At 35.4% G+C, this 127518-nt stretch overlaps 1 protein-coding gene across 1 annotated transcript; it reads right to left on the bottom strand.

Annotated features, from left to right (window-relative positions):
- Positions 1–5843: 5843 nt before the first annotated feature.
- Positions 5844–126572, bottom strand: CFAP54 (cilia and flagella associated protein 54). Its single transcript, XM_085321225.1, has 69 exons — positions 126370–126572; positions 121164–121269; positions 115318–115464; positions 113054–113225; positions 111095–111153; positions 108902–109045; positions 108333–108446; positions 108137–108238; positions 105117–105315; positions 103159–103251; positions 101902–102014; positions 101619–101787; positions 101225–101310; positions 100495–100629; positions 99365–99515; positions 95016–95074; positions 93914–94042; positions 93066–93213; positions 92201–92278; positions 91997–92118; positions 87723–87896; positions 83905–83997; positions 81210–81395; positions 80000–80142; positions 77330–77477; positions 76206–76361; positions 74863–74985; positions 71542–71673; positions 70059–70155; positions 66849–66938; positions 65615–65741; positions 64264–64375; positions 63186–63334; positions 61324–61554; positions 60861–61003; positions 59573–59754; positions 58232–58459; positions 57800–58023; positions 57568–57703; positions 55308–55416; positions 54146–54298; positions 53273–53467; positions 52260–52347; positions 51621–51827; positions 50157–50223; positions 48110–48292; positions 45847–45933; positions 44783–44905; positions 40468–40521; positions 38871–39087; positions 38435–38529; positions 36457–36626; positions 31560–31662; positions 30405–30543; positions 29297–29454; positions 28917–29099; positions 28043–28169; positions 25973–26131; positions 25321–25429; positions 22856–22961; positions 22152–22244; positions 21482–21623; positions 17542–17736; positions 16030–16238; positions 12656–12841; positions 11215–11321; positions 10266–10455; positions 8856–8933; positions 5844–6108 (listed from the first exon to the last, which is right to left on the bottom strand). Exons 1-69 carry the CDS (start codon positions 126570–126572, stop codon positions 5989–5991), a joined length of 9555 nt encoding a protein of 3184 aa, XP_085177351.1. The 3' UTR covers positions 5844–5988.
- Between the last annotated feature and the right edge of the window lie 946 nt (positions 126573–127518).

Raw genomic sequence — 127518 nt, 5'->3', positions numbered from 1 at the left:
TGGGGGCGGGAGGCGCCTCTGCGCGGCGGCCGGGGGAGGCCTGGGCCGGGCTGGGAGGGGCGCGGAGGTGCGAGGGGCCGCCGCCCCGCGCTGGGGGCGGCCGCGCGTTGAACAGCGCGTCCCCGTCTGCGTAGCGGCCGGGCTGGGCGAAACCCAAGCGCGGTGGCTGCTTCGCTTCAGCCCCAAACGTGGGGGAGGAGATACGTTTTCCGTACGGTGTGGGGGGCGTGTGGCACAGCGGGGCCCTTACTCGCTGCTGGGACAACAAAATGACAAATATGAATAATAGTAATTTAAATATAATTGTGATACATTATTATAACTGTAATATTACTGTTTTAATATAGATATAATACAACCTGGRAAAGTTGCTGATCTGAACCTGCCGACTGGCATCCATTTTTAGTTACAGATGTGCTCAAAACATACTTGGCCCATACCCCATTATATGCTTTCCATTTAATTCTAGTAACAGAGGTAACCTGACTTTAAATATAGCTGCTAGTCCAGCCACACTGACTTCTGCAGAAAGATAAGGGCTTTTTTGTGTTTGTTTACGTATAGTAGAATAAAAGCTAGGAGTTCTGCAAAGAGTGTATTTTYACGGCCTCTGCTTTCTGAACCTAAGTAGAAGTTTTCCTTTAAAGGGCTCTTAGACATGAAAACTGTAGTTAAACTAAATGATGTTGCAGAAAACTCATTTCAAATGAATCTTTAGCTTATAAATGGCCCTATGTATTGCTAGATATGAAATTCCCGTTCAGTCTGCTTTGATGATGGAGTTCTGGTTTACCAAGTTGGGTTTCATTTCTAGTCTGTGTAAGTGAAATCAGCATTAAAAAAAAAAAAAAATTACTTCTGTGCAAGATGCCATTATTTCCAGACAGCAATGAGGATCATGTTTTTATTGCATCTCTTCATCCTCATTAWTTAATCGCTAGTCATTTTATATCTACCGTATGTCTTCTCAGATATGAATCTATTATGAAAATTAATGGGCCTACAGCATTCCTGCAAGTCTCCTGTGCCCTCTTCCACCTTCTTGTCTTAATCTGCTTTTAAACCACATTGTTTCACTTTTACATTCAATACTTGTTATTCTGTTCTGTATACCTTGGATACATAGGATCTAAAGCTTTTCTTTCCTATAACAATATCATCTGGCTTTTTTTCTTTAGCACCTCAGTCTGGGGATTAACCATGTTTAAACAGGTAAGTGAGTATCCACTTTCCAAGCTCTAAAAGCCTCCAAGTCAAGGAATTAGCAATTTTCTTTCTAATAAACATTACCAGCATCCTTTTTGCTTCATTCTATGATACCCTGCTCCTCCTGCAATTAGGCCAGTTCTTTCCCACTGTTAAGACTTCTTTTGGTGCTATTGTTGCCAGTATTTGAAGTGTGTGTGCTGTGTTTCTTCCTTATAATCACTGGGATTACAACTATAACTGGCTGATTTTTACTGAAGTTTATAACCCCTGTAAAGCTTGGTGTGTGGCTTCTCTGCACTTCTAGTAGGAAGCTGTACTGTTAGTGTAGTCAATCCTGTTTATCAAAGAATGAACTTGCAAGGAAATATTTTTAGTGAAATTTTTGATGGGTCCACTTAGTATCACTGTCCAGTAACGGAATCATGGGAATGTAACAGTGGTAATCTACTAACTCTATAAAATGTGTAATTTTACACGATAAACAGAAAGTTGATTTTTAGCTCTGCAGATAGGCYGTATTTTATACATGATGCCAATAACCACAGAGTGCATAGCAAGGTGCTAATCCTGAAGCACAAAGCTCGTCCTGCTTCAGTGTTGCAAAGTTTGCATTCCCACTTGCCATTCTCACTTTTGGAAAAAACACAGTAAAAGCTCCTATGCCGACCCTCTCTGCACTGGTATGAGGTGAACGCATGCTTTTAAAGAAGCAAAAAGTCTTGGCGAGGGCATTTTCATTTTTTGACGGCTGCTGAAATGTCCCTTTCAATCCTGGAGAGCAGGCTGGAAGCTAAACCACCCTGAAGGGGCGCTGGCTTCTTACAGAGCTTCACCTTCCACACAACGGTATTGAGAACAGCCCGGACAGACTCCGAGTCATCCTCTTGTGATCGCCTGTGCAGTGTGTTCTGCTTTCCTCTGCGTGACAGAGAGGTTCTTGCTGTAATTTTTTTCAACACATATTTTTTTCTTTGCACATTAAGTAGAATCTTAAATCATGCTGACACAAGAGACAAATGAGAATAATTCTAATTATCTCTAGTGTTTCAAAGTGGAAAATTAAATTGCACTGGTAAATATTTGACTTCAGTACTTGCTTCTGGACCCTTCTACCCACTCTATTTTAAAGATTAACCTCTGCTTCATACTTCCACTTCTTTCACTTGATGAGGTATTCAGTATCTTTATCAAAAGGGAAGCTTTGACAGACATAAATGGAACTCTTTGCTGGCCTAATTGGTTTAGCATATTAGCCTGTAATTCCAATAATTAATTCTACTTCCATCATTTTTTTAAAAAACTTTTTTCTTGGATTTGACTGAAAATAGTGTTGGAAACAAATGACTATCCCTTTTACATTGTGTCTCAATTTAATAACAACTTACATCTTTTGTTCAAGCATACAAAAATATTTTCCAGATGCTGATGCAGAAAACTTCACAGTACCTTCTGATGAGAGGATTACTGTTATCTTCAGATGATGAAACGGAGGCATAGCGAGGCTAATTACTAGGGATTGTTTTGTGGGACTGATGTCGTCCGAAAAAATCGGATAAATACGCCAAACAAAATCTCAGAATGAGTTGGAGTGAGAGTGGAATTTAAAAATTGGTCACATATAATTGAATAAGTTTGTGTGAAATTACTAATTTCCACATCATAAAATTAATTTAACCAGAAATATTTTCAAGTTCTGTAGACATGAGACAAATCCCATGTATGCCTTGAATATACAATTCTCTACTTAGGCAGCAATTTAACTTAAAACTATATAAAAATAATATTTGAAAAAATGAAATATTCTGAAACATAAAACACGTGGAATTGTCAGTATTAAGCTCTCTGCTCAACATGAGTCTACACTATTGATGATGCAGTTATTAATTACAGGATGACAACCTGTTTTTGTTCTCAGGATGCTTACTTCATTCCACAGACAATACTCAAGAATTAAAAAAAAAAAAAAAAAAAAAGAAAAAAAAGAAAAAAAGCTGTTTTACTATTCTTTAGTTACCTGCAGCATCCTTCCTGTGCATTATCAAGGTAAAATATCATTCATTTCAGAATCCTCTCAATTTATCCTGGCAGTGCTCTCTTCCCTTGCCCTGTCCCACCATATATCAGATTGGGAAATACTATAAATTCCTTTGTACAGATGCAGAATGGAAAAATAGTCAAAATCTGCAAAGAATTCATAAACACACTAACTTTTCCAAGATGTCAAGGTGATGATAACTAGCCCTTTTGCAGTGCTGGAAAAGGCAGACGGTGGAGCAGATCATACAGCAGGATGGGCCTCTCTTATATTTCAGTATGAAATAAAACAAGATGCATTTCCTCTCTCCCTCTATATTTTTGGAGACAGTAAAGCAGAAGAGTGTTCTGTAGAAATTTAATTGAGCATGGTGCTGACAAGAATTTATTCTAGTCTAACATATTGTAAGCTTTAATCTCCATTCAATGGCAAGAAGAAAACTCACCCAAACTACTATAATATATAAAACAAGAAGCAATTTACTTTGCAATGAGCTTTATACTTTATTCTATGCAATTACTGGAGACATGTTTAAATATGAGCGTTCCTCCTTACAAGCAGATTTTAACCAGAGAGTTTAATTATATGCTAAAAGAAAAATGTTTTCTCCAATGTTTTCTCCTGAAACCTGCATTGAATACTTCATCTGGTGTTTATGAGAGTAAAATATACTTCTATGGATACAGTGAGGTCAATATTTCAATGTTATTACATTACTGCAGTATTAAAGGAGATGGTAGGGTAATCTTTTTGTTTCAACAAAAATATTGTGGAAAGCATAAGATATTTTAAATGCATATATACAGCATTTTATTTAATATTCTGCTTTAAGTAGGAACACAGGAATTCTAACAAGGTCCAGAGTGGCAGCACTAAAGAACCACCTTGTCTGTAATAAAACATTACTTCCATTTTCAACTGGTGCTATAAGAGTATGAGTGAGTTTCACAAATATTAATTAAGCTGCACAAAAGTCCTATGATAATCTTCAAGGTCACTCCAAAAAGATTTTTTTTAATATTTTTTTGCAAAGTACAAAGAAAACAGTAATTTTTCTGAAAAAGCTGTGATTTGCTAATTGTTCTTTTTAACAGAAGTATGAATAATGTCAGTTTTTATCTTTCCTGTTTTTTTGAAGAACTCCAGAGCAATATATTCCCTTACATGAAAGGATATTACCATGGAAAATATCCTCCAAATTCGCTGCTAGGCAGTTATGTTAAAAAAGCATAATAACTCAGTTTCAAAATTGCCTCACGAAAATATCTTCTCCATCAATTGCTCAGTTTTTATTTTCTTTTTATCATGGCATCACAATCCTAATTTTCCTGTTATCCATAGCATTACAGAAAAAGGCTAGACAAACTATTTTAAGGTAAAAATAGCACATCTTTTGAAAAGCTATACGTGAGTCATCTTTTTTTTTTTGTACAGAAATAAAAAGAACAAAAGCATAACCCCTTTTTTTTCCTCTGACTAATCACCTTCAATATAACGACGCTGAATCTTTTCTCTCTCTCCATACAAGAAACTTTTTTGTAAAAACAAGTAACATTTCTTTGAAAAGTTCAAGTTGAGATAAATCTCCAGTTTCCAAATAGCTTAAAATACGTAATCGTTTTATTGACTATGGCAGAGTCGAGCGCTGAAATCCAAGGGGCCGGGCTTTCAACCCAGTTGCTTATCTTACACAGAAAACTGAACTCAGGAATGGKAAGTAGTAGTCCTAAATCTCTGCTGCTACAGGAAAGGTCAGATACAGCACAGCCAGTGACAAGACAAGTCTCGCAGTGCCGCTGCCCAAATACCCTGTTTCTTTTGGTGTTTGTGGCAAACAAATCACTGTAACTAGCAAAGAAGAGCCTGGCCTTGGGATGTGAGCCGAAAGGCCAGGAATGCCCAGTCCTGGCTCACTGCACCTGCCTGTCGGACCTCGCTCAGCTTCCTTTTTTTGTGTCAAATTCCCCATCTGTAACACTGGGATAATTGTATTTCTTCTGGTGGTTTTGTTAGGATGCCTTAGTATTTTGTCAGCACTTTAAAATAATAATGCTGATGATATTAACAACAAAAATAGAGGTTTTGCTAGCATTTTGGAATGATGTCTAAAGATGTTCACCTTTATACTTAATTTTTAAACTTTTTTTCAGATAATATTTTGAAATTATGGAGACCTCTAAAATCACTGTTACCCTCAGCAACGTGATATGTTTTTCTTCAAAAAAAGGGAGAAAAATATGAAATACTAGTTTCCAAATAGAAGAAATGTAAAAGAAGAAAACCAGTGATGTTTTTAAGCAAAGCTTTTCSTATTCTCAAAAACAGAATAACTGCAAAAGCAATTAAAATTTGCTGATGGGAACACAGCTTTAAGGAAAAATCAATGTCTTGAATACTAGGAGGTTACAACATTACTCACCTTTTCTAATCAATAAAAGGATTTTGAGGAGTTAGAGAACCCCCAATAAAATACAGATTCACTTACTTATTTTTGATTGAATAAATCAAATTTTTAATTTTTGTATTAAAGTACTGTTAATACATTTAATTCCTAAAATTATAATTTTTTTAATTATGAATTTTTAAATAATTTGAAATAACATGAAAAAGAAAAGGGATATTAGCAGCCAAATCCTGGTGTGATTTATAGTCACTGGCAAACTTTCTATTGTTTCCCTAACAACAGAACTTAAGCCTAAATCTATGGCATCAGCAACTGATTTAAGTTTTTGCAAAAATAGAAATTACTGAAGCAGAGATGTGATCCAGCTAAAAAGACTTTCTTCAGTTATTACACATCCATTGGCAGGATCAAACATGCTTTCCAAATCTGCTATTGATTGCAAAGTAACATCAAATGGGACCTGAAAAAAACAGGGACAAGATTAACAAATGAATAACTTTATTAAGCTTATATGTACCTAAAAGTACATATATACAATATACAAATTTCTCTGTATAAAACATGCTGTTGGTTATTTTAAACCAGATTTCTGACCTACAGCTAAAGAGTAAGTAGCAAATACTCATTGTTTCAATTTAAAATTGTGGATAATGAAGTCTCTTGCACTAGACTAGTAGACTAGGATTAAGAGGAGGAAATTTCTGTGAAGAATCCTGCTCACAAGGTTTTTCCTGATCATTGTGGGTAAGATGAAGACATCAAAAGAGAACAGAAAGAATGATTAGAAATTTGGAAAGCTTTTCCTAAGATGAAAGATTGAAAGAATTGAGCTAGCTGTGAAGCAGAGGGCAATGATAAATTGTTTTCTTTGTCCATCAGCAAGGAGGAAGAACTAATCAGCTGAACTTGTAACAAAAATGATTTAGGTATTAGCAAGAAATAACAGTGTAGGAAGAGGGCTATGTAGGGAGGTTAAATTTTAATGCAATTATTTTATTTAGAAATTTACTTTTAGCCTTTAAAAATGGAATTTCTAAGTACTATGCCTTATAATGTCCCTCAAGAACATAGCTATGCATTGAATATAAAACTCCAAAACGAGTTGGCTGATCAGTTTTTATTGTTAAAACAACCAAATAACTCTAAATAAATAATTCAATGAAAATGCATTTTTTTCACTTGAAATATAACTCAGTGCTGAAGCAAAAGTAATGTAAGACACATCAACAGGAAAAAAAAAGAATCAAAAAAGAAAAACTGGAAACACGACAGCAGTTAAAGTGTGACAGCTCAGGGAATGAGAAAAGAAATCTCTCAAATTAGAACTGACTTCATCCAATTAATTCAAAACAAGACCAGCAGCAAAAAGCATATGGTGTGGAAAAATGATGTAAAATTACACATAAACAAACTTTATAACACTGTGTTTTGCTGCCTTCTCTTGCAGCTTGAAAACAAAGCGAATGTACTACCTACCACGTAATCCCCCACTGAGCTTTCCACTTCTAGCCAGGAAGACTGTAACGCATACACTCAGTTTATTTGAAAGTTTGGAAACACTACTTAGAAATATTGTATACATAAAGAAGTGGCGAGCACTCTACAGCTTCTATGAGCTTCAGAGAAGTATGAAGATACTCAGCATCTTGAAGAATTAGGCTTCACTTGCTTAGCCAAATCTCCCAAACCTAACAGAATTTGGCTCGAAGCCTCTGCCTGAAACTTTGTGATGAAAAATCAGTTGTTCTGCTACAACATTTTAGCTTGTTTTGGTGTGAAAATTGCACAAAACAGAGCAGTTAACACCATTTTCTTACTGGAGGGAATCTGCTTTCTCTCTTACATCTTAGATTCACAAAGAGAAGTGGACAAAGAGAAGAGGAGGCACATGAGAATTTAAAACCGCTCCAGGAGGTCCAGGTGATTCTGTGGAAGCTTGGCCGTACTTTTCCCTAGGCATCTGTTGCATGTATCTACCACTGCATATACTTCAGTGGGACCRTAAGAAGTACAGCTTCACAGAACAAACATGTATGTATTTTGATGCRGTTGGATTGGGTGATGTGAAGGTCTGGGAGTCGGTTAGGAGAGACTTTAGGCTGGACAACAAGGGATAACGAAGATGTGCAATATGTATAAAAGGGAAGTAAAGAACTCCTAGGCACCCAGCTGTCAGATCTACAGGACACCATTTTAKATTCTCTCTTTTCTAACAAGCCACKAGCCAAACTGTTCACAGATAAAACTCGGGATTCTCTTTCAGTACAGAAGAGCTGCCGGACTGGAAAGAGGACCACAGTGGATGCCCTTATCCATTTATCATTATAATGTGAACAATTATAGCAAATATTTTTGAGGATTAGTAGGGGTACATATGTTATGATGGATTCTAAAATTTTCCTTGGCATTTCTTATTAGAACCAGAGCTCCAGGAGCTGTAATCCTCTCTTGATCCCCCTGAGCTGGCTGAGACCACTGAGCAGAGCTGCTGCCTGCTGTGGGCCAGCTCCCACGGTCTGTTCTCAGATAGTGCTGGAACTGGCAAGTTTACATCATGCAAACAAGAGGAACATAGTCATTGCTACTGCTGTATTAATCAATTCAAAATACTTTAATAAAACCTTTTGCCATCTGAAGACCTTGCTCTGTTTATATGTTAAGACCTGTTTTCATTTAATAACAAAGCAAGTTAATCTGTGATCAWCACTTGGGAAAACTGAATGATGACTACAAATAGGTAACAACAKGAATACAACAGCATGGACGAAAAAATAGCATGCTATCTCTGAGGACATGCCAYGGGTAAGGCGGAGAAGGCCAAAGAAAATAGAAGGAAAGCCTGAATAACTGCAAAGACACAGGGATGGATGTAATTTGCATTTGGCAACTGCATTCTGGAGTGTAAGAAATTCARTGGAGTCTGCAATGACCGAAGAACAGTGGGCAGATCAGAAGAATCCATTGTGAGTGTAATTCACATTTTAAACTTTTTATATGTATAAGAAGGTGATTCTAAGTAACAGTGCAGATGTGCACAATTTGTAATCATGTACATTTGTATTTTATTTGTAAAGATATCTAGCAGAAAGCCCAACAATATATGAGGAAAAAAATGGAGAGATGCTTAGTATAACCCATATTTCAATTTAACTGAACAATTATTTTATTTTAGAAGACAGATTTTTACTATTAATGAGAATAACATACCTCAGTTAATGGCAATGATAGAGCTGGAACAACAGACAGCAGTGCTTTTACTTCAGACAAACATCTTTTAGCCATTTCCTAATGGTAGAAAACAAGAAAATTAATGCATTATCGTTGATCTTCTCTGATAAACTATCAGCTGATTTGRTTTTATAAAACTTTTCCAAACATTCAAGTATTAGGTTATCCTGTCCAAATTCGTAAGGTAGTAACCCTTAGCTGATGAACATAAATTTTTGARCACAAATAGTTGTCTTTGCTTTATGAACTCAATTGCCCAAACCTTGCATTTTTTACTGAATCAAAATTGTCCTGGCTCAGGAATTAACTCCRATGAGCACACTTTTTCTACGTATTTGCTGAAGACATTATAAACAAATAGTCTGACAGGATGATATTTATACATGTATAATACACGGAAAGTTAATCTTCGTATTCTAAACATTGGTTTTCCAATTACTGACATACTCTAATGAGCAAAAACCTTCAGGTAATCAGAAATACTCACTAAAGGACAGCTCTGTCTACCCTCCTGAAAGCAGTGTATGCTGTGATTGGCCAAAACATCATTTGTTCTCCAAGACAGTCAAAATACAGCTTCTCAATAATGGCACAGTGAGCAATTGTTACAGTTTCACAGCAGCCATCCAGGCAAAATGACAGCCTCTACATCATTAATCATTTCATATAATAGATATAAAGAGAATCCTGTCACATGATAAATGTCTTCCACTTTGAAAATAAACGTCTATTTTGCCTTGGCATTTATCAAGCAGCAGTTATGCTGTGGCAACATTCTATTCCATTGACATTATCTCAAAGAGACCACATGGAAAATTCTGAAATTACCTCTTTTGTGTGTGATGGGGGAGAGGGAGGGGAGTTATTCGGTTGCAGACTGTATTCAGCCTTGCTAATAAAAAGAAAAGAGGAAGGTGGCCTAGAGAAAATGAAAATAAATTCATTGCCAGTTTTACTCCTTCTGAATAGTGTTATTAGAAGGTTCTTATTTCAAAAATCATCACTGCCCATTTTACACTGAAGATTTATAACTGTCTTTTAAGAAGCAGTTCTGGCCTGATTTGGCAGCATGCCAATTTAACACTGCCAAGTATTTTCAGATGTAGATTAYAATAAATTAGGCATTGATTTTCAAATTTATGTACCTGAAAATGTGCCCTTTACTTTCAAGGGGTTGAACATGCCTAATAGTTTTGTAAAGTATTAAGAAATATATCAGGAAAAGAAAACATTAAATGAAATGTGAAAATATTTCAACATTACTTGAAAGCAGGTGAGGGAAATCTAATTTTTATGTCTSTCAAGTTACCTGTCATTCATTCCCCCAAAATAGACACCTTAAATAAAAGACTATCAGWTATATTTAAGGGCAGAACTGTTCTCACTTACTTCTGTTTTTTCATCAAGATGCACTTTTGCAATATTCATTTTGGCTTTTGTTGAAGGAATTATTTGCAGGGTTTTATTTTGTTCAGGAAAACTTGTAGTTTCTGKGACTGAAGACAAACTTTTAGAACTTTGCATCAAGATTTCAACTTGCTGCTTCAGATTAGATAATTCCTCCCGTAAAGAAAAAATTCTGAAAGAAGACAACATTGTTTGTTGTTATAAAAGAACAATATTTGTTGTTTCCAACACTGACCTTCTATTACCTGTTGTCCAGCTTCTAGATTTTCTTTCAAGACTGATTGCATAATTTTACCCCCCAAAAATCCCAGTAAAAAAGTGGAAATATAGAATGCTTTCATTTTTTGCATTAAAAAATGGTAAAAAGCCGTATTTTAAGTATTTTGCTCTAAAAAAGGGCTGACAAGCRGAGCATTCTTGGCTTGTTATTCTTTCCTCCCCACCTGCTCAGCAGTTCCAAAAGGGGCTAAATGGAGGCAAGGAAGAAGTCATGAAAAACACCACAAGATGTAGAAAGAAAAGCTGAGTCTGGGGCTACTGTTGAGAAAAATTCTTGCAGGCTAAGAATAGGGGAAGGAGAGAGTAGCTGAACCAGACAGCAAAGGAGAGTAACTGCTGTGACTGCTGCTTAGAGTTGCTAGCATTTTCTTACATTGCTATGCCAGTGTAATATAACTAGCATGTGTTACTCCATTCTTCAAGAAACAAAAATAAAATGTTAATGCACTGAAAATGCATATATTTGGATGCTTAATGCTGTGTACAACATCTGTTATAGTTTTCACAGTGAAAAATCCCTGAAATGCTAAAATGAATGCTTTTTAAGACTTGCAGCTCTTTGATATTTTGTATTTTATTTTCTCTCATCCTAAACGGTTGACTGATCTTTAATAAAGCATGAAATAACAGCACAAAGTCAGTGATTACTTACCTAGCCAGTGGGATCCACAAGTGGCCTGAAAATAYAGACACTGAACTGAAAACCTTGATATTGCTAATCTTGACAGGCTTTGTATTATAAGCATAAAGCAGCAAAACCTGAAAAGAGATGGAATATGTAAGCTATAATATAGTATGCTACTGCAGACCTGAGGAATTTGAGTGATACGAGATTATAATATCAAATTTGGTGTACTGCTGTAGACTCTGGCAACCAGCTTTCAGAAAAGGAGGCGAGAGGGGACTCCTATAAATTTGCACTATACTAAGTTTTTATAGGTGTTACAACAATTTCCTTATACATATAATTTATATGGGTTTGAAAATAAGTTATTACCCTATACAGTCACCATCAAAATCCCAATCTTATCCTGATCCTGGTCAATCAATCCCACTTACATTCATCTCCAGAGGTCCAACTTCAGACTGGCTTTTATTGAATTTGCAAAAGGGGATATACTATTACTTCCATTTCCTATGTGACCTACTGCGTGTGTGTCATCATACCATGTTTAAATCCATGGAGTGCACATAAGCCACCAGTCTAATAAAGCAGTATCAATATAAGACCACAAGAAGATGAACTAGGATGTTCTTTTATCTCACTGAATTAATTTAATGATTGAAAATACGTTTCTTAGTAGTAGCTGAATATTCTGACTACACGGAGAATGTCAAGAATATGGCATTACTAATGTATCAGTTGTTTTCAAGAGTGGATCACTGCTGATCTGTAAGGTTATGCTGAAGTGACCTGCCAAACTATATTGAATCTTATATTATTTGTACTCATTTCACAGGGCTTTCAATAATAGCTTACTAATAGAGATGAATGAGGCCTAGCAGAAACTTTGACACTGATCTGAAAGGCCTAAATGTTTGGAGACTGTGGATTTCTATTGCAGCATCAGAAATTGCACCTGCATATAGTTCCCTCGTTTAAAATAAAACTGAAACAAAYTCCATTTCTCAGTCACTCCCTTTCATGCAACCCTCCAGTTCCCCTTATTTTTTATTTTTAGCCTGATTTCTTAGGGAAATGAGCTTCATCAAATCCTATTTTCTCTGARTATGTGTAGCTTTGCTTCTCTGCCAGCCTCTCCCTGCAGTACTGTTTGAACATTACAGTCAGCTTTAACCAAATGGAACAGAGTGGAGATCTTRAAGATAAATTTCTGCAACAAGACTRAATAAAATATGGCCTGGAGGCTGTACGAGAGTGTCCAAAAACTTTCTCTGGTCTGTCAACAAACAACTAGCAGGGCATTTTGTGGCAGAGAACATACGTAGCCCCAGCTGTCAAATTTGCCAATTGCAAGTACATGAATGTGTATAATTCAATTAGAAAGCTGATCAGTCATGACACAAATATTCACTGCAAACCAGACTTAATTTGTTCGAAAACATAAGGAATGGCTTTGGTGTAATTATACCTTAACTTCTGTATCATCTGATGGCTTTGCCAGAGAAGGAATGTACCACTGAATGCTCAGCTCCTTATTTGAAGCATTTGCTGCCCTGCTCTCTGTGTGACTGTCTGCTTCCATAATGACAGGAACGGGACTAGCTATTCTCACACGTGAAAATTTTGGTGAAATTCCAGTACTTTCGGGAGGCATCTGAAACACAAAAGACTATTTTAGATTTTAAGCTTTTTTCTTGTGTGACAYGCACTTGTTCATAATAATCTATTGTCTATTAGAATCAGCGCAACTTCCACTCCTGCACAAAAATATGCTTCTTTTAAAAGGTGTCTGTTTTACCAATTGAAGGCTTTTCAAAATTCACATGATGTGACACTTCTAAAGATAATACAAATGCTTAAAAATCTCTCATCTGACTTACAGAGACATCCACAGTAGCAATGATTGTGTTATATCTGACTTGTCTTCCTCAGTGTTACTCTTTTTACTACAAGATATTATTTAATAAGCTGATCATATGAAATTTAGTGCTGAAATAGTAATTCAGCTTCCATGCATATTGATAATTAAAATAGTAACTTGAAAGCTAAAATAGTGTTTTATTTATATGTTTATCTATTTGCTTTCTCATTAGCTGTACAACTGCAAATTTTTATCTAAGTCTCTTAAGCAGTCTTATCTAAGCAGCTTCTTAAATTTGTGAAGATTCACATTGTGAAGATAACATTGTGAATATGTCATATTTACTAAAATATATATGCAACAGTAGCAGGCCATTCATCAGATTACTACTATGTCAGCATGAATCAGGGAAGCAATTAGAAGACTATTGCTAACTAACCCTCATTCATGAATATTTGATTTAAAGGCTGAACAGGGCTAAGCCATTTCTACTTTGTAAACACATCATGCAGATCTGCAAGGAATGTAGGAGACCAAACAGTGGCATTTTGGGGAACATCAAAGCTATATGAAAAGATCACTGATCCCAAAACGTGAAGGCTGAAAAACCTACTTGGRGAGTTTATACTTCTTTTGAGATTTCATAACTGAAAAAAAGCCTCAAGGATTTTACCAACTTTATTTTGAGAAAATGCAGCTTATGACTGGTATCAGTGGGAGGAAGATGGAACTTTCAGAGTGATGTAATCTTACTTCATAAAACCAGTTCCCATCACACACCAAAATAATAGTGGAAGGGAAGGCAAAGGTRAAGGGTGCTGAAGTCCGGCATTTGGGCTCATGGATGTACCTTGCATATGTCATGAGACAACTAAGTAGCGATAGTCTATGCCACACTGACCCTAAGCACTGAGGAAGTGATCCCAGTGGCCATACCTCCTGGAGAGACTGCACATGGATCACCCACCACGTACAAAGTTCCTCTGCATTCAGGATCTTGGACTTTAGCTGTGGCTATAGAGACTACATCGCCCACAATCCTGCTAACATGGAAAGCCAACAAAACTGTGATAAAATGCATATATGGAGGTGGAAACGATCTAATCTGTGCCATGCCCCATAATTAGAACTCTCACAAATCTATTTTATGCTATATATTTCTTTCTAAACCATGTGTGGTATATTTTGTTTTTCACAGAACTGCATCACTGATTATTTCCATTTTGTTATTTTTGTTATTAATCTTTTTGTTGAAGAATATTACACCTTCTCKTGTCAAACTGGAGGGTTGCTGAATTACATACATAAATATTTATCTATTCAATTTCTCAAAATCCTGTAAACAACAAACTACTGTCTTATTTAAGTATTTCCATCCTGCATACTATCATGGTGTGCAATAAAATACAACTATGAAAAAATGAAGGTACACAATTTTAATTATAACCCTCTTAATTTTAACGTAATTTGTTTAGATTATTTGTTCAATAGAGCTGAAAAAATTTCCAGAGTCAAAAAGAGAGTTACAAAGACATGAAATRATCTTGTCAGTAAAAATGATCCTTTCAAAAATTGTACTTGTACTTTTAAAGAATCCCARTATCAAATTACAGTAACATTTTTAAAAATAATTTATCCAGCCTACTGAATAGTTGAAGCTTCTAAAAATGTTGTGATAAAAATCAATGAAGCTTAGAACTGATAAGAAAAGTAAGAGCTTTATGCTTGTTAGCTGTCTACAACAGTGAAGCTAACACATGATTATGCAGCCTGCACCTGTCACGAACATGACAGTGAGCTCTGAAGCTTATTATTCTAGGACAGTGTAATACTAATTATGTCAAAAGAAGAGCAGACAGAGTAAAATAATTTTTGATATACGATGGCTGTTATAAATGTCACATACCATATAGTTACAATTTATTCAGTGCCACAGTCAGCTCTTTGTTGAGAAAATGAGTAATGATATGCTGTCCAACACTGCAGAAAGTTCACCAACTCTAGAAGAGCTACTTTCACAAAAGTAGCWTAATTCATTTTGGTAAGATAACAAATTCTCATCCCTCAAAGCTCCYCTTTCTCCATCTAACACTGAACATAATAGGTAAAAGGAAACTATAAAAAATAGCGCTCTCTCTCTCTCTCTTTTTTTTTTTTTTTTTAGTATTAGGGTAATTATTAGTGTGAAAAGTGGGGTGGAAAAGCTRAGAAAAATTATGTTTATATTGAATCTTCAAAGATCTTTAAGATTCAATATTAAATACATACGCTATGGTCAGCATAGACTCCAGAACTCCAATTCAAKCTTCCCATGAGTTATATAATCTATGAGCTACTTACATTTGAGACCTCAAATAGACTGTTAGGCAGAGATTTGAAAAAAATGATTTTCTAATCAGCTGATAATCAGTGAAAAACTTTGACAGTCTTTAAGCATCAACTAAATTTGAGAGAAAAGGGCTCCAACAAATTTAGAGAAAGCAGAAATCATAWTTTTTTTTGAAAACCAGGTTTCAGAACACTATTTGTTATAGAACAAATTAATAATATAGAGAACAAGTTAATAATATAGAGGCAAACAAAGCATAAATAAAACATTAGGACATATTTGGTATGAAACATGGAGATCTAAAAGATTAAAAGCATCAGTCTTGCCAGATAATATGGCAAACTTATTTAGCTGCTAATGAAGTCTTAAATATCATCCTACTTAATGTTTTAGGGTCTAAATAAAATAGGCACTGGAAAGAGATCATTTATGCAGGAATAAACAACACAAATTTGCCAGGCTTCATTATGTCCTTCACTGCTTGCACAGGACTTTCATTTTGCACTGATCCTGCACATAATGAATTTCATTCTTCTACAGCACTTAGRGAAATATCACTATTTGAGGTAGCAGTAAGCTGAATGAAAGTATGACATGCAAATATAATACATATTTTTGAAATATCATTACTAACAGCAATAATAATAAATACCTTTGAAGAATCAGTTGAACTATCAAGTGGCATTTCTACATAATATAGTTCTTTTGGGAAATCCTCAAGACAACACATTGAATATTCAAACAAATGCTTTTTAAAGAAGACATGCATTTCTGCTATGCGTAGAACAATCCCTGYATCAAAAACAGAACTGAAGTGTCCATCTCTTGCAGATGATGATCCAGGTCCTGATCTAAGGGAAGCTTTGAAAAGAGATGATTTTATCATCTGCCATTTAGAAGTACACTTTCTATAGCTATTCAATATTCATAAATTTTAAAAAATGGTAAAATATGGAAGTTGATTCAATAACAAATAAATGYATTTCCAACAATTACACTGATGGTTTGACTAATATTAGAGTATGTTATTTGTATCATAATTTTTCATTGGAGACTAGATAATGAAACAAGCTCTATATACAAGTTACAAAATTAGTGTAAAATGGGATGAGTAGATTTGAGGTTAACAGACTTAAATTTAGCTTTTTCTAGATGAAGCACCAGTATGTTCACTATCTAGTTTAAGCACCCACCACAGCAAACGCAGATTTAGTCAGTACAGTCCAAAGAGGCTCTGAGAATCATTTAGCTTACCCTAATTCGCCCAGCTAGCAGTTGATACGTGAGGCACTCTCTAGGCTCTGTAACTGCAACTAACTCTCTAGGCAACTTGAACTGCAGCTGAGGCACTTAAGAAAATTTTGACACCTACTTGTAGATACCTTACTGTCCTTACAGTTCTATGGTGAAGTAGAATACTTCCATTTCATTTGGTGCTTCATGGGAAAAAACCCAACCCTTTCCRAAAAGTTAATTTTAAGAGCTGCTACATTTCTTTCTGGATGGCAAAGGCTACTCCGAAAGCCTTGAGCAAATTCCCAAATGTACRAACCGATTCTGCTCTGGACTATTATGTCATCACCTGTATATCCAGCAGCTGGCCTTCAGATGCAGATGCACAGCATTAGGGCCCTGAAATTAATGGATTCTTACTCTTTAGCAGGACCATCCATTACTGTCTTTAATTCGCAGCGAAAGAAAYCGAGTATTTGCATAACATTTGGGGATTTAGGCAGAACACCTTTAAATAATACTCAGCCTTTCCACTTACACTAGAGCCAATTCCTCTTCTCACAAAAAGGCCCCCAAACTAAACAGATTTATTTCCGATGTGACTTAAGTCTCTAGAATTAAAAATATATACAGTCTATGCATGAAAAAAGGCTACAGAAGTAGTAATAGGAATTCAGTTTTGAGGCATGCTTCTTGCAGTGTCATTCAGGCTTATGAGTAATTGTGGAAAAGGTAATAATGATGCATTCACTCATAGTACTTGCAAGCTGACATAACTTTTGATTTCAGTGACGTTTCTTCCCGTTTACACAATTTAAAGGAAGTCAGAATGAGATTATCTCAGATACTGATACTCAACTCTGATACTTTTGGCCCCCAAGAGCAGTAGYGGAACTACATCAATTTTCTAGAAGGAAGAAAAAATTCATACCAAATAGAGGGTTTGTGTTGTAAAGTCTTTTTAAATAAATGTGGTAGCGAATTAAGTGAACCCATGTTATGGTCTGTTTCTTCTGGCTGGCCTTGGTGGCAAGACATTCTGTTCCTTCACTTCGCTTCTGCTTGTTTTGTACGATGTGTTTGTTTTTAGATGTCGTGGGACCTTTCAAGATAATGTTGTATCCATCTGCAAATCCAACAGCAGTTCAAAAATGGATATCAAATGAATGGTTATAATTCAAAAGATATTTCTACATTGCGTTGGAATTGACTGTCTGTACCTAAAAATGCAAATTTTGAACCCACTAATTTTTTTTAATGATCATGACACCATTTTTATTCTGCTTAAGCACTAGTTGAACACCTTAAAGATAATATTTCTCACATCATGGCTAAGATTCTGCATTGTCCTTGGAAACTAAGATGGATAGAGAACATGTTTTTTTTTTCTCTCTCTCTCACATAGGTAAAATACAGAAGTAAATTGCAGTGCTCTGTCCCTGTATTTCCCACGAAAAACAGAAAGGGTCTGGAAATCAGGAGGTTCCTATATAGCCAAACCCTACTTTTCATCAGCAAGAGAATAAAGGGAAAAGACTATACATAAGGAAAAGACAAAGAGAAACTCTCCCTCTGAAAAAGACTTGTTGCAAATAATACTTCCTATGCTCCCCTTGGCATCACACAACTCTTCACTTTGGACTGGGACTACAAAAGGTAAACTAATCCCACATTTAGGGCCATAGGATCTCCTGGTTTATCTGACATTCAATACACAACTTATTAAAAAGCTAAGCATCCATATAATGCTCAAAATTATTTTAGAATGTTGGTACCATCCAAATTACAAATTGTAACAGAAAAAGTAAAAAGAATATTTTTAAAAAAAGATGCACTCTAAGGACATATAATGGCAGTTGATGATATTTGCTAATATCAGAAAGCATTATTTCAACCATTCAAAACTCAATTAGGCTTCACATTACTGTATCAGATTTTTATGAAATGATTGAAAATTTAGTTTTTTAGCCACATTCACTAATAATATCATGTTGCTATTTATTTATTGCTTGTAAAACAAAATAGAAATCTCTGGAAAGCTTTTAATAGTGTTAGAATTTCTACATGAACAATATTCAAACATCTTTCAAAAAATGGACTATAAATTCCAACTCAAATCAAACACCATTTTATTAATCCTCAYGGCTAATGCTTTTTGATACTGAGAAAAATAGGAGTAATAATTAGAAGTATTACATTAAGTATGACACGGGTATAAGAAAATGTAAATTCTATTATGTCATTGTACAGTCCTTCCTCAATGAAATGTTTTTGCTGTTGCCTTCTGAGGCTCAGTCCTGCAGTTGATGGGGTCATTGGTAAAGTTTTGATTATTTGGAAAACTCTGAGGGAAACAGTTTTCTTGGGAACAATCATCTATCTGTTCCATCAGGTTCTGACTTAAATCTCATTAGAAATAGTGATCAGTTTTATTTAAAAWWWTTTTTTTGAATAAACCATTTAACATTTTGAGTTCTCTATCCAGTCTTTGTTATCTAACACTCACTTTGAATCAAATTTAAGAGTCCTCTCAAATCCACAGCACAATGCACTCTCACTTCTCTTTTTAGTGAATTCAGTTAAGGCCAAATATATTATCTATGGGTTTCTGTCCTTTCCTGTACAACTGGACCCTGATTCTGTAAGTGATCTTCAGACAGAAACCTGAACATAAATCTGTGAAAGTTCTGAAGTTCTGCCAGCGTAATGCTTGCAAAGACAGAGCCCTCATTCCCTGTTTCAATCCTGTTTTTACTCAGTAGAAATCAATAGACTGCAAAGTTTAGCAGGAGCATTCTTATTCAACAAGGAAAAAATCAAAAGAATCAGTCAGAGGGTATGAGGGGGAAGAATTTCTGCTAYCGCTGTCAAGACAGGAAAGGTCTTGTAAGGGCTCAGGAAAGCTCATCACTGCGAAACTAAGGATCCAAGCCCAGAGGACACCTCGCAATCAGCTCAAAAGCAATATATTACACTACCAACAACAAGCACGCTAGGGTTGTGAGTATGTATTTAATACTTAGTAAATAGGACTTAGGAATTCTTGCAGGTAGTATTTTAGCAATATAGTGAGCCATTCCTGAATTTAAATATAAAACCATTATTTCTAGACATTTTTCCATAGCACATATTTATTAAGTGGAAAAATTATTGGGAGTCATTTATTATAGTTACAATAGTTGAACATCCCAATTACATCGACCTGTTTATTGTTAGCTTGATCCAGTCCATTTTAAATATTAAGCACAGTATAAATGAAATGTGTTAGGGWCTACAGACTAAAAAGATGAGTTGTTACCTGAAAGTTATACTTATTCCAAAAAAGGAAGATATAAAAAAGTACAATTACCACTATATCACTATCTAATTCACTAAAGCTTTCACTGTCTTAATATATTCCTTTCTTGAAAGTCTACACAATTCCCCTGGTCTGTTCCTCACTCCAAATTGAAAAAACAAATCATATTACAGTAATTCTTAATAATAAATTTATAGAAAATAATTATGCATGCTTCAATGAAATATAAATGCCACCATTATTCCTGATATTTCATTGTCAATTGTAAAACAGAATTTACTTTAAATGGCCATGTTGTTTAGAAATGAAACTTAAACAATATCTTTCAGTAATGGCTTTACACAAAATATTTAGCATGCTCTGCTGATCATTTCCATTTCAATTCACCTTTATATGTTTTGGCCTACTATTGCCTTTTTATGTTTTCTATTCTTTGTATTGCATCACAGAACTATCAGGAGGAACACCTGCAGCATTTACTATAAGAAAAAAAATGATCTGTAATTATAAGCAAATGGAGCTGATGCAAGACAATCAGATTGATGGAAGGTCTTAGCATACAGCGCTCGTTTTCATAAGCCAATCAAACYGTGTATGTTTAAACACTGTACAGTAAGCAGACATCGCTCTGCTTTGCCAGCAACTGTCACACAGAGCAGTTCAATCTTTGTCAGTCACTGGAGATAACTGAAATTAAGCCACTAAACCAAAATTTTATCACTAAATTAGTGTTTCCTGGTTTAAAAATAAACATAGATATTTTGTCTCAGTGTTTACACAACATCTGGAAACTATTATGCCACAGTTCTTGATTTCACTGAAATTATTTTTCATCAGAAACTTCCGTTTTGTCAACTCCATTAGCTGTAAAGTAAATGCAGAAGTTGGAAATCAACTAGGCAAAGGAAAGTTCTACCAAAAAGACAGTGAAGTATCTCTAAATGATAATATATTGGACTGGAAAAACAGTAAGGAATATTTATCATACTGAATCTGATTTTAGAATATAGATTTAGAATTTAGATAAGTATGCAGGTGCAATTTGTTTGAGGGAGGGAGAGGGGCTACATAAGCTATTCAACACCAACATTTCTTTGCAAAATCAAAAGGAAAATTGAAAATCTCCAAGGAGAAWCTACTAAAACTAGGGGAAATTCCATTCTAAAACAGTGTTGGGGTGGGGGGAAAGCAGTGGAGATTGATCAGAGGACCAAGAGCAAATCCAGGGAGTCCTGTGCRAAAGGTTCAGCTGCTTTTAAGAAGATGGCAGTATGTCCATCCCATTTCCATCTCCCTCTCCCTCATTCTGAACCACAGTCTGCAAGCAATGCAATATTCCTTAACCCACTAATCCACGTACAGGCTTATATTTAAAGACCTACTGTGCATGTTACATAACCTGCTCATGCTTTGTAGAGCTAGGCAAGACACAAGGATTTTGTGTTTACTTTCCAAATTTGACAAATAGTTTTTCATAAATGAAAATCAGATACTAAACATATTACTACATTACATTCCACRTTTAAGTTTATTACTTATTTATTCTCTAATATTACTAGATATAAAKGAATACCAGATAAGAAATCTTTGTATGAAGCAAGAAGATCCATGGAAGCAAATTCAGGGATTTTCTGTTGCACCGTATCCCTCACATTGCGTTCTTTAACGCTCTTTCTTCCAATTAATAGCTGAGAAGCAAGCACAGCTTCACTGACCTAAAAATAATATTTATTTTATTCAGGATCAGTTCACCGTAACATTTATATAGTTTTTAAAATCTGATACTAGCAAGCTAACAATGAAAAATTAATTGCTCAGCATACTACATTTTAAAATAYGGAAGAAAGGAAAATATTCCTTTTCTATCTGACAGATGATACATACCACAGCTAAATAAATCATTACTGCTGACAACATAATTACTACACAAGTGATTTCAAATCAGATATCCTGATTTGCTGGATGCTACTGATGTCTATCCACATRCCAAATTCATATGCACACATATTAGGCAGTGTGTTGTTATATTTGCATTGAATCAAAGTAGAAGGAAACAGTGTCAGATCTGTCCAAGACAACTACTCAGACAACRTCCATTTTAACTTCTTCAAAGGAGACCCATGGCAGAAATCCCAGGGAACTGTAACTCCTGTCTTTCTTGTATTGTGATGTCTTGATTGCTTGTGCAAGTTGCATAAGATAACATCAAAGACAAAAAAAGCTCTTCAAAATATTGCACCAACCTGTGTGGCTGCTCTTACTGCAATCCAGGCCTGTGCTTTGTAACCTTCTGATAACAGTGCTTTCTCAGGAGAAAAAAGTTCTTCAGAAGATGTCTAAAATTTTACACCAGTTCATAATTAGTATTATAAATTATTACAGTAAAATATATTTTGATGATAGTACAAAGTCTTCAGGATTACAGAATTATTGTTTTAGTTAAAACAAAAAGTGTAAAAATCAGCACCAATTTTGTAAATTCATGGATTAATTGCTAAAACTGAAAAACAGAAAAACCTCCAAAACCACAGCATACTAATTGGCCACTACTTTGGAATTTTCTTAGAGCTGCTCATACTACCCCTACCACTGTTCCACTGTTAGCAGTTTTTTGATTAACTTTCCATTTTCTGGAATCTTAACTACTTCTTTTTCTCTTATGTTACACATTATGTTCAGAATCTAATGCTTGTAGCCACCTAAAGTGGTTATAGCCCTTTATATTTTCCTTGGTGTCACTCATGTTAATATTGAAAYTGAAATCTGGTAAAGCATACTTATTACTCTTTAGAACTCAAACTRAAATGTTCTATTTTCTTTGCAAGGTTCAAATTAACACATAATTAGGAAGGAAAGTACTCTGTTTATGTTCTGACTTTTTCCTGTTTTATATAGGAAAATATTTCCTGCTTTGAGGAGGCCACTACCCAAAAGATACAAAACATACCCTTAATTTGGAAGGCACCATCTCATCTGTCTGTGACACATCCTCTTTAACTTTGGCAAAATGCAAATATAATAGTGCTATTTCAAGGTATGATCTCCTTATTAACCTGTAAGAAACCACACATAGATAATAAATCTTACTATCACACATAGATAATAAATCTTACTATCAGACTAAGCATTATGATGATATAGTCTGGCTCCTGTATAAGACTTAGCCAAACAGCCTCACCAAACAAATCATTCATACAGCCTGCCTCATCTACTTAAACTGTATCATCTTTCAGAAAGCCTTGTGATCTTTATTTTAGGTCTTAGTGAGTCTAAAACATCCATACGGTATGCTTAATAACACAATGATTTAAGACTATGCCAAATATAATTCACATTATGTGCAGCAAAGATTCAGTAAACAAATGGCAAATATTCAGTAAAAAAAAAAATATAGTTTTGCCAAGTGATCCTTCTGTACAGAATCTCTATGGGTTCCTCTGCCTTTCTTTATGTTATATATCCATTGTCAGTTCCCTAAAACACAGATGGTTGAATCGGGATACAGGTCTTCAATTAAACCTTGRTAAAGTTCTTCTCTCTTCCAAGAATCAGCAAAAATACACCAGGTGTCCAGAACAGTCTTCCATTTCCTCAGTGGGCTCAGCTGAGGAACTCATGAACACAACTGCTTTCTCAGCTCTAAGTTCTGCACCAGAAGCTATACACCTTCACATGGACTGTCTTCCTCAGTTTCTGTTCTCCTCCTATGCTCCCTTCACCTTTGCRCTAGAAGTCTTATAAACCAAGCCARAAATCTGTGTATCTGAAAAACTTCTCCAACATTCCTGTTTTCTGCAGATTTTTTAGTCTTTTCATTCAGCTTCCTCCCGGCTCCGTAGAACTCTCCGGTTCTCTTTCAGGAAGTGACTGTCCTGGTCTTAGCAATAAACTCTTGTTCATGCAGTCATTCTTCTGGCTGGAGTCATACAGTACAGAGTTGCTGCTCAGCTGGTGCAATAAATTCCAGCTTAAATGTGATTTGTGTGGAGCAATATACCAGAGTCACAGAATGCAGTACAGTTCAGAAGAGGGCAAGCTAAATAGCAAGATCACAAGTTCTACAGTTAGCTGACCAAATTTTAGTTAATTCCTAGTCTTGYTAACAAAAATAGTTGTCAGATATCAAGAAACAACTCTAATTAAAAAAAGCCCAAAGATATCTGAGACCTTGTAGAAGGGTGATCCGGAAATTCAGCCCTGGCCTCTAAAGTAAAAAGCCAAGATTCATCAATGTTGCTGTACAGTCTTTTAGAAAGACTGTACCAAATTAAATGAAGAAGGTAGCAAAKAAACTTGGAAAACATCACCACAATGCAGTTCCATACTATCTTCCATCATCTTGACCACTTGCAGAGGTTTATCATCTGCTACTGCTTCTGTATTCAGAGTTCTAGTTCATTAACCTAAGTAACAGAATACTCAAACTATTAAGGCAAAAATAACCAATAGGGATGGTATACACAAAATATTTACTTTCCAAGCTGGAAAGTAAAAATATGTCATGCCCCCCAAACAGCTGTGGAAGTAGATCCACCAGCAACTGGACTGCTGAGCTGCTTTTGTGCTTCCCAGTACAATTCATGGGATGCCTATATCATGATGGAGGAGGAAGGATGAGCACTCCCACCATCAGTCAGAAAACTATTTTGCTCATATGTACATGATATTAACAAATCATCAAGTTAACGAATCAATGAACTAGTGAATAAAGTAACTAGAGAATTAACAATTTAGGCTAGTCTACAGAGATAACTCTTTGCTTGCTTACTTGTTTATTTATTTGTTTAGCTAATAAACATGTGAAAATAAAGTTTGTTTCACACATTATGTTGTCCTGTAAATTTGACAGATCRCATTGAACCTTGACAAAAAAACCTAAGGTCCAATGCCCAATATATCAGAACTGATTGACAGAATTTATTGGCTGGTTTGGTTCYGCTCTTTAGACCCCTTCTATGCTGAGAAGTAATGCCAAAGTCACTGTCCTCACATCTGTTACAAAGGCATTTCCTATGCTCCTTCTGCCTCAGTTCTTCTGCATGTTTCTGTCTGCCTGGATTTCTATTATCTAGAAGGCCACAGCTCATCTTCTAAAACATAACTAAAAACTCAATTTAATTAATATATCTGTTCCTGGTGTTGGCAAASAAGGTACAAGTTTGAAAATAAAACTGAAAGTTGTAACTTTGTATACTCAAAAAAATATTTAAATATCAAAAATATATTTAAATGTTTTCAACATTTATTTTACAGGAGAGTATGCAGCAGTTCTTCTATATTGTTATAGAAGAAAAATCACTAAAACTGTAGAAGGTGCTTCATAATAGAAATCTCACATCAGATCTCAGAGAAAAAGTCAAAAACTATTTTCATGTGTGATTAAAGATTTTAAGTTATCAAACAGTTTCTTACTCAAAGTTTTGGTCATGTTGCTGGCTCACTTTTATAGCCTCCAAGAGGTTCTCAACAGCTAAACATGACTTGTTATTACCCGCTTCAGTTATCTGGCACTCCACCTTACCTAAGAAAGAAATACAGAAAGCAGATTTACAAGATTGCTTTTCTTTTCTAAGATCCATCCTGKTTTTCCCCCCCAGGAAAGCTGAACTGCATATTGCATTATCTATTCTTTTGTGGATAAGCACAGATTTTTTTCAGTTTGTTTTAAATGTAATGCACAACACTTGCATAACAAGTTACCTCATAGAGCAGCTAAAACCATTAAAATTTCAAATCATAATGACTCCTAATACCACTAAAATCCAAATACAAGYAAATACTGTAAAATTCATTAGCTTTGTTAAATCRTTTAGAAATACTTTATAAGCTTGTTATCTTCTTTACTTTAGATTGATGTAAAGAAGCTAATTAGCTTTCAAGTATTCTAAACTTCCTTGGATATACCYTTTGATCCCTCATAACATAGAGGTGGGAAAAGTTCTACCGTAGTTTTGAAATAATTTGTGGCATAATGTACCATGATCTATACATAACATGGTATGTACATACTGGCATATATAAACATAGGAGAGAGATCAGCRTGTGCAAAGTGGATTTTATTTACCTATCTGAAAAAGAAGTTCAGCTTCCATATCTAATTTTTTTGTTGCAGATGACCTGCAAAGCTCCAATGCTGATTCTAAATGTTTGAGAGCATGCAACCATTGCAGTGGATCTTCTCTTTCTTCTGAAAGAGAAGCTATTTTTTCAGCTAATGTGCATCCTAAAAAAAAAATAAATGTTAGTGAATCATTTAATAGAAAACCAAGTTGTGCAATGAGTTCCTTACAACAAATATTGTTACATATTTGCTGTTACAATACAATTCTCAAAAATCTAACTGATTAATGGATACAGATAGGGAACTATAAAGCTGTTTCACCAATGTATGTATAATGTCAGTGAGGCTTACCTAAGCCTAATTTAGGTTACACAATACAAACCAAACCTTTCACAAAATATCTGGAATGACTGATGGTAAGTTAACTATAGCTTTACTTGACCTGGCTGTTATATGCAAAACCAGAAACTCCTCTGAGCATTTTCCAATTTCCAAAATTCCTTTTGTACTAACCCTGTCTGAAAGCTTCACTGATGAATTCCATAGCTTTTAGACTATACTCTGCAATATTCAWCAGTTCTCATAGGGTATTCCTAAATAGGTGGATTCAGCAGTAGGAACTGATCAAACAATTCTGTGAGTGATTTTGTACATGCCTACATTGCAGTAAAGCACAATAGCTGGAGATCTCTAGAGCAGAATAGCTGATGCTGAAGACCTGACAGCCACACTACATGCATTTCAGAGCATTTACTCTGAACTAGCTCTAGTCTGGTCCTAAGGACTAAACACCCAGCAACGGCTGGAGTGCATGTAGTGCACTCCTGGAACACACCCTTCCACAAAAGCAATCTCACATACTCTGAGGCTGCTCCATAATGTGAACCAAAGTGCAGTGAGTGGAGATGATCAGGAGATTTGCTTCAAAAACACACTCCAGATATGAACCAAAATGCTAGCATTGTCTCACAATGGAGTATGAGRTAACAACATTTTTGATGGTGTCTTGATTTTAAAACTGAATATTCACTTTTTATTTGAAATATTTATATAGTCATCTTTGCACATACTGTTGAAGAAAAAAATTAAACAAAATAAACTAGGACTATTGGAATTATATCATTAGCAACAAACTATAAGATTGTGTTGAAATAATACAGTGGGTTCAGATTAACAAATTATCTCCAATGTTTCATATAGGCAGCTAAAGCAAGCTGCATTTTCTTCCTTACCTTCTGGTGAAAAAGGAGTAGTAGCTTATAGCCTTAACACCATTCCTAACCAAACACATCATTCTACCTTATCTCTCTCTAAACTATACAGCTATATTTTAGTCTATCATAATTCAAACATACCCCGAAAAAAGTTTAGCAGAAGGGATATGGAAACAACCTTAATATTTTACTTTAATATTAACTATGCCATTCCTTGATAGTCAAAATTAGTTTTTTGGTTTTTTAACAGAACTATGATTGTCTTAATGATCTTAATGACTGTCTTCTGTTACTATCAGCATATATCCAAGTTTACATATAAAGAAAAGTCATACATTGTTAATTACATTGGATAGATGTTATTAAGAGGTTAACAACAATGAGAGTCACTATTATTTTGTTAGGAAAYAAAAGTATTAGAGAATTATCACTATCATCTCATATGCTTTGATATCATTATTTAGTTCCCATATAATTGCTCCTAAAGAGATGGGATATACACAGGAAGTTTTTACACAATAAGTGCTTTATTAGCAATTGGAAAAGCACTGTTAATGTTCCCTTGTAAAAAACTGAAGTACACGTTAGTTTCACCAAGCTATAACATTTATATATAAACAAAGTCATATTCTAAATCTCTGTTGTTTATAATTGCTCTAAGAATTGTACCTTGCTTATACAGATACACGTTAAATGGAGCCAAACACGCATCTACTGGTGGCTTTAAAAATATTTTTGTATAATGAAAATAATTGGTTTATTACATGTGCTTCTGACACATCAATTTATCCGCTGATACATAAAACACAAATGAAAACGAAGGAAGAATGAAAAGAATAGAATATTGCATTTTTCTTACCAATTCTCATTTTGACTTGTGCTAGCAAGTTGATATGTGGTAGGTAGATATTTTTTGGAGGTAGGACTGGACAAGCAAGGGTACTGTCTTCTATCTGCTGTTCAATTGGTTCTCCATATAGAAAAATCTATGAAAAAAGTATGTGTTGTAAAATTAAATTAAATAAAGTAAATTCAATAGCATTTTGAAAAGGTAAGTTAGAAACTTGCAAAATCCTGGAATTCTACTGTATCTCATCAAAACTCACTGGCAAAGAGCCTGATACTCCTGAACTCCTTCACTTCAGTTTGTGATTGTCCTCTTTGCAGAGGAGGAAAGTTCTGTGTTTGGTACCAAATGAACAAGAAACAACGAACACCAACTAACTCTTGATCAGATTTATTAGTATTAGGCTTTGACTTCTAAAAGCAAACTCCCTCAAATCAGACGGTCATTAAGAACTCTGAGTAACCCCATCACTAGAAAGAAACTGTCACTTCTAAAAAGAAATCTGACATCCAGCAAAGGCCAGAAAAGAAAAAAAGAAATAACATGGCAAGTGTGGACCAGCCAAACTTTTCACTCAGGAAAATAAGGCAATGGGGTCATGCTGCAAGCTGTAAGTCTTTTGAAGGTTAACAAGTTTAACAACTGGTAGTCTAAGAGTTTGAAGTTATTTATATAATTCTTCATCACTCTGGGGAACAAATATTCCAGCAGGTTAAGCTATTGTATTAGGAAATATGAGAAAAGAATTTGACTGGACCTTTTCTTTAGAAATAGTATTGAAAAAGRGCATAGACTGCAGATGAGAATGTCTATTTTTGAACTACAAAAAGGGTAAATAGTATATTACTATACAGGCCTCTTACAGATTTCACCAACATATACTCACTGCTTTAACAATAAGTTCATGTGCCAAAATTAGTAAGTTTAATGGTTCCACTGTGGAAGAGTGATGTTCGGTGTCCTCTGTTTGCTGCGCTAATATGTCTGCCAGCAGAAGCATACTTTTCGCAAGGGTCAAAGAAGCTGGAGGGGAAATGAATGTCTCCTCTTGGAGTAAAGTGATGATATTCTGTTTGAACACAGATAACATAAACCAAAGAAGTTACTGCTTTTGCTGTCTGTTTCTAAGGAAAAATCATACAAAGTGAAAACAATGTACTTTAGAGGCAACATTTCAAGTTTATTTAATTCTGGCATCAGCTGTTCTGACTCTACACAGAGATGTATAAAATGAAAGCAAAAGAAGTTCCCCCACTGTGTTCAAACCTGCAGAAGTTGTTTAATTCCTGCCACGGGATGTCTTTCTTGCAGGTCAAGAATAGCAGTTTGAACCATCATATCAGCCTGAGTCTCAATATCACCAAAGGTTTCTGCCTCTAGCATTACTTCTTTTATCAGAGTTCTCTGTTCCACCATATCGTTTGCTAAAAGCAGGAAGTATATGAAGAATAAAAATAGAATAGAAATAATTTTACATTACCATCTTCTCCTTCCACTTTTTAAAAGTCACTTCCATACCAAAAAAAAATTACTGAAAATCAGACATTACAGATTCCTCTTCCACTGTCACATTGCATCACACTTGCTTTCAAAGCAAAAAAAAAAAAAAGGTATGTTTTTAAACTGTTAATATTGTAAATTCATCCAGATGTGTCCTTTTTGTGTAAGCCATCAGCATTAGAATTAGAATTTTGCAAATTAGATGTCCTTCTCATCCATACCTCTACATATTTAAATATCTGATTTTAGTTATCACTCCAAATAGTAACTTCTCCTTCACAGGAACTGTTCAGGAGAAATTAAGACCAAAGTCTGGCTACAGATCTAGACTTTAGAATTTTGATACTTGACTCAGCTTCAGAGTTTATATTAAGTTTATAGAACTAAGTAAAGAAAAACATTTTTATTTGTAATCAAACTGCAACAAATATATTCTGTGGTATCTCACTTAAATTCGTAGAAATAAAAGAACCTGGAATATGATGTTTTCATTTATAGGAGACACAAAAGGTGAAAAAAAGAAAAGTATCTGACGTTTTTAAAAAMTAGAATAAATAGCTGCAATAAGCTTTTTTAAAAGAAGCATTCCTATTTAGCTTAAATGAAACTTTTTGTTGCACAAGTGATTTATCAAAAGGCAATAATCATTAAATGAACATTAGCATAATGCTTTTTGTTTATATGCTATGGGAAGAGATTATACTCAGAAAAACATTTTCCTTGCTGTCTTGAATGAATTAAATGAAAATAATTGCTCAGCGATAATAAATCCCAGCAATTAATGGTAATATTTTTATTTGTGAATAAAAATTGAGTTCAAATAGGCTCACTTGCCTATTATACTCTAACAGTCTAAACAAAAAAACAGTTATACCTTCCATATCAGCAACACCATGTATGTGTGTTACTAATGCAGATGCTAACATCGCACGACACTTTAGCCACAGACGTATGTTCATATGATCTTGTGCTATTATACTGTGAGGCAGTCGAACATCTTCAGTGCAAGAATCCTAATAATTTCCAAAAGCAAAATAAGGGTTATGGTCTGAGTGAACTCCTTTACTACAAAAAAAGCTTTGCTTAATTCAGTACAGTTATCAGTCTACCATAAATCAAAATAACACAAACATATTACAAATAATAATAATATAATTATAATCAAAAGTCTGCTTGAAGGTTAGATGCATTATTCTCGAATAACAGGTGTCCGTTTATTATTTAAATTAAAATCTACAGAAAAATTGAAATGTAACAAATTAGAATTAAACCAGCTTCTGTGAGAGAGTCCACAAATACATCTATATAGTAAATGTATCAGTGAAAAGCATAGGATTAACTAAAGCATTGCATGATGCACAGCTCATGAAGAAAAATTCTAACAGTTTGGACTTAGGAAATATTCTGAGCATCTGCTTCTTACAATTAAACCCATTAGAGAGAAGTTTTCCTTTATTCCTCTCAAACAGGACATAATACAGAACTCTAAGGCAAAGAATGGGCTATTCTGGTAGTAGAACAGTGAAATAACATGTTCCAGCACCTCACTAGTCATAAGAACCAAAAATGAAAGTGACACGGTACTGGAACTGATTGGGAGAGCTCTCAGCGCAGCGTCCTGTGCTACCTTCAGTCTTTCTGCTACTAACACTTACAGTCCACATGCTAAAGGTTTGKGCCAGCACAAAATAAATCCATGCTGCACAGCTTGTGTGTTACTTGTACAAAAGATCATCACTTGCATAGATACATCTGAGGAAAAAAAATGGCCGTAACTCATATCCTGGCTACAGGGCAGGCCAAAAGAAGTGTTAGGTCCTAAGCTCTGTGAGACCAAGTGCAGAAAGACAGAAGACCCTGATATGCAACACAGACAAAGAATGACTACACTGCCGTAAAAAAACAGTCTTATGTTGTATAATGTAATCCATGTAATATGGATGACTGCTACGTTCTAACATTCTGAAAATCACTCAACACTTAATACAAGCCTTCATATATTAAAAAAAAAAAGTATACTTACACATACCAAATATTCCCTTCCTTGTTTTTTTTCTTGAAAATGTGTCACTTCCATCCTAAAAATGTTTGCATCTTGGAGAAGTTGAATTGCAGAGAAAGCCAAAGCAACACTGTGATATGGAAGAATATTATTAAAAAATACAAATTATATTTGTCATTTTATGCTTTTATCATATTAGATTCTTCACTTCTGACTACAAGTCAGAAATGTGTATCRGCAGTTATCCATTAGTTTTTGCTTCATTACAATAAAAATAAACTGCACATAGAGCATATTCTGAATTTGCAGCCATTGCATCATGAAAGCAAGAACACACAGCAGCAGGAGACAAGGTTTTGCCAATGATAGACATAACCTGGTAAAAACGCATAAGCTAGCACACAGTGTCTTTAGGTTGGGAGTGATCAAAACAGAACTCTACTCTGTTTCGGATACATGTCTTTCTTCGGGATGGACTTTTACAAATTAGAAGATGCAAAAACATTAAAAAGGACAATATATAGTGGAGMGTTCTGTACCCAATCCTAAACCAGAGAAGTAAGAAAATACCCTCMCACTGAAAGTGTTTCCAGGTTATTTGTTAAGCCTTTTGTTAAATCCCTGTGACCTACTCTTACAGGATCTTAGCAAGCACCATCATCTCAAAATGAAACTAAGTGTCCTTATATAATCTCTTCAGTAAGCAATCGTGATATTGAGTCTGCTGCCTCCCCCTACCATCATTAAAAATCCTTTCTGACTCCAAACAGCATCTAGATTGATACACACATTATTAGGGCTGGTGCAGGATTAAATTAGACCTCACATTTTCAAAAATTGAGTTGGGACCYSAAATTTTGACAGATTTCTTAAAATATTAATTACTAGGCTTTTTTCCCTTTATATATTGTCTTTTAAAAAATCTCAGATACATTGTTCAATTTTCATGATACACAGCTCCAGTGCAACACTTTGGGGAAAAAATAATATTTTGAGGATATGAAGACATTTGCAAAACCAATTGGGAAAATCTTTTATTAACAGGATTTTTCCCACAAAATATGCTGCTCAGAGTGTTCTGAGAAGGACTACAAGAGCTAATGTCTCATGGGTATCAGTTTTCCATCTGTGAATTTTTCCCTACATTTGTAAATGTCTACTTTCCTACTTCTTTTCTAAAACATTTGGTTTTCTTGCAATACTGTTTATTCTCTACCCACTGAAACATATCTTTCTAATGATGTAAAAATATCTGAGAGCACCCCTAGCTCACCTGTAAAAATTTTTTTATTTAATTGTTTAAAAATTTATAACTCAAATTCTAATCTATGCTGAAGTCTCCCTTTACATAGGTCTGGCTGCTATGATGTAAAAGAATAGCATAATTTATGGACATCTTGAATCTTTTTCACACTGCCAGAGTAATGTAAAGGGTCTTTATGGGTTCAGGTTCTCTGTGAATTTACTGCTTTTGAGAAGTGCTAGATTAGTTGTCCTACAGGCAAAGTTCTTGATTTATATACAAAAATGACAGAACAAGAGCTGCATTACTCTAAAACTACTCACATTATTCTGCCAATGTATCTTTACATATGGGATAATTAACCTCCAGAGGTAAGAGGGTAGGTAAAATATTCCTGCCATTTCCGATTCTGTCCTGCTTGTTGTTTTCGTGATGCAGAATTGGATGGATAACATCAGTTCAACACAAATAGACCCCAAAGTAATGAGAACCAAAATCATTAATATCTTGCCTTTCAGCTCTCAGAATTTAATCCTTATGACTCTCCTTCATCATCCCTTTACCTCAGTTTTATTCAACAAAATAAAACCAAAATAAATCAATGTTGAATTTGATGATAACCTTCTCTCTAACAATGAAAAGATGAAAAAACCCTTTGCTTATAAAAAYAAAACACGCAGTAAGGTATTACAATGAAATATCCTATCTGCTTTCCTTTTATTAAGGGGCATTTTCCCTCTGAAAAAAGGCATCAGAATTAAAATTACAGCAAAAACTAACATTTTTCAAAACCCTGTTTGAGACRCTATGACTAACATTTCTCAGGTAAGATGCAGAAGGTGCAGCACCAAAGCACAGATACAGGCTTTTAAGAAATATTAACCTAACTTCCTGAGCACCATTGTCTCCGGTTAACTTCAGCACTAAGCAATTCTGAAAAAGAGGCCACTTTTACTTACATGCTTATATATAAATTTCACCAGTAAAATGTAGACCACAAGCCCAAATGTTTAAATATATACATAGTTTTAAGAACTAATGTGTTCAAATAAGGAGACAAGCATATATTTGGATAATTAGACATCTCACATTCTTAGGATGGACACCATGTCTGTAATCTCACTGAGATCAATAGAATTATTTCTATAAATAAAATTATTCTCAGGCATGATTTTTTTGCAGGACAGAGGCCGTAATGTAGAAGAATCCCTTGATGAAATTTTTGTAACTTTCTTTTGCTGTCAACAAGAGTGATGTGTCTATGCATTTCCTTTGACAAAACACACATCCTTTTATCAGCTAAATCAGAAAATGACAAGATGATCAAAATTGGAAAGCACAGCTGACTATAACAATTTCGCCACTGAGTCATTTCGCCACAGGAAAARAATGATGAATTTCTGTAATATCATGCAAAGTTTGATTTCTAGGCTGGCAGGCAGGAAACATTCAGCTGTCTGAAGGAATACTTCATTTGTATCTGAGGCAAATATATCAGCAGTTTCCATGGATGGCAATGCAATAAAATTGCAAAATAGGGGGGAAAAGAATCGAAACCCTTGGTTGGTTGTTGTTTTTTCCTGCTACCTGACCACTCACAATATATAAGGCCCATAACAAACACATCAAAAATTTGCAAGTCCCTAAAAATAATCCATAAAATGCTTGACGTCCATTGGAACCCTTGATACTACAAAAAATGTTTCTTCAGTTTGAGACAAGGTATAAGYCAAGTGAGAAAACATACTAGAATATAAATGCCTGGCCACTGCACTGAAAACTAGTTCACATACTGGAATCATTTTAACAAGGTGAAGTCATAACTTTCTAGTAATACAGATTTACTGAGTCTAGTATCTAGCTAACCTTGATTTCATCATACAATATCGCATAAACCTGTGTACTGGTCCTTAGCTGACACCACTAGAGAGCTTTATAAAGTCAAAATAGCACTCAAAAACATGAYGAAGTTACTGCTCAATGATCTGTTGTTTCCTCTTTATTTTTGGCAAATTAATCTCATTCACAGCTCCAGAATGGATTAATATTTCATGATGACAAATGTCCCCACGCAGTCTGCAAGATGTTACTCCCCTTTCTTCACTAATTACCTTACCAGCTGTATATAAAATAATCATAGCCCTAATGTCTGAACTTTTAGGAAACTTCTACCTTTTAAAATAATACAAAGAAAATGCAGAAGAAAGACCATGCTGCAGGACTCTTTTACTGCTTTTGTTTCACTGGTCTATACAGCACTGTGCAGCTGCTATCCTTGTAATTGTTTTAATATTCCTGTAGCATAGCAGCTAAAAAGGAACTCTGCTACCTAAATACTATCTGATTGAAACTTCATTTATTCTCTCAAGGTAGCAGGCAGGAAGAGGAGGAAGGAGGCCAGTTTGCATTTGACATAGAAGAAAACATTTAGCTTTTTTAATTAGGTAAAAAGGCAAAAAAAAAMCCCTAGAGACTAGCTCATCTATTCGCCACCCAAATCACCTACTGCTTCACCAGTAAGAGTGTGCAAGCAGTCTTAATCAATAAGAGTATACCAACAAAAACAAATAATAATTTTGCTTTTCGGTTTGTGCTTAATATAAATGTATGCTTTACTGTAATAATTTTGGTGGGTCTAGTCAGACTAGATTTAACAAAAGTAACAAAACACTGATTATATCCTTCCTAATCGCAATCTAATCTGACAATTGACAATACTACACCTCTATAGGCTGTACCTCTAATTAACAACTATTTTTACCTTTCAAAAATTTTCAATTTAATAAAAAATGGATTAAAAAGAGCTGAATAGTAATAAAGAAAATGTTGTTAAAACTATTATTCTTCTTATACTAATCAATTTAATATTACAGGTATAATAAGGAAAATAATTCTAGATAAAAGACCAAAATAATGTTCTGAAAATAACATCTGCAAAGAGCTTATATGTTTGTGTATGCCCCATATATTCAAAGAACAGCACAATCGTGATTTTATGAAGTTCCTCCAACGGAATTCAGAACCTCAGAAAATCTCAGAATTTGGAAATGGTAATTCAGAAGAAATATCTGGCAGCCCATATGAATACAATAGTATACCACACTCTATCATTAATATTCTTATAAAATTTATTCTAATATATTAAAGCTATATCAATGCTTTTTAAAAATTATAAAATATAATATTAACATTTCAATCTGACAGCAATGAGTAAATCAAGAGGAAATACTCTTTAAGGACAATAACACAGGGCATTTTAGAACAAAGTAGAATTCAGCAAGCAGAGATAACAAGATGAGTGCTCTCTGCTGTACACTTTAAAGTTATAACAAAAGCATGACCAAACACATCCAGACTTTTACTTTAATAAAACAGTAAATCTTGCTGGTTTTAATTTGATCTCATGTAAGACAGCATCATAAAAGTACCTCGCAGAAAAAATCACAGGTCAGTAAGTAATGATTTTTTAAAAAGCAAGATAAAGCAATAATAAAAAAGAAATCCCTGTATAATTCACATTCCTGGACACGTTTGTGCATTTATTAAAGTTGGTTACTAAGAGTTAAAATATTTATGTAAATTTGTACTCACAAAGAATTCTAAGAAAAGATTTCTATATAGGTTTTTGTATCTTCTATATTTCAAGCTTTACAATGTACAATTGCTCACAGTATTATTTACCTGAAAGCTGCTTGATGCCTTTGCTGAGAAATAGCTGCAAGTTGAAGCTTGGCCTCAATAACAGCCTCTAATTCTTCAGCAGAACACCAGGAAATCTTCCCATCATATTTGTTCTGTATGTACTGCACAAGACACTTAAGATTTTCTTCAGCTTCTGTCAGTAAAATCCCCTACAGAAGAATATAGCATCACATGATTTCAAAAAATAAAGGAAAATTTCTTAAAAGGTATTATAGTCTGTTATGCACTACTACCACCACATCTTGAAATCAATCAGCTTGAATACAATATGCCTTCTCTATAAGTAGTGGTGGTGGAGAGATCATTTTGATTTTTGGAGGTTTATAAGTTCAACATGTTGATACTACCAATGTCTTTACTGTGCTTTTACTGTTGTAGTTTATGCTTAGCTACATTATACATTGAAAAAGAGTATTCTAAGGCTTAGCAATATTACTCAATAATTTTTCATTCTCACCTTTCTTATAGCTATACTTGATAACTTTATACTTTTTATTATACTTAGCAATTTAAATAATAAAATAATAAAATACAATATGAAAGATGCTACAAGTGTTATATTATCTTCTAACTATATTTTGACAGAATACTTGGGTGCAGAGTGTATCCATTTGCAGTTGCTCATTTCACGTTCAACCATAACTTACAGTCTCTCTAACAAACAAGGCTGCAAGAATCTGAGAAAGCCAAAGCATATCCAAAAGAAAGTTCACTTTAAATAAAAGCTCAGTTATGGAACTTTCAGCAGAATTTAAAAAGAATTCAAAGGTTTGTTTTGGCCAGTTTCTTCAATGAATTTCAGAGCTCTTAAAAGAACAGAATGGTAAAGAAAAACCAGAAGTTTTAGAAATATCACACAGAATCACAGAACCACAGAATAGTTGAGGGTTGGAAGCGACCTCTGGAGATCATCTAGTCCAACTCCTAAAGCCAGGGTGTCGAGCAGCACAGTCCCCCAGGATATATTATCCTTCTTACAAAGAGCTCTATTCAAATTAATTTAACATTTCTACTTCAGTTATTTTCATGCTACACCAAAACTTTCTAGTCTGTGGCATAAAATTCATTCCCCATTTCTCCAGATGTATTTTGTACATTATCCTATCTGTAACAGTGGCCAGAACTAGATATTTCCAAAGTGGAAGCCCTCAAGAAAGAAGAATATGCCCTCAATTTTTAGCTTATCCTGATGTGAAATGGTCAAGCAGGAAGTTTAAATTTTAAGCAAAACTTAAATATATCAAACAAGCTAGTAAGCTGTGGTATGCTTTTCCCAAAGAAAAGTATCAGAAAGAAGAGGATGAAAAATTGGAAACAACTAATAAATAAAATGGATTTTTTTTTCCTCGCTTATTACTCTTCTCTTTATTTTTTCCACTACGTTGGCTGCATTCAAGTAGGTGGCATTTACTGTAAAAGTATGTCAGTGTTCAGTATTCTTCTGTGAAAATGTTACCATTATCTCTTTTACTTAACCATAACCTTGATGATGCAATTTTTTTCAAGGTGTAGTACAAACTAATAGAATGATTTGCTCATAAAACATTTTGGATATGGTACAGAATTCATTTCTACTTAATTGTAGAGCATACTGCCCCAACCGTCTCTCTGAATTGTTCTACCAGGGTCATCTCTGAAGGCAGATGATTTTATTCTTCAAATCTCATTCAGTTTTTATCCTTATTGAAACAGTCATATTGACATCTGTTTGTGACAATACCACATTGATATTAATTACAGCATAAACTAGACTAACCACTAGAAGTATTTGAAAAAGTGCACTGAACCACTAAGACTTCATCTATGCCTAGTAAGATTAGAATCAGATTAGAAACAGAATTTTCTAGTCCCTTTATTCATGCCATCCTCCTATCGTAATTTCTATTATATTGAAAACATTTGCCATATTTCAGAACAGTCACCAGTTTCTTAAACCATTTTTCCTAAACAAGATTACCTTCAGCATGGCCATGTTTAATTCACCTTTACAGTCAACTAGCTGCACCAATGTGCCTCTTGGTTCCCGTTTTCTTGAATTCGTATTAGCATTGACTGTCAAATACATTTCAAGAGAAATTTCAGATAACAGAAGCAGAATCAATACATTTCCAGAATTTGAAGAACATATATCTTTTTTCTCTCTTTTATCTTTAAGACTCAGTACTAAAATAAGTAAGCAAGAACAGAAGACAGCTCCAATTTGAGATATTAGCAAAAAAAAATTGGAAAAATCTTAATGTTTTTTCCAATAATGACTGATTTTTTCAGCAACATTAATATGAATATTGTTTAAAGTATGACAATTTAGTGCATGTACAGTTGTTAAAAGTGAAAACCTACACTTTAAATGAGTTGCAGAATAAACTCACTTTTTTACCACCCTTATAAATTACCTTTTGTATTTGATGCCATAGCTCTTCTTGGCTTTCTCAGGCTTCTGTTATCAATAGAATATATGTTTTTTTCCACTTTTTCAGGTATATTATTTATTGTGGCAGAAAGGGAAATGATGAAATGCATTTTGGCTAAGGTTAACTTATTCATAATTTGTTGATTGCACAGTGGAACCATTGCTAAAGACAGACTCCAGTTAAATATATCTTCTAGAACCTACAACAAAGTTGGAATTAGTTTGAAATGATATATTTTACACTATTGCTGTTCAAAGCATATTCTGCTTCTATTAATAATGATGTTTATTAACATACAATAAATATGACACATATTAGTAATATGCCCTTAGTCATTATGGCAGAGTTTCTSTTTTCCCTTCCAAACCTATTTCAGCCCCTAGTAGCACTTGTTAGAGCCTCAGAAATCAGTCTTCCCATATCATAGTCACCTATGATATTAGAGCTATTCCTGTATGGGTTTTAGTTTTTTTGCATTATCTATAGTGCTTTTGGAGCTAAGATGGCCAAAAAAAGCAGGCAGCTAAATCATTAATTCAGAAACCCCAATTCAAAACAAATTCTGTTTCTACAATTGACCCTAACTAGGAAGATTAGGAAGGAGAAAAACTCTTCTGTCACACCATTCTAGCATATTTCACATAATCTTCTCAATAATTATTATTCCGTTCCTCTTTTATCCTGAGTTTAATATTCTCACTTTATATTAATAAGTTTAAATCACTTTGTAAAATCATGTCTGTTGAAATCACAAGCTCAAATAAAACAACTTCAAAATAAGCCTGAAACAAGTTAAAACACCTGTGTTAATGATCAAAAGCTGTCAAAATAGAAATCTCACTTCTGTTTTCTAGTATTAGCTGTTGTAAGAGACATACAAGCTTACTGTAAATGAAGAGATGAGAGCAGAGAAAATAWGTGGAGTTGTTTTMTGATYTATCAATTTGTTTGTATGATATAGTTTCTTATAYATATTCTACTAACATTTACTCCTACTGTTTTAATGGATCTCTCACAAAGCAAGAGGTAAAGATTAAAAATGAAAAACAAAAAAGAAGTAATTGAGGAACGTGCAATTAACTAAAACGTCAATTGGCTACTTATTAGCTGGTTTACAGATTCTTTTTTCAAAAATGGACTTCAGTCTCAGTTTGAATTAGGACAAACCTATGAAGACAGCTCTGGCTCATAGAAATAATAAGGCTAGATGGAGTGCTTGGTGTTTTAAGCATGACAGATAAATGCCAGACTATTTCATTCATAGCATGATGAAACTTAAGTTTACTAGCATGCTTTGCTCGGACAAATCACATGTTTGCACACATTAGCTTTCCCATCTGAAAAACGGTGATAATAGTACTTCTCCATTTGCAGAAGCAATGGTAAGCCATAATATTGAAAATTTATGAAATGGTAAAGGAAATACAKTTGAGAATGTATGTTTTCTATTTACTCTTTTTTTTACCAATAACAAGTATATTTTCTGAACCAAATATCTAATGGATGTCAGATAGATAAATACTTATGTCCAGCATTAAAATTTTAGCTCTTTCAGAAAATTGGGGTTATTTTTTCTTACCTGTAAATTTGTAACAGTCAGGAGAGATTTTGAGGAGTCAAATTGCTGAAAGGCCTGTAAAAGAGACAAACCCCCAAATATTATTATGTATGTATGTATTATTATATATGTTATAATATGAGCATAAAATGAAAYAAGTGAGTTAACAGAGCAGTGGACAAGCGTAGTGCATTTATGATACATTTTGAGAGCTCTAAAAATACCAGCAATTATGTGGCCTCCACGGTCTTTTCATTTCTGAACCCTAGACCTAAACCTAGACCTATCCCTATATCTCCTATGCCATTCCCTGGGACACTTCAATGTGAAGCAAGGGAAAAAAAAGGCAGAAGATGTAAACCAACAAAAGTACTCGTGCAAATTCTRTGAGCTCTACAGACAACGTGTATCACTTGCCTTCTATATTATTTACATTTCTGAATCCCAAACTTAACTCCTGGCTCAATTGCCCCTTGTGGGCTTGAAAAACAACAGCTACTTCTTGGCTTGTATGTGCTTCAATTTTCTGAACTCTAACTGTAATTTCAGCCCTTGCCCAAAAGTCCTTTACCTTTTCACAGGTAGATTGGTATACTGAGGGGAAGGAAAAGGCAGAGGTAAAGATCATTGCCCTCATCCTGACTCTGCAGATCCTAACTCATCCTAACTAACTGACAGCTCTACAAGCAGCTATTACAAGGCTTCGTTGGGCTTAACATTTATTAACTCTTACCCTGAACCACCTCTGTCATTCCCAGGAACATTGAGGCCTTCTCCTTACTCYAGGAACTGCACAGAAATCCAGCAAGCCCTTAGCTTCTACATGCTTTACATCCTAACCTAAGCCCTAACACAGTACCGCCTGTGCTAGTCATCCAAGCACCTATCTATTAACCTAGAGTCAGAAAAAAACAGGTGACAATATTAAACATTGTATGTCAGCCTAACTCCACAAGCTCTTCAAAATAAATAAATTAAGGAAAACACTAAAACATGTATTTTAACTGCATGAGTAGGGATTAAATACATTCCTTAATGTGACCATGAACAGAGCAGCTTTGCAGAATCACTTCCAGAGAGGGTGCTGATAACKATTTATGGCTCAAACTAGTGAGGATGTAATATAGCTAGTGCTCTAAGGAAAAACACCAGACTTCAGCTTCAYATCTTCCCAAGCTGCTAATACAAAAATGTCATTACCAAGTTAAATAGATCAACCTTCTTGCTAAATATTTTTATTTTAACTTTTTTAAGTTCATGTTTCATTTAGAACATAGTAGYACTAGAGGCTATTCTGGGAGGAACGTTTGTCCATGTTTCTGTTATTTTTTTTAATGTAGGCAGTTGACATTATATTACAAATTTAACAGCAATCACTTCCCCTGTTAATTAGCTTAGATTTTGACTGGTTGGCTACTGCCAGAAAAGATARCCTTGTTMCCAGCCACAAACYTCTGCCACTCTGTGCTGGTTCCAGYYATTGTAAGGCTGCAGGGTAAGGTCAGTCAGGCTGCTGCTGACCAGCTGGAAACTCAAGCTCAGATTGTGGGTTAATTTCATTTCAAATCAGCTCCTTAAACTCCATCTGCTCTGCAGTTTCTGCTTCACTGTGTACAATACAGGGTAGGGGAACCAAATGTGAAATCATGGAGGTGGATTAGGAATTCCCCTTTCTTCATCAGCCTGTAATTACCCTTACATTAGACATATTATCTTACTGCATCTACAGGGTGTGATTGAACAATCAAGGGAAATCCATGCAGTTATCAAAAAGAGGTGGCCGTACACTCTCCATCGTTCTTCTATCACATGTTCAGGCTCCCTAGTGCTAGCACAAGTACTTTGCTGTGGAAGCCTATCTAAACGCATCACCCAGATAAGTGAGACCTTGACTACGTCTGTCCAGCTCTAACTCACTACATGACTCTGGGATGTGCTGGGAAAGCAAGGAAAGGACAGATAATAGTCTTGGCAGAGGCCTTCCCAAAAGGTCTAGACTGTGTCTGCCCTGCACAAGTGATTTAGATATGCACCTAGGAAAGAAACAAAGAGCTTTACATCCTTGTAATACTTCAGTGACCCAGGTAAGATCATTAATTGGCTTTAGATATTGAGAAAGTCAAACTAATTAGCCAAGAGTGTCAGGGTACTGAGGGCACTATCACACRTAATTAGCCATGACCAAGCTCCTCAGGGCCTCCCCTCACCTCTGTCCAGACCCAGGATCCCATTTCAGCCCAGCCCAGGGCAGTCAGTCGCTGTCCAGTGATGTCGTAGCCATGCCTGCCTCCAGCTCTATCACAGCCATGCTCGTGCCTGGCCATGGACCCTCTTGATCCAGACCCAACSGGCAGACTGACTTCCTGGCTTGACCACAGATCTGTTCAAACATTATGGGCCTGCCTGGCCCTCACTGGGCTGTGCCTCACCCTGGTTACCTTCACCAGCCATAATCCTGAATTGTTGACTTTGATTCTGAACTTGACCTTGGACCTGCCTGATTGCAGACCTACCAGATCACTACAGACTTGCCTGATGGCCTAGACTCTTGGTTGAACTGGACTATCACATTGGGTCCTGCCTTGTTTGCCTCACTCAGGGATGATGGGACAGAGCCCTGGCTGGGGATGCCCCTGCCCTGGTGACCCTAGGATCCTACTTGACTCTTGTTCCCCAGCCCCGAGAGAGCAGCTTGCCCTTGCTGCATCCTCAGGCGCCAAGGTTATTGACTTGACTATCTAAGTTAGAAAGCAATAAACTGGGAAAACAACAGCCCTTGTGTAGAATACGTCAACCAGCATCCACTTGGAAGCACTATATGTAAAGGGCACACCACAGGCCAGGACTTGGACATGTTGAGCAGCTTGAGCAAGTGTCTGGTTCCCCCAGATCCATGGTGCTGGTTCCAGCTGCACAGGGCCATGATTACTCTGTTCTGCACAGAGTCTGTGTGGCAGAAAAGACATCACTATSTTCCTGCTACATCCATTCTGCTTAGTAAATAAAATCTAAAATTCATGTCATTGAGTGGTGCAGGTTCAGCTGTTTTGGCTACACTAACCCTAAATTCCCCTGTGACATACACCAACGACCAAGTGGATTTGAGACCACAGAGTCAGTGGAACTGACCTGACTGAAAACTCCATATCCTCCYAAAACATTAGTATCAGTAAGTCAGTATAATTAAAATTAGAATCCAAAAAACTTTGTACATTTGACAAAGTAAACCATATAGTTGTCATTACTAAAAAAATATCAGAGCACAGGGACATACACAGTACAGAAACCTACATTTGTCTTCTGAAACACACCACATCCTTCTTAAAGGAACTAGCTTTTTATGTTGTACAGTAGCAAAACCAAATATATACATTTGAAAAATGAGACACACATTTGGTAACAACACATGATTATGTATTAGGCTTTTCTTTCTAAACAGACAAAACATTATTTACTCTTCCACAATCCCACCCTCGGTCCCAGCCTTTGGGAGTTACTGAGTACCGGAGCAGGTTGCCTAGGRGAGTTGYGGAGTCTCCAYCCSTGGTGATGTTTWAAAAAAAAAAAAAAGGTAACCTTACTTGAGCAGATAGGTTGGACTACATGAGCTTCAGAGGTCCCTTCCAACCTCAACCATTCTGTGATTCTGTGATTATTCTAATTCCCAACTAACAAACAACAGGAGGACTCAGAGCATAAGATCTGAACACCAGATTATAATGCTATATATATAAAAYTACATATACTAACACATGCTCCTTATCTGAGACTATATATAAAGATTATTGATTGCAATCTAAAATATTACAAAATCAAGTAATGCCAACATAAATGTATACATTCTATGCATTACAATTATTTTATATATTGCATACAAATATATTAAAAAGTATGTAAACCATATAAAGCATATACACAAYCACGTAAAATGTATGTATCTATAAATTAGGTGTATATATATGTTATAAGAAAAGAAGAAACCACTGATGTCAGTGGGAATTTTGTGTTCATTTAAATCGAGTTAGGATTCTATCATTACTTTCTATGTCTAAATATGAAATCACACTTTTTTTCAATACTTGTATCTGTGTCACTCATTGTATAGAATAGATAGCATCTATTTCACAAAGATTTTCAAAACTTCTTTTTTTTTTGCTATTCAGTGAGAGAAATTCATCTCATTCAACATCTACTATTTAATCTGCCTATTAAAAAAGACAAGAAATGTAGGAATTTTTAACGCTATGTAATGACTTTCACATTTGGAATATTTGCAGTTTCATGAAGGGAATCAAGTGCTACARTTCAATGTTACAGTTTTGTAATCTTCTTTTACCTTCTTTTGCTCAATTGGCCTATAGCCTGCAGGTATTTTCCATGGAATTCTTTCGCCACAATTAAGCAAAGACAGTTCATGAAAGGCCTCCGTAAAGAATCCTATATCTGTAAGTACTTTAATCTATGAAAAAATAAGAGATGCTTTGATTTGAATTATTTTCAGTTATTCTTTTTGCTCAAAATAAAATGTATTAATAGATAATTGTCAAGTAGGTTTGGCWATTGAATTGCATATTATTAAATGGAAAGAAATTTATTATGTTTTTTAACTAAATAAATGAAATGTAAAAAATAGGTCATTCACCTTTAAAAATTGGATGTGTAAACACATATTGATACAGGACTGATCTTCAATTTTCACTCCAATCTCTAACTAAATGAATTATTTTCTTTGTTAGAACAAGTTTTTGAAGAACATGTTTTTTTCATCATTTTTTAAGATCAGCCCTTTGTCAGTATCTGTTTACTTACCCAGTTTCCCTAACCCATATCAGCATTTCCTGAAAATATCTAAATCCTAAAATAATCTTCAACTCTCACTACAATTACATTCCTTTAAAAAATCACATAGGATTAAAAATGRTACCATCATGATACTGGTAACAAAYAGGGAAGTGAATATTACAATACAAAAATTATTTGTATTCTGTACTTAAGAAAATATTTAATAGACCAGAGGAACAAGAGAAAAAGTGCCAAGTTAAAAAGTTTGAATCTGAAAGAGAAAATCTTATGATCACATTTTTAAAGAGAATGCTTGTTAAATGGAGAATAAAAATATATGATGGAAGTATTTAACAGTCTCTGCAAACATTAACAATAGAACTAAAAAACTCATTACTAAAATTGAGACTGTAAATAATATTTACAAAGTAGTCCTACTCTAGAGTCCATTGAGCTGAGAAACACTGAGCAACCGTTGAACTTCATAGCATTTCTTTTGCATTTCATAGTAGGGATATACACATGAAGAAATATTAGATCAATTACATTTAACAAAAAAAATGAAAAGCTTATTTCAAATACAATGTGCTGTGTTAATCAGAAAGTTTCTTTGATTACCTTGAAGATTCTTCCTTCAATACATTTAGCTGGGTCCCGACAAATCTCAGAAACAAAATAGTCATACAATGTGAACAGTGGTAAGATCTGCAGGAAAATATAGGTGATCTAGTCATAATGTATATAATTACATGTATATTGCAATTATATGTCACAAGTATACCTACCATAACTTCTCTTATGCTCTAGAAGGATGAATATCTTACAACGTTCTTCAGCTGGCTAAAGCTACCCTCTAATTCTTCAGTGTTATCTTAACACGATTCAGAAAGTAGAATGTAAAGTTTTCCCCAAATTATCCTCTTGGTTCAATTTTGTTTACCATCCTACTGGTATATATGTCTACTGGAAAGATGTTGATACAAGGAATTTCTAAAAATGTCTATATTTTAATGCCAAAAATTTTTCAATAATAGTARAAGGAAAATAGACTTGCATGAACTTTATAAAATAAACTCAATAAAAACAAGTTTAGCAAATGTCTAGCAGAAATGATACCAATTGTAAAATGCAGTGGATGCTGATGAGGTTTATTAACAAGTTTAACTGCATTGATTTCAATGTGAGTGTTTTTGTAAGGGTAACTAACAAAAAACATTTGAGAAATGAATTTTAGTAAAGTATACCATACACTTCATTTACTGTTACATTGATCTTTTAAAAAAATCTCCTTTAAAAAAAGGAGATTCTTTCCTAACAGATGTATTTATTTATTGAAACACAAAGAACTTCTAAAATCTAATTACTGTTCAGCTTCTACATTTTCTTTCATTTTAAAATGTCCCTCAGCTTGGAAAAAAAAATCATCATTATTACTTTTTTGTCAGATGTACTTTTAGTTTTTCATAATATTAATATTTCAGAATTTGGATTACAAATGCTTGAGGGGAATGTGTTAATTGTACTGATCCAGTTTCCAACCCAAATTTGAAGTGCTTTTAGAAGAAAGTAGTCTTTGAAGTCTTATTTTCAATAAAACTTAAATCTTGATGTATTTGAATTTTACTTTAAATGTCAAATCAGCTTAGTGCCCACCATCCAAAACATTCCTACATACTGATCAGTGGAAATGGAGCTTTCATCCTACTGAAACTGTAATTGCACTGACCAAGATCTATGACCTGCAATCATGTATTCTGCTGGCACAAGTGCAAAAACCACCAAAAAAAAAAAAAAAAAAAAAGAAAAAAAAAAGAAAAAGAAAGAAATTTGAAGCTGATAGTCAAATTAAGTGTCCCAGCCTCCAGTTAACTGTCCACTCCTTGACTTCCTATAGTGAGGGCAATTAGACAAAGCTCAGTAGAGCAGGATCGAAAGAAGCCACATCAGTAGATAAGACAGACAGATTGCCTGATGTTCCAGAAGAAAACGAATCAGTCAATGGCTTGCTGACAAAAAAAAAAAGAAGTAAAGCGTTGCTTCTGCTTTACTAACTGCCCCTTCATCTACACTCTGCAATCTTTTTCTCATTACCCTGCTGCCAGCCACATGATCCTGTTCCCTTTCTTGCCCTGACTGTGCCATTTGTAGGAGCCTTCCATGAGCAGATTCAACTCATTAAGGAAGCAAGAAAACTACCTGGCTTTGCTGATTTTTCTGTCAAGCAGGGAGTTGAATCARCTCACGGGGGTATCCAATAGCCACCAGATACAGTGTAAGAAAATCTGTTGGAGCATACAGACCCAAAAAAGATGATAGAATTGTTCCTTTTCAGTACTAGTGAGGTAGTATCTACATATTCTAATGTACAGCACTACACTTTCGGCAGAAGTTGGATTAAATTGGAAGTGATGTGTCATTAAGTGGAAGAAATRGCTACATGGTCAAGATAAGAAGGAATCTCTAAAAAGAATCCATACAGAGGAAGAAGAGAATATAAGAAGGAGAGATGCGTATGTGTGTGGGGGAAAGGGGCTTATATTTACTGAATGTGAAAGCAAATTATTGAAAACATTCTGGACATATTGCATTTAAATTAATTCTGAGTATAGTGTATTTGCAATTGTATATAGTTGGGAATTTCATCCAAAATGCCTAGGAAAACCAAGCGTACCATGCATTTTCATCTTCCTGAATAAGTAAGCACCCTATATGTTTTAAAAATTTTAGTTATCAAGCTGTGCCTTTTCTCTCCCTCAGTGCTGTGAAATCTAACCATACAAGTATTTTACCAGAGCTTATATGGTTGCATAAGTATATTCAGCATAAAAAGTGAGACTTGATGTCTTATAATTCATTTCCAGTTTCTAAAGATTATACTTACTATTAAACTTTGTTTTGCACAATGTAGTTCAAACATAATGAAATTCAGACTTGCAATTACAGTAGAGATATCAGCTCTGTAGCGATCAGAGAACAAGTCAATGCCAGGAATAAGCATATTTATTTCATATTGTGCATAGTCACAGTCAGATATTGGATGTGGAAGAGAAGCTCTAAACAGGGCCTGAAAGTGATAATAACGAACTGTTTATAAAAAGAAACATATGCATTAGCAAAACTGTAAAAAAACTCAACCTCTAAGATTCATACATGACTTCATAAATGAAATTCAATCAATGTTCAAGTACCCAGCTGTTTTCAGAACAAGAAAAATCTTTCATGTCTTCAGATAAAAAACGTTATTGCAGGAGAGGCCTAAATTCTGCCTGCTGCTTTCTCTATACTTCTACAAAAATATTTAAATAACCTCTGAGACTAATTTTTAATGAAGAGAGAAATGACTCTCAGACAAGGCCAGAACCCTGCCTATGTGTGTTCTGTTCAGTGAGGAAAGAATAAAAGGAAAAACTGAAGAGAGAGCCCAGYGCATCACCCTGCCTGCCTGTCAGCCTCTCACTCCCCAGACCAAGCCATGGATCAGTTAACAGCAAAAGGAAAGGCAGACTGTTCATGGAAAGTATGTTAAGTACTAAAATTTACGTCACTTAAACGAGTTTAAAGAGAGTAGCTTAAAATGGGAGGAATATTAACACCATTTCTGATGTTAGATATTCCTTCCTAAATGTGTTTATCTTGTCACAATTAGCAATGATATGCTGGAGAATATCCATTTACATACTCAGATCTGAGATATTAACCAGCCTAAAGCCTATACCAGAGGAGGAATTTAAATTAGGTTATAAAAGAGCTTTCCAAATAGAAGAACAAATTATGGGCTTGAACTTGGCAAGGTGCCRTGACAGTAATTGATTATATTTTTCAAGACTCTCACCCAGCAAGCCGTTCCTATCCCAATTAATATCAGACCCACTTCAGTCAGTGGCAATTATTTCTACCATTATTCAAGAGTAACAAATGGTTATTGCTATTTCTGTCACAAGGAGGAATCAAAATTGTTCAACTTTGTAGCACTTCCAATTAYCATGCTTGCAGCTAGTCAAAATTTGTGGTTACCTCTGTTCCTCCAAATTGTTCTCTCTTTGCTGAAGTTAAAAAGAGCTTAAATGCGCCGGAGCTCAGGTGACACCATTGCAACCACAGCTGCCACAGGCACCAGGAAGGGGGGCTGGCTTGTTTTGGAGGAGCCAGCTAACTTCCTGATGCTGCATGGGGGTGAGCACTGATCTTGGTGTACTCCGACTGACARCTGCAGTAGTTTCTCCAGTATCACTTTTGCTAGCAACGGCTTCTTTCTAAAAAGTTTCTTTTTAAAAAGTTTCTTCTGCTAGCGATGGCTAGTTTCTAAAAAGTTTCTTTCTAAAAGCAAGCTGAAACCCTTTTTTTTCCTTCATGATTTGTTCTGGAAAGTTTGCAAATTTAATTTTAATGATCTTATTTTCTTTGTAAATGTAATTCTGAGTTGTTTTGACTGTCTTCTATTTTCAGAAGAAAATTCTTATGCAGTTGAGATTTTAGTATTATAAACTAATATTTTTCAGTGTTAGAGAAGATTCAGAAATCTTTTATGTTCTCCTAGTTGAAAATCTATGACAATTGTAAAGACTCTGTTCAAATTAATGACAGAAGGCACCCTGCTATTGCTGATGCTGTCCAGCTCTTCCTGAGAGAATACTTCAAAGGAAGAAAAATGTATTTGACTGYCAAATTTTGTAGCCATCTTCACTTTTTAGTTTCTAGAAAACGAGCCTCCTACTGAAGTGATAATTTTCAGGCTATAACATAGGAATAATGTTAAAAAATAGAGAAAAACACAATCTAATGTGCATAAATTGTCAGCTCCTTCTGATCTGCAGTCCTCCTTTATAATCAAAATAAAAAGAAATATTTTAACACACGGCTATTGAGATTTAAATCTCTTAAAAGCATTCTGTCAACTTCGTTAATTCTAACTGAATTTGTATTTTTACCTTAAAGAGTACAGCAGAAAAATAGCAGCATTTAGTTCTTAATCTCATCTTTGATGTTATGATATACCTAAAGCACAACAAACAGTAAGAAATGTGAATGTGTCCATCAATTTAAATTATTTAAACTCTTATTCTATCTATCACAATAATGATACTAACTAGATGTTTTTCATATTTGAAAATAGTTGCCTGTTCTATAGAAAGGTGCTAAGCCTTTGGAAGCAAAAGATCATTTGACCAAGAAAACATCTAGACATAGAGAGTTGTCTAGATTCCTCTTATAGTTAAGAGAAAGAAACAGGCAATTTCAGAGCAAAATTCATCTCATACAAAACTGGAAAGATTAAACAGGTCACATAACTCACACCCTAAAAGTGCCTATTTTTTTCCATAAAAGAAAGCTAAGCTAACTAGAGATATGGACTTTCACATAGCTAGGTGTCTAGCTACATGAAATGAATCCCACCTAACTACCTCACCAGAGCTTTAAATCATCATGGTAATGGGCAGCTCCTCTGAACTACAACACTAGAAAGTCCTTTAATCTGCATTTTACTATAAGAGACTTAGTTCCTCTAGAAAGAACAACTCAAGGGAAAGGAGTCTACAGGTCCAGGTCAGATCTGAGTAAAAAAGATCTGCCTGAGGAAGAAGCTGAGAGGATAGCTCCCTCCAGATTCCTATCAGGGACTGGAATGGACATTAGAACTAAAGGCACCGCACACAGCACAGAAAATATGGGCTGCAAGCACCTGTAAAAGCAGTTTCTTCTTCTTCTTCTCAGCTAAGATAGTTTGCTCAGATGAAACTCTACCCTTTTCTGGGTACTACTAATGTCATTTAGAGTTGGCTTGGATATTCCTAAATTTTATATTTTGTACATTTCATGTATTGTAATCAGTAACAGCTCAATCACATCCGTAGTGTTTCACCAGTAGATAAGCAGTACTGGACTGTAATGTTTATTGATGGTAGTCTTTCACAGACTAATTCAAATTTCATTTAGTTGTAACTCACCAGAAAATGAGTGCTTTAGGTAGGAAATCTGCCTTCAAGATACATTAATATTTAATATGCACAATGATTTGGAAGATTTGATATTTCAACAGAAAATCAATATGATCATAAAATACTTGTGCTTACAATTTTTGACAWTTTTTTTTTACTTCAAGGATCTTTCAATGGCTGCAATTAGGATAAAAGCTAAGYACTCAAAAAAAGAGAACAAACATTATTCTCTGAAAGAGCAGCTTTCCTCCTGAAAGGAAGAGTCTTTTGGATGAGTCTTTTTTATAAAAATTCTTTAGTGTTTTTAAAATAAGTTAAAAATGTTATATGTCCTGAGTGGGCAGTTCTTTTAAAATATAAAATAAATATATAAATATATGTATATTATGCATGCACATGCATGCGCGCGCACACATACACACACACACACACACGCACGTACACACAAATACTTACTGGGCTATCTTGGCTACTAAAACTGCTGCATGTAAACAGCCCCAAATTCCAGCCTGAGAAAGAAATTTCTGACTCACATCAGTAGATCTTTCAACTGCAAGGCAGTTTGTAGCATTTTTTGAAACAACTAATTCCTGCCAGTTGTTAATAGCATCAGCAATGTTGAGTGTTTCATCAAGGGCTTGACACCAGTTTTTAAAAGCAGCTCTGTAACACATAAAAACATACTCATCGTATTGCTGACATTTTCCAAAGCGGAAGATAAGACTGACTTTTTTTTTTTTTTTTTACCTTTATTGCTTGAGTTACAACTAATTTTGCTTAGGTCAAAAAACAAAATATAATTTCTACGACATAAAAAGATTCCATTTCTGGTCAATAAAATCATGAGGACTTTATTTTTCTCTGCTAGCTCTTTGTTACATTAAGCATCTCTATGCAGTTTTGGGAAGTTATATTTATCATTTGACAATTTAGTCTTAATAAAAGTCCTAGCAAAGAAAAATAAACATTTCTGGAAAATCCTCTCAAAATATTGTTAATACCAAGATAGATGAAAGAAGATATATGGATCTGAAGACAGCACATGAACGTACAAGTTTAACCATGATCTTTTTTTCAAATCTAGTAACTACGTACCTTTTGTTTCCAGCATAGAAGTGAAGATTTCCAAGTTCATGTAGAGCCTGAACCTTGAGGTCTCTCTGGTTGTTTATTTCAAGGATTCCTGTTATTTTTTTTAACCAATTAGAAATAATATTGTTATATTATTAAATCAGTTGCTGAAACTTAAACAAATTCTGCATGAGAAGTTGATGTGTATTCAGATGTAATTCAATGTATTTGATTTTGAAAGATTTTTTGAAAGATTCAAAAGATGCATATTTTACCTTTGAATATACACATTCCTATCTCATTTCCCTAACTCTAAAAATAACAGAATTTATTCATGGATCTGTTTACATTAACTGTTGCATTTTTGTTTTCTCAAATTTCTCAAATTGCTTCCTCATCAAGAGAGAAACTGGGAAGCATGCCATTGACCAGGGCCCTGTTAAAGAACATTGCCTACATACAGCGCAGTACCATTGCCTCTGGCTCATTACGGGATCCCTTACTTCAAAATAAACTGCTTAAAACATCTGTTGACTTGCTATTCTTGGTCTGCTTTGTCACCGAGCAAAAAAGGTAGCAGCACTGAACTATAAATATGTGAGTAAAGCCACACTAGAATGCAAGATGGAAAGCAAGGTCTCATATTCAAATGCACAAAATCTGAAAGCTTTGCTTCCTGGGGGGAAAAAAGACAAAAAACAAACAAAAAWCTTATAATGGAATTAAAATGACTCCAGTAAACATGACAGCAGGTTGTTAATTTGGGATTAATTAGTGTAACTTCTCTGAAGAAATGCTTTTTTCATAAGAGAAGATAACTGYAGAGGACATTTACAAACTAGTGGCTTGCTTAGGATCTAATGTAGACATTCTTTTTTTTTTCAATTAACAGAAAGAAGGTTATATATTTCTGGAGACCACTGATGAGAGAGTTGAAACTCTGTGACAGAGGAAAATAAGACTAGAGTGAACAGATATGAAAACAGTCAGAATGATATTAGATGTTAGCTGAAAACAGAAATTTATAAATATTTTACCAATTGTTTTTTCATAGGAAGAAATAATGACTGAAAGCTGTGACTGTGGTATTGGTTTACTCTCAACCATACTGGAGAAATTAAATTTTTCTTGAGAAAGATCACATGGTGTTGGCAGAAATGTCAGCTCAGCTCCCACACTAAATTCCAGCCTTCTGCTTGAAGAGTTCTGACTGATTGTTCTTCCAGTATTTTCTAGATCAGAAAAGCAATTTATATGCTCAGTTTAGAACAACACTGCTATGTTTCCTGCACCACAGATATTCCCCCACCATATTATTCAAAAAAATGAAATGTAAACGTATGATTCATATGTGCTGTACTTTAATCTGGTTTTCTATGTTATGATTCTGTCTGTGTATCTCCTTTTATTGAACTTATTGGTCATAACTCATTGGTCAGCTCAGCCAAATAGAAATATGACCACAGTTAGAGAAAATAAACTTAGGAAGAGCTGCCAGTCTGTCCTGTAACTGAGGTTTGGCTGCAGAGAGAGATGACAAGTTATTAGGCACCAGAATACTCAGTATGGAAAAAATACTTACAAGTCATACAACTCTATAGAAAAAAAATCCATCATCCAACCATGAAACACAGATAAAAGGAAATCAGGCTTACAGATTGTGCTTACAGAACTTCATATATAACTTTATATTAGGAAAATAGAATGAAACATTAGATATAAACAATCTGATATTAGCAGTACTGGGTTATATTTTGGCTCAACTAGAAATCAAATATTTTCTGTGCTTTTTTCTAATTCCGAGCAACAACTAAAATTTTATTTAAAAAAATGTACCTTTCACTGTTTCCTATTTTAACTGTATATACATTTTATTGTTAAGTGAGAAACACCTCAATGAATAAACTCACCTTGTGTGTGTGCAAGAAATAGTGAAAGTAGTTTTCTGCTATGTCTCAGTGCTCTGCTGTGATATTTAGATTTTTCTAGAGTTTCTCTAAAACATTTCAGTGTGTCATTCACATCAAGAGGTACATAAACTAGTGCTTTTGCTTGACTGCAATCTAAAAGGAATTAATTATGGAGAAAAAATGTTCACGATAAAAATACACTTCTTAGTAAAACATCAYGTAAAACGCGTATTTGAACAATTCATGAGCCTCAAAATTAAAATACATTGATGATTCTTTTACCACCTTTGTTTCCTGTAAGATTGTAAATTAAAGCAAAATTATTACACAAGAAAAGCACTTCCGAGCATTTACATCTTTTCCAGTGCTCCCTTCTAGTTGTTAGGTGACTCCTAGAGCCTTTGAATTCCATCTGCCTCAGGCCAGCTCAACTCTCCGCTCTCATTCTGGTGTCTGGAATCTGGGAACAAATCTTTTACTACAACTGCTAATTCTAGGTACTAGAATCCCTGGAGTTCCTACGTACCGAAGCTGTGAGCTGGCTGGCTCTTTCGTTTGAACACAATATGTTATCTGCTCTCACGTATAGTATTATCTGTTGTTTAATGATTTTCCTCAGTTGAATTCCACACAAAACTTTGTGTGTAATGCTTTGACATCTTTGTGTATGAGGAACTATGTTTTACAAATGTTCATTAATGACTAAAATGCTGACTGGAAAGAAAACTGTCTGTGGGTAAAAGAGGGATTTTGCCCTCTTTCACTTCACTTGAGTTTTTCTGTTGACTCTATAAATGATAGTGCAGCTTCACAATAACTTCTGCCTATTTTTGTGGGTATTCAACAGCGCCCACAGAAAGCCACCAAGTGTATATATCATGCTGTAGGTCATGAGGCAGCTGGATGACAATTGCTTTTCTCTACTCTTAGATCCAGTTTGAATTTATTTGGAAAGGTCTTCAGAATATTTCTACATATCTAAAATATCAAGGYATGTTCTGGATAATAATTTGAAAGAGAATTGAATTTTTAAAAAGAAACAGATTATAGTAACAGTGGAAGACTTACAGCATGAAGGAAAGCAAAAAATAAAACACGCAGTATGAGGCAAAAGAAAGCTTTTTCAAGAAAAAGAACTCACTATATTGAAAGGCGCTCTGACTTGYATAATCACTTTTCATCTCAGGAGAGCAAAAGCATCCAGGAAAAATCAGTTCACTAGGTGAATGGRCAACAGGCAGTTGATTCCCTATGTAGTTTCTGCAGCTCATCTAAAAATGAAGTTTTGTTTCAGGATGATTGAACAATATTCAGAAAAATGTAAATKTTTAGTGCTTAAGTATCTAAAGACACAGTCATGCCAAAATAAGAGACATCTAATTTTCAAAGATGCCAATGACCCATGATGACYAGCCAACTCAGTAAAAGGTGAGATATTCAGAATACCTAAGTACTGAATCTATCATATAAATGTTTGGATGTGAAATAATAYGTATTACTTTTCAGATCAAAGTTGGAAAATGCAAGTTGAAGATTATTAATGAATTAAATTTGTATCTTATTTGTTATTTGTCAGAATCATGAGCCACTCATTGATATGCAACAAATATTCCACCCTTCTGTCTCAGAAAACAAAAGATTTTGTTTTGTTAGAATAAATGAGTACAGTAGTAACAACATGCTGAGTTACAACATAAAATATATTATTTTAGCAATCTAAATCCCCTGTTGATATAATTCAGAATTGATCSATCAACTTCAGCAAAGCTATAGCATTCACCTGTGCTGAGTATCTGGACAAATATATACTTGCAAAGAACCTGTAAATATAAGCATGCCTAAAGAGTACACAGTCTACAAAGCACAAGGTAGTGCTGCATAGCAATATCCAGAATAACTCCAAGCAAATGAAAGAATCAGTCAATCCTGTCAGAGAAGCAAACTTCCAGACAAATATATCCAGCCTCTCAACAGGGCTACGCTAGCACTGTAGAAAGTCATGCTAATGTAGCTACATCGTTTCAGAAGCAACATAYTCTATGCAGAGCTAGTTCTAATGCCTCTGGGTGGCACTGTAYTGTGAAATGTAGCCATATCCACCCAATTTCCAATCCTTTTGCTGTCTTTTTTGAACAATTCTTATTACTATTACTATTAGCTATTTTTTATTCTGTAAAGTAAGATGACTTTCCAAACTACGATTACTTCTCCATATTGCTCAGATCATTGTGGTATGTAGCAGTTTGTCACACTACCCTCGTTCTAGACAAAGGACTGTGTTCTGAATGGCAGGGCCCACAAGAACTAAGCAGGAAATGACCACATAACGACAAAAGATACAGAAAATCAGCTATATACTCCTGCAAGTCAGAAGTGTCTTCTGAGTTCTGCAGGAACTGTAGAGTAGGTTGTTGTTTCTGTGAAAAGTGGAGGTTTCTGAATCCCAATTATGCTCAGAACTATAGCCTCTTGAAATATAAACCTCACTTTTTCTATCTTCTTAAAATCCTGGGTTTATATTACTTAATAAAAAAAAGTAAAAATAATCTACTATACACTTGATTTTAGCAAAACTTCTTAGAAATAAACTTTATATTAAAAAATCTTGATTTTTAATAGCTGATTCTATGAAAATTTTGCCACTGGCAATATCAGTTAGCTAAGTGTGCAGAATCATGGCTCTGAACAAAAGGAACTTGCCGCTCAGCTTTTCCTTGGTGGTAATCAAGTCTTTCATAGAATCATAGAATCAGTAAGGTTGGAAGGGTCCTCTGGGGATCATCTAGTCCAACCTCCCCACCCGGCAGGGTCACCTAGAGCATGGTAGACAGGGTTGCATCCAGGCGGGCCATGAAGATCTCCAGAGGAGGAGACTCCACAACCTCTCTGGGCAACCTGCTCCAGGGCTCCATTACTCTCACAGGGAAGAAATTCCCCCTCATGTTCAGGCAGAACTTCCTGTGGTTTCAAGCTTTTTATTAATATTGTCAGTGTTTGGGATAGCTCAAATTTGCTAAATTTTGACCTTTTATAGCAATGTTCTAACACAGAAATAAAGCAACCTTTGCATTTAAGTTTAATCAATCAAAAAGATTGCCCAATGTTCAAATAAATTTTTTAGGTTAAAATAGCAGCATTAAGAATTAACATAAAATCAGACCTAGGCTCATAGTATGAAATCAGTACATAATGCAAGGATGGAAGAAATCATCTCTGGGTCATAAAGTCCAGACTTCTACTGTTGCTAGAATCATGTCATATAAGCCTTTCCATATGTTTCAATCAATTTTGTTCATTAATTTTTTATTGTAAGTTACAATTTGTGAACATTATGGAAAAWTATTAATATAATCAGTGAAAGTAGTTTTCTGGATTTAAATCATTGTAACAGCAAATACTCAAAAAATAAATTTGTAGTTCACCTTTTCTGCATTATCAGTCAAATATTTTATGAAATGAGATTTAGGRGTATGTAGGCCACGGACTTGCTGTATCCTTTCTAGCAGCTGCTTCTGAGCATACACCAACAGTGGACTCACTTGTTCTGTATATCTCTCACTGAAAAAAARCAAAATATGGCAATAAATCAAAACAACAATATATTTAACTATAAAATATTACTTTCTGGTTTTTGCTAGAGTTGATGTAACTTACTGTGTAAATATGTTAAATTGCACAGCTATGTGTACCAGCGCTTCCCACTTCTTCATTTGATATAACAGCTCAATTGTGTTAAGGATCAGATTACATATCCACCTCAAGTCAACCACATTCACATCGTCCAGAGGAGACTGCGGATGGAGATTAGAACCACCATTCTCATCAGTTATACCTCCTAAACAACTAGGAATGCAGAAATCTCCTTCAGGATCCACAATCTACAATGAAGAAACATAATGCTACCTGTTATTGTCAAACTTGATTTYAGGAGAAATCATATTATAAATACTAGAAAATACTGTACTTCTTTAAAACAAGTTACAGAAGACAATTTGATGATATCAAAATGAAATGCAAGAGCAAGAAAATTATCTCCATTGAGTATGTGATCATGAGTATACTGTCTTAATAAAAATACATTTTTACCTTAAGAGAATTACTTGATTGTAGTTCAGTTATCATATTAATGATCATGTCTGATGCCAAATAAAATGGCAACCAGATGGTGTCCCTAACAAAACTTCTGGTAATGGGAAATGCACCTGGATGGGAACGTGAATATTTAGCAATTGACTGTGCTTCTTGAGCATAGTTCCAAAGTTCTCGGCAAGCATTTTGAAGCAATGTCCAGTGGCCACCACGATGAGCAAGAACCTATGTATAACATACAAAATAGAACTATAGTTTGAAAAAATAGAAACGAAAAGTATCACTGTTTTATTGCAAAGCTCAAGTAGAATTAATCTTTCAAAATTATAATCCACTGATCTCCTTAATAGCAGAATTACTCAATATTTGAATTTACAGAAAATATCATGAAATAATTTGAAATTTTTCTTAGAAGTCCTAATTTATTACTGGATTTAATTGTTGCTTCCAGTGTGAGAATAATTAATAAATTCACACCACCTATAAACACATTTTAACTTGGTTTTAGGAAGGTTTATGGGAAGAATGGTCAGCTTCTATTTCCTTTCAATCGTCTATTTTTCTGTACCATGTCATTTATCAAAGTCCTGTAAAGACAGAAGCAAGTCTGGAAGTGTTTTGGGAAAGATTTAACAAACATGGAAAGAAAAGACAAAATGAAAAATAAAAGATTTACATAAATAACTAAACATTTGATTGAAATATACATTATTCTAGATGGTAGGTCTAATATACTTGATATACTGTTGTAGTGAGAACACCTGCGGATCTGGCAAGGAGTCAGTGAAGCGGCAGAGTATGTGGTAGCAGGCCTAGCTGTGAAACTACACACTGACCAGATTCCCATCAGGACCAGGTATGCATATTCCATTTTGTCAACAAAGTCTAGCTGCTTCCCAGACAGTAGCTTCTCAAGGTTAGCACAGTTGAGATGAAGAAATAGTTCCTTTAGATTTAAGGGGCCCTCAGGAACGACAAGCTGAGTTCMACCCATGCATTTGTCCATTGSCTCCAGCAGCCTCCCATTGGTGATCCCTTTGTGCATTTCCCAGGCCTCCACATKTAGCTTGTAATGTAAGTCCTTTATTAAACCTATCATCTTGTTCAACCCCTTATGAAGCCTGAGTGTCTCTCTCCACCAGTATCTGACCCTCTCTTACCTGCCTTATGGCCACAATTGCAATTGAATATTTTGCAGAGAATGAAAAATAATTGTTTTTTCTCACTAAAGCTTTTTTTAATTCTGAAGATTGCTTTTAAAAAAAATTAGAAATTAGTAAACACTGTAATTCATTGTTTAGTAATAAATAAAGTATTTAATAATAAAATGTATTTTACCACTGCTCTTCTTAAATGAAGAAAGATTTTTGTAAAATGCTCTGAAAAAACAGTTTTTGACAGAAACCGGTCATGCTCTCTGGGGGAAAATGAGATGGATATTTCTGAATCATTTGTCATTTGAGTTCGAGGAGTATCTGTCCCACTCGATTTAGAGCTGTGCTCAGAAGATTTAGCTGTATCTGAAGACAAAAAGTTCACTGATTAAAAATGAGTTAAAGTTCTCAAAAACATAAAAAAGAAAGTATTATTGGTCAGCTAAGATTTTCCAGTGGCAGCTAAACACTCAAATGTTAGGAAATGCCAGAGTTAAGGTTATCATATTTTATAAGGTTATGATATTTAAAATAAATGATGCTTATACTTAAGCAGCAGGAGAAGAGGGATTAAAAAAAATCAGTTTAAATAAAATAGTAATGGGCACCAAATAGTTTCCAGCCTCTAAGCCAAAATGCATCCTTTTCTAGAAGACACAAAGTATTAGTAAGAAATCACTATTTGGTAAGCTCCCAAGAMCCTTTCTGAGGGCGAGGTTTCTTAAGAGAAGAAATTGGGAAGAATGGGAGATTGGGTGGTATTTGTAGAATTGCTTCATTACTTTCTTCAATAAGAAATGTTCCTAGTGGGGAGGCAAGAGGGTTCACAGTGGAAGGATAAATTAATATCTGAGCTAAAGATAGGCTTCAAAGTAGAATCTAATTTCAAGCTAAATGGTATTTGAACTCATGACAAACTATGGACTTTGTGAAAACGCTTTCATTCAAAACTGTTACAACAGCTAGGAAGTAATAAACAGGATTTTCGTTAGTTTTCAGTGACTTTTAATTCTTGGTGACTTGTAAACATCATGAACGATGAAMGGGTACAACTACAAGTAGGCTGCTACAAAGAGAACTAGTGGGTTCACCAGCTACTTTTGTCACACCTCCTTGAAAAAGCAAAGAGGAGGGCTGACACCTGCCTACAGAAGTCCTGCACAAAATATCTGGGGAGCAAACAGCGCAGAAGGAAACATAAATTATTCTACTGAAAATTTGAAAGATAATAATAAATTTTGTTCTACAATTTAAAGCAGATCAGGAAATTACTGACTACTTAGGAAATTTAAAGCAAATTACAGACCAATTAAAAACCACAGAAATTGATAAAAAATGTAATTGAATTTAGAATATTCTGGAATATTACCATATTAATACAACTAGATGTAATTTATAATAACGTTACATGTGGCAATAAAGAAAAAGCTAAGTTAAATCTGATTCCATTTGTGTACCCATTAACAACTTACAACTTTTTTTTTTRATCACTCCTGAATGCGGCTTCTTAAGGGGAAGAGGAGTTGGTGTTCTTATGTTATCYTCCATGTCTTCTCTCACCACTATAATGCCAGAATTATTTAAGGAGAATATTTCAGGATCCAAAAAATTGTAACTGCAGAATGGAAGAAAAAAAGAAGAAAGTATGAAAAAACAGGTATAAAATTAAAAAGAATGTTGATACATACACACAAAATTCAGTTTGTCAAAAGTGAGTTACTTTCAAAAGACAACGTTCTCAGTTTTAAGCAGCTAAATAAGCACATGTCACCTGCCATATGATGGAAGACAACATGTGTTATATACTAAGTTCATTTGCATGTAGAAGTTGAACTGGTCATATGACAAACTCACTGATGATATTCTGATTTAAATCTGTTAGCATGAATGGTAAACTGTATTAACAACAATCATTGATAATACAATAAAATATACCTGTTATGAGTCTGTGAACCACAAATTCCAATATCATACTGCTCTTCCAATTTCTTCTTAAACAAGTTGTAGTGTGCAATTGCCAGATAAATATTCATCTGAGACCTCCAGGGCATTTCCTCAATACATGCTTGGTGGAACTTCCTTCGGTTTAAGTAACTACTCACAAGTGGTTTCAAGAATATGACTAAGGTGTGACGAGCTGCCTTTTGCAGCTCCTCCTTGTGTTGCCTGAACCAAAATATATGCAGTAGCAAAAAATGAAATTGTTTCTTAAAGCTCTAGAAAATAAAATAATGATATAGATTCACAGAAGAATCTCATTATGCATCCACATAGTGGTACTAACTCAGAAGCATATTGAAGATTTCTAGCAATAGGATATTTATTGCAGTGTGCAAGAAAGGCAGTTGTGCTTTCCCTCTTTAGGTGCACTAAACACACACTAAATCCTATCCTATATTTTACTGACTTCCAGAATATATTTTTCTTAGCAAATATGAAAAGGTTTAGCTCTATGTTTGGAGTTACCTGAATAATCCAAATAGATCATTATAGCAAGTGTGTTTTATACATTTTAGAAGATAGAGGATCTACTATTATACTGTAAATTTAAATCACTCCTTTTATTGCTTTATTTTGGTAGTAAATTATCATCAGTGGGACAAAGACATTTCATTTCAAATGCAGATGTTTGGCTTTAATTTTCAGCCATAGATTTTGTTATGTGTTTCTCTGCTAGATCAAGGAGTTCTTCATTACTTTGTATTTTCTCTCTATGAAGATACATACAACATTGYAATCAAATCACCTTTCAATTTTCTTATTTTATAAGCTAGAAACTTTGCATTTACATTTCGAAATTATTTTTCTGACAGTTTCTGGACTTCAACGTGTGGGTAGAACAGTATACCATACATAGTATTGATTATATTATACAGCAATATTGTTAGCAGGAGGAGCAAAAAGCTCCGGATAAGTAAAATATTTCCTCTTCCATTGAAATCCAAGGAAATCATGTTAAGGAAGTTTTTCTTTTCTTCTAGAAGAGGAAAAATGGACAGTTTAGGTCAATATTTAAAAGACCACGTAGAGAAGGTCTTTTAAATAGAAGAACCTTTTTTGAGGYTCTTCATTTAAAGCATTTCCAGAATCAGTTATGTGATTGCTTATAGTCAGATAATATTTCTAGTTTTCTACTTCCTAATTACTGGAAGTATAAATGATCAAAGCACTGAGTAATGAATATTGTAAATATTTCTCTTAGCTTGGAGGCCTTTTTTGCTGACTTAGCCAAATATGTTTATTTATTAGCCAAAAGAAATAAGAGAACAAAGTTTCATTGGTTTGTATGAAGAAAGCTTTCTAAAAGCTACAGAGCAGATGAGGCAAAAAAGACCAGCAAAAAGATGATAAAAACTGCTCTGAAAATAATCTGATCTGATATGAATTTTAAAAAATCTTTTTTTTGATATCTAGCAGCCAAAGTTCCCTAACAGTCTGAAATGCACTAGATAGTAAGCAGCTTAATGTAGCTTTTCCACCATGGCAAATTAACACATTCAGGCTAACACAACTGAAATACATGGTCTTGGGTTATTAATAGAAGGACCTCAAGATCTTCTACAGATAGTCTCTGAAATGGTCATGAGATAGATTTTGTTCTCTAGACTGGAAGCCTATTTTATACCAAAATAAAACAGAAAAGTGAATGAACTGTGTACCTCCTAGTATAACTAAACCCAGATAAAGCCACTCCTTTGAGACAAGTTTAGAAAAATACGTATACAGTTAATTGTAAACTAAGTTTCAGTCAAAATATTTGGTTCTGTGAATGATTCTGATGATGTACGCTCATTTACCTTTGTGATTTTGGAGATTTCATTACATTCGGATGTTTCATGAAATACTGTCTAAGAGTCTGCCCTTTTCTAACAGGGCTAGCGGCTTCTTTTCCTGGTTTCTTCAAAGCTGRTGTGTCTAGTTTCTTTGAAGGTGAGATCTCCAAACTCTTTAAAAAAATCTTCTGTGAAAATCTTAAATATACTTCAAATACTTATTTAACCAACAGTATCAATTACTTAAGGTATGCAGCAATTTGTTTTATACAGGAATAGAACAGAAAATAAATTTCAGAACTACATATCAAAATATGATAGCAAAAGAAATATGTAATATTTCTTTACATTTTATCTGGAGATGATGTCAAATGCCCAGGTCAGGCCCAAAATATTCATTCATATATAAATCCTTTCCATTTCAAAAATTATGATTGTTCTTTTCCTATTATTTCAAATGCTAAAACTCTGCAATGGAAAATTAGACAGAAAATTCTCCCTAGTCTGTCTCAAAGCTAGCAGTATTCTAGCATTACTGGAGGGTTTGAGGGAGAAAACTCTTCATCCATAAGAACACAAATCCATTAGGATTATTTTTATCTGGGAATAAAAATGTAAATAAATACATAATTTAAATAAAAATTTACAAAGATTCAAACATAAAGCCTTTATTCTGCAATTAGGATATCTACATAGGGAATTAATCATGAACAGCAACTCATGAAAACATGTAAGTATAACAAACTGATTTATAAAAGCCTAAAGTGATCACTTCTTCTTAATGTGATTGTACCCAGAAGCATTTCATATTAATCTGTTTTTTTTTTTTAAGTGAACTGATGAAAGGTAAGGCTTCATTAATTTTGAAATTCATTACTCTAACTCATTTAAAATACCCCACAACTGTTGGCCTTTAAAATACCTCCAATGCCAACTTTTCTTTCTGGTTTTAGCAGTGAAGATGTGAGCTGAAGGCTAAGAGCTTGTATCCTCAATTTCAGCAATTATCTATGTCTCCATCTGTAGTTTCTAGGACACAGCTTTTAAAAAATTACAATTGTGCCCAGTAAGACATACATGACTTCGCAATAGTACAACTCACTTTGTGCAACTCCAGAACTGATGTAGTGCACCTCTTTGTGCTTTCATGCACAGTGAGAAAACTTGTTTCTGGTCTTAAAGTTCCTTCAATACAGAGAAGGTGGTCGTTCCTCCTGACAAAAGAAYAATAATGTTAAAATCATCATCATCATTACAGTAAAAATAATAATGCTAAAATCCTTAAGCTAATAGTTAAAGGAACAGATAGAGCACATGTAATTCTTAGTTCATTGGGGACTGTAAATTAAGCATYTTTTCTTTCATTCTTCTCCAAAAACAGTGTTCGCTCTCAAGATTCCTTATTCAAATCTTAATGCATATGTAACAGTAATCTCACTTTCCTAACTTCTAGTAAAACTAAACGTTTTGCTACATTACCCAATTCCTACTGTGGAATACTGCTGAGAAATTTTTTTTGTTTCCAATCCTTTTGGTCTTTCATAACAGCAATTCCAGATCCTTATAATATATCTCCTTTTAACTGACTACTTGMCTTTCAAATTACAGAAATACTGGTGCACTTTTTAAAATGAAATTACATTAAATTTCTTTAGTCTTCTTTTAGGTAAGTGACTACAATCAGCTTCCTTTTGTGTTTTCAGTATGAATTCATTAGTCGTTCTTGGAAATGCTTTTTTTTTTTTATTTCTCCTGTATCTGACCACTGGCACCAACACAACCATACATTACTCTTCTGTAACAATTTTAACACATCATAATTTAACAATAATTCAAAATTTTTCTAGTAAAATGCTGGCTTTTTATGTATTTCCAGGGATGAATACGTAGTTACAAAACAACTACATATAGTTACATAATACATTAATTATTAGCAGTAAATATTATGCTATTAACATCCTTAAATGGAAGCCCTGGAATACAAAGTTTTTGATTATTCATTATAAAATAGTCTTTGCAAACAATTAGAATTTCTTTTTTTAGACACTGTAGTTGTCTTTGATGAGTTTTCACCCAATACACTTCTCTAAATTCTATCTTAGTAAAACATGGGAAGCTGACAATCCCACTGCTTCATAATAATATGCCTAATGGCCAAACTACCAGGAAGCGTCTGTGAAAAGGACATGCCTGAGTGATAGAAAACTTGATGGTAGACAGGAGTTTTGGAACAGACACAGTCAAGGAAGAGATATCCACATGTAACAGTATCACAACGAAATACCTTCTGTAGCTATATAATCCTCTACGTTCACAAGACTTTTGCAGACTAGGAGCCATGAAAATGGCTCTGAATGGGGCTCCTGTCAAGTACAATCTACAATTTCTGCTATAACTGAGACACTGATGAACCTAAGTAGCAGTTTTTCATTACTACTCTAGCAGACATCCACCTTTTTAAGTAAACTTGCAYATTGCTTGCCCACTCCAGAGCTTTTTGATACTTCTCTTCATTCAGGAGTTTGTGCAAAACTTGAACAAAGTACTCAAGAAAACGTGATTTCTTTCTGAATTTCATCACTGCAATAAAGTAATACATAGTTACCACTTTTTTTGCATTTACTCTGAAACAGTTCTCTGAATAAAGCTATTATTTATGTTATGTTGCATGCTGATGAAGAAAAAGCATACTGATACCAAAATCAGATAGAGGTCATGAAATACATTAGCAATTGCCAAGTATTTCTGCTTGTGATCAGGTATGCAGAATCACAATTTCACTCTATACTCCTAGGACAGCCAACATTCTAGGGCCCGAGAAACCAGTTTTAGAATGATTTTAGTATCATACAATACATAATGAGAAAGTATGTTATAACAAAATTCAGTTTCAGTAGAATATCCTTACAAGTACACATGCCTAAAAAACATGAAAAAGCAAAAAAGCAAGGATAAACAAAATATCTCCATTGTATTCACKTAGGCTGCTCTTCTCAGTGACACCTACATTAGCATACAGGCATCACACAGCTCTCATASGTTTCAAAAACACGAGTTTGTTTCCAATCCTTTGGTCTTTCATAACAGCAATTCCAGTTCCCCATTAGTTATCKCCTTTTCACTGATTATTTGTCTTTCAAATTACAGAAACACTGGTGCACTTTTTTAATTAAATTATATTAAATTTCTTTGGTCTTCAYACGAGTCATACATGAGTGTTTGTGAAATTTAAGATTCTTTCATGAATTTCTCTCTCAGTAACATAATCTAATGTGGAAATGGAATGTCTCAGTTTAAAAAGGACAGGCCACAGAAAAAGGACTACTAAAAATGTGGCACAATTTTCAACAAAATGGGCTAATTTTCTTTATTAGAAAATGAATGCCATTTAATTTAAAATATTAACATTTTACATATTTAATAYTGACATCCAAAATCATTTGTTTCAAGTATTTCATGCACTTCTAAACACAACTATATTAAAGATTTTTAAAGCTATAGTTTACTTGATATTTTATATATATTAAATCAAAATGAAGAAAAAGTTTCCAAGATTTTGTAATCTGGATTTTCTTTACAAGATATTGTAAACAATAAAAACARTAAAAAAGTAAAATACATTCAAAATGCTTTATTAGCAACTTTCTAAAGTAAAGAAGCCTTTAAAATAAATCTCAATYATCCTACCTTCTCGATAAGCATTCTTTGCTGTCCAACATGAAATTACAGGGTAGAGGAACAAAGGATCTTCCTGTCCTGTAAGCTCTGATCCAGGTGCTACATCAATAACCAAATCAAATCTATTATCAGAAGTAGCAATAGCACACAATAGGAACTCTAYCTGGAATCATAACCGAAGACTAGAAAAATCCATCTTTAGACACTGTTTGCTATTAAATCTCTTATTGTCATTCAGATAAGAATTGAAAAGCTTGTTCTTCCACCTTGAGAAGCCCTGCAGCTTAAGTAATGAAGAGCTTAAGGATGTGACCGATAAACTCCCAGCTAGTAGACTAATTAGCAAGATGTTTGGAGTCTCTCAGAGGTCTAATAAAAGTCCACATAAATCCTCTGTGGAGGAGGATGTGCAGTAGGGAAATGTCCAAAAATGGTATTTAAAGATAAATAGCATGAACTGAATTCATAATACTACTAGTGACTGATGCTTACATACATGCYCAGTATATGGACAGATATAAACATAAATAGCTAACATAGCTAAACATAAATACTGTTCTCCTAARTATTTACATAAATATATCATATATTTTATATATGTGTATATATATATTTTAGGTGAACAAGATAGATCTTTGTTCAATAAAGACCTATAAATTGAATTTAAGCTTCTGACARTTAAACATCACTATGTTACCAGTTCATGAACATCAGAACAATGTGATWTACTATTTGCTATTTTGCCTTAATAGAGAAACATGACCAACAAATCTTGTGCTGAGTCAAGTTGTGCGGTTGGAAAAGATAAGGCAACTAGTCTCTGAAAAAAGTGAGGTTAAAATGGACTCTGGAACAATCAAATGCGATAGTGGATGAACAGCTGCACTCTCCAGTAGCAACAGTCAGTTGAGGTCTGTTGAGTGCATAYAGTGTTTAGTGAAACAGGGCAACCAGCAGCACAAGTTGTGTTTTAATACACGACACATCCAATACGATTATTTTCTCTTATTTAACAAGTTCAACAAGATCAGCTTCAAATAAGCATGCTAACAAAGAATAGCATCTGCCAAAAAGAATTAGTTTTGAAATTGCAGAATTCAAGGTGCAATAGGTATCAAGGCATTTTGTTTTTCTCATTTTCCAAAGAGGCAATTTCAGCTCTCTTTTTCATTTTTCTTTTAGGCTAAAAACAATGGATTGGTGAGAAGAGTTGATTCACTTGGTAAGGATTTCCTGTAGTAAGTCTYTGGTCAATACATTTTTAACAGCTTGCCCTACAATTGTACACATTGTGCTAAACACTTTGTATGTCTTAGTAGTGAGAGTTGTAAGCTCTGTTATTTGCTATGTACGGTCTCAGCAGAAGACTCCTCTATCAATTTGTATTAAGTTCTTTAATCTGTGCGGCTAACCTTTTTCCTCTCCAGAAATTATGAAATGCTCTTTTGCCTTTATTTTTTCTGCCATAAAGTTATTTTTATGTATGTTTCCATTTATTAATTTTGTATAAGTACTTGTGAGACTTATTGACAAATATCCTATTTCAGCAGCAGAGCAAGACTTCAGCAATAAAATATTTTTGAATAGCTGAAAATGTGTTCTTCTCTAACTGATTAATCCGTTAATTAATTTTCTATTAAGTATAAATGGGACATCATTCTATTAAATAATCAATATAACTTTCCATTAACTCACAGAATTCATTAGTCCTGTAACTTGTTTTRCATGAATGCAGGTATCCATATCAGCAGAAAAAATGGAAGGATCAGTATACAGACTAATAGAATTTGTTTCTCATACTTTTTTTCTTATGTTACAGAAATGCTTTCACTTGTAAGACAAATACATACATATATGCACAAATGCATATACATACATGATGGACAACAAGTTGAACTGAGTAAGCAGTTTGTCCCTGCATCAAAGACCRGTTGTTTACTGGGCTTTATTAGAAAGAGTACAGCCAGCAGGGCAAAGGAAGTGACTATTCCCCTCTGTTCAGCACTTGTGAGACCACATCTAGAGTACTGTGTTCAGTTTTGGACTCCCTAGTAGAAAACACTGACATACCGGAATAAGTCCAGCAGAAGGCCACCAGAATGATTAGGAGCTGGACAACATGACATGCAAGGAGAGGCTGAAAGAATTAGATTTATTCAGCATGAGAAGAAAAGGCTAAGGGGAGATCTTATTGCAGTCCACAACTACATAACAGGGGGATAGAGAAGTTGGAGCCTGACTCTCCTCAGAGGTGCAAAGTGATCACACAAGAAGCAATGGACACAAGCTAGAAACCAGGAAATTCCAAATAGATATAAAGAAAARCTTTTTCATCATAGGAGTGGTCAAATATTGGAACAGTTTGCCCACAAATGTTGTGAAGTCTCTTTCCTTAGAGATACTCAAAACTTGAYGGAACAAGTGCCTGAAAAACCTGATCTAACTGGACCTGCTTCAAGGAGGGGACCAGACTAGATGACATCCAGAAATGCTCTTCAACTTAAATTATTCTGTGATTCAATATAGGCACCAAAGAGTACAAGATACCAGGTAACTGATAGGAAAAAATTGGTAGGCGCTCTGTAGTTTAAGTTTTAATCACATTTCTTCACAAGTCCTATCGTTTTACTTCATTTAACTTCGACAGAACAACAAGCCTGAAAATTTTTGTGCTTAATCTAGACTCAGAGATATTTTAAAGTCGATATATTCATTGCTGAGTTACAAGGTAATTATGGTAATTCTTTTTAAAACAGGAAAATTTCTGTTAGTTTTCTTCAGGAACACTTTTCTCTATTAAAATTTCCTGCAATGAACATTAACTACTAGCAGTGTTAGGACCCTGAAATTACACAAGCTATAGATGGGCAATGGTTTTTGCCACTGCATTTTCTGATTTACGAAGATAAAGCAAATATAAATAACCCGGAACTCAATTTACAAAGATCAGGGGAACACATATAATAGCAGAAAAAAAACCAAAAGTGACCACTTCTTTCTAAGGAGGAATGAGTGTTTTCGTGAAAATGAAGAAAAAGGCAAATAAAAGTCATTATACACATTACTAGCACAGATAAATAAGATTAACAGAATTGTGATTTTGCTGGATTTATCATGGAATATATATGAAATAAAACTATTTCTTAGGCAAATAATGTTTACAGATAAACCACAGAAAACTATCTGAAAAGGTAAGATGTATTTTAATACTGCACCCACCTGGTTTTGTCAGTTTGAGTAGATTTGATTCAAGAGCACTTAGATTTTCTGTTGCTTTTTCCATTGCAGCTAAATGGAGTATCTTTGTAGAACTGTTCTGGAATATCAAATACTTAGTTATGAGAACTTAGCTTTTATCTAACTGAAAATAGAAGATCAATAGTGGGACTCAGCTAAGATTCCAAGTGTTCTCATTCTACATGTGGTGATTTAATCAATATTGTCTTACTTCTAGTTTTCAAATGAGGTAAAAATGATGTTCATAACTTTTTAAATATGGCTTTGAAAAAATGGTCATAATTCATTCTTCACTAATCTCCAAGGGAGTCACTGAGGCTGCTCTGTCACCAAAGAAATTTTGGGGGAATTCCCACTGGTACCGCAACAATATATTTGAACTTTTTTCTTTTTTGACAAAATGTTTTCATAAAAATAAATCTTTTGTAGATTTTACTTCCTACAGCAATCAAAATCTTTTGGGAGCAGAAAGAATTTCTATTTTTTCATTTTAGTGAAAATATAATGTTCAGTCAGCCCTACTCAGCACAAGGTAAAATATTGTTCCTATGATCTTACATTCCTTTTCCTTCTTTAGTACAAACAGAAGGATGGAAGGAGCCATCGCAAACTCAGCTACAAAAATAAGAGAAAATCACTTCTCCTGGATGCTGTCAGTATCCTACAAACGTTACTCCAGAAAGCCTTCCCTGTCAACTGACTGATCTTTTGCTCCTCTCCTCAATCTATCTCAGCTTCATGCTCATACTACTTCCCTTCTTCCTATCTTATTTATCCTACTTCTTACTGCTTTTTTCAAACAAACTCCTCCGCAGTAAAATCTYTTCTAAAATTATTTAAAGAAAAAACAGACAGAAAAGTCTGGAGAAACAACATAATATTTGCAAAATACTCTGATTCTAGGTTGTAGGAAATCCTCAACCTATTTGTCCCAATCCTCAACATACTGCATTTCTTTGCAACTTAAGTGTTAAGCTATTTGAGGACTGAAAGTTCTTGCTCCATTAAGAAAGTATTTTCAAACTCTGCACAATTCCCAGGTTACCCTACTACTATGAATCAGTTTCAAGCAGCTGCTGCACAATGCACAGGTTGTTTCTACATTAATTAGAATACTTCTGAGATTCTTGTACCATTCTTTAATTATTTTTCTGTCCACTAGTGCATTCTTGCAGACTATATGTGAAGATCAGTTAGAGATGTTGGTACCGACATCTGCAGGATCTTCATGGCTCTGGCCTGGAATATTCCTAACTAGTTCATCCAGATGAGAACCTGTACCCCACTTCAGTCTGCAGCCTATCCTAAGAAAGATGACTATAATTAAACAGAGGCCTTTCTGCTGTACTTTAGGAAGTCTCATTCTATAAAATCACTTTTAGAACAAAGAGTTAATAAATATGATCTTTAAACTAATACAATGCTGTATTTAGAGAAAAGAAAAAGCGAAAATCAGAGCAATTACTTCAACTTCTGTGTTAGCAGATGTTTCTTCAATTTTCACAGCTCCTGACTGGCAGAGTGGGGGACCCAACAATTTTTTGCCGTAGTTAACAACAATTACTGCTAGTTCATATTCCTTCCATGAACGTAGTACCTATTAAAGAATCACCTGTTACATACTTTCATTTTGCATAACACACAATGTTTAATTATTGTCTGCTATCTATAACACATCAAAATGCATTAATATTACAGATAGAAGTTAATTATTCAATAATTAAGCTTTGATTAATAAAATAAACCCATGGATTTTAAGGAATAATTGGAATTGCAGAAATGCTATAAAAATGTTCTACTGCTGTTTAAGCATAGACTCTAACCATCAGAGAATAGAAAGATTTAACTAGAAGTATCTATTGCTGTGATCAACATTCTCCCTGTCCTCATGTAGTATGTCTATCAAAGAATACAAATGATAACCAAATGATCCCCATTTACTTCACTGGTATTCAGTGCACGTATGAAAATCTCAAGAGTATTATGGAAAGGAGAGTGAATCATGACATTTACAAACGAACTGTGTGGGGGATGTTCTTAGATGGCTTTATCTTCTTTAGACAGAACACTAAAGGCCAAAGTACTTCTAAGTATGCAAGGTAACTTCACTTTAGGAAATCTTTGTGATTATCTGTCTTTGGGATAGAAAATAAATGTATAGATTACTTTAGGATAAATAAAGTATGTGGCCTGAATTTAACTTTATAGAAAACTGTATGCCATGGATATATCATAAGCATTTTCAATTCACCAAATGTATACTATTCTTTTGAAATGCTACATCCAAGGAGAACTAAATTAACAATATAAGCAGACACTCATTTAACTGGGGAATCCAACAACAAACAAGTGCAGTACTAAGGTGCTTTAGAGGAAATTTTATCAACCTCACTTGGGGAAAAAAAAACAYCTTGAAACTGAAGAGTGATGTAAAGAAACAGTCACAAGTAAACATCTGAGGAACATACTCGTAGTCCAGCTGTCTTAAAGAAATGAGCTACTTAAGAATATAAGAAATATTGTATGTGCCGAAAACAGATTTTAATGAAATGAACTTAACAATAGTTTCTTCACTGAGTTACTTATCCGTAAAGGAAAAATCTTTTTAATAAACCAGTATGTTCAGGACTTTGAAGGAATAAATTTTTCCAGATACACTAACTAAATTCTAGAGAATTCAAGTGACTAGGAGTCACCTGAGCTTCATCTATTCAATATTTTTTGACACATTCAAGATTAAAGAAAGTAAAAGAGAATCAGTGTGATTGGGCATATCATACTCGCTCTTGAACAGCAAATAATAAATTCATTGGTTAGTTGAATTGCAAATAGTACGAGATAAGGAATGCATGAAAGCGTGAAAGCTATTTTGGAAACTGAGATACAAGATAATTCAGATATCTCTTTTTCGAAAAGCATTTCCTCAAGCAAGCACTTCCTCAATTGTCACCATGGTTTGTGAATGCCTCAGGGATTACCCCCTCAAAAATCATCATGGAACATCAAACACACCATTTCCATGGAATTACTGTTCCTCTCTGTTAGTGAATCTGGAATTACACGTGCAATAATGTCCATCATCTGGTGCATTTGCTGGCCTTGGACTTGGGACAGAAAGGCTATAGGAATCAGATAAAACATGGTAAACTCCAGAATGCTGACAAGTCAGGTATCATTCTGAGATGAACAACAGTAGTGATTCAAGTACAGCAGAAAGTTAAATTTCCTAGTGCTCCAAACATTCACAATCAATACTGTGGAAAGGAGACAACAGCACTGAAGCTGGTAACCTCCATGATTTGTACTGCAAAAGCCAGAGAAGTCAGTCTGTTAGAGCCCTGGCCACACTAACATACCTTGCTGGCCCTGACCAGTGTCACCTGGTGCCTCCCCCTGCCCCTGCTCATGGCACAGGAGCCCCATTTCAAATCATTCTGGGACTGTAAGTCCTTACTCCAGCAATGCCATCAGAGTCCTGGTCTCCAGCTCTGCCATAGCCGCGCCCTTGGCTGGCAATGAATCCTGTTGATTTAGACCCTGACACATGGGCTAGCTTTCTGGCCTGACCTTGGACCTGTCTCATCACGATAGACCTCCTCAGCCATCACTGGACTGTGTCTGACCCTCATTACTTTCACCAGACYGGATCCTGTCCTGCAGATCAATTTTTTGGCTTGACCTGGGACCTGACTCATCACCACAAACTTGCCTGGTGATACAGACTCTAAATTGGATCTGGCTGCTACCCTCAAGCCTGTCCCACTCTTTGCTGGGGCTAGTGGACGGGCCCTGCCTGGGGAAGCCCCTGCCATGCAGACCATGCAATCTCCCATGGCTCCCCAGCCCTTAGGGAGCTGCCAGACCTCGCTGAGCACAAAGTCCTCACAGTTACAAAAAACTGATAAATTTGATTAACACCAAGAAACTGACAACATTAGGGCTAACAAACTCTTTATATGTTTTAGAATAATGCAAACTAGGTCTTGCAGTGCACTTATAACTTCTGATGATGATATGATCTTGTGAGTTGAGTACAAAGATCCAGCTCCCGTAAAGCCTGAGCTTTATATGAACAGCCARCCCAGGTGAATCCCTCCAAGCAGCAGCAACAGCTCAGCTTCAGAAAGAACTCTTGGCAGAGGTATGCTCGAAGCCAGAGGGAATCCGCCTTTTCCAAAGTCATACGTTTACCATGGCATGCATTCTGAATCTAATACGGCTCTACCTCAGGAAATAATTCCTACACGCACCACATTTCTCCTTATGTCACTAAAATAGTTGGAATATTAGAAGCATAAATGAGATCTACAGCTATGTATTATGTTTAAAAGTTAAATATGTTTAGGTTCCTGCCAACATATAGGACCAAATAGTACAAAGTTTCTTGTGTATACTTAGGAAATAAGCCATATATATTAATCTGACTAAAACTACAATATGAGCTCTTTGCAGTTAATGAACTTCTAAAGTTATATTTTACATTTAAAATAGATTTATTTGCAAGAAGGTATAAAATGTAAAACACATGAACCTAATGTCACTGGCTAATAACTACAGTCTATTTTCTGAAACAAACAAACATTCTCAATTTTATTAAAAAGTCAACATGTCATTATTACATAAAATGTACTAATACAAAAATATTAATAAATATTTCCATACCCTTACTATTTAAGAGTGCTGGTTYTCTAAGATACCACTCTGAAGGTCACCTTATTAGGATTTTTTTTTTATGACAAAAGCTATATCTTAAACTGGGTTGTAAGCACAATAATATACACAATACCTTTGCTGTATAAAATGAAGCACAAGCTATCATATGCTGAACACTCTCATAACATCCTGCCTGTTTCCTCTGCAAAGTAGCACTTGGGATTTCTTGAAGGACTGCCAAACATTTAATGAGGATCTGTAAAAACATGGGTTAAAACTAAGTTTGAAACACATTTATAAGTTTGTACCTCTCACTGTAACAGTGTATTGCATTTGATGGTGAACTTTAAAAATACTTTAAAATCTAATAGATAGAATGAAATGTTAGCTCTACAAAAGCCMATAATAAAATTTCCATTTAATTAAATAATGTCAAGATTTCATCCACAGCATGGTGGAATACATGACAAGTTCCACACAAAATCACAGATATTAAATTACAGATGGATATCTGATGCATATTTTTGCTGATTTAATTAACATGAATCAAGGAATGCTTAATTCAGTGAGATGACATACTCCTACTAGAGGACAACTTAAAATTATATTGAGCTGGTCAGAGCTGTAAATGAAAGAAAAATGTTTCCAAATTTTTCTAACAATAAAAGATTTCTTTCATTTTTTTCTAACAGATATGAAAACAGACATATGACTAAATTATTTTTCCCTTAAAATATGAAATTTGAAACAAGAGCCATTTCCAGTGGCTAGCTGTGCCTTTAGTAGGACATCATAGCCAATGACTTCTTAAGCAAGACATTATCACTTCAGGTAAATATAATCTGTACTGTCCTAAATGCTCCTAAAAACTTATCAGGGYTCTGAGTGCCTCAATAGTCCTTCATTGCCCTGCTCAGCCCCTCCCTGGGGCTCTGTCCAGGAGCTCCGTTCAAGCTCAAGTCTGGGCCGTCAGTCCCTGCTTCAACTATGTGATAGTTGTACCTGTCTCCARTCCTGTCTCTGTCTCTACTTTTTAGGTGGACATCTGACCTACGCTCTCAATAGCCTGTCTTCTAGATGCACCCTTTAGACCTTTGTTGTAGCTACAATGCTACTTCTATCCCCTCAAAATTGCTATTTGTATATGGAAAACAACTAAAAGTTATGTCACAAATTCTACTATAATTTAAAAATATCAATGAATCATCCTGAAGACATAAACAATATTTTGGATTTACTTTATCCAAAGAGATAAAGTATATATCTGAGATATCTGAGAGCAGAATCTGTGTTGCTTACATTGAACATATGCATTAGGAATGCATAAAAACATTAGAGGCTTTTCTTTCAGCAGCTCCTAAAAACTCAAAGCCTAGATGTTTGGATCTCCTCCTGTACATTCCATTGTAAGTTTAATTTGAATGACTGTAATCACAGGACTTGCACACAAGCTGCTCTGTCTTAAAGTGTTCTCACCTGAACTACCGCTACGGAAGAAATCTTGTGATAAATGATCGGAGCAAGGAGACCATAACATTGTACAACAGCCTGCAGGGCATAGCTTGCGTCATTTAACCAATTACTAAGTTCAATTGCCACAGCCAATCTTTCACATTCTGCTAATCTACCAACCTGTAAAAGAATAAATATTTTGATTCAAATATAAATTCAATTGTTTAAAATCATTTTAGAGTGAAAGAAGAAAGATATTCTTGCAATTTAAAAGCAGTGTAAGCAACAAATAATGTATGAGYTTAGAAACAAGTTACAGTGATACCTGTTAGAAATATATAAAATAAATGAAASATTATTTGTGATTCTAAAGAAAACCATTGCTTTTGAACTAATTTTGTTTTCTAAATTTACCCATTTACAAAGCCTGGGTCACAACCTCAACCTAAGCTGACTGGAAATTTCACATCTTCACCTCTTAAAGTAAGTAACAGCAGGACAAAAAGGCCTTTCTTTCTCTTCCAGTTTATCTGCAGCAGTTCTTGCATATGTGAGCAGATCCAGTGAAGTCRCTGAATGATCATTAAGACTACTCACATTTGTATGAAACAAGAATAAGAAAAGACTAGAATAATACAGAGATGAAGGTGGCTATCTAAATAAAAACAGAAGTTTTTTGTGCCATGAACTTAACATGCTGTTATCTTTMAGAAAGTTTGAAATAAGAAAACTTCAGCATATTACAACCACAAAACCCCATTAGAAGTTCAATACTAATGAAAATGTACATATTAAATAGCAGAGATGTTTAAAAATACCATCTGCATCCAAGCAGAACAGAAATTACAATGATTATACATCTTAAAATATAGTCTAATACTGCTGAAGTCAAGGAAAATATTTCTGTTAAATTGATGGGCTTTGAATTAGGGCATTACTGAGGGAATCACTGATCCAGAAACTGGCTTTCTACCAAGATACAAAGTAATAAGGAAATAATAAAATATTTTAGAAAGGAAGACCAGGTACCTTAAACAAAGTACACTGCAAGTAGGATTAATACAGTGCAACATTTATCCTGGGATGCTGAAATAAAGCTGATAAAAAAGAAAAATCAAATGCAATATTTTATTTTAAACTACACATACTTGTTCCTCATAAAGTATCTCATTGGTACAGATGGAATCACAGAATAGTGCTCCTTCCATAATATTAATGTCACTAATAGCAAATATATTCCTCAGAAAGAGTTGCAAGGCAATAGGAGAGGTCTGAGACACAGCCTCAAAACATAATCTACAAAATAAAAAAGCAAAAGAATTATAAAAGTATGTTAATGATCATACAGACATCTCACACTTGAAAATGCAATCTTTAACTGTATAATGATAGACAAAAAGGATTAATACAGCTAGTGCTGGAAATGAGATTTATACTTAAAACTGAACAAACTATTTAAAATTTCTAACTTAAAAACTACAAATGAATGGGATAAGACTCCATTTCAAGTTGCTGTCCACCTTTAGTTGTTTCATCTAACCTCTTGACACTTATTTTAWATCCTCTGTGAAAACTTGGGATGCTACAGGGTATTTATTTTACCTGTGTCTTCTTTACACATGCTCTTTACTATTTTCCTGTATTATGGTAATATATAACATAAGCAACGACACACACAGTTGTGCATACATATTACTAAGTATAATAACAGCCTCCTTTTTATCACTGATGTCATGTATTACAAGTCTAAAAAGAATCTTTCTCAGTTGCCCACTGTTGTTGTTTTTTGCATTCCTGGAGGGAGGAGACATTTATCCTTTTTTCACATTTATTATAGTAACAATCTTATAATTCTGACATATAAGAAGTAAACATCTAGCTTCTCCTTGATTGTGCTTCCTAAAAGAGACTGAAACTCAAGACAGAAGATCAACAGACACATGCACATAGCTGATATGACTAAGGTATCAAGGGCTTTCCCTTCCCTCCATCTCCCTCTACTGTCTCTATGAGTCCTACGTACTTTCTAGCTAGTCCAAACAATTTCTCCGCTATCAGGCTATAAAACTGCAACTGGCTGCTTTCAAGTCTGATATTGCCGCCTTCAGAATGTTCCATATGAATTTTAATGRAAGTAAGGTTTGGACACAAGCATTGGAAAAACAAAATCCCCAGAACACTTAGTTCTTAGAACATCTTAGAACATCTGTTCAAAATCTGCTGTCTTGATCTGGTACTTTTGAAAGTATCTTCATTTGAATTTTATCTCTAGAGCTTAGAGCATTTAAAAGACCTAGTCAAGACACAAGATTAATGAAGAACAAGCRCAAAAAGCAGTCACAATGATCTGACTTGCATTCCTACTTTGTTGTTCAGGCCAGGGATAAAACTAAAACACCCAAATCACCATGAAATAGGATACCTAGTGATCCTCTGCCTGAATCAAGGTAGTCCATATGCTGCCTGTAAATCCCAACAGGTCTTACAGTATATACCATCAAGACCCTCAATCAGTTTGTATGTCTAGTATCAATCACATGGGGACATTTGAAGGACAGACTAGATACACATTTGACGATCAGGCTAAGCCCCAAATAACAAGAAGTACACTTAGGCACATTACTTTCACCTGCAGTATGACCCAAGCCTTCCATAAGCCTACACATGTGCTTGCATCCATCAGTGTGACTGTGAGAAAAGCACAGACTCTGATGAAAGCTTGAGGAAACACAGCATAGGCAAACCTCTGTCTGCTTTTTACGTCTTAGAACAGCTGATTACTGGATATYCTGTCCGTAAAGAGAAAACAGAAGTATAATGGCCAAACCGTTCAGAAAAAAATCTAATATAGATATTTCTTGAAACAAAGATCTTTACTTCTTCTATGTTTCACAGAACTATTAAAATACAAGCAAGAAGTTTGCTTCTTATCATTATGCTTTCAAAACTACAAGTCAGTCTGTCAAACTGAAACTCCAAAGCTGCAAAACTGTTTCTCATCTTCACCACAGTGTTGCCAAAGCTTTTTCCTGAAAGTACTAGTTTAAAAAGAATTTCATACAYGTGAAGGTGATCTTAGATGTTAATTTATTATCAAATTATAACCAGTTGACTGATATTTAAATTGCAATTTTTATTAACAGTATTATTTTATTAACAGTCTTATTTCATACAAGTTTTTTTTTTTTTATCTTGGAATTAATTAAGTTTCGATTTATTTCTTTTTGCATTTGGATTTATGGAATTTAAGTGGATTTAAATGCAAAATTTCTAGCTTGGCTTTGTCATAATGAAAACCCTATAATATTATGGTTGAACAATTGGAACATATTTATAAGTTAATTAATTTTCAAAGATTTCTCCTAAAACATTTTAGTATATTTAAAGATTATTGACAGACTTACACAACCACCCCAAAACAAAATCAGCAAGCATGCACACATTTTGGGTGGGCTTCTTGGCAGCATGGTCAAAATTTCTGAGTCCTACTACTCCCTTAATTGGAGCTGAAAGTCAGGAGCCCAATGCATATTACATATTTTGCATGTGAAAATGCACTCACATAGGATTAATGACTTTATAAATGATTCCAAATATCTTACCCAAGAAAACAATCATCATACAGAATTAAGTGTGTAAATGCTAGCAGTTACCTAAATAACAAAAACTCCTCTGCTCATTTTTTAACACTAATTTTATGACACATTTAACAACTTTTTTTTTAGAATGTCTTTCAACATTTCACAGCCTGGTACTCTTAAAAATAAAATRTGCACCTCTACAATTAATTATTATTTAATTTCATATTTGCCAGTTACCTGTTTTCAGATATAGTCAAATTTCTGCTTGCAGAAATAACAGTTGTATTGGCAGGCGGAGGGGAAGCATTTGAAACAAAATAATCCCACATTGGTGTAAATGCTTCTCTAGCTAATGTATAATTGCCAGTCTGGTAGGCTACCTACAAAAATATAAATTTTAATTATGCAATTTTTAGAGAAAAAAGATTACATTTCATTTTATAATGTTTATCAATTGCTAATTAAAATTAATTTAACACATTTCCATGTTCTTCAAATAACCAGGCCAAATATGATTACCATGAGATGGGTTTAAAATGCCTCTCTTAAAATACAGGTTTCCAATTTCTGTAAGAATATTTTGAGACATATTTCAATAAAATATAGGTAATAGCGATCCGATTCTGCGAATACTAGTTTTCCTTCAGAATTAGCATCAGAAAACACAAACAAGATTCATGACTATTAATCAAGGATCTAACAGTCCTTTATGCAATTCTTAGGAAGTATCATGTTGCAGTTTGTGAAAATGCATTATTTCATCTRGGTCCATTTGTTAATACAGCAGACTGCCAGCTGCTCTGGATCATGGGATGTAAGTGGAGTCACCCAAGTATTGTGTTTATGAGGATAATTCTTACTCTGGCAGATTTTAGGAAATCTTCTAACACTTTCCCATGATCTGTGAGGCTAGAAGATTTCACTTTTTCTCTATGTGACAATTTCTTTTAACTTTTTTTTGTTAAGAATATGGAAAATGATTATAAGCCTTTGTGGCCTTCTACAACTCACTACAAAAATAATTTCAAAGGAAAACAGTTGGATTTGGCACTGGAAAGTTCAGTCACATTTTTCACCCCATATTCTAAAAAGTAATAGGATGATTTCTAGCTCTTGGCCTCCATCACAGAAATGAAAAGATAAATGATAAAAAGGAAGAAACTAAGAAGAAGTTAAATGCAAACTGACAAACAGGACAATCAAAATTGGGGTAAGAAGAACTTGCTGAGACACATTTTTCCCGCTACATSGAATTTCCAATCATTTTGAACTAAGAATTATTTGAGCTACTCAAATACGTCATTTGTGATGATAAAATTGTGATCTCTACTAATCAAGCTTCCTGGCAAGAGTCTTGAGTTTTGACCAGAAATTTTTTATAGCTACCAGTGAGAACAAGTAAATACAAACAAATTAATGTATTTACTGCCTAAGACTCTAACCTTACCTGAGTTAGATAGGCTCGAACAGTAGTAGCAGAAAGAGGTGGATAAGCAAGGATTGGTTTAGTCATTTCCCCAATAGCATCACCAATAAGTTTTCCATCAGAAGAATATGCTGCAACTGCAAATATGTACTTTTCATTCGGATCCAAGCCTTGTATTTCCAAGAGGCTTTTCCCATCAGCTGGTATCTATCAGTAAAAAATACTTTCTAGTTATATGCATGGTATACATCAAACAAAAAATCTCAAACTCTAAACTGTTATTGTTAAACAAATTATTTAATGGTTTTGGATCAAAGTACAACCTAGACTAATAGATATGTCAAGCAATATTATGCTGCTTAGAATGCTGAAGAGACTCAACAAGGAAATGACAGGAAAAAGTACCAGTCTTCTCCAAAAAGCAGTTGAGTATAGAGAGAACCTAAAAGAAAACCTAATCTAAGAGAAAAGTTAAATAAATCAGTACCCGGCCCTTCTCCAAGACATTTTTGTCCATAAGCACCTGAGCACTGTGGATGTGCATGCTTGAGCTGGAGACATTCCAGCCCTGAGCTGTGCTTCCAGAGAAAGAGCCTGTGGCTCTCCTTCATATGGGCCACATGGATGTATCAGATATGGATAGAGGATAAAGCATGTCTCAAATTCTCTCAACATCATTAACAGGACTTTGGAAGCGGAAATGAGCAGTTTGTCAATAGGTACATAGACAATATATTTTGAAGATCCTCTTCTCATTTCTTCTTCAAGGACTCTTCCACCTGCACTTCAACATTATGGCTCACTCTTAACAGGTTTTTCTGCCTTCACTTCAGCAACCAAGACGACTTACACAATGGAAAGTTTTAGGGTCATGAAACAACATASAGTTGACACAATGACTGAGGCACAACATCAGAAGTGAGAACATCTTACTGTAGCATCAACACAGGTGGGATGGACAGCATCCAGATTTGTATCTTATAAAAATATTGTCTGTCTGGCCCTCATAAAGAGCCATCCAAACAAAAGAAATCCCTTCAAATGCTGGGGCTGAAGCCTGAACCAACAGACCAGAAATTAGCAAAACATCATCCATAGCATCCCTTTAGAGCAAGCTTCTCTCATGCTGATACTTTGATAGATTGCTCCACCACCAAGAATTCCAAGCCTTTTCCATGGAGCAGGCAGCTCAGAATTCTGCAGCTCAGTGTTTTCAAAAGCATATCCTAAAGCAATAAGAAGCTCCTTTGCTGAGGCACAGGATTAACCTGAGGTCTATCRCTCTGTAGGGTCTGCCAGAGCTAAGACAGTCTGTGACTTGGATGAATTGCAGCAAGTTCACAGACAAAACAGCTAGCGGGGTGAAAGTCTCCAGTGAAACATGCTTATATGGAGCAAGATAGTAAACTGAAACTAGCTCACTACACATCACAGGAACCTTGATTCTCTGAATTTGATAATGAGAATACTAGAAAAACATCAAAGCCTCTACTGCCATTAGCCACACACATCTTCTCTTTTCACACATCTTCATATTTTAGGGGGAGGTGGAGGGAACAGGTACGAAAGGGAAAATTTCCTCTCGATCACCAAAGACGGGGATGTCAGCATTAGTCCACAGCTTGCTCACAAAGCCAGGAAAACTTGAAACAGGAGGAGAAAGAGGCTGAGATCATTCTGTCACAATGCAAACCAGACTCCTGCCCTGCAATAAGCTGAAAACCATCTTACTTTCCCCTCTACTGGATAAAMAAGCATTCAAAATAGAAAATTGACCACTCAGGTCTGAGACTAAATAAAAGAATTTGCTGAAGAGGATGTGCTGAATCTTTTCTAATACATTTTTCCTAAAAGCCAACATGCAGAGCATTTGGATGAAACATATTCCTCTTTCAGGTGACAAGGCAATGGCAGTGATTCAGGTGACCATGCCTAAGTGATAAAGAAACAGAACTTGAACTCTGCCTGTGTAGGCCTTTGCCAGGAATTCTGGGAACATCAAAGGGCAAGCCAAAAGAAAAAAAATAAGCTTAACATAAACATAAAAATAAAACAAAATCAGAAAAAAATGTCTAATTATAATGATGAAACAAAAATAGAAGCAGCTAGGGTGACTATAAAAAGCACCAATGCAGCAACATGATCAGGCATGAAGAACCAAAGATGTGGCATGATGCTTTGCCTATTTGTACCACATGAAAGAGGAGAATGACTAGAAAGTCAGTTGTATCTGAATACGAAAACTATTGAAATAGTGATATTACCATGTTGCCATAATGAGGTAAGGCAAGGTCTTCCTAAGAAGAAATAGAATAGGAGTAACATAATTACTTTAATAAAAGTATTAAAATAAATTTTAATTTTTTTCAGAATTTTTCTGAATCCTAGAAAGAGCACAGTGACTGAGGCACACCCTGTAAATACATCACTTTCCTTTAAAATGCCTTTCAGAAAACCAGAGGTATATCAAACGGGGCAGAGTCTTCTGTAACACGAAGCATTCAAATCATTATTCAAAAAAGCTCCCATAATATCGTATGCCTTCAACCTAGTAGAATTTCAAACACTTCAAATAAAGATCAAAAGGTTTGTCAAAGGCTTGGCCAGCTACATGATTAAAAAAATTTTGGAAACATATCAGATGTATCCATCTAGAAAGTTAATAGAGTCTTTTAAGAAGAGAAAATAATCTGCATCAGTTTTTTCTCTGTCTTACCTCTTCTCCTGCATTTGGAAGTTTATTGTTATTTAACCTTACTTTCATATTACTTCCTGCTGCTACACAGCCCAAAATACTGTACCATGAAACCTTCAAAGAAAATGAAAGCATAATTAGTTGTTATATATCATTTTCAACTTTTGTCTAATGTAGAATATATTAATTTTTTAAATGATCTCTGCAAAATTCTAGTTCTAACAATTAATAGACTAATTGCACTATAAAAAGAGATCAACTGATTTTGCCAGAAAAGAGGTATAGTACAATAAAAACTGATGTTTCTCCATTATGCCATCAATATAGATCAATATCCCAAATCATGGACCTTCTAGGACATCCTACAGATTTAAAGTCATACAGAGCCCCTATTTGATCTTCATGATGGTATTCTTCTAAAGTTGACATAAGATTCATAGAATCATAGAATCAGTAAGGTTGGAAGGGACCTCTGGAGATCATYTAGTCCAACTTCCCCACCCAGCAGGGTCACCTGGAGCATGGTAGACAGGGTTGCATCCAGGTGGGCCTTGAAGCTCTCCAGAGAAGGAGACTCCACAACCTCTCTGGGCAACCTGCTCCAGGGCTCCGTCACTCTCACAGGGAAGAAATTCCCCCCTCACATTCATGTCGAACTTCCTGTGCTTCAGTTTCTGCCCATTGCCTCTTGTCCTGTCACACGGGACAACKGAAAAGAGTTTGGCCCCATCCCCTTGACACCCTCCCTTCAGGTACTTGTACACATTGATAAGATCCCCCCTCCGTCTTCTCTTCCCCAGGCTAAACAGGCCCAGCTCTCACAGACGTTCCTCATGGGGCAGGTGCTCCAGCCCTCTGATCATCTTTGTAGCCCTACGCTGGAYTCTCTCCAGTAGCTCCAKGKCTCTCTTGTACTGGGGAGCCCAGAACTGGACACAGTACTCAAGAGGAGGCCTCMCCAGGGCTGAGRAGAGGGGCAGGATCACCTCCCTCGACCTGCTGGCAACACTCTTCCTAATGCACCCCAGGAGACCATTGGCCTTCTTGGCCRCAAGGGCACMTTGCTGGCTCAYGGTCWAYTTGTCATCCACCAGCAYTCYCAGGTCCTTCTCTGCAGAGCTGCTCTCCACAAGGTCAGCCCAAAGCTTGTACTGGTGCCTAGGGTTATTCTTCCCTAGGTGCAGGACTCTGCACTTGCCCTTGTTGAACCTCAGGAGGTTCCTCTCTGCCCAGCTCTCCAGCCTGTCCAGGTCTCTCTGAAGGGCAGCACAGCCTTCAGGTGTGTCAGACACTCCTCCCAGCTTGGTGTCATCAGCAAACTTGCTGAGGAGACACTCCGTCCCCTCATCCAGATCATTGATGAAAAAGTTGAACAGGATGGGACCCAGTACTGAGCCCTGGGGAACGCCACTAGCCACAGGCCACAGATTCTGATTCAGCAAATCATTTGAGGACAAATGCTTAAAAGCAGATAACAGAAAGGCAGATATACATCTAGCAATATTCTATAAATAAGGAATGTTCTTAGTTTCTGTTGAAATCAATAGGTTTTTTTAATACCACAGAGCTTATGATAATCTCATTGGGTATCTTACCTACATTTTTTCAATATCTTTTAGCAAGTAAGAATGTAAGTATACATTCCTGGCTCAGAATCCGATCAAATATGAAAACTAATTCTGATTTCTTCACTGCAGAACTGGGCCCTCAGATTTCAATAAGTAATACATCTGATTAAGTTCTCTTTGTGTTAAACTTCTTCCACTAGGAACTGTACTAAGTCAATTTACTTTCAGTAGACCTTCAAACAGACTTCAGGTTGGGCAAATGAGGTCATTTATCAACATCTAAAAATTCTGAACGGGTGAAATGTTCATTTTTCTAGTAATATACATGATTTGTCTCACAATGTATCCTGATTGGCTTTTCAGAATGAAATGTTGAAATACAGGAGATTATTTTCAGCAAATGAATAATTTTAAGATTAGCAAATTTCCAAGGTATTTTGACTTTTATTGAAAGAATTGCATACATCTAAWTAAATCATAAGTATTCTGTTTTCAATTAAGAAGTTCCTCATTTAAAAAAACTTTTCATGTTCTTTCAACAGCTATGCATATCTTTAAAAAAAAAATCTCCGAGAATATGTAGTCACAAAATACAAGAATAATAAGCACATTTCACCATCTAGTGGTCCAATCTGTTATATGCACTGTCCCACACAGAACAAAACGAATGAATGTTTACTAAAAAAGATGAACTACTATAGATTTTTTTTTTAATTATTATCTCATGTTCATCAGGGTTAAAAAGGAAGAACCTTTCCCAGAGTAATTTGTTTGCAATTCACTAATCAAACTGTAATAAAACTATAAGTTATAAAACAATTCTTCACAGAAAGGTTCTTTGCACTATTAATACGATTTGAGTTTCCACTCTTCTTATACACATAAGCATACTGTTATTTCAAAGTAGTTTGCAAAATCTCTGTGAAAAGTTCTTTCTCAATAAACTGCAGCTAGTGGATTTTTCATACCTCAACCTTTTGGAATACTTTCTGTGCACATGAAGAAGGTGGTGAACAGTCAGCATGGATTAACCAAGACTAAAGCAAAATGACTGGATTTGTGGATGAGGGGAGAGCAGTGGATGTTATTTACCTTGGCTTTGTCAAGGCTTTCGACACTGTTTCCCAGTATTCTTGTATCCAAGTCAGGATGATATGTATGGGTAAGAGAACAACTAAGTAGGTAAAAAGCAGATTGGAAAGTCAGACTTAAAGGGTAGTTGTTATTGGATCATATTCTACCTGGAGGACAATAAGAAGTGGAGTACTCCAGGGCTCTTTCCTGAAACCTGCCTTGTTTAATATCAATGATCTGGAGGAAAAGAGTGAGTACACAGTCACATGATCTGCAGGAGACTGAGGAACGTGATTATCCCTCTCTGTTTAGCACTTGTTAGACTATACCTAGATACTGTGGCCAGTTTTGGGCCCCTGCCCATCTTTTTAACAAGAAAGATGTTGATCAACTTGAGTGATTTCAGCAGAGGACCACCAAGATGGCTAGGAGCTGGAGCACCGGCCCTGCAAGGTGCAGCTGAGAGAGCTGAGCTAATTCAGCCTGGAGAAGAGATGTCTTTGGAGAGGCAAAGGGAGGGACCTAACAGCAGTCCCCCAGTGCCTACAGGGAGATTATGAAGAAGATGGAGCCAGACTGTTTACAACGGTGCACTGTAGGAGGATGAGAAACAACAGAGATAAATTGAAACAAGAGAGGCTCCAACTGTATATAAGGAAAACGTTTTCACCCTATGAACAGGTTACCCAGAAAAGTTGTGCAGTCTTAGTCCTTAGATGTTTTCCAGAACTGACTGGATAAATCTCTGAGCAACCTGGTCTGATCTCACAGCTGATTTTGTGATTCTAGGTGTTTAGAAGGTAGATGCAGATTTCAGGGCTGAACTACAGTACTTTAACTCTTCATTAACAGATAAGGTACATTCTTGCATCACATGATGCAATTAGAGCCCTTCAGAGAGTGACTAGAGGTATGTCTGCTCCTAACCAAGAGAATGAGCTTTTAGCAAGTAGGGTAAATGAGTGAAAAACAAAAAGAACTTTATGTATGAGATGAAGAAAGTAGCATGTAAATGTGAAGATCAAAACAGTGACTCATCATTGACACAGGAATAAAACACGTAATTAATTAAATTTGGATAACATAACCTTCTCAAGAATGGTAGAGAAAATTGTGATGACACCATTACTGAAACTACTTTAGTTCTTTGTATATTGTTTGATATATTTCTTACGCAATCATTACAAAAAACATTACCTGAACATCTGAAGAGAACGGAGCTGGTTTAAATATCATGGAGCAATGTGATCTAGAAAGTAATATAGGAGGAGGAGGAGTTTTGCTTTTTTTCTTGCTGTTCATAACTTCTTTTAGACTGCGATACAATGTACTCTGTTCAGCTTCAACTTGTTCAATTAAAGTTAGTGCTTCCTATGATTTAAATTAAAAGGAAAAAATAATTAAAAGTAAGAACTGGATAGATTTTGTATTTATAGATCACTTTCAAAATGAYCTTATAAGAAAAAAAAAATCACTGCAATACAGAAAGCTTTGTATAGATTTTCATACCCTGTAACACCTCAGAGTAGAATCAATGGTACTTTGTATAAGCCTTACATATGCAGATAAATTTCACAATGTACAATAAAAGAAATGCAGAGTTCACATGAGAGAGGTAGGATCGAGGAACTGCCAAGTTCAGAAGAACCTACAGGTAAAAGGACTGCTACTAACATTGATTAGAAATTGGTGGTGACCTGTGATTAGCTCCAATAAGACACAAAAAACTAATTCTTCTTTAGGAGGGAGTTGGAGACCTAATCTTTGGAATTTCTGAAGGATTTGTGGAAGTGGGAAGGAAGACTGATCTTCTGGACTCCATAAACAGATAAAATAAATTAAATCTAGAAATAAAGAAAAGCAAAAAGAACACAGGCCTGAAAAAGTAGGGCTATGCCATTTTTCTTAGTTAGCCTGAGAGAACTGAGAGTTGACTGACAGTCTTAACTGCCAGCCTTCTCCATTAATATTGTGTGAACAATACTGTGGAAACCCTGCAAATAGTTAACAGGACTCAATTACAAGGGAGAGAGGATATCATAAAAAGTAATGAGAAGGACAACCAGTTCCAGCCAAACAACCTTGAGGAAACCACAGCTCTTTGATGAATGTGAGAAGTCGACAAAACAAAAACAGCAGAATAACCCAAGGTAACCTGTAAGTTCATTAAGGCTTATTAACATATTAAATTACACTCCCCTAACTGAATAATGAGACGATAATGACACGATAATGATGTTGCCACCTTCTTCTCCACTTCCTATGCTAATTAATAGGCATGTTAAAGAGCAAGCACGGAGTGAATATGTGATGTGATAAAACTGTAACCAATAAAATTTGTATAAAGTACTTCCCAAAAAGTGTATATATAAATAAAGAATGAGAAAAAGACAAGGTATGCTAGCTTTGCGGATCTACTACCTAGCACCCATCTCTGCCCAGAAATGAAACAAACAAATATCTTGACTCTATGTGTCTACTGCTTGCTTGCACATCAGGTAAAAGAACCCAATTTTGGCACAACAATATCAGTCTCTTCCCAAAACATGAGGGCCTCCTGAACATAGTGATTATGTGATCTTTTGGCTGGGGATCAGTAAACAACATTATCTAACTGGATTGAATGGCAAATACTTGTTAGATTTCTTTACCTTCCTTGCTTCATCAGTTTAGGAGAAACTTAACTTTGGCACTTCATGTTAAGAACTTCTTATGTTTACTTCTTTACTTGTGCCTGCCCTTCAGTGCAAATCAAAGCTAAAAGGGCCAGCTCCCAGAGACAAAGAGACTGGGGATGCTTTGGATGAATTACATTATTTTGGGAGAAGAGAGACACAAAGTTTTCCTACACTTAGGAGTTTTATTTGATACCTTATAGTTCCATGTAGTCGGTCTCTGGACCAATGGTTTAGGCTGAACTGAGTCTGAGGAATATGCTGAAGAAGGAAACCCCAAGCTATTGGTTATACACTGAGAGTCCTACAGTCTTGCACCGTAACAGCCCCTTGTTTCCTCATACCAAGCTGTATTGCAAATGAAATGAGTTTTTCAGCACCAGGACTGTTTAAGTCCAGAAGAGAAATTAATGCTGGAGAATACTAGACTTCAAATCTATAACAACGACGCGGGAACATTCATGTGGACAATTCACATCATTATAGTAATCTTAATAACATGAGAAAAAATGTATATGTACTTATAAGGCTGTAAAAAAACAGCCATACTGGTTCAGATCAAAGATTCACTTAGCCTTGTACCTCATCTCCAAAAATAATCAAAAACCAGCCATAGATTTGTAATGAAATAAGGAACTAAGATTTAACAGAGCCTTAATCACATCATACAGCTAAGCATTTGCACAGGCCCTCACTTCAGCACACTCCCTCCTCCGTTAGGTCAGGGCTGACCTCCACCCTAGTAGTAAATATTTAAGGAAGAATATGAGATACAGAACAAGATATGGGGTGACTCTTACCCCCACACAACCTTTCAACTTCTGCCATCAGTAAATAGGAACTTCATTGCTTTCTTAAAATCATATGTCTTTGTAGAGAGCTGTATTATCATACAATTTTTAATTTAAAAAAAAAATCACAGCCCCATTTTTCCTCCATGACATATTTCTTATTAGTGAAAAGATRGAACTGCTCCAGGGACAGATAAAGATAGTGTTGTGACTGAGACTGGTACTGAATGACCTATGCTTCATTAATTCCAGAACTTGGAAGATAATGAATGTGGTAGTACTGCAAGAAGAGAAAGAATAATCTTATGGTTGAGGAAGCCAAATGTCATTATAACAAACCACATTTTATCCCTGCCTTTGCCACAGACTTCCTCTGTGATATYACCTTAATCACATAAATTAAGTTTTACTGCTAGCCAACAAGAACCATCCGTGTACCCAACTCTATAAAGACTTGGATTTCCAACTGGACATACAGGGCAGGAAAGAAAATTGAAAACAACTGCAAGAAATAATCAACCAAAATGAAGGGCACCCAGTAGTTTGAACAGGTAAGCTTGGGTGAGTGGACACATGAATCAGAAGATTCAACATTTGCCCAGTGGTTTACCACATGAGGCTAGATTACTTGTACATTTCCCCAACAATAAAATGCAAAAATAGTACTTTCTTGTTTCAAAGTGTAGACTGATAGAATACTGTACTAAATCTTCTAGAAAAGACTGCGTTTCTGTGATTGTGCGTAATTCTATATGCAGCTCTTGGATGTTTTATGGTAAAAAGGGCAAAAACCACTACATATAAGCATGAAAAAATATGCATCTGCTGTCAYGAAGTGAGCACTGTCCATCTCAAGGAGGAAAACTAATTGATGATAATTAAATTTATTCATAGTACAAATATCTAAGAAGACCATGCTAAGGTTGTCCAGACAAATTCTGACATTTTCAGGCAAGTGGCTGCAAATGTATGATATTCTTTTACCTACTCCATTCTCTCGGAAAAAGCAGAGAGACAAAACAAAAATACAGTGAAGGATAGTATAAGATCTTATCCAATGTCTGAGACAACCATGTAGTTCTTGGCACTTGGTTATATGTCTTCACTGGTGATTACTGGAACAACTTTAATACCACATCACTATATCTAATATTCATAAATGTCACCTATTTTACAAGAATACAGGAAAGAGATTTTTAATGTATGTCTTACTGATTTTTTTATTATTCTAACATAAAGGATGTGTGTTTTATCATGCTTCCAAATTTGTAGCACTTAAAAGAAAACAACATTTTCTAGTAACTTCTTATTTAAAATATCTTTCCATGTATAATATAGTGAAAATTTCAGATTTCATTATCTTTTGAACATGCTATAAACAAATTTTGTGCTCTACTGATAAGCAAGATATTTTAATGGACAGATGTTGGTACAAATTTCATTAAGCTCCATGGAGAGACTCCCATTGATTTCAAAGACTTTGAATGAGCCCATGAAGAATCTATTTTTAATCTCAATAAACTGCAAAATATCTGATTTCTAAGCTGTTTATTTAATAAAAATCAAATAAAGCCCATCTCACTGTCACTAGCCAACATAATCTAAGAAAATTTATAGACTTCGGAAAAACAACAATGTAAGAAGGTTGTGATGAGAAGAAGGAAATTTTTATGACAATAGGCACAGTATACATCCGTATCTGTAAGTCAGGGCAATTAGGTATAGAAAAAAAAGATAATCTCTTTCAAGTTTCCTGCAGTCTGCACATATGTACAAAATTTGAGGATATGCGCTATTCTTGTTTTAAGTTCCTTTATTCTTTCATCATAACAAAACTTTTCAGAGAAAGTTTCATAAACAGAAGCTAAAACAGTTAACTCAATGTCCCCCAACTTTTTCTATTTTTTTCCTTTTGCAAGGAGTAATCCAAGTCCTAATTATACAGAACATGAAAAACTGTGATAATGATAAAGAATTTCTACTGYAACGAATTTTTTTTTATTACCTCAAGTAGATGCCTTTGAGAAGAGGTGGTTAACTCTTTAGGGAACATCTGTGAAGCCTTTTGCATCAAAAATATTGCTCTAGATAACTTATTCTTTTTTATTTTTTTCAATATAGCTGTCTCTGTAAAAAAGATACTGAAGACATTTATAAAATAGTAAAAATCACGTATTAAATTTCTTAAATCTTAATTAATAAGCATTACCTGTTAAATAAGGACAATCTTTTAAATTCTTCCTATGGAATTTGTTAGACTTCAGATTTCTGTCATCCTTTTGAACACCTATGTGGGAAGGAAATTCTGAGTTATTCATTCTGACACTGCTATTAAACAAATTACATTGAGGGGTTACTATGCAGTTCTGTATTAAAGCTCTGCTCCATCTCTTGCTCTTTTGTTTGACTCAATAGAATTTCTCAGAGTGATCATACCAGTAAAAGAATTCCACAATCATGCTGTACCACCTTTAGTAGTAATGTTAATATCACAGCAAAAGAGGGATCTTGTTATCATGGAGGGAACCCTCCAGTGTCAGGCTAATACTAGCTTTTATTAAAAAAAAAAAAAAAAAAAAAGGAATAGGAAATCAAATATAGTTTTTTCAGGAGGAATTCAGCAGCAGCATGGAGTATCACTCAGAAGCGATACGGACAACTTTACAGGAATAGAAATTGAGATCACAAAGAGCATCAAATAAAATATTCAAGTCTCCTTCCCTAGAGAGAAAATTAGCATTACAGAACAAAACAGAGCATCTCCCAGTTCTCTTATTGACACTATAGCAATTCATATTACAACCAAAATATCAAAATAAACTGTCTTGGAATCAAATCCAGTAGTGGTAAGCAATGTTTAACTCCTGCTGACTGAGTATAGATTATAGACTAGTATTGTATGGTAAATCTAAAACTTGCAATTTCTGACCTTACGTGGTATACAAATTGCCCTACATTGGCTAGACTTCWGAAAGCAGATACTCCTTTATAGCTTAGCATTACAAAACATACTAGCAGAGGACTCTAATCAAGATTCTGATCTATGAAAATTATTTAGCTTTACTGAAACCTACCTTGTATCAGTTTAAGAAGTTTCACAGCTACTCGATGCTGGGCCTGAATAAGCTCCAAGTGTAGATCTATTACAAAACTATTACCTGCTTCTGGTTTATCCTTATCCCATCCTAAAGACAAATTCAAATTCTGGCCATCTAGGTCCACCTAATAAATTGAAAATAGGAATCAAACAAACAGAGATTTATACCAAATAGTTCATTACATTTATCTTGTATTATTATTTGATATTATTACCTCAGCAAATTGAGAAACACTCCAAAAAATGTCATAATCATGCAGAATGCGGTCATTCAATTAAGCATAGATGAAGGAGAATGACTAGACAAAATAGCATGGATAATGGACAGAGAAAGCCAGATGAAAACCGAGAATCAATAGGAAAAAGCATTAATAATAAATCCAGAAATGTAGAAAATTTTGGTTTGTTGTGTCCAGCAATCCACAAATCAAAGATCGTGCAGATCATGTTGATGTAAAATAATACTGTTTAGAAAATCTGAATTCCCTCCAATGGCCAGAAATAATTTTAATAATGAACAGTTGCAAGCAATAAATATGAAAAAGGATTTCTGCTTTACAACTTAGAAAAAAGATACAAACTACAATTACTCCCAAAATAAAATTACAAAAAAAAACTAAAAGACTTTATAGTTCATTATTGAATGAGAAAATGCTATCTCTTCTAGAGAGATTTCTTTTCTCCATCCCCTCTTATGTGGGTCAGAAAGATGAGATTTGATAATGCTAAGATTTCTATGTATGAAGAAAACACAAGTTTTCTGTAATCAACATTCTATACACTGTTTATAAATTTTGTTGCAATGTAACTTATTGCAGACTCTACCTTTGTACAGCAGCTGTCAAATATTGATTTTCCATCTGGTAGAAGAGTCATTAAGCGACATCTATTCATTCCATTAATTGCTTTTTCAAGGCTTTCATAAGCAACTTGCAATTGTTCTATAGGGCTTTTCTGAATGAAAACAAATAGAAATGAATACATTGCAGTGGATAACATTAAAAGCTATAATATGCACTAACAAAAGTAAAAGTGTAATTATTATTAACCCTTGCAGTTAAAACTTTTCCAAATACTCCTTAGACAGGCTCTGTTCCCCATGTTTCTTATACTAATATTGATGTTTTCAATTTCAAGTCATTTTTAATTAATTTAGGACTGATTTTCCTTAAGCTTTCAAAAAAAACATCAACTCAAAAAATAAGGTTATAGCAGAGTGCAACTGAACTTAGAGAATTAAGTTTACAAATATAGTATTTTTCACAGGCAATTTTATAATGTTCTGTTAGAAGTTATTAAGAAAATCAGCATTTCAAGTAGATTATTGCTGAATTAAAACTTTTCCATATATGTAAGACATAATACTGCCAAAATTTCTGAACCCTCAGACTAATGCATGTCTTCTTTCTTRTGTTATTTCAGTGGGTAATATTGAACTATTTGATTGGATACCTCTGTAAAGTTCTGAGCACTGAACAAAGGACTCTCAGGATATTCTACCTATTTCATACCACCCTAATAAAATAAACAAAAAAGGCACAATGCAAAATATTTCCCTAAATGAAGTAAAGTTTGTGTAATATTATAAAAAGTGTTATTAAATCTTTTAAACATGGTGCTATGTGTTGGCATAACACAATATGAAAAAGAACATACAATGGAAAGCAATACGATCCTGCCATAAAAGGATTTCAAATAAAATTTCTTCTGTATCACAGATGACTATAACAGACCATACAAAGCCTCTCAGAAATTGATTTGGAAAATATCTTTGTTTTTTCCTCTGCACCAGTATAATTGTACAAAACATTATAAACATTTAACTTTATAAAATTAAATACAAAACTCTATGAAAAAACTTCTGGTGGAAATAAATGCTCTTGTGTTATTCAAAATGTGTTAATAATGAAAATGAATTAGATATTACCATCAGTATTTCAGGAATGTCACAGGTTTCATCTTGTGAAAGAGAGGCACTTCCTTCTTCTTTTACATAGGAAAAAAAATCATAGAATGAAAATGAACTCTGATAAATTTAGTAGCATTTGATTACCTCTAACTGAAGACTCTGCCAATAATTCAGTTATTCAGTACTTGACTATGAGAGATAATTACAACATTTGTCGAASAACTTCTCAAGGTTTAAACATGATAGCTATATATGTACAATTATACTAATTTAGTACATGATTCTCCAATATTATAGTATTTCAAAATGTTCACTATATTTCACAGCAATATTAGATCAAAGTCAATGTCTAATTCTTGGACTAATCTCTTAGTTCCTTACATAGTTGTAATGGCCGTATCTATTTTTCATTTTAGCTAATTTAAATCTATTTTTATCTGAATCACAAATGTTTAAAATGTTAATTTAATTTATAGGATTATTTTAAATCATAGAATCATAGAATCAGTAAGGTTGGAAGGGACCTCTGGAGATCATCTAGTCCAACCTCCCCACCCAGCAGGGTCACCTGGAGYTTGTTAGACAGGGTTGCATCCAGGCGGGCCTTGAACATCTCCAGAGAAGGAGACTCCACAACCTCTCTGGGCAACCTGCTCCAGGGCTCCGTCACTCTCACAGGGAAGAAATTCCCCCTCACATTCATGTCGAATTTCCTGTGCTTCAGTTTCTGCCCATTGCCTCTTGTCCTGTCACACGGGACAACTGAAAAGAGTTTGGCCCCATCCCCTTGACACCCTCCCTTCAGGTACTTGTACACATTGATAAGATCCCCCCTCCGTCTTCTCTTCCCCAGGCTAAACAGGCCCAGCTCTCACAGACGTTCCTCATGGGGCAGGTGCTCCAGCCCTCTGATCATCTTTGTAGCCCTACGCTGGACTCTCTCCAGTAGCTCCAKGKCTCTCTTGTACTGGGGAGCCCAGAACTGGACACAGTACTCAAGAGGAGGCCTCCCCAGGGCTGAGAAGAGGGGCAGGATCACCTCCCTCGACCTGCTGGCAACACTCTTCCTAATGCACCCCAGGAGACCATTGGCCTTCTTGGCCGCAAGGGCACATTGCTGGCTCACGGTCTATTTGTCATCCACCAGCATTCTCAGGTCCTTCTCTGCAGAGCTGCTCTCCACAAGGTCAGCCCAAAGCTTGTACTGGTGCCTAGGGTTATTCTTCCCTAGGTGCAGGACTTTGCACTTGCCCTTGTTGAACCTCAGGAGGTTCCTCTCTGCCCAGCTCTCCAGCCTGTCCAGGTCTCTCTGAAGGGCAGCACAGCCTTCAGGTGTGTCAGCCACTCCTCCCAGCTTGGTGTCATCAGCAAACTTGCTGAGGAGACACTCCGTCCCCTCATCCAGGTCATTGATGAAAAAGTTGAACAGGRTGGGACCCAGTACTTAGCCCTGGGGAACGCCACTAGCCACCGGCCTCCAACTGGACTCTGTGCCACTGATGACGACCCTCTGAGCTCTGCCTTTCAACCTGTTCTCAATCCACCTCACTGTCCGCTCGTCTAACCCACACTTCCTGAGCTTCTCTAGGAGGATGTTATGGGAGACAGTGTCAAAAGCCTTGCTGAAGTCAAGGTGCACAACATCCACTGCTCTGCCCTCATTTACCGAGCCAGTTATTCAATCATAGAAGGCTATCAGATTGGTTAAGCATGATTTCCTCCTGCTGAATCCATGCTGGCTACTCCTGATCACCTTCTTTTCCTCCATATGTCTGGAGATGACATCTAGAATGAGCTGTTCCATTCCATCACTTTTCCAGGGACGGAGGTGAGGCTGACTGGCCGATAGTTGCCTGGGTCCTCCTTCTTGCCCTTCTTGAAGACTGGAGTGACAYTGGCTTTCTTCCAGTCCTCAGGCACCTCTCCAGTTCTCCAGGACCTTTCAAAGATGATGGAGAGCAGCCTAGCAATAACATCCACCAGCTCCCTCAGTACCCGTGGGTGCATCCCATCCGGGTCCATAGATTTGTGGATGTCTAACCTGCCCAGAAGGTCTCTAATCCTTTCCTCCTCAACCAAAGGAAAGTCTTCCCTTCTCCAGACTCTCTCCCTCACGTCCAGGCTACAGGATTCCTGGGGGCTACCCTTAGCAGTGAAGACTGAAGCAAAAAAGGCATTCAGTAATTCTGCCTTCTCTGTATCCCTTGTCACCAGGGCCCCTGTTCCATTTAGCAGTGGGCTCACATTTTCCCGAGTCCTCCTCTTGCTGCTGATGTATTTGAAGAAGCCTTTCCTATTGTCCTTGACATCCCTTGCCAGACTCAGTTCCAGCTGGGCCTTAGCCTTCCTCGCYGCATCTCTACATACTCTGACTGCATTCCTATAATCCTCCCAGGTAGCCTGTCCCCTCTTCCACATTCTGTGTATTTTCTTCTTCTGTTTGAATTTGGCCAAGAGCTCCTTGCTCATCCATGCAGGTCTCATGCCCCTTTTGCTGCACTTCTTACTCAGAGGGATGCACCGCTCTTGAGCTTGGAGGAAGTAATGTTTGAATACTAGCCAGCTCTCCTGGACTCCCCTTCCTTCTAGGGCCTTAACCCATGAGATTCCTCCAATTAGGTCTCTGAAGAGTCAGAAGTCCTCTCTCCTGAAGTCCAGGGTTGCAATCCTGCTTGTTGCCTTACTTCTTCCCTGCAGGATCCTGAACTCCACCATCTCGTGGTCACTGCAGCCAAGGCTACCCCCAACCTTCACATCTCTAACCAGTCCCTTTCTGTTGGTAAGGATAAGGTCCAGCAGGACACCCTTCCTCGTAGGCTCCTCCACCATTTGTGACAAGAAGTTATCATCAATGCATTGCAGGAGCCTCRTGGACTGCTTGTGCCTTGCTGTGTAGTCCYTCCAGCAGATGTCAGGGTGGTTGAAGTCCCCCATGAGAACCAGGGCCTGTGCTCGTGAGGCTACCTCCAGCTGTCTATAGAAGGCCTCATGTGTGAGATCATATTTTTATGATATATAAATTCATATTTATGATATATATTCTTATATATTCAAATATATATTTATTATATATAAATTGAATTTATATATATGTATTCAATTCAGTTACATGGATTGATTAACTTATTTTTATTTATAAAGAATGTACCCAGAACTCTATTTTCCCTTCCAGGCAACAAACGGCAATGTCTCTGCCATCTTTCCTGTGAACTCTTTGCTGAGAGAAATTCATTTTTTGTCCTCTTCACAGGGATGATCTTCCAGTCCCTCTTGTGCTCTTTTACCTGCTTTGTCCATTTATTTCCACTTGCTCATTGGCTCTTTCTCGTGACCACTCAAAACTACTTTATTCAGCATTCATTCAATGACAAGACTCTTCCTCTCAGCATAAACATGCATTTGACTGGCTTTTCCTCAATCTACTTTGAGCAGAGACTCCTAACTACTACTGTTTTCCTCCAAAAAAGAAATATTTAAACTGAACGTAGAATAGTCATGCTGCAAGGAAGTTTCATTCAATTGCCATCAGAATGGCATGACTTTTATAACATCAACAGGAAACAATACCCACTCTACCTTATAACAGAACATTACTGCTCCAAGCTTCTCTTATTGTCAAAAAAAGTAAAAGATATTGTCATTTTCTTCTATTCCTATATATCCTTTAAAAGCCTCCTTAAAATCTACTCTCTAATTATTATAATTAATTGTGAGAAATACAATTCATACATCATAATAATAACAGAACTTTTAAAAGTATATCCAAATATTCATATTTTACAGTATTTTAACCAAGTTCTGTAAGGAAATCTGGTTAATGTGACTACATTATATCTCAATAACTTGTCAGCCAAATTCAATCTGAAAGACAATAAAACTTCTACACAAAAATCAGTACGTGTGTAGAGAAGTAAAACGCAAAAGCTTCAGTATGACCTCAGTATTTTCCTCYTCTGTTTGCCCTACCACTAGTCAACCAGCACATGTACGCTCCAAATAGGCCACAGTACGTCTGGTCAATGTTCAGAGAGCATATGAGTGATCTGAGGATACTGTGGAGGGGCTAAAAAACATAGAAAAGAATTGTAGGGAGGGTGGGTCAAAGATGTTACTCCAATTGAGATTATTTCAGTAGAGCAGTAAATGTAAATTACTTCCTTAGAAGAGTAGGCTTTATTAGATCTGATTAAGGATGAAATAGTATTTACAAAAAATTAACATTCCACTGTCAACAATCTATTTACAATAGTTTTGAATATGCACATTTGTCAACATTTTCAAGTAAGAAAACTTCCAATCTTTAAAAGCCAAGTCAYTCATGAAAGAAAATTACTTTTTTTAGCCTAAATTTTTCTTGAAAGCTTTACCTGCTTTCCTCCCAGATTTATGTGCACAATCTGCTACGTTTTCCAATATTGCAGTTAGACGTAAGGTTATCTCTACTAGCATGACAACATTAGTGTCTGCTACGCTAGTCTTCTGAATTACTTCATTTATTATCCAAAGTACATGAACCCACTGAAAAAGGAAAAAGAAAAAAGAATCAAGAAAGAGTTAAACTCTTGAAACATGACCATATGCCACTCCTTTCTTGTATTTCACTTTTTTTTGAATGCCACCAGACTCAGAYGCTGACCTGTTGCTGAATCTAGTTCTTCATACAACAAGCTTTCTTAAAAAATTATTTTAGAATAGGTTTATGAGTGTTCTACAGGCAAAACTTTATACTTTGTCATACTGAGGTAAGCCTTGCAGCACATTTGGTCATTTAGCTCTCGTTTATCCCCAACTGTATACAAAAATCCTATAAACGGATAAAATCCTATATCCTGAATGTTCCTGGCCTATGCACTGGAGAAAGTAATTGTAACTTACGTTCTGATGAATTTCTCAGCAATTATGTTATACACATTAGGGCCACAAAATGCACTATTCCAGAGAACCGGTCAGTCAGCATTAACTGTTTACTGGCAGCCCTGAGAAGCTACTGTAACTTACCCTTCAGAAGACTGCATTTCACCAAAAGCCTCTTAGTCTAAGGAAAAGTTCCAGCTAAAGCTGTGGCTTTATCCAGCGGGCTAAATCCTGCTGATTTCCTACCCTCCTATTAAGCTCTAAGGTTTTTGCCACTTCCTTCAAACAGAATCTAGGGAACTTTCTTCCATTATATGTATATTTTCCCCAAAACACACCAAATATTTCTCCTTACATCATGCCCAAAAGCTTTCACTAACTTAGATACTTTTTATCATGGCTCACTTGCAGACAATGTGTTATGATACTGGGAAAAGGCTAAGAGATACCATGGCACTTATTCACTTGGTGGGAGAGGGGGTTAAACTGTATAAGACAGACATTACAATTCACATTTTCAGTGAACGAGATTTGCACTCGTGTACATGAAAATGTACTATAACTTGAGACTTTTATTTTATCTTAGTTTTAATATGAGTGCAGTCTGTTATAGTAAGAGAAATATATTATAATAAAGGAGTACTTTGTAAGCCTTGTATTTGTGGATATATTTTAAATAGTCACTTCCACTCATTTGGATTCGCTGAAGTCCTGCTTTACACTTCTGCCACAAAAATGTTATTACATCAACAAGTATTTCTTTGTCAGGCTGGAGATTCTAGAAAGAAAAAAAAATTATCTCAATTGTACAAACATASGTATAACCGATACATAAAAACTCATCTTTAACTTCCTTATAAGGGATGGCAACATTTTGAAAACTTAATATCTTTTTTTAAAAGCAATTCCTGGTACAGCAACCACACCTGTCTTCTCCCAATAAAACAAAAGGTGCTGGAATAATTTATTTAAATATTTCCTTTTTCACTGTTGAGTTGCTAACAGCCATTGAAATTGGGAAAGCAGTGAGATTAAAATGACATGGGAGAAACAAGGAAATTAACTATCTATGAAATGTTATAATAATCACTATACTTGGGGAAACTATATGCTACTTAAAATTATACTAACCTTGGGAATTTTTTAATTATTATAYTTAAATATTTGCAGAATGAGATCTGAATTAGTAAGTTTTACTTTGCATTGACAGATACACATTTTACGGATGTATCCATTATTTATGGATACATTTTTCATTTTTGCTATTTTCATTTAGTTTGTTAACTGCACCTGACTCCTTTGCCCTTCAATTATATATATTCATTACAGACTCAATGATTCAATCAGAAGAAATATCTCTAATTCTGTTATACCTGTTTAGACGTACAGATACAGGAAAACACTGTTGTTGCCAAAACGATAAGATCATCAGATGGCTCTCCATACTTTACAGATCCCTCTACATTCAACGTTTATAGGAAAAAAAGAAAAAGGAGAAAAAGAAAGGTAGGAWTTTTTTTTTGTTGTTAAAAGTCTATGTTTGAAAAAAATCTGAGTGAACTGAGACATACCAATTTATGCCAGCTCTAGTTTAAAGTCAAGTTTTGGCAAATGAAGGAAAATACAACAAAATTCTGTTGGTTATAATTTCTCAATTAGCTTTTGTCAGAGAGTACTGTATGCATGGTATTACACAGTTTCTTAAAAAAAAATCTTGATGCAACAATATTTGAAATGTAAGTACAGCTATAACTGGACAATGCTCACTTCTTAACGYTTGTTTCTTTCCAGAACCAGAAGGCATGCCAGCTTCTCTGATATTATTTTCATTGACTGAAAAACCACGCTTCAGTTTTTTTTGAAATACTAAAGGCTGCATCACTGTAAGAAGTTTGAGTTCCATTTCTGCTTTCTTCCATCTTGGGTCATCTTGAACCTAATTGATAGAACAATTAACAGAGTTTATCTTAAAAATATGTAAATTGAATACTCTTTCTTACCCTCTTAAGAAAAGACTATGTAAAGAATGAGCAAATAGCATCAGGATTACCTGAAGAAAATTAATAACTAATCCAATAGAAGAATCAAACACATCCCACTCTTCATAGCTGAAAGCAAATTTTACAAATTTCACAGCAGCATCTCCGGACACCGCATTTTCTCCTGCAATAATGACAAAAATATTACATATATATATATATGTGTGTGTGTGTGTGTATATATATATGTACACATTCAGAAGTTTAATTTAAAATTTAAATTTAACAATAATTTGGGTATTTAAAAATATAAAGGTAAAATTCCACACTCTCTTGCACAGTGAGGATAATCTTGAAGGATTTCTTAATAACTCAACAAGATACAAAGGCTTTATCATTTTSCTGTAATATATATTTGTAGACAACTATAATGATGTATCTGCAATGTTCCACTACATTTCAAAAAAGCTGTACTATTGCTGATATTAATGTAGCTCTGATGAAGATAAAAAGGACTTACAAAAAGGGGCTGCTTGAGAAAGTTTAAATGTGGATATCTCCCCAAAATGTCTCTTCCTAGCAATCTAGTAAAAATTATGYACAGAAACATGAATAATTTATTGCAAGATAGGTGAGCATTTCTCATTACTATACCTGAAAATGGGTATGTATACACAGGGAGCCTATTTTCTCACTCTGCAAGTTTATGMAAACTATAGCAGGGCAGAAAAGCAATTTTCTGACCCTTGGAACTCAAAGCAAGTGTCTTAGCTAATATACTCAGCAGCATTCCACAAGCCTAAGAATATGCCACTGTCATTGTCAGATCACCTGGGCACGGGGTCACCTGGCTGAAAGATGCTAGAAACATCAACTTAGCTAATACATAGCTGTTATGTTCTGAAGCAGCACAAGAACTGGTCTAAGGCTCTGAACAAGCTTACAGCAATCCTTTTGTAACTACAGCCACTTCTCTTCCTTAAGCACATACTAGGACACCGGTACCAGAATTTGGCCTTTAAATGATTATTAGGGACATTAATATATCTAGATGAACAGCTATGCTGAGCAGCATAAGATTTACTATAACATCCACATATTCCTATATGCTATTTTAATAATATTGTAGTAGGGAAATCCTAGTGAAATCTATATATAATCCCTTCTGAATGCCTTAGAATTATATATATTCATAAACATATTCCCTAGAGGACAGCACTTTCAATCCCTTTATGCATAGGACTGGTCTTAACATGAAAATGCATTTGGCTCATTACACATTTGCACAACTTYTTATAGAATACTTTGAAAATTCAAAACTAGTTTACCTCTTAATATCARCTGCAGAAGAGTTGATGATGCACTTATACCAAAATGATCAGTGCAGTGTCTTCCTTGAGTACCAGTACTGCTCACTCCACCTTTAATGTAGACATTTTGTTAAATCATTTTATATTGTATTTGACTTGTTTTAATTAGCCAGTAATCACAGCAAGAAAATACCATKCTAAAGTGTATTTAGTTTCTATAGATTACTTTATTAATAATGTATTTTTGAGTCTATGGCTAGCAAAGTCCATAGCTAGCAAAGACATGTTGGAAGGAATCATCCAGTATTGTCACAGTTTTCATTCACAACCGAACAAGAATTAGTCTAAACTTCAAATGGTTATCAGTTCTTTCTTTCTCCAGTATAGGACTGCATGTTTACACTTCTTGGGTTTTTTTTTAGCTTCCAATCGTCTCCCAGACTACCTCTGAGGTCTTAGAGATTCATGGATCATAATTTAAGACACCCAAGTCTGTCCATCTCTCTGGTCACAGGTAACASGTGAAAGTTCATTCATCATTCCTGACACCTGCTATTATATCCTGTTTTTATAAATGTCTCCAGTCATGGAGACCTTGCAAGATCATCCAGTAATCCATTCCAGTGCATCTTTACCCTTATCATTTGGAATTTTTCTTAAGCTTTAATCTTAATCTTTTTTACCATTAGAGCCCTTCACTTTTTTTTTCTGTCCAAAGCAAAAACAGAGAACAGATTATTCCTCTTGTGTTTGTAAGAGATTTTTAAATGCTTTTTTATATTCTTGCTGGCAAAGTTGCAAAAACAGGAAAGAAATAAATGGTCTGTAGATAGCCAAAGACATAAGATGAGCATACAAGCTACGTCACAAAACCTCTCCTCCAAAAATCCTGAAGCAYTTTGTTACTAATTTGAAATATTCTAGGGATATATGTTATAGTAAGCAAGTCTGGGGTTTGACTTAAAAAGTTTACCCCAATGTGAAGCTTTCATAACAAAWATGCTGTCAACATATACTAACAGGAGCATATTATTAGTAGTAATTGTAATGTCATCRTTAGTAGATTTGCATATATCTTTGAAACTAAAGCCAGGGAAGAATAAACACTGCCCATCTTTATATCCAGTCTGCTATAGTGACAGAATATGGCTAAGCATACATCCAACAGCTCTTGCATTTTGCCATCACAGAGACACTTTTCACTTCAGTCTAGTCAGAAAATATCTAGGCAGAAAATACTATAGGTTTTTACTGACGTAAGAGACRATAGAATTTGGCCCAGATTTTAATCTTAATTTTGTGAAAAAGAAGAATTRTGGCCTGGTTTTACTAATGCTACTGTTATAAATCAAATATATGCCTTCAGGTAAGTTCATTTTTGTTTAGATGCTAGCAAAATGGAGGTCTGGGCTCCTCAACAACACTTCTTTTGCTTTTTTTAAGCTGTTGTTGTAGATAACTAGGCCTTGAAGTTTCTCAACTAGAATGTAACTGGCGTCCGGCTCGCCATAACCRTTAAGATAACAGGAAGTCTCCACTGTCAGAACAGAACAGACTGGTCTGACCCGAATTGTAAAACCGATAAGGATGACAAACAAGAGGAAGAGCCAATTTGAGACTTATATGGAAGTTCTGGCAAAGAATTCAACTAAAGGTCATCCTGGCAGGACACCTACCCGCTGCTAGAGACCCCTCAACCCCAAAAGACAGCCCCTCATGGACTCAACGCACACACACAATGTTATGTAAAGAAATAAGCAAATTCCCAGAAAGTAATGAATACCCAAATTAATTCCAAGAATTGTAATGAATGTGTGTGAGGGATATCAGATGTAAGCTCAACGACTCATGGTCTTTGGGGGCATATTAGGTGGAAGGATTCCTTACATCCCTGGCGCCTATTAAAGAAATGCCTGCTTCTTAATGCTACACTGCTGTTAAGGAGTTTTATTTCCGGTTCTCGGTAACACTGTTACCTGAAAGGATTTCCATGCCTGCAAAAAAAAGCTCTGAAATCACATCACGAATTTCAATTTCATCAGGGACGGGTGGAGCAGGGCGCAGCATATGTCTGCTGCTATCAGATAGAGCTTCCAGGATGGCAAGGAACTGAGCTGCAGAACCATCAAACATTTCTGTCAGCAGCCGTTCAGTAGCAGTGCGAGGCCATGGCAACTAAGWAAGAAAAAAGTAATATAATTTCTAAACTCATCTACAATAAAGGAAGATTTCTTTCAAAACAGTTCTCCTTCAGAAAGCAAGTACACRTTTAAAACACGAACTAATACACTGTAAAATTTACTGCTGTTAGGAATTTCATGCTTCAAAGGCATATCAAAGTCTCATGCTAAGCAGGTACAGTACTTAAGAAGTGCCTTAATTTCATAGCAGCCATACACACTGCTGCATGGTACTTTACTTAGAAAACAGTATAGTAGAAGTTATGAGTGGGAAAAGTATCAAGGTCATGTAGTTTAAAGCCAGTCCCATCTCTCCTTATAATAATACAAACTTGAGCATTAGGAGCTAAGTTCTACACACTTTACAGAAAATCAGAGAAAGATCAGGATGCTCAGCAATACAAATAGCGCAAACAAAAGATCATTAGCTTTACTGACCTGCACATTTTATAACAGCATAATATGCAATACAAGACAGAACACACAAAAATATATTTAGACTACTGAAAGCTAGAAAATCAGAGATCTATATAAGAATTTTTTTTAAATTCACTTCACTGTTCTGTTTATATGATTATCTTTCCTTAATCAAACCATCACCAGACATAAAGTAAAATAAGAGACCCAGTACTGAAAATGTTACTCATATGCTGTTTCATTAACATTTCAGTTCTATTTCTTTGGCACTTTCCCTTTAGAAGGGCTTCTAGGCACAATTAACCAGACAAAAATTTGGGAATTTCCTTCTCACTTTGTGGAATCCACATCTTTTATTTTAGCTTCCACACTAAATATTTAAAGACAAGCTTGGATGGGTRCCTGGTCAAAAAAAGACTGATCAATTCAGTATCTGAGAGCATTTAGTGTTACAGCTGACAGCTTGATTTTGTTTTCAATTAATTTATATAATCATTGAGCCTCAGCAATACTATATCTATGTATCGTTTCCAAAGAAAGAATTCCTGCTGTGAGTAGAGTAAAAGTAAATGCAAATTATGGTTAATATTGGATATGCACATTCTACCAAAACAACTCCAAACCAAACATTCAATAGTTCTTTTTTTTAATAAATTCTCATGTTTTCAGACTAAAAATTTCCAAAGTAAGCTATGCAAGATTATTTTAATATTGTGTTATCATATGCAGTATATTTTCTTCCCCACATTGTGGATTTGTTTTATGAGCCAGTGTGGGAATCGGATCTATGCAAGAAGAAAGCAATGCCATATCATACACATTCCAGCACAGGCTAAGCACAAACTGCAGGTTTTGTTTAATTGCCATGTGGAACAGGAACCTAACTTAYTACTACTACTATTTTTATGTATGCATTGTCTTGTCATGTTTACAGTGCAAACATTGCACTGGTATAGAAGAATGTCAAAGGGAAAGCTAATTTAAACCAAATGCATTTGACTAGGCTGTTTCTGTTTTTCAAGCTCTTTTAAGTTCAAAAGCCAATTCCACTGCACACATATTAGGAGAGGAGAGCTTTAATTCCTTGCTACAATGTTAGCAATAATATAATGTCTAGGCATAGTGTTCTCTATAACAGGCTAGATTGAGCTCTAAATATAGCTGTCCCATTAGATATACTATATGGTGCATGTTCTATAATAAAAAAAATAGAAATAATTTTGAAAGAACATTAAGCAAAAATAAATGTCCCATGTTTTCCCATTTGCTTGACACTTAATAAATCTATAAAATATTCTGAAATAATTATAAATCAGTCAATGCTTTCAGATTTCACAACATTCAACAAATCCTGTAAAACTATATAAGGCACGCAGAAACAATTAATATGAATATTCAATACTATTSCTTCTTAAATAAAGCCTAGAAAAACGTCATACTACATTTTAGAAGCAGAAGACCTCACAGGGGAGTTATGAACAGTGTAAATTCTAACAATCTGTTGTTAACTTCACACAGACACTGCAGAACAAAATCTATTACTGAAGATCTTTCAAGCTTCTGGATTTTATCTGCTATGTGATATATATTGTTATCTAGTAACATGACAGATACATGATGAGCCAACACCCAATTTGAAAACATGCTAAATTCCTAACATCCTAATTGTTCATCCAGACTTTTAGATGATCATCATCTACATGAGTTTTCCAGAATTGTGTGACATTGAGAAAGCTGACTAACAATCTTTACCTGTGCAAACCCTACATGAACATATTGAGGTTTGGGCCATATCTTAGATAGTGGGAAAYTTCAAGTAAATGTGGTTTGGATTAAAATGATTGTGCTCTCCACCAAGCAGTTTAATATTAACTGAGATTCAAGCCCTAATCTCAGTGTCAACAATCTCAGTTACTTCTGAAACAGTCCATCTTCTAAAAAAAAAAACTTCTAAAACACTCAGTACATACTAATGGCAAAGAAATAATGGCAAATAAAAAGGTYATCAATATTAAACAATTATTTAAGACAGAAAATGTATCATTCTTATTTTGAATTATTTGGTTTTTACTGTATCTAGTATGTACCTTTTATACGTAGTCTAATCCAAAGTACATTATGAACAAATAAGCTGGATAATTCTGAACAAAAAATTCAGAATTAGCCTACTTATTCAGCTACCAGTGTTTCAATCTGTTCTCTCATCAGATAAACTGGGTCAAAGAAAGTGTCACTTTGTAGTAATTTCCTTTTTTCTTTCAAAAAATGCAGAGATTCCACTACTTTGTCATTACATTATGAGATTCATATGTAATAGATCTGTAACTTGTATCATGAGRTTCAGAGGATGAGAAAGAACTTCAGTGCAGGAAGACTTTAATACCAAATGTTAAACTTACATTTTGTGCTTCTTTTAGGTTAACTCGTAACTTAGGTCGGAAGTAGCTTTTGGGTTTTCTTCTGGATTCATATACTGATCTTTTGAAAATCATTACYGTCATCTGACACAAAGAAAAAAGTAAGTAAATAACTTATGTGTTCTGCAGTTAGAGCTTTAAGTACTGTAACAGTTTATGACTAATTGCAGGATGATACCTTTACAGTGGCCTCTCTAAAAATCTTTTTGGTTTCTGAATTTCCTGGTGAAGAACTCATATTTTCTAATTGCTTCAGTTCATCAATTTTCATCAGGCCACGTCGAGCAAATATCTGTTCAAAGTTAAAAAAAAAAAAATGCTGCACGCAAATTGATACTGTGTTTCCCTGTTCTGTTTGCTAGTGCATAATTTTAGAGTTGCATCATTCTTGAGTTCAGAAAACTGTAAAGGGCTTCARTGAATTCCAAGTCCTGCACAACTGTTAAAAAAGAAATGAAAACCTTTGCAAAATTTCTTTTGTGTATCTGCATATCTGCACRGGGACTGGTTACTACCTAATGCTAAAAAACTATGACTAGGATTATATTAAAAAGTAATATTGCATTTAACTTTGAACTGATTATTCATTTATATATGGAAATACAGTTCCACATCGTAGTTACATTTTGGAATACAAACAGAAATCAAAAAAATACGTATGATCTGATAATAAGCATAAGCATTTAAATAAACATTTATTTCCCATTTGATTGCATCTGAAATGTTACCTATGGTAAATCAGAATACCTCTCCATTAATGTCGGCTTGACAATCATAATAACACTGAGAAACTGCAGTATAAAGAGTGGCTCTCCATGTCAAATAGTGTACAGATAGAAGTGGAATGGATGATTCCATACAAATACTGGCCCATAGTAAGTATTCCAGGACCTGCATTGAAGAAAACCGGTTTCAAATTGAATGCAACAGTTTTTTTATAACTTTCATAGTGTAAAATCAAAACAGTCTTACTACCACCCAKTTCTGTTCAAATTTACTTCCTACTGTTTTGGGACACTGTTAACAAAAATTTATTCTTACCTGGTAGAATAAATTAAAAGAGAAAAAGATCATAGAAACTGTACTAATTTTTTATGTATTTTATTGTCTAGAATATAATCTTTCTGCTTTTTGATTGTTTTTCCATCTGAAATGGTGGTCAAACATTATATTTTAGCCTCTGAGTTAYTTTACTTACTGCAGTTCGCTATAGACTTGCCACAGAGAAGTCCTGCCCTCCTCTCTCATCTACTCTCATCCTGAGAGTTCTCCTTCTCCTTTGTTTCAGCTCTAGTGAAGAAGGCTGCTTTCTTTGGTGACAGCTCTCACTTAGATCAATTTACAGCCATGAGGCTATATTCTCTGCTCTTCTCTTTGAGGCACTTATTTTTCTTCCAGCATAGTCCTTGCAGCAGCCTCTCTCTTTAAAGAATTGATTCCACCAAACTGGTTGAACACTATCGTCCYGTTGTATTTTCTTGAGGCCAGACGCTCTTTGAGGTATACAAAATGTGCATAATTTCAGTCCTAAATTAAGTCAGATTCTTCTGCTAAATGAAAAGAATCTGAAACACCTATGATTATTTCCTCTACATCCTCTGAAATAAAATCCATGCAGACAGAGAATACAAGAGGGGCAAAATCATTTCTGATTCAATCTGATATCAATAAAAGACATTTAAATAGAAAAATCTCTCTTGCTCAGTTAAAGACTAATATAATCAACACAAAAGATTTTGGAWCTAGGTTGATGTAGAAAAGAAAAAAGAAAAGAAAAAAGGCAGCCAGATCATTATCAACTAAGGCTCAACTAAAAACCTAGCCAGCAGGTGTCAGTACAGCTCCACCTCTCACCCAACAAAATGCAAATTCTTGGAATTTGCTTCTGTTGCACACAAAAAAAAAGCAACTAGAGCCAGCTGAAACAGCCTAACGTATCAGTAACCTGCATGAGGATGGCAGATGTGGTGGAAGACCTGGGCCATTCTGGCATAGCAGCTGGAGGCCAGCCAAGATACCCTGGGCACCTCAGGATCAGGCACCCGCAGGACATSTGGCTTTGGACACCTAAGTATAGGCAACTGAATCGCGCTCTTTYTATTCTGTTTTAAATATTGGACTTCAACGCAGATAACAAAACATTCAAACTTCAATTTACAACAAGCTACCATTGAGATTCACTGGATATCACTTGATTAGTTAAAAACAGTTCTGGCACATGCAATCCACGTTACCACTGGTATAACGTGTCTGCACAGAATCCTATTTTATTATATTTATAATTGTGCTTGACTAACTGATGTATGTTTTAAGTAYACTTTTTCAACTTGAAAGTAAAAGRACATGTTCTCAACTCATAAAAATAAAGACTCATTAAAGGACAGAGTTTTAATACGGCTTTGAAGTCTTCACTTGAAGACTTTCMAAATCATAAGATTAAAGAAAGCAAGAATCACATGCTACATTTTTATGGTATTTGGTTAGTTTAGGATCAATAATTACTGCTAACATAACAGAAGCCAAGGAATGAGACAAATAACCTCTCTTATTACTGTAGCTTGTTTGTGAACAGAACAGTTTGTTACCTTTTTTAAAAAACTACATAAAAATTCTGAGATATAAAAGATAACAGACACAGTTTCTGGTAGACTCAAAAAAATTCAGCTCTCAGAGGCTCCACTGCAGCCTGACYTATCTCAAAAGCCAACATGACATTCTGGGGGGTTTCATTCCACTACYGAAGAAGGAGCAGAACCATGACATCTTGAGGACTACATATTAGCCCTTCTGCATTCCAGACATTTTATTCCCACATGAGAAGTACTACTAGTGGCAAAAGAGAATGGAATAGGTAAGTCAGAGTATGTCATTATGCAAAATATAGGTGCATTTCCCAATCTTCCATACATTTTTCAAATGTTTCTGTTTATTTTACCATACCTTAGCAGAGTGACCTATCATCATCAAATGTCTGCATATCATGTAAATATGAATTGTACCTGTAAGAATAAAACAAGTAAATAATAAGATAGATAACTATAGATAGATAACTATATTTCTCCTCAAAATTTGTTACGCTAACCAACTGAAACTTCTTCTTACAATTTCTAGAGCCTGAAAATACAGCTTTAAAACTATATTTTCTATAACCAGTTCTAAAATACACAAGATTTAGCCCCTATATTCTTATGTTGTATTATTTTCAAAAGTATATACACAACTAATCAGCCTCATAGAAGAATGAAATCTTAAAAAATTTACTATATTGAATTTTTACTTAACTAATTTACATTTTTCCCAAAATACCATTGTATCTAAATAAAATACTAAATACTAAATAAAAATACTAATTGTATCTAAATAAAATAAAGTCCTCATAGACTTTGCCTTCCTTCTAGTCATGGCACTGCACTGACACTGTCCTGGCAGCCAACAATGCTATTATGTGATATCATGGATCATAAGTGAAATGAAGAAAACTGATTATGAATAGAATTTTCAAAAGCATCTAAAAGTGACTTAGAGATAAAACCCTGACAAAAAATTACTGAGTTTCAGCTATGTCACAAAATTGCCTTTCAAAAATCAGCCTAGAAGTACAAAAAATGTTGCAGTCTGGAAAAAAAAATCTATTCTTCTGTCTGCATGACTGTATGGAAATGGGTACCCATGGCAGCACACTGGCATCACAGTGTCAACTGTCATAGCTAGAAGGGTATTATTATCCCAATAAGCAAGAATTTAGCAAGCATTAGAAAGTATTCTTTTATCACTCAAATGTGTAATGAGGCACAAAATCTCCTACTGACAAAAAGAGTTGCAGAAAAATGCTCAGGAACTGGGAAAAATATGAGTTATCGCCTAACACTTATTTCTAATTAGATGGAAAATTTCACTAATGGCTAGGCTCGGTACAGAGATTTATCCCATACACAAATAGTGTATGAGATGAGTATATTTTAATTTTATTTCTATTTTTATGAAAATGACCCCTCCAAAAAAAAAAAAAAANAAAAAAAAAAAAAAAAACTAAAATAGGGAATGAGAGCAATGGCAATTTCAGTAAAACAAAAGGATAAGAATTTCAAGATCAGTTATAGCTCAGAGAAGGTAAATACCAGTGTTTTCCAATTTCATTTAAAAACATGCTATCTCCACAATTTATATTGCAAAAATATAAATCATTATAGAACCAAATAATAATCCAAACTTTTGAATGAGGTAATAAAATTGTCTTTTCTAATCAAAAATATACTGTTCCTCTTCTTGAAATGTAAATTCTTGACAAATTTTTCTTTATATACTAGCCCATGGGAGTTCCAGTTTTTCCTCGAATTTGTCGTAATTCAAGCAATTAGAAATAGCATACTAAAATCATACATGGAGACATTCAAATTCTTAACTGTGATTTAGTATTTTTAAAGAAGTTTTATTATTAACGCCAACCTCAGACAATATTAAAAAATACAAACATCTAATGTTACAGACAAACAGGCGTTTCCTATTCTTAGATCTGAAATTCCCTTTTCATAAAAATCCTCATTAGCACAATATTTTATTGAGAAAAAACTTACCAGCTTTTTTATTTAAATAGAATTTACTCCAAAAATGGACTTAGTATGCCATGTCCAGATTTCATGTTATTAGTACACTCAAACCACAGCTATGATAAAAAAGCTAATACTTTTACAGCTATCCATCTGAAAAATGCACATTATGTAGAAATACAAAATTAAACCATCCTTATTTCAAAATATAGTCTGTTAAAAAATCCTACTGTGGTTGACACTTAGCTAGAGATTTATTTATGACCCATTAGTTGATCTTAAAGAATACGTACAAAATTTCCCTCCACAGGTTTGATTAGCAAAGAAAATGTAAATGAAAAGCCTGAAATACCATTGTAGATAAGCCAACACAAATTCTCCTGAGGTAGAGCCACTTGCATAGTGAGTCGTAATGAGGACAAGACATTGAAACAAGTCTGCAGAGACTCTTGATTCTGGAGATTTCTGTCACTGCTGCAAACCATTTGATAAATGCAAACATTCCTCTCTTGCAAAGCATGGAACTAAAACATATAGAAACATATATAAAATGAAAATATATATTTTTAAGTGCATGTACATACCACTTTTTGCATCAGCAAAGTACAGCAGAACAGTGACTATGAAAAGATCAAGAATGCCAGAGAAAAATCAGTGTGACATTGACCTGAGAATTAAAATACAGAGAAAGTGCTAAAGCTTTAAGATTGATTTACCATTAACGTGGGACAGCTTCCCAGGATGAGAATGCACCTGGTGCACTATGACTGTTGAAAGGATGGTAGGGAGAAAGCGTAAATAAGGCATTAGACTGATGCTCAAATGGTCTGGATTTAATTCTTGCTTTCTCTGTAATTTAAGGCAAGTCTTAATTGTAATTGGTCATTGTAATTTAAGGCAAGTTTTAATTTTTCTGCACTTTACTTCCCCATCTGTATAACAGATATAGTATTTCCCCCCACATATCCACAACCTTTCACTTCTTTGGATTGAAGATGCATTGTCCCTTCTCTTCTATGTCCATGTAATACCTAACCTAATCTAATCTCAGTTCTGTGTGCAGTATCCACAGAACACGAGAGGATATAAACTAAGTGTGACAAGGTCCAGCAGTACTTGTCAATCTCTTAGAAGCCTACTAACATGATAATGTCTGAAATTATGTATTTTTTTGCAATTAGTTCACTGAAACTGCAAGTTTCAAGCCCTGGACTCCATTTCTACAATTCTACTACTGTTACATAAATAAACAAAAGTAAGCCACAGAAACCCCCAGAAAAATTACATAGGAAGCATTTAGGTATAATAATTTGATTTCCAGAAGAGGTGCTAGCATTGCCCTAACAAACTGTAAAGATCATGGTCAAACTTGATTCCGTATCTGAAAATTTAAGGATATGTCAGTGTCTAAAGGCCAAGCTACAAAACAGACATTTTAGCATAGAGTCATGATAACATCTGGCAGTATGATTGATTCAAGCTCTATGTAGAAGGATAGAAAACAGAATAAACTATGTACAGAAMTTCAGACTTATTTACAAAGGACTTCGTAAAATTAAAATAAAATGGAATAACACAGCATTTGAACATTTTCTAAGAAGCTCAACTAGCTTTAAAAAATATAAACAGAATATCTCTTCATTCATCACATCTGCTTCTCCTAGTTTTTAAGTTAACTTTCTTCCACCTCCCTAAACAGCTATTTACAATCAATCTCTGACTAGAGGAATATGAATTTGGTTAGGTCAGCATACAAGAGATGCCTATGGTTTCCCTCTGTCATTCTAGCTCACAGAGCACCCTACAGTATTTCAGAGCATCCATCATGCACCGAAATAGAGCTCCTTAGCAAAGCACTGCTAAGGATAAAATATTTTTAGTATCTCTCCCAATACCTGCTAAAATACTCTCTTCTATGCATAACAAACAATAAATTGTAAGCTCTTATCTTTATAAACAATTAACACAAAAGGATGCTGGCATCCTCTTGAGGTCACTGAGCTCTGCAAGAACTTACAGCAGTTACAAATTTTGTCTCTTTTTTATATTCATATTAAGCAAAAGATCAACTGATAGTAATGCAATGTTGCTTCTTACTATGTCTGGAACTTTTTTACATTTTTGCACATTTATGGTGCAAATTACAGTACAATGTTTTAACTCTCTTGCACTTAGCCTAATTTTCAGATCACACTCTATAAAAATTTCTACAACTGCAGGGCAGCTATCAACTTTAGCCCGTATGTGGATTCTGACAGTGGTCAATAGCAACTATTTCAGAGGAAAAAATGCTGTAGGCATTTACAGAATAGCCTGTTCGCAGTAAATTGCCTTTTTAACATTAAGTCGCTAATGGTTGGCTTATGCCACAGAAGTATAAGCATTTATATCCTCCTAAAAATGTGCCATCTCTATTTCAAATCATACTAACTCTAGATGTTCAAATCATCTATGATTGTTAAATCTCAATGTAACCTGTATAGACAAACTATTAAAGATTAGTAAGTATTAATATTTAATTAATATAACAATATGAAGTACATTTGTGAAAGACAAAACAGGCTACTTAYTCTGAAAGTGCAAATGTCTTTGACCAAAAGAATTATTTGAACCTACCGTAAGTGCTGCATTTTTATCTCTGAAACCATTTGGGAAAAAGGTGGATTTAAATTGATTCACATCATCTATGATTTCATCGAGGTTTACAGAAATGAACTGCTGAAGATATCTTCCATAGCACTGTAGAAGTGCCAACTTATACTCCTGAAGAAGGAAGAAGATGTTATTTTTATAGTTTGCATATTACATTTCTATTTCTATAAAATATTTTTATTATGCTTATGTAAAAAGTATCAGTGTGAAAGAGCAGCTGGAAATAAGACACTGAAGTGTCATACAAACATTCAGCAATATAATTTCTAATGCTAACACTCGCAACTTTTGAAAGGTTAGACTACTTAAAAGAAGAGCTAGTGATTTGGGAGTTTCTGTTTATTTTGATCATAAATCTGACATATTGGAGAACAATCGTAAAGTACGATCCCAAGTTAATGTAATAAACTCAAAGGGTTCCTGGAATGTCCTGCAGCTTTGGAACAGTAAAACCAAAGACAYTACACTTCTGAGAAAAGTAACTGCATAATGCAGAACTTTATAAACTATTACAGATATCACTTCTTCTCTCTCCCTTGTTTCCCTGATGTCAAAACSCTTCTTTTATGCAGAAAGGCAGAACAGTTTAAGGTATCAGAAAATCAAATACTTTAAAACAAGGTGTAATAAAAATGAGCAAAATAAATGACAGCAACTGGAATTTGCAGGTAGCCAAAAAGCCCACATTAAYAGGCTGGAAATTGCCACTGGGTCTTTAAGAACTGTTAACAAACAGGATGTTGAGTTTTATGTCTCATCCACAATACAGCCCCCAGCAGCATGTTGGTCCTTCCTGCCATCACACGGAGACTGTGGTTCAGCACTGACTCAGATGTCAAAGCGCCGCTTACTGAATCACCTCCACCACTTCCTGCAGCAAAGATTATTTAGAGGTTTCTCTACCAACCTCACTTATGGGAAACTATACTGCAGGATAATTCAAACAGTATGGCTTTATGTAGATATCTTTAAGGTTTTGTTTTCCCTTTCCTCACAGGAAAAGGGGTGTGTAGACTGTACTGCAGTCATCCCCATGCAGCCTCCGAGCACCTTTTCTTTAACTTGTAGCTTACTTTAGCCTTTACTTAAAGTAACTTATTTCCCTCCTATGTATGCTTCACACAATCTACCTTTAAACAGCAAGTTGAAAGCGCCCTGTGAGTACAACGTAAAGCTATGCGTAAGAAAGAAAGATAAAAWTTTTTATTGAATTTTGTGAGGGGCTTAGATGGAACTGACTCTGTAAAGGAAACAAGTGAAAACTAAGTTGATTGGGAACTGGCCTGCTGTTTCACACTATGAAAGGGTCACAAGATAAACAGAGGAAAACCTGTTCTGCCTGATGACCACCAGCCTTTTTGGCAACTCTGCATATACTAATTTCTTTTTTAAGTTGTATTAAAGACAAAGTGTAGCATTATTATTAGAATTCAGTGTAATTAACAGCTCAACACTATTAGTATTTGTTATTACCACACACACACATATGCTCACTAAGCAGTCGTGATAAATTCTAGGCAAAAAAAAAAAAAAAAATTAATAGCAACCAATTTCTATTTGTAAAAGTGGTACTTTAATATTTAACCATYGAAAATTCAAAAGTATTTCCTTGCACACACTGTTTTCAGTATAAATTCCAACCATCACAGTGACATTTATCCTGAATTTTTAATCATCTGAAGAGTCTAACACACATGATCCAGATTACTCAAGGGATCCTATCTTCTTTGCTGTCTAAAAGGAGCAGCCAAATACAGAAACCTTTACTTCTCATGGACAGGTAYGGGCAGCTGGCCACTTGTATAATCTAATACATAGATTCAGATTGTGATAACTCTAGGATCCTAAATCATGGCTCAGAATCCCATTAAGCTAGTTACTAACATAAAACAAAAAATTGATTCCACGCCCAAAGTTTAAAATATATGTATGAGACAGAGATAACAGGCAGATACAAGTAGAGAGAAAGGAAACAAAATGAGTCAGTGCTGATCAGTATGATGATTAATGAGTTGCTAACTAATTTCCGGATAAATGACATAATGAATTTAGGTGTGCCTTAGATGATAAATAGCAAATTATAATAGATAGGAATCTAATGTGAGAAGACATTAAAAAAGGAATAGCAGGAGGACAGGAACCTAATGACGTAGAGGGGAGTGTAGTGCTAGCCTGCTGACTATCCATATTCATTTTTTTTTCCTACAGACTATGCATCCTTAAGTATTTTCACCTTAAGTAGTATATACCATAATCACCAGCAGTTTTCAAATATAGTCCAGTGGGACCAAAGAAAGGTTGAACAGGCTCTACTCTGCCTATCACAGAACTTGGTGTTACACCACATTCACCTTTTCAGTAATGCATTAAACTCTTGCATCCATTACATGTTTTTGCTCTCTGCATTTTCTCCAGGGAGAAAAAAGAATATGATGAAGACTAAATTTGGAAACTCAAAGAAATGCACTAAAAATGGGAGTTCCATAGTTCCAAAGAGAGTTCATTTCAAAGCTTTACACCAGCCACTAAAACAACTTTTCCTACAATGTAGATAACTTTACCCTTACTGTAGAGAACCACATTACACCAGAGGATACAAGCTGTAAGTAGAGCTCTTTACTGAGAATTTTAGGTTATTTTTAGCCACTCTAGAGCCATGTCATTAAGCACCTTGAAAATAAGGACCGAATTACTACATTTTAGTTATCCTATGGGAAGACAGTGTAGAGTACAGAGCCAGGAGTTTGAYACATTTGAAATAACTTCTAAGTGAGTGTGTTGTGAGACCAGCAGTTCCCAAACAATGAAAACTTCATTTAATATAAAAAGACATTTCACATCCAGAAGGTATGAAAACTTGAGGAAAACATGAGCCAGAAGAATGGAATTGCTTAGGCAGTRGAAGGGCTATTAACAAATGCTTTATTCAAGGGCTTCCTTGAGAACTTCTAGGAGGATTCCTAAACTGCTGTACTGTGAGCCCATACCTTCAAGTATAACAGCATCACTGTTACGAGCTCTTCCAAATGCCTTCTGCAACCTACCAGTAATTATCCGAGTCGTGCTAAAGTTCAGTTTCAGCTTGCTGTTCCTTACTCAAAAGGCAGGCCATTTTTGTGAAAGTGTTATGGGCAGATGCAATGAAGAATATGTAAGACTAAGTAACGTCTGAATGATAACCTTTGTCCAGGTCTGCTGAACAGTTCAACTAGTAGCCATGTATATATGACAGAATTACAGAATAGCATTTATCCTTGCTGGATTACACAAGCAAAGAATATAATAGTAAAAGTATTGTTTCACTGGATGTGTTCCTCCAAAAGTATGTATTCCTGAAGCTATTTTGATATACTTCCAGTGTATCAAATTACTTTTCTAGGTAGAAAGGAAGAACCTAATAGTGTCAAATGCTGAGGAGAATGAAAAAAGGTAAAAGTGGATAGGTGCCCTRTATCTATCAACAACAAGAGAGTATCACTGCTTTCAGAGCATTTTCATTCGTCGCAAAACACAAAGGCTGTGACTGACAAGARATATTAAACTGCTTTCCTAATGCACAAGTCAATAGAGTGTTCTTAAAAATTATTTTCAGTTTAAAAAATATACAATGTCAGTTGTCTGCTTTTCTTTATGAGAGGGGGAAGGGGCAAGAAATATGAAGTTTCTTGAACAGAACACAAATCTAAATATATCTTTCCTAAATATTGTCATAACAACGTTTAGTCTAAAAGAATGTACAGGAATTAAATAGGATTCCACAAAATATATTAATTCAGTTAATGAGGGTAGCTTGTAGCAAGACATAATGTCAGATGCTCATGATAAAGAATGAAACACAAAGAATCGAACTAAATCAAGATGACATTTGTTAATAGAAAGTTTAACACCAAACAGAAAGCAAATGAAATCACAYTTGCACTGCCACTAAAGCTTACTACTCCCTTTCTAAATGAAATACAAGCCTGGTTTAACCTTACTTTTTCTTCCCTTTATCTTAAATAATGAAGAGAAAGTTACAGAAACCTTTCCAAAAGCACAGAAGTATTCTACAAATAAATCATGGGCTTCCTCTAACTTTTGTGCTATGAATCTTATCTTCCTATCACAATCACATATGAAGAAAAGTGGTATAAAAAACATGTGTCTGAAATGGGCCTGAAAGGTTGAAGAACATAGTTAAGATATATATTTAACTATCCGTTAACACAGAAACACTAAATAGCCAGAGTTATAAGCCAGAAATGCAGTACCGATCAAATAAACATCTTCTAATATGATTCTAGGAAAAAGCATAAAAGCCCACTGAGGTATCATTACAAACACAAGATGTCTCAAACCAGGCACCATCATGCATACGAGCTGTAACTTAATCTAAATTATGCTAATCCTTAACATTCTTTAACTGTATTATCTCAAGCAATTTTTGAAGTACTGAACCTTTTAATGAATCAATCTATAATTTCTTTAAAACTGCAGCATTTCTGCTCCATGATTATATCACTCAGAACCATAAACTCTTCTTTAATCCTAAAAAAAATGACTTGCACTTAGCTTTCAGCTTTACATCTTTGAGCTGCCTCTTAGTGCTGTTTACTAATCACCTTCAGAAGCCTCACCCTCTATGGCATGATCTTCTAACACATGTATCACTGAGGCAGAGTGACAAGGCTCTAAAGTTTTATTTCTAGCAGGCACAAAGGACAAACATCATATCAAAAMAAGACATAAAAACAGCCTTATTGAATCAGATCAGTTGTTACTAGCCCAGCATCCCGTCTCCAACAGTAGCCGGGAACAGATGACTAGGAAAAAACATAAAAACATTAATGATGTAAAACATCCCCCAACTACTCTCAAACTCTCCAACAATCTGCATCTCATGGACTTCTTAAGCCAAGTGTAATTTATGTATTTCATAACCCCCAATGGATTTCCATTCTGTGAACTTGTCAAGTTTCCYCTTGAACTTATATAAACTCTTAGCATTCACAGCATCCTGTGGCAGGAAACTCCATGGGTCAAGTGCATATTCTGTGAAGAAACAACCTGCTTTTGTTCTGGACTTGCCACCTGCCACCTTCATTTGATGATCCTAGCTYTTACACTGGAAGAGGAAGTGAACACAATCAATCCTTACCCAGCCCCTCCTTTCACTCATGATTTCATAGACCTGTACTATATTCTGCTCAGGGATCTCTGTTCCCAGATGAATATTTAGCCTACCTTTGTTATTCATGTCAAAGCCATTCCATGCCTTTGATCACCCTTGTTACTCACCACCAGATCTTTTCTAGTTGCAATTTATCTTTTTTGAGGGGTCCAAMAGTGCACACAGAATTCAAGATGCAGGAACACCATTGATCTGTATAGTTGTACAATGACACTCTCTTTTTTGTTCTCTGCTCCCCTCCTGATAATTCCTTATATTCTCTTTTGGCTTACTGAGCACTGAGTCGACATTTCTGTAGAATAAACTACCGCTGCTCCATCATTACCAGTTTACACTGAAGTAGCACCTACAAGCACAGCCAGATACTACACTCCACTGTGCTAGAACTTCAAACAAATACCGAAGGAGAGATTTTGGAGTGTTCAACTTTAAAAAGGCAACAGAGAAATACATCATAGTATCAGGGCAATCAGGATAATAAAAAAGGGACATAAACCACCAGCAATTATTGGGATTATTTTTAAAAGTTTTGCTACTTTCTAAGTAATTTCCTGTAAAATGTAATTAAAAATTAAAGTAGTATAGAAACATAATGAAACAAAGACTGTGATTGAGCCTCATCTGTTTTAACATGACTTACTTTGATCTGAGCAAGGGAATCACCAACTTTCAGAAGTTTTTCATTGTAATACCAGTCTGGCAGTCGAGGCTTATATTTGATCCAAATATTAAACAAAGTGTTTGCTCTAAAAAMAATACAGGAGAAAAAGGTTTCAGATCAAACTGGCAATAGGTCTGCCATAACAAGTAAACAGATCAGAAAAACTTCGAATTGTGAAAACCCTTTCTTCCAAATACATTTGAGCCTCTAAGTATTTCAAAAGAAGAGATCGTTAAGATTGAGTATAACAAGCAGCCAAGGACATTTCTGGGTTTCATTCTGTCATGAGCTGTTTTTATCACACAGATTTAAAATAGAATGAATTGTCTCCTATATAAATATTTATTAAAATGTCTTAGTATTAAATCCTTTGCGTTATTCCAACATGGTTGTAAATGTAGAATTTGTCCCACTTTTCAGCTGGTATATGAGAGGTTCTACCTGAAGAAAYAATTTGGTATTAACTCAGTGGATTACAACTCAGAGCAATTATAAGACAGGAAACTACAAATGCAAAGTGCAGGAAAATAAGATCCCMAAATAATAATGTGTGTTAAGTAGCAATAAATTTAGGAACTGGTGGCTATGAAATGAACTATTAGAGCTATATTCTGAATCACAAAAAGAGAAAGTCATTAGAAAGCCTCCAGAATGAACTGCACCTAGCATGAAATGTTTAGGAACATTACAGTAATTTTAAGTCGTAATAGACTCAGAGAGAACAAGCACATGATATATTTGATAAAAAGAAAGGATTTTTAAGGCAACAGCAACAACACTCTGTTGTCTGTGTCTGTTATTTTAGCCACCTTGTCATCGGAGATGACTTTGTGTGACAAACTACTGTTCTTTGGCTGAACCAGTAAGTCTCCCACCAACTGTAACTGGCTCTAAGGAGCTGTTTGCCTGCCTTACACAGGCAACTGATTATATCATGCCAGTATTACAGTCCCTGCTGACTACAATTTGATGCGTAGCTGCCTTCAAGTGTAAAACTTTTCCCACTTGTTCAAAAAAGCTATATTCAGACCAGAAAACAATAATTGATCAGACAGACTGATAACAAGCACAGAGATTTTTCAGAATGAAATCTCTTACAGAATTGTTAATAGCATTGAAAAWGTTCACAGTGCCAGGCATCTCTTGCACTTCTTATCAATTCTACAGAAACCTGAGCAAAGATTTCTTTGTGAAACCATAACAGCAAATTATTCAGACATAGCAATTTGTAAGGAAGGGGAAAAATGGGAAGAGATAAATTAATGTTAAAAATAACCTAGCTGAATTCTCACATGCAGATCTTGTGCTTACTAGTGTGAGCTAGCTGGAACGTTTTGGTCTGTTAAGGTAGTGTTAGCAGACTGGAGTGAGAGACACTTTCTTAAATTGTCTTCTGATATTCACAAATTTTGAATTCATTTTTATAGTTTCCCAGGTGTCTCTTCATTTTAACTTAAAGAATGAGTTTCCAGTTWAAAAAAAAAAATCACAAGAGGAAATACCATTTTTCCAAACAGAAAGCTACAGGCCACCTTTATATTTCAAAGTGAAACACATGGCCATATGAGAAACCTGACAAGTTGATCTTTTCACCAAATAAGCATTATAATATTCATAATCCCTTTTTTCTAAAGTATCATCTGGACACAATTCTCAATTCTTGAAAGTAAGCAGCAAAGTTATAAATGGGATACTCTAGAGGTGTATCCTGAAGGAAGAATGCCAGAACAGCACAAACTAGGCCAAAAGCAACAATCTGAGTAAAATGTTCCAGTGCATTATGGTTTTAAAGGAAGTCACAGCCCAGTCTATGGAAGATGAACTTTTAAATGGGGAATGAGTCTCTCCTGGACCATCTGTGAGCAATTAATAGCCTGGATGACTACTGATTTCTTATACTGACAGAAGGCTAACTTCTGTTAGTAAGGCTAGATCTGTAGAAGCTCTCCAGCAGAGGAATCTCTCAAAYATCTGAACTAAGAAGGCAAGAGGCTTAGGAAAAGCTTCCCAGTTCCTAGAGGTTTGTTGTGTTGCAGTTATCAGACTGGCTGSTTGTGACTTTGAAGAAGTAACAGTAAGAATAACTGAATAAAGGTCTGGAAGGTGAGACTAATAAACTCTAAGACTGAGCAGCTGGTGAAAGTCATCTTCATGTTTTGTTCTAAATGTTCTATTAAAAATGAGATCTTCAGACAAGGTAATAAACTAGTGAACAAATCTAACTAGACTTTGAACTTCAGTGGGGAGCCTAAGGTAAATGTTATCTGCTACAGTGCCATGTCTAACTGCAAGAGACTGTGTAAGACATACATTAAAATGGAGAGTGAGACCCTTCCCAAAGAGTTAACAAGGCTTTTCTTTAAATAGGCTGTAGGACACTAGTATAACAAACTAAGCAAATAAATTCTCAAACAAAACTTGGGACTGATGCAGCTCAAAAGTGAAGCTTCTTCATTTCCAACCACTCTATGAATAAAATTCTTTTSCCGAAAGGCCAATGCATAATATTGCTCACAGGATAAGATCTGCATGGCTACATTTCCAAAACAGATATAATCTGTGACACAGTTAGTAAAGGATGTTCTAATACTGATCAAAAGATGTTTTATTGAATGAGAGTGGCTAAACCACATGACATAAAATATAATTAATAGTTGAAAGTAATCCTTTAATGGCCCCATTGCCCAGAGGAAATGGGTAAAACAACTTATCATTTAGTAGAGGCAAAAATATTTTGTTTGTTGCTGCTTCTGAAGAAAAGACTCATGAATCCTGTACAAGACAAGTATTTTTTGTTTCCTACATTAGAAGTCCTGAACTATGGCCTTACTCTTGACCTATCAACCTCAGAGGTTGACAGTATCAGAAAAATAAAGTTGACAATTTTAATCTTCTAATCTGAATATACTTTCAATACAGAAGCTAGTTTTCGTTCTCTCTAATAACAAGAACACTTTAATCATCAGTCTATGCCAGAAAAAGTAGCTTGGCAAATAACACAGCAGTAAGTCTTTAGAGCATTTAGGAAAGCATCTGTAATAGCCATTGACTTTAGAAATCCCTCAGGAATAACCAGGCTAAGGCCGGTTCTGTAAGCAACACATGCAAGACAGTTTGAGCGACCAAGCAGCAAGAGGCAACACTGAAATTTTGCAATCACGAGCAAATAGCTGTGACCTTCCTAGCTACTTGAGTATGTGCTGACAATCAGAATTCCACCTTCTATCTCCATGCTGTCCCTCTATAAAGGGAGAATGCTGAAGGTCACAGAGCTGCTGGGAACTTAATACTACCCAATGTTAACAATGCTTTGGAGTTTTGGTATGAATCATTATGATCAGATATTTCAGGCATCAAGACCCATTTCTCATCTTCATGATGAACAGTACATAATTCTATGGACAGGAAGCTGTTCTGATGTGAACTGAGTCTCTGCAGACATGGCCAACATCTACAAAATACAAGTTTCAATAAGAAAGAGACTATTCAAGTTTTCACTCTAAGGATTTCTTCGAAATATTCCAGAGAGGAAAGTAAAGAAAGGCTTGGAGACCTTCTCCACAAAAATGAAGAAAGGCATGACAACTGCAAACAGATCAGGTTCAAAACGCTCAGCTCCTGAACAGAAGATAAAATGAATGTGTTCATTATTGGCAATTTTCTGCTGAACTGGTGATGCCTGAAGCAGTTGAGTGGCATTCCCTCCTAACTGTTCTAGAGGAGATAACTTTTATAAAAAGAATACAATCAGCCAAAGCAAAAGAGCAAAAAGCAAACTAAAATCAGCTGATAAAGCGATGCAAAAAAGTCAACATGCCAATTCAAAACACTAGAGGCACRAGCCTGAAGACTGACATCTGGACAATTGATCTAGGCCTTAGAGAGACCTAAGGATGAATTCAACATATAAACAAATTGGAAATCCAGAAGACTTTAGAAAAGGAAAGATTTCCAGTGCAGACAAATGCCAGGCTGCASAATCTGGGTAYGAGCTCAAAATGTATACAGCTTCTTTAGAGAAGGGTCTTGTGTGGACTACATCTCGTAAAGTATCGAGAGAAATACCCTAAGGATGCAATCTGCACATAAATCTTAAGCTAACTACCCCCTTACCTATACTCACGTGTGCTGTTTTTGAATTAAATACTGATAACTTCAGAATTTTTTATTTTTATGATAAAGATCTGCAAATTTAGAGTAGAATAGTGCTTAGATAACACTAGCAAATCAGYCTCCTATCTTAAAAGAAGCAGTTGAACTTCTAATAGTGTGCCTAMATATAGTAGGAAGAACTACATAAGAAATGCAATCTGCAAAAGACAAGTGCATGCACTGTGAATCATACACTGATTTCTAGTTGCTGCATTAAAAAAATAGATTRTTAATGCATACTCATAGATGTACATATATGTGAGCAAACAAATATCCAAAATTACATTTGCCATCTGCTCTGCCTGCATCTATGTATATAAAAATAAGTCTACGTAGACACAGACATATGCACAGAAAAAGCTGTGTGCATTTATCCTCACTTAGCACTACTATGAGCGCAATATATTTTAAAGCCACATAGATGCCAACACATACTCATCCTTACACGCAGCAGCACACACTGGTGGGCTGCCAGTTGCTCCAGTAGTGTGAGGGGATTTTCCTACTGCAAAGCTCAGGCAGCTCTGATACAGCTACAGCCAAGGGTGGCATTGCCAACTTCCACATACCTACTTTTTTTTTCCCCCTAAAGCATTAACTTTTAGAAAATACAGAAAAATGAGGTGCTCAAGTTTGGGGAGTTGTTTTTTTTTTTTTTTTTTTTTTTTTTTTTTTTTTTTTTTTTTTTTTTAATTAAAAAATGCCGATTGACAGCAATTTGGCACACTGCTGGCCCACCTTTGGAAGAGTCTCCTGGCTAATTCCCAGCCCGGGGCTCCCTGTGCAGGGGCTCCCCGGCCGGCGGGATGTGGCGTGCGGGAGGGAGATGGGAGAGAAGCGAGGAGGAGGAGGAGGGAGCCACGGCAGTGCCCGGAGAGGGCGCCTAGAGGAAGGGGCTGGAGGAAGGAAGCAAAGACGGGGCAGCGGGGTGGGGGAAGCGGGGGGATTTGGGGCAGAGGCGAGCGGGAGCGGCAGGGAGCCCCCCGGGGCCGTTCGCGGGGGCGGCGTGCGGGGGGGGGGGCGCAGCCCCTACCCGCGGCGGTGCAGGTCATGCTCCCGCGGCTCGGCCTTCCCCGCGCCTCTGAGCCGCCGCAGGAAGCCCAGGACGTCCCGCAGCTCGGCCTCGAAGGTGTCTATCACCGGGTTGCCCGGCGCCACGGCCCCGAAGAAAGCGGCCGGCGGGGGACGCGGCACGGGGCCGCGGAGGAGCGGCCCCGCTCCCGCCGCCTCCGCCATGCTGCCGCGGCGGGCGCGCAGCGGAGTCGCCTAGCAACGGCCGCCGGGCAACGGCCGCCGGGCAACGGCCGCGGCGGCGGCCTGCTGCGGCGAGTGGGCGCCGAGGGCGGCGGCGGCGGCAGCCGGGCGGGGGCTGTGGCGCTGCCCGCTCCTCTCCCGGCTGACACCCCCGCGCTTTGGAAGGGCCGCGGGCTGCAGCTGCAGTTGCAGTGGGGAAAGGTGAAATCTGCCTTCAGGAAAGCCCGTTGTTTCCCTCAGCCCCGGGGAGTGTGTTTATTAGCATGAGATGGCTGCTTTACACAATCAATTTTTTTTCTTTTTTCTTTTTTTAAGAAGTAACTGGAGGAAGYTTCAGCGATGTCAAAAGGTATCTTGTGGGACATGTTTGAATGATGGTTTCTTCRGATGTTGCTCTGAACTTACAGTATCACTTAGCAGGCCTACAGTGTCTCCCTACTAACTCTCTGTGGAGTTAACAACTGTCTATAAAAAGATGGTGGCAACCTGAGAAACAAGAGCATATCGATCAACATGATAGGAAGCAGCCATAGCAACCTATGTGTTCTGAAGTTCTTCATAGGCATTATGGCAAAGGGATTTTGGTGGGATTTGAAGGAAACCAGTTAAATTGCCATGTGCATAGTCATGAGTGCAAGGCACTGCCTAATTTAAAACATGAAAGGGAAGGCTTAGCAATGTTATGAGTGAGCAATGAACCCTGGCGGCCAGGACTAGTTGAAGGCAGGAGGCAGTTCATTGAAATCAAATGAGAAAGGATCARCAGGGAAGCGTAAAGCAAAGAAGTACCTGAAAAGTGTATCCAAGTAATTTATGATTGATAGTAAATAAACTATAACTTGAACCACTGCAGAGATGCAGCATCAGCATGTTGAATGGTAAGCACAAGAGAATATTTCATTTGTGAGACCAGAAAATGATATTGGAA

This window comes from Rhea americana, unplaced genomic scaffold (genome assembly GCF_003343005.1).
Source record: "Rhea americana isolate MKP2758 unplaced genomic scaffold, rheAme1 scaffold_69, whole genome shotgun sequence".
In the NCBI taxonomy this organism is placed as follows: domain Eukaryota; kingdom Metazoa; phylum Chordata; class Aves; order Rheiformes; family Rheidae; genus Rhea; species Rhea americana.
This window is presented reverse-complemented; position numbering and strand designations above follow the sequence as displayed.